This window comes from Nipponia nippon, unplaced genomic scaffold, assembly GCF_047370975.1.
Source record: "Nipponia nippon isolate SJK-2023a ecotype South Korea unplaced genomic scaffold, ASM4737097v1 scaffold_8, whole genome shotgun sequence".
NCBI lineage: Eukaryota > Metazoa > Chordata > Aves > Pelecaniformes > Threskiornithidae > Nipponia > Nipponia nippon.
In genome coordinates this window covers 41741616-41864100 of record NW_028262402.1, presented here as the reverse complement: position 1 = coordinate 41864100, position 122485 = coordinate 41741616, and the positions used below count along the sequence as shown (strand labels likewise).

General features: G+C 40.7%; 2 protein-coding genes across 2 annotated transcripts; both read right to left on the bottom strand.

Moving 5' to 3' along the window:
- Positions 1-9393: 9393 nt before the first annotated feature.
- On the bottom strand, positions 9394-11625 carry CER1 (cerberus 1, DAN family BMP antagonist). The gene is made up of 2 exons (XM_009469205.2): positions 11098-11625; positions 9394-9687 (listed from the first exon to the last, which is right to left on the bottom strand). Exons 1-2 carry the CDS (start codon positions 11623-11625, stop codon positions 9394-9396), a joined length of 822 nt encoding a protein of 273 aa, XP_009467480.1.
- Positions 11626-17357: 5732 nt separating this feature from the next.
- On the bottom strand, positions 17358-92771 carry FREM1 (FRAS1 related extracellular matrix 1). The gene is made up of 38 exons (XM_009469204.2): positions 92667-92771; positions 80278-80481; positions 79588-80092; positions 74662-74756; positions 73780-74081; positions 73075-73271; positions 72096-72419; positions 70236-70344; positions 69002-69133; positions 66096-66440; positions 65278-65420; positions 64501-64697; positions 63210-63300; positions 61988-62155; positions 61255-61463; positions 60342-60435; positions 59612-59864; positions 57394-57591; positions 55917-56102; positions 54768-54964; positions 53719-53947; positions 51946-52090; positions 48516-48657; positions 46924-47119; positions 45895-46159; positions 40802-41216; positions 39944-40145; positions 39323-39467; positions 36920-37049; positions 35434-35506; positions 32413-32562; positions 30862-31103; positions 30100-30147; positions 29624-29806; positions 29226-29351; positions 28394-28509; positions 21974-22059; positions 17358-21219 (listed from the first exon to the last, which is right to left on the bottom strand). Exons 3-38 carry the CDS (start codon positions 79816-79818, stop codon positions 21020-21022), a joined length of 6564 nt encoding a protein of 2187 aa, XP_009467479.2. The 5' UTR covers positions 79819-80092; positions 80278-80481; positions 92667-92771; the 3' UTR covers positions 17358-21019.
- Between the last annotated feature and the right edge of the window lie 29714 nt (positions 92772-122485).

Here is a 122485-nt window from a genome sequence, read left to right as displayed (position 1 = left end):
ATCCGCCTGGCAGCGCGCCGCCGTTTGTCGGCGGTGCTGGAGCTCGCTGGCGCCAGCCCCGAGCGCAGGCGTTGGTCAAGGTGAGCCCCTCTCTCTCCTTCGCCTCTGTGGTGTCCCCTTGCAATTCCTGGTAAAACCTAAGCGCCGCAGACAAGTCCTCTGCCTCCGTCTCCAGGCTCCTGTTAGGAGAATCTCATTCCCTAGCTATTGTACCAATTCACCTTTATAGTATGAAATTATATGAACTTTCTTAATAGTATGAAATCGTACTAGCGTTCTTAAGAGATATCTATTTTACCTTGTATACTGCATAATCATGGTTAAGTCAGCATAACTGAAGAGTCCCAGTTCACTGCAAGGAGGAGAAGGACAGCCCCCACCTTGAAGAGAAGGACCTCTTGTTTCTTGGAATCTGAAAGCCATCCACAAAGAAGAAAGGATACCCTTGGACTACCAAGATAATGGCAGCATCCCAGCTCCTCCAACATCTCTGTGAAACCCTGCCATTATCCGGCATCATAGATAAGTAACTGTAGCAAGACCAACTCAAGGGACACCTAGATCAAGAAAGAAGCAGATGGATAATGGCACCATAGAATTACAGTTTTTTTCAAAAATAGTAGCATGTGTGGCTTAAGTAGCGAGTGGTCAAATCACATTGTATCTGAACGCTTGAAAGGTATAAGAACCATGTGTAAAACCACATTCAGTGTGCCCCGATTTGAATGTGACACCTCATGCGCATGAATAAAGAATTACTCTTGTAATTCAATCCTTTACGTCCTAGCCTCTCTCCTTGGTCAGCACAGGCCAGTTGCAAAATTTTCATGACGCTCGCGTCCCCTGCTGTGCTATGCCCCTTGCTCACAGAGGGCCCTTACATGGCCATGGAAGCCAATCTTTGTTTTTAAAAGATAATTCTGACCCGTAAGGGATTAGCAGTGGCTAAAAGCCACAGACAGCTTGTAACGGACAGCATTTTCTGCGTTCCCAGCTGGGAATCATGCCTTGAGCACCCATTGCTGATGCACATACATGATCTTTTGGCTACCTAAAGCTATCCCCATCTGTCTGAGTGGCACGCTTCCCACTGTAAATTGATGGGCTCTTGCCCTGGAGCATTTTTCCTACACAATGAAGGATGAAGAGTAAGATGGTGATCACCACTGATACAGAAAACTCTTCTTTATTACTGATAACATTCTTCCTAAAACTTAATCATAATATGATTATTCTGAAAAGCGGGTACCCAAAAAGTTGGTTTAGTGTTTAGGTGGATTTCAAGCTTTTGTCAACACTTTTGGACCTTGTCCTGATTTATTTTTCAGTGTCCACAGTCTCCGGTTATACAGGGCAATTGTTAACATTTCAAGCTAAAGTTGCTCTGACCTGAAAATACATATTCTTAGCAGGAACTGGAGGGTGTCTGGAAAGTGAATGAAGCATGTTCCAGGTAAATCAGAAGATAGTGCTTCCTCAGGAGCAACCTACATATGTCCCTAGGAACAGGTAACACTGATAATAATAGACATATTAATTGGACTTCTAAAAACCGTGAGGAAAATAAATGCTGGAAAGGTTGTTGTAATAAAAAACAGGCTCTGCCTTTGCTCCATGACAAATTTCACATATGAATTTATGCCTATATGTAAAAGACATAATAAGCTGTGAAAATTTTTCATTGAGTAGAAGAACAAACGTAGATTAAAAAAAAAAAACCACAACCAAGGAGTGGAAAAGAAACCAAGGACTTGGGAAATAAAATGGAAAGATAAACAAAGAGGGATAGTATGATCAATGAAGGTTTCTTGTAGAATGAAAAAAGAATCGGTCAATAATATCATCTTCTAGTCAAATACCAGGTATTTGCATTTCTGTAGTGGTACACGGATAATGGCCAGTCATTAGATCTGTAGATTGTATTTCACTCTTTTCTACTCATGGATGTGCAGAGTAAACACAGGTTGTGGAACACAGGCAATAGTCTATTCCGGTTCGGTCATCAGCACAGCAGTTCCCATTCATTAGTGTTTCTTTTGGGGAAGCACAGTGCAGAAAAAAAAGCAGTCAATCATGTGCTGGACTTCCCAATTGAACTTGCAAAGGCTCGGACTACAGAAATTACCTGGCACTTTTTCCAGAGTATCAAATCCAGATGGATAGATAGTGAGTCTTTGTGGTGAACTCCATTCTGAAGAAAAAAACATACCTAGGGGAACTACTAATTTTGCGTCATATGGACTTTACAAAAAGTCCGATATGTATGTATTACACAAAGATTATTAAAAGTCTGCAATATTAGAAAAATACCTACCTTCTTCAGTGCTGAATATTGCACAATAGCGTAGAATTCCTCTTGGAGTTTCTGATGTCTGTGTTGTGTTGTTGTTGCTGTTTATAAATTACCACAGGAACCACCAGCTGTCATCATATAAATTTTATTGGCACTCTGTAAATATTAAATCAGCATGCTAAAATCAAGCCATGTGCAGTAGCAGCTGATGCTCTGTTATGGAGAGCACATGTACGAGAGAGGTATGCACTGTGACTCCCGTGATTCTCACTGCTTACAAGCCCCTTGCTTCATGAGGCTGTTTTCCAAGATTAATTTTGAGCCCAATTGTGCCCCTTGATCGATGTGCAGAAGGGGCACTGTCTGTGCACGGATATATCCTGGGTTGAGAAATCAGCCTTCTCAACAGCACTCATCATCCTAGGTCCTTCTAAATTGTGCAATTTCATAGAATCATAGAATCAATCACAGAATCATAGAATCATTAAGGTTGGAAAAGACCCTTAAGATCATCGAGTCCAACCGTTAACCTATCACTGCCAAGTCCACCACTAAACCATGTCCTCAAGCACCACATCTACCCGTCTTTTAAATACCTCCAGGGATGGAGACTCAACCACTTCCCTGGGCAGCCTGTTCCAATGCCTGACTACCCTCTTGGTGAAGAAGTTTTTCCTAATCTCCAACTTAAACTTCCCCTGGCGCAGCTTGAGGCCATTTCCTCTCGTCCTGTCGCTTGTTACTAGGGGGAATAGACCGACCCCCACCTCGCTACAACCTCCTTTCAGGTAGCTGTACAGAGCAATAAGGTCTCCCCTCAGCCTCCTCTTCTGCAGGCTAAACAACCCCAGTTCGCTCAGACGCTCCTCATAAGACTTGTGCTCCAGACCCTTCACCACCTTCGTTGCCCTTCTTTGGACATGCTCCAGCACCTCAATGTCCTTCTTGTAGTGAGGGGCCCAAAACTGAACACAGTACTCGAGGTGCAGCCTCACCAGTGCTGAGTACAGGGGCACTATCACCTCCCTGGTCCTGCTGGCCACACTATTCTTGATACAGGCCAGGATGCCATTGGCCCTCTTGGCCACCTGAGCACACTGCTGGCTCACGTTCAGGCGGCTGTCAACCAACACCCCCAGGTCCTTTTCAGCCAGGCAGCTCTCCAGCCACTCCTCCCCCAGCCTGTAGCGTTGCATGGGGTTGTTGTGACCCAAGTGCAGGACATGGCACTTAGCCTTGTTGAATCTCATGCAGTTGGCCCCGGCCCAACGATCCAGCCTGTCCAGGTCCCTCTGCAGGGCTTTCCTACCCTCCAGCAGATCAACACTTCCACCCAACTTGGTGTCATCTGCAAACATGAGGGTGCGCTCAATCCCCTCATCCAGATCATCAGTGAAGATATTGAACAGGACCAGCCCCAGTACTGAGCCCTGGGGAACGCCACTCGTGACCGGCTGCTAACTCCATTCACCACCACTCTCTGGGCTCGGCCGTCCAGCCAGTTTTTACCCAGCGCAGAGTGCACTTATCCAAGCCGTGAGCAGCCAGCTTCTCCAGGAGAATGCTGTGGGAGACTGTGTCAAAGGCCTTACTAAAGTCCAAGTAGACAACATCCACAGCCTTCCCCTCATCCACTAAGTGGGTCGCCTTGTCATAGAAGGAGACCAGGTTAGTGAAGCAGGACCTCCCTTTCATAAACCCATGCTGGCTGGGCCTGATCCCTCGGTTGTCCCACACTTGCTGCATAATGGCACTCAAGATGATCTGCTCCATGACCTTCCCCAGCACTGAGGTCAGGCTGAAAGGCCTGTAGTTCCCCGGATCCTCCTTCCAACCCTTCTTGTAGAAGGGCCTCATATTTGCTAACTTCCAGTCATCTGGGACCTCCCCGGTTGACCAGGACTGCTGATAAATAATGGAGAGTGGCTTGGCCAGCTCCTCTGCCAGCTCCCTCAGTATCCTCGGGTGGATCCTGTCTGGCCCCATGGACTTGTGAGCATCCAGGTGGAGGAGCAGGTCAGTGACTGCCACTGCTTCGGCAGCTGGGACTTCACTCTGCATCCTATCTCCATCTCCCAGCTCAGGGGCCTGAAAACCCCGAGGATGACCAGTCTGACTATTAAAGACTGAGGCAAAGAAGGTATTAAGTACCTCAGCCTTCTCCTCATCCTTCGTGGCAATGTTACTGCCACTTCTTTTCTGCAGCACCGTTGCATTGCTCACTTCCTTGTAAACCTTGCTGATGTACATAGGAGACACTTGTTAACTCTAGAATGGGAGCAAAATTCTACATGTCATGAAGATCCATGTCATGCAGACAGAGGTCTGTGTTAATGACATGCTGTGCTGAAACAAAACCTGTCATGTCCCAGAAGTTTTGTCAGTCACAATGTCACATACTGAGGATAAGGCAATAGATGTTAAAGTAAAGGAAAATATCTCTCGGGCTCCATTTTTTTCTCTGACATAGTCACCAGAAAAATCAAAGGCAAGATATAAAGATATGTTTTCTGATCTGTCTGCCTCAGTAATAGGCATGGTGAAATCTACTGATCCCACAGCCCAGACTGGTTACACGGGGGCTAAGTTAGACCAGGCAGCAGTCCAGTTTAGGGAGTAGATTTTCATCCAAGGCACTTCAGTGGTGCGAGGAGTTCTGCTCAGATAACATCCAGTTGCAGTTGTCCTAGCGTTAGCTCTTCTAACACCTCTCTCCCTCCAGGAGCTGCTGTCTGAAGTCCAGGCAGGTCAACGGACTGCTTGAATGCGTCCGTATCTATTGCGGTGCGAGGCGAGTTTGAACCAGCTTCAGCAGAGGGTTAAGCTGAGATACTGCCTTGTTCAGAAAGGCAGCTTAGGCACATGCCTGCTCTGTCTGAACACCCTGACTGCAGGCTGCAGCCACCAGCAGAACATCAGACTAAAGGGCTGGTAATAGCAATACCCTAAACCAGCAAAATGAAAATGCCTCAGAAAAGGCCTTAGAGAAACATAAGGCTGGACCTGACTTTTCTTCTTATTATTCATTTTAGCTTTTGGTCCATTTTTTTGTTTTTCAAGTCGAAGTATTTTTGCTGGTGCCACGGAGCATGGGGCACTGTAAACAGGATGATTTTGTTCTTAGTGTGGACAATTAACATTTTTATCAATATTGCAGCAGGCCAACCACGGAGTCTTCTCATCCCTGTTCTTTCTCATCTGAGCAGAGGGAGTGTGCGCAGCTGTCCGGGAGAGATTTCAGGGGAGCTGAAGTTGGTGGCTGCATACCAGATATTCAAAGAATTATGTTTAGCAAAACAGCAAATGCAAAATATTTGTAATTCAGTATCCGTGTTTCCTGTTTCTATTGGCAAGCTGCCTGCTGGAGGACCTGAGGTAGCCTCAACCCTGCACCTCTTCACACACACCACCCTGCACAGCACACGCTCCCAGATATGGTGTGATTATGCAGCTGTACAGACTGGCAGGGAGCTTCTCTCAGAGTAGGGCATCTCGTCATCTTGCTGTTGCAGTGAGGAGCTAGTACATTTAGAAGAAAGTACCACAAGAGATTTTACCACCTGTCAGTAAAGCTTGTTAGCTGACAGCCATGAGGTTAGCTGTGAATATTTCATAAATGGTGAACAAAATACCAAGCACAGCACGAAGTAGAGTGCAACATCAGAGACTTAGCACGAAGTAGAGTGCAACATCAGAGACTTTTCCCTGGAATATATGGTTGCTCAGAATTCGATAAGCGTTTGATGTAAGCAAGTCCAGTGTTTGATGTAATTACAGGCATTAAAGCCAGTTGCATAAAATCCTTATTTAAGGGAATAGCCTATACTGAATGTTTATTTTGCTTAAGCAATTAGGATAAACAGCACTGCTCTTCAGTTATTTTTAAGGTAAAGCACATCCATTTGGAAAAGAGGCAGTAGGTCAAATAAAATGGCAGAAGAGTACAAAGTCCACTTGGGATTGAGCTGAATTTTCAGACAGCTCTGCAACTATGGTTTAGTCTTGTTCTGTAAGATAGGTTTGCACAAGGAGTGCTCTGAAATAGAAGAGATCACATTAACAGCACTTCCATTGTAAGCATAGGTACATTGGAAAAGCTTTCATTACAGAAAGCACACAACCTCTGAATGGACACAACTAAATTAAAGTCGTGCAGGTTTGCTGCTATAATGGCATTACTACTGGAAGCATCCATATAGTGATGTGGATCACACCCCTCGCCTTTCTGACCCACATCATTATACTAGTAGAGGCCATCATAGTTATGCTGAGAAAGCAAAATCCTGCTAGCCCCTGGGCACAACTTATCCCTAATATGGAATTTTTAAAGGCTGAGAAATCTGATCCAATTAACACATTCTTGATTTTGCAGAATACTGTGCTAATTACATTCAACCAGTCATTGCTGGGTTAATTAAACATTCATCAAAAAAACCTACAGCACTAATCTAATTAGCAATTACTACAGCTGTCATTACCTCTTTTCACCTACTTTTAAGCTGTGCAAATTCACACTAAGAGTCTGGTCTTGCGAACTCCTTACATGAATAGCTTTCTTTGACTGTGGTAATGCTTCAGCACACAGAAGGATCTTTAAAAATTAGGCTGAATACTTTACAGTCAACAATATAGCTTCAGTTCTGTCATCCTTATGTGCAAAAGTCACACTTTAGCAGTCAGTCGTCAAAATTACAAGACTGGAAGATTTTTCTTTTTAATTGACTTGTGATCTTACTGTGAGTGTATGTAGGTACTGCAAGTATCAAATGCAAAACATACTTGCATTTCAGAAAAAAAGAAAATGCAAACATTCTTATATATTCACACAGCTTCAAAACGTCAGTGGCTAGAAGCCTCAGAAGATTTAGCTTTTTCAGATTAAAAAATAAACTTGGGAATAAAGAGAAAAAAGTTGGGAACTTTGATGCCTTGTGTGCTTTTCTTCCTTAGGCTTGATTAAAAACGAACACTAATAATCACACACAATAACTCACAAAAGCTTGATAAGGTGCTGAGGTTTGAACCTTATGGTAAGACAGGGAGTTGTTACTTAGCTTTTCTGCTTGCATACAGCATGCACCAGTCGTTAGGGCTGACTGCGCAATGGGACATGCCCAGTGAGGAGGAATTCTTACTGAAAAAAGCATGAGCGCTAAAGAATTACTTTGTTCTCTGTAACTATACGGTTGTTAGCTGGTGCTACTTTGCCTGTTCGAAAAGCTTTTCTTTCTTTGGTCATAACCTGAGCCCATTCATGCTCAGTGCAGCCTAACATGAAGGTAAATTTCCAAATCTGGGTGCTAGTTTATTGTGCTAGCATCCTGAGAATATCGATCAGCATTATAAAGCTAGAACAAATATTAAAATAAGTATTTCCTTTATTGCATTCAATACAGGGATGATAAGACCTTGACAGCTTGTTACTTGGAATGACGTCATATATAATGCCATAACATACAAACAGCCATACACAGTTTGCACATCAGTCCTTAGTGTAAAAGGATAAGAGAGAAGGCTTTGTTCAATTTTAGTATACAATTTGTATTATTCAAAAATGGGTTTATATATAATGAAAGATAACTATATACTAATTTTCAGTTCGCTCACTGCAAGTGACCTGCAGAAGCAAACAGTTATTGCAGCAGTTCAGATCCAGTATCAGAATATCATTTAGATGCAATTTTCAGTAAATATTAAACATGGGCCTTGCACTCCAAAGCAATGTTGAAGATTATTTTTTGACAGGATATTAAGTCATTTCTGATCACAGTGCAGTTCAAATACAAGGAATCATCTACCCAACTCTTGAATTGACCAGCTGTATCAATACTGATTTACAATACCCCAAAAAAGAGCTGTGGATGGTTTAACAACAGGGGCCCAGGTCTGAGATTTCGGCAATAGCAGTGGAGCAGATTCCCAGAGGGCTGAAGGAGCTGGGTTAGAAACAAGCTGAAGTCTACCTGCTGGGAGCTGATCATTGCCTGGTGTGCCAGGTCTGCAGGACAAATCCAGGGAGACGGAGCTCGAGAGAGCAGAGAAGCCAGCAGTTCTGCTAACAGCCACTGGTGCTGTGTTGGCTAGCACTAGACTCAGACCTTTCCTAACAGAGACTTTTCTCAGCTATTCCTATAAATCTGTACAGGTATTGCCATGCTGCTAAAATCCTTCTGCAGATTTTCTATCATCACATGAATGCCTTTTCTGCTTTAGTTCAAGTATTGAGAACATCACTTAAAGTTTATCTTGGTGTCAGTGACAACGTTAAAATTCATCAGACTGGGAAGTGTACATTGTTGTTCTACAGTGTACTTAAGTAATAATAATAACAGTCTGTTCATTTATGATGTTTTCTGTTGGAGTATACCCTTTTTTATATTTTTTTCTCCTTCTACTGTATGACACTTTCAATAAAAAAACATGCAGAGCAAATGCAGGTGTGTAGAAGGAGGCTAGGTGCTTTCTATGGCAAAATATCCTTTTATTTTATGGCAAAATATCCACTATCTTAGTGTGTAAATTGTAAGGTATATTAGTTTTCACGGGGAAGTGAACTCCAGCTGGGAGCAATCAGAATGACCTTAACTAGTCACAGATCTCTATGTGCCTTATATCCATTTGTATTTTACACTCTCCAGCCACTATCTTGATGTAAAAGTAGACCTGTTTTTGCAAGGAGGAGACTAAAGCCTCATCTGTGTTGCCAACAGAGCTATATTGGCAGTGCCTGCAAGCAAAGGCAATATAAACCAGCCAATACGTTAGAGTTTTGCACAGGTAAATCATGCTAGTTTTCAGCTGTTGTTTACTAGCATCCTATAAACAGTGATAGGAAGGGTGGAAAATTTTTTAAAGGTTTCCCTTGTTAAAGTAAGAACTCTACACATAAGCCCAGTAATCTCGTCTCCATTTCTTTAACAGCTGCAAGGAAACATCCATTGCATTTTAGATAAAGTTGTTGTTGAAGCAGAGAAGCAGTTCAAGTAGCAAGTCTACATCTTTAATATTTTTGTGTACCAGTGTGATGAAAGCTTTAGTTCTTTGGTTTTTTTAATTGGCAAATTCTTATGATCAAGGAGTTAAGAAGTACTTTGCACAGGTTAATTGTGCTCATGTACACTTGCATGCAAGTCTGACCGTAGAGATCCAATCACAGGGTCTTTAATCTTCTGAGTCTCACATTGACACTCTTCTACAATCATGACTTCTTTGACCACTGGGACAGAACTGGTGCAGTTGAGATCCAGGCGTTTCATGGAGAACTTGCTGGGCAAGCAATGAGAACAAAAGGTATAAAGACGATCTTCTGGACCAGGAACATGAAAGGAACTACATTTTCCAAAACACAGATTGTTCTGTACCATCACCTTCTCACAGTTCTCATGAGTAACACCCTGAAACAGAAAGCAATTTGAAGTTCCTGGTACATGAATGGCCCATGGACTTTGCTAGAAGGCATGAAGGCAAAAAAAAAAAAAACCAAAATACTTTATTTTTTATTCTCAGAACATTTACTTTAAACATGTTTATTTTTTATGTCAAGCAAGCAGTAAAACATAAGAGCTTTTAAAAGCAAACATTAGCACTCCTATGGGCAATTCTTAGATTGAATAACAAAGGCAAAATCTGCTTCATCAGAGCCTTTGTGAGCTGATAAGGCAAAATCCAACAGGTGGGTTTGTCATATTTACCTTTTAATTGCTTTTTGAGTTCTAGATTTCTGACATGGTTGTTAAGCAGTCTTACCCACTTAGCAGAACTTAAAACATCATTTTGGCCCAACATTCTTATATATAAACTACAAGCTAGACTCAACTGTAATCTTGAAGATTTGTCTCCATGTGGAAGATGTGTTCTTTAGCAGTTTTTTTTAATGCAAATCTTAAAAGTGCAATGAAAGTTCTATAATCTCTTGGTTTGCAAGAATAACAAGTCCTTGTATCAGGAGAGCCTATGTCAACTCCCAAGCCATAAAAACCTAGACTGAAGTTAGCACTTTTATATTGGCATGACTGCAGCCATCCTGGAGAAAGCTTGCCATATAACATGGCACAAAAAGTAAAATGATGCAAGTTTCTAGGCCACATCTATGTTTACATGTGTCTGCCAGTGAAATAAATTTAGTGAGGGATGTGAAAAAACATGGTCCTTGATGGACTGTGATTAAGAAAAACTGAGAATAGATGTTGCCTTATGAGGAATACAGCACTTTTATCTATACTGTTTTCATGTCTTGATGTTACAATAAGACAGAATGGCTTCATCTGTGCGTGGGGCAATTTACCAGTTCTCCAGCATTCTTAGCACAGAATTATATGTATGCATCAGTCTTCCGATTAATACAGCAGAAACGAATCCTTGCTTAGCTCTAAGAAAACAACCAGCTTCTCCTGTAAATACTTGCCCCAGGACTCTTTGTATATACATATGTGTATATGTATATACATATATATATATATATATATAGGTAATTCATGTACACAAACTGGTTAGATGTATATTCATTGTATGGATAATTACTTACCACTGCCCTGCTTGCTCAGGCTAGGTCAGAACATCTTTGCATAAAAAGAATAAATAACTCTGAAAATTGAATGTGTGGCTTTCCAGTGCTGCAATGTAGCAGTTTGCCTCATGAGACTAAAGCTTTTTCAGCCTTTTTCAGCGGTGTTTTTCGGCCACTTATTGTGCATGAGCGTTCTGAAGTGGGCCCATGACTTAGAAAATGAACTAATGTCTTTAGGTGCTGATTACAAGAGGCAGGGGAAAGGACACGTTTATTGACCTTGGACACCTGTTCTTACCTGGGAAAAAGACAGGGTTCTGCAGTTTTCTTGGTGCATTTCATTGGTCTTGATTGGCAGGACGACCTCTTCAGACGCTGAATTTTTCTTTAACATGAAGTGGTCCCAAAATTTCTTGGCATCTTTTCTATAGGGAGGTTCAGCCTCCCTCTTGCTGGAATAGAGGGATGGAGAGAAGTTTTCCACAGGAGAGATCTCTCTGGATGCTGCCCAGGTTCTCAGGTCTTGGTCTGCACGGAGTTCTGCATTGGGAAGGATGAATCTGGACATTTTTTTCTCCCCTTGCTTCTCACTTTCAGATGCTGTCTGTGGAATTGCTACAAAAAAGCTTGGTTCTCCTGGGGTTTCCTCAACACCTACTGGATTTTCCCCCACCAGCTCACGAAAACTCTGACTTTCAAGGAGATTTTTGTCCAGATGGAAAAGGTGCTGAAATGGCCTTCTGCTTTTCCTTTGTGGTGAATCTCTCTGTGGCTCTGTGGCTCCAAGACATGAGAGCACAAACAGCTGAAGGAGAAGCAGTGACATGATCCTGTAAAGTGTAACCCTGTAGACCTGCTGCTGTTGCAGTGAACATAGTGTGCTAGCTTTATACGAGAGCCTGGTGTCAGCTTATGGCTGCTGTCTGTGTGCAGAGGAGGGGAGGGCTCAGGGGAGACCCTGATGTGGCTAATTGCATTCATTTACTGTAGATTACAATGATGATAGGGGAGTTTTTGCTAATGAAACTCTGCTTTCAATCTGGATTATGTGTATTAGAAGTTCCTATCTAAAATCTAGTAACCCAGGACGGTGAGGGGGACAGAAGGAGTCAACAGGAGGAAATGTTTGGATAAGCTGTCTAGCTTAGGCCTAGGAATTAAGGAAACATTTGAGGTTGTGTATTAGCATGTTCAATGTGGTCTTCATTGTTTATTTTGACTTCCCATTCCACAAAGCCAGAGACTGTCAAAACAGAGGGTGTTATTTCATCACAAGAGGAAAAGGCAAGCTGATTAAAGTTTGCTAAAACATGAAGCTGTATCTGGAGACATCAAATCAGCCCATGTTTTCAAAAGTTGCATCTAATTTTGGTCTTTCAGATTTGGGATATGACCCAAGGCCTGCAGCAGCACCACTGCAAACTGGCAGACTGGTGCTCACACACCCAGAGGAATCTGGCAGAGAGCATTAGCCCTTGCTTCACCTCCTTCACAGCAGGTTTGCAGCTGCTGGAGTACAGAAATATCACTAGCCCAGAATAAAAGATCCCAGGGTGAAGAAACTCTGTGCCCCAGATTCTCAAAGGTTAACTAACGCTGCTACATCCCGTTCAGGCACCAAAGCCACTATGGCATCCTGTAAAGTTGGTAAACAAAATGAAGATTTAAGCAAAGCATGTTGGAACTGGCATATTTTATGATTCTAGATATCAATGCCTCAACAGAAATATCTAAAGACTACTAGACCCTAAACTGGAGGCATCTTTTGCAAAATTATCATGCTATGCAATGTGTAAGAAAAAAAAATCTGATAGAACATTGTAGAGAGGGAAGTTTTGGGAGAAGGAGAAGATATTTTCTGTAAGTATCATAAACATTGATCCGAATCTGAAAATACTAAAGGGAAATTCTGCTTCAGATAATTTGCCATTTAGGTACTCTAATCTTTACACTCCTGTTTATACCAGAAAGAGTCTATCAATAGACTCTTAACTTTGTAGCTAATCTGTTTGTTAGTCTTGAAAACTTAGGTGGTCTGTACTAGATATATGGGGTTATTTGATTTTCATTTCTGGGGAATAAGCTTATCGCCTGATAATCGAAGTAAAATTGCCTAGCAACATCCTTGTGAGGCACTGACTTATAACTTCAGCACACAAAGTTAGTGGAGATCTAGACCTTTTCCTTACTGCACAATTCACTTGAGTTAAAATTTTTTCTAATCTTGAGGTCCATCCTGAGACAGAACTGCATGGAGCTCCAGCAAGAATGGGGTTCACACACCAACATTAAGAGTGTATTTGTGCCTTGACCTCAGTGGGCTGATCTCATTAAGGGAAGCACAGCCATCAAGCACAAGCTTTATTGCTCAGTAATTTCAGCCAAGAGCAGTTTAATTCCGCCACTGGTTTGGTGCCTTTCTGAAGTGTCAGGTGTACAGAATGAGGGCAGATTCTCCCACAATTGTAAGGAGTGAAATCATAGAAATACTGGCATCTGCAACAAGGGTTCTAAGGTGTGCCTGCAAAAAGTCCTTGCGTCATATTTACACAAGCATATGCAGCATTAGACTGGAAGAACAATGAGTCAAGAGGATTAATTTGATGGTAGATAGTTAATCAAGTAGCCTAGAAGTGCAATTTGAATCCTCACATCCTGTCTTTATTGGCTAACAAGTTGAACTGAAGCAGTTGACCTTTGGAATTAAAATTCCTTGTATCGGGTGCATGTTGGTACTCGTCCTTCAAAACTATTCAGCAAAGATAAGGGCATTACATTTTGAGTTTTGCTTCTTTTTTTCCTCTTTATTTTGGTTGCTTAGAGACTTACAAGGCTGGGCTGATACTCACACCTATGTATTATATTGTCTTATATTGACACAGAAGGGTCGGACACATTTGGCAATATGTCTTTCAAACATGAGGTTTGACTGTTTGAAGCAACACATTTTTGCAGCTCTTTGCTGCAGAATTTAAAAATATAATGCTAACTTAAACAATTTAAAGATGATTCCTTCTGGATTATAGCAACACAACGGAAGTGTTCTTTCTGTTTGCTTTTACCTGTTTCTGCTATTTTTCACCTCCTTTGCCAGGAAGTGCCTTTTCTCTAAGTCTAGACCAGTGGTATACCAGCTCTTTGTGTTTAAAAGTTCCAGGTGTGGTCTTGATCCTGTAATGTCTGTATTTAACTTTATCCATATAAGTGAAATTGCATTACATTACTCACATGTATGTTTACAGAATTGAAAACTAAGTGCCTGAAAGGCCCAATTTACCTAACTTCAAAGCCCGCTTAAAAAAATCCTACCACCTTCAATGTAAAAGAAAAAAGGCTTTTAAGTCCCAGTTAAATTTTACCCCAATCTGCCCTGAAAGAAAGAAACGTGTATGTGTGAAGGTGTATGCTGCCCTTCTTATCTGTTGTGTCTGAAGCATGGTTTGGTGCCCAGATAGAATCTCTAGTTTCTGAAGGAGGGTTCTCTTCTTTGTAGCAAGAATATGAGCAAAATCATGTTATTACTGCTGTTTACAGAGTGTTCTTTCTGCAGCTCTTCACAAAGAATAAATCACATTGCAAGCAGCAAATATGATGCAGGTGATTTAAGGATGTCTCTGTCAATGCACAAATAAAAATTAAGTAAATGTTAATACTGGAATGATGGTAAATGGTAATATTGCACAGACACTTCTATCTAAACTAAACTGGTGTGGGTTATTGGTGCAGTGCAAATATTAACAAGGAATGTATAAAAACCTTAGTATTGACATATATGTATAGATGTTAAGCTGCTAGTGTTACATTTGCAGTGTAATGGCACTGAAAAAAACCTGTTCAAGATCAGGATCCATTCATGGTATGTACCATGCTATCCTGTAACATACAGCAAGAGAAAAGGCCTGCCTTAGAGGGCTTCAGATGTAAAGGCACAAAGTATTACTTACAGAAGGGTAGGAAAGAAGACTGAAGCAAAGCAGTGTCAGCAAGTCACTCCAAAAGGCACTCTGCAACCCAAAGGCAGAAAACAGAGCTCTCTTCTCCTCTAGGTCAACCCAGTTCTAGTTCCTGGGTTTTCTTGGATGGTTTTACCTAAGACCTGCTGAAAGCCAAAAGCAGCATCCCAGCTCTGGTTCTCCCGGGGCAGTCTAATACCGTTCCTTCATGCCTACGATAGTAAGCTCTGGCTGCTTTCCAAGAGACAATGTTGGTAAGAAATGGGACCTGGTACATCTGGGCACAGTTTGCTCTGTATTTGCACATGGTCTAAATCTGTTTTGGAGTCAGCTGCCTGTGTGACCATGCACAGGTAGCCGATCTATCCTCAGCATCTCAGCTCAGGCAGGAGCCTGCCTGCATTATGGGAAGGCACCTCAGCTCAGACAGCGAGTTTAGAGAATCATTCTGAACTTAAAAATAGTAAGTATTTGTAAGTCTCTTTGAGGTGACATCAACTGTATAGACTAATAATTGACAACAGAGATTGGACTGGGAACATTATCATTATGTTCCAAATACAGCTAATAGATTTCTACAAAAAGCAAGGCTGTATCTTTTATAAAAACTTGTTTTCTTGCCTGATTACCCTTTCATATAAGCATAGCACATGTTTTCACTGTATTTTGGTTGTTAAATCTTGTGGCTAAATGCAGCAGTGTTTTTCAAGCAGGCTTTGATTTGCCTTCATAGTAGCAATTTATTCAGGACATTCTGCTTTTGCTAGAAATAGTCACCATGAGTGTTTGCCCATCCTTTTAAAACTGTCAGGTCTATAGATGACAAGTGCTATGCAAATGCAAAGTGTTATTATTCATTTGTTTCAGAGCTGTAGTTTATTCAGTCATTATGGACATAAACTGAGTAATTAGTTACACTGCCAGTTGATGCCTAAAAATAATTCTTAGGCAGTGCTTGAATTACTTGCCTTCTGTTGAGCTAAATAGTCTCATCATAGCATGATTGATGATTAAATCATTAAAATGGATTTTATATATTATAGCCCAATTCAATATCCTATCATTTTCAAAACACATCCTATGCAGACAAACTGGTATCCAGATATATCTTTTACAGAACCCATATGAAGACCTCAGAACTAATGAATTAGCACTATGCAGTTTATTCTCCAATTATTGTACTTATCAAAGAAAGCCATCTGTGGTCTCTGTTTTACTGAGTTTCAGGGAAACAGATCACATACAGGCCTCATGGGAAAGTTATAATTACAAAACCAAAAGGCTTTTTACAAGGTATGATATGAAAGAACAGACAATAAATCTGTTCAGTTTTGTACCTTCAACCTTAGATACTGTACATCATTAATTCCCCCCTCTGCTATTCAATTCTGTTGCATTGTTTCTTTCTTCATTCATTTATACCTTCCTGTTCACATTTCTCTGTTTCTTTTCTCTGTGCTGCAGTAACAGAACTGGAGTCTGAAGTTTTGAACTGCTGCCGCAATGCAGATGCTCACACTTTAAAATGTTCACGTGTGTGTCCACCAGGGCTAGGACAAGTGTCCTTTCGTGTATATTGGCCCATGTTCTCGTGGCTGTAGGTACGTACACACGATGCGGTGGGTGGCTTTCTCTCTATTGTAATTCTCAGTCGGGTAGGTTTTGGACAGGTGTCCACCTCCCGAAACACCTCCTGAATGGTACTGGCACATATGTACTGCCTAATTGAGAGTGTACCCAATTCCAAACCCAGCCTGAGGAGCTATGTTGATTATGTGCTTGATTGCTTCAACTTGTTAAGCTGTGGGACAGTGAGCCAGGGGAGAAAGACTCTGGGCAAAGAGACATTTCAGTCTTCAGGAATACACATCTTTCTTAGATTGTCATGAATAATTTGAGAGAGCAGTGGTGATTCACTGAAGAGTTTGACGACACTAGGAAAATGTTTGTAGTGTAATCCAAGGAAGAAGATGCAGATAAGTTTTCTTTTATTAAAGTAAAAATGTATTTAGACTTAGCTGAAAATTTCATCTGTATGAATAAAATTACATTCTTTCGCTTACTGTGGTTATATCCAGTACTTCAGATACCAGATTCCTGTTCCTTAGGACTACTTCTGACCAAAAAAAATACATTATCTCAACACTATAAAAATAAACAAACGAGCTCTATTGTGTTCTTGTCTTCTAACTTTATACTGCTAGTGTACCGCTGTAGAGGATAGTAGTTAAGCAATGGAATTAGAGTAGCGCAGTTCTCCATATTACAAGCAGCATAACTTCTTAAAGGGAAATAAGAGAGGAGAATTGACATCTGCATCTCTTCCATGAAGATGACTGAGGTTACTGAGGGACAATGACTTTTTTTTTCTCATTCTCCTTTAAATCAATAATCATATTAAAATTCAATTTTATGAATTGACACTCTTGAATTCATTCTTCCTCTTGTGTAACTGTTTGCAGATCTGTAACTTTTCTTAAATTTACTCCTCAAAATAAACAGCATTTTCTCTTTTAAAAATGGTTTGCTTATGATACAAATGTCCTTATAGTATTAATTCAGGAACAGGCTTATGCATAAGAAGAAACGGAATTCAGAAACTGCATAGAGTAAATAGTAGGTATATTATGCTTAACTATAAGTACATTTCTACTATGCCCAACGCTATGTTTTTTATCACTAGAAGAAAAGCTTTTGTGAGATTATTAAACTGAAGAAATACATGTTCACCAAAATACGTTTCAGTTTTGTATTAACACACATTACAAAGTTAAACATAACAATATATATCGTGTTCTGAATATAAGAATTGCAATAGCACCAGTCTTGTGATGTAAATAATGTAGAATCACAGTATTCACTTAATTATATATATAATTCTCTCAAAGCTATTATTATAATTTTAGAATGAGTGAATAAAGACTTGAAGGCATTCAGTAAGTTTCAGTGTGTACAAAAGAGATCTGGAAAACTTTGATTTTTTTCAGATTAAAAACTTGATCTCCATGAAGTTAATAACAACACAAATGTTTTAGAATATTTTGGTTTGGAAGAAGAGTTCCTGTGGCCAGTTGCCTATAAATTTTTTTCATAACCATTGTCTTTGAGTCAACTACTTCACTGTCAAATTTGTTTGAAATTGATCAACAGATTTAAAAGATACTTGACAGGGAGAGAAGGTGGTTAAAAGTGACAGGCACACAAAGAGCTCATGTTACCCATCCCTTTATAGAAATCTAGGCTAACCACTGGATTCTTTTCACTGAGCTGCTGCGTCTTTGTTCTATTGTTCTTAAAAGACATATGGATAGTTCTGGTGAAATAAATCCTTTGTTTATCCAGAAAATGTGGCATCCATAGGTGAATACCAGAATTTACATGCTCCTTGTTCTTACTTTCAGCCTCCTGAAATATCCCTGCTGATGCTGATGCTCTGAATACTGATTTTCCCCTGAGTTTACTCAGAGTCTAATTCAGAAATATTGAAGGCTGGAAAAATTCCCAATGACTTCTCAGGATTTTAGGCCCTTTCTTTACTAAACATCTTAGAGACAGCAACTTCCTATGGCAACAGAAAAAGTGATATATTTGTACTTTCCCTGGTTTGAGTATGTCGTATTCTTTGAACTCCAATATTCTAATAAAAGCTGTAAAAATCTATGAAAAAATACTTCATTTTTAAGGACAGAAATTTAAATTTATGAATAAATGTTTGGAACAGTTCATTGTACTGAAAAAAAGTTCAGCAACCTTTCAGGGCAAAAATATTCTTGTACTGCAATATAAGAATTTTAGCTTCATTAGTGTATTGTATTAGATCCAATGAAATCAGTAAACACGTACAGTTTGCACAACAGTCTGTTGTGTACTGCAATCTTCATGTTCTTCAATCACTTTAAAGTAGTTCAAATGAAATAGAGAAAAGGGAAATTCTCCCCTCTTCTCACAAAAGCAAACCTCTGAGATCACTGGTGTCTCAGACTAGGCATGAGTCATTTTTTAGTTACTGATGAAGTAACAAGCACCTTGGTCAAAATTCCCACTCTGTTGATGTCATTCATTTATGAAATAATAGGAGAGGTATTTAAACAATCTTGACAGGTTTTATCATGATAGCACCAATAAACTCAGCAGTTTTTATAAAAAGAAGGCCCTAAAGAAACAAAAGTTTATGATTATACCTAACCAAGCTCTCTTAGTCAATTTTCCCTGGAATTCCAGATCCCAACAGCAAGAGAACTCAAGAGTGCTTTTTTAGATCCTATATTTTTTTGCAGTGAAAACTATCAGAAATAAAACCAGGTCTATGTGGGTACTCAGAGGTGCTTGGTTTGGGGAATTCTTGAAACAATTAGCCTATCTATGTTGATCTAGAATACTCCTTAAGCAAGTGTTAGTGTCTAGCAAAAGTATCTAGAAGCTTGGTATAAAGATTACCATGACAAAAAAAGAATTCCTGGAGATATTTTTGCCTATATCTGTCAATACCAAGAATAAGGGTGTTGAGGTTCTGTCAACGGTATTTTTCCTCCAATTTTGCAGTGCACTTGTGCTTATCTGGAACAGGCCTTTCAGAAAAGTTCTCTCCTACATATAAAGACTGTCCAGATACTCACATGCATATTCATTTAACTTGTCACATGCAAGAAGGAAGGATAAATAACCCACGGATGCCAAAGGCAAGGAGGAGGGATAAATAATCCCTGGAAAAGCACCCCTCAGCCCAGAAAGGAGGGGTGATTCTGCTGCATCTGTTCCTCACAGGACTCAGAAATTGCTATGAGAAACCCCAGAAGGAGGTTTTGCACCTCTGGTGCAAATAGTGTACAGATGCAATTGATCCAGAGGCTGGCCAAATAGATAAGCTGATAGGGGACAAGGGGAGAATCAACGGCTGGCAGCAGGCAGGCAGATGGGAGGGATGAGAGTTCATAAGGTACAAGGCAAATTCACCCTACTCAGTGACACACCAGCTGACACACACTCATCATGGGCAGAGGGAGGGTTTGAGAGGAGCTTTAATTTTTTTTAAGGAAGCTTATGACTTGTTTCTTTTTTTAATTTTAAGGCTGGCAGTAAGAAGGTCCTAAAGCAAGATTTTTGACAGATGAGATATAAATTTACTATTATGTTAAGAAACGGTAACACTTCAACTGCATATATTTAAAATAAGTTAAAATTAAGTTATGGGCAGCTGTTTTTTCCTATTAAATGCTGATTTTTAAGCCTTTCTCATAACTAAATCTGGATTTTTTTATTATTATTTTTAAAAACCTCAAATCCCTAATAAGGACTTAGATTAATACTTCTCAAAAGCCATAGCTGCTTTAGTACAAAATATGTCTCACGATTACATTGGTTTATACACACATGTAAATCCTATTGATGTTCATGTATCACTGAATATCCCAAGATAATATTCTAGGATTAAGCTTCAGTATTATTTTTATTGTGTAAATCATCCCTTGATATAGCATCAAATTTACAGACGTCCCATTATTTAATTACACTAAAAAATTACAGCGCCGTCCTGCAATTCCAATAAACCTTGAAAAATTTCGGTTAGGAATGTGAGACAATATGCATCTCTGTGTGAGCAGATCAACTAGGATCTGAAGCTGGCCTTGGGAAGTAGAAAAAGAAGTACAAGGCTTTGCCTCTGTTGGTACTCTGCCACTAAATCCTGCCATTGGTATTTTCGTAAGACATTGTACTAGGCCATCCACCAAAGAAGCCCCAGTCTCCTGATGTAATGTTCCTCCCCTCATCACCCAAGAGGACCTGTTTTTAGCCAGCAAAGTCTGCCCTCATTTCCACGCCTAGCAGTCTTTCTCTTTTTCTGACTGCAGGGTAAAACTACAGTTTTTATTGCAAATTAATTAAAGCAACAGCCAATTCACAGCCCCTCCTTAAGAGCAAAGCAAATCAACTGATGTCCCACTTTCTTTTTTTCAAAAAATAGAAGGTATTTTTACACAGAAATGTGATGAAAGCCTGCAGGCCTAACTCTTTTGTGCAAAAATACGTACAAGTAAGTGACAGATCAAAGTCTTTGGGAAGAGTTCACAACCTTAACCTGGACTTAATCTTTGCAGCTGACCTCTGTTCCTTGGTTAGAGTCCAATGCATCTGCACCTCTGGAAGCATATAAAATAAACCTTGCTGATAATTAGGACAGTTTTCTAACTGCATACCCTCACATGTCTGCAGATAAATAAAATTGAAACAACATGAATGTCCACAGGCTTTCACAGGGATTCTCTTTCTTTACAGCTTTCTTGAACAGATATAGCTGTTACGTTTGACCTTTCTGCAGTCAGTTGCTTGCCATTTTCCTCGCTTCTGCACCAATACGCAATTTCTTCCTCTCTTTGGAAAGTGATAGGAGCCTCTTCTCCAGTTTATATAGGTTACAGGTTCTCCTCCATTCCACTCCCAATGTCCAGGATTGACTTGGTCGTTCAAGCCTGTGTGAAATTGGTAAAACCGAATCAGTGATGTTTATCATCTCTTGGAGCCTGATGCCAACAGAAGCATGTTGTTCTATCCCTTTGTTAAAAAATGCACACAATATTGTGCTGAGAGAAAAAAAACATCTGGAAGAATACAAGTAAAATACAATTTAATATTTCATAAGGCAATTAGTACCATCTGTATAATGGAAAATATACTTTTCCTCATTATTGCCTATCTAAAATATTTTCTCTCTTTCCATCTATTGCACTTCTATCACCTCCTAAGTTTCTCTATTGATACTTAAGATGTCAAGCAGAATGTTGTATTCAAGTCTGGGCAGCCTCAGATGCCTTCAGATTCCTTCTGAAAATAACATCCTGCAGATCTTGCAGATCTTCATAGACCTTGTTTACACTCTTGAAATTAACAGTTGTAAAATTAGGTTGTGTTAATTAATACAAACTAAAACACATCTTTTCACTTAGCCTCTGAGTTACTAAGACCAACATGGGTGGCATATTTTCAGACATGACCTGGCTTCTTCACTAGAAGAGACCAAAATGAGAAAATTGACACAATGGTCTTGTCTTTATTCTTATCAGAGTTTATTTCTCTCAGGTTTACAGAATCATGGTACCATTAAACATGATCCCAAACTAACTGTAGTTTTTAAAGTTAATTTGGTATAACTAGTAAATCCATCTCAGAAAATTACTAAAAGCTGAAAATTGCAGTTCACATTTGGAAAAAAACTGATGTACTTGCCTATCCAAAAGGGCTTCCTCCCACTGAAGTCCCACAGCCACTGCATGTGTTGTTCATTAGCCACACTTGCTAGACTCCCCAGGTATCTAGGCTCAAGGAGAGAGGACAGAGTAATTAGCATTCCACAGAGTGACAGACATCTCCCATCGACTTATCAACAAGGGGCACTGATTCTTGTATAAAGCATGTAACTAATGTTTCACAGGAAAACCACTATTTACTAGCATGAAAGAATAATTACATGAAGATGAAGTCTTAAAATTCTGGATTACGTGGAGAGGAACCAAAGTCTAGTCTGATTTTTCTAACAGAAAAATTAAATCAGCTGGACGACTGAAAGAAGTATATACAGGAAATGTGTACCTCATACCCACAGACTGTGTTTTAAACCATTGACACAATCACTGATACATTCCTTTCTTTAAAATAATAATCTGCCCACACTAAAATTGAAGCCACTGAAAGATACAGCTTCACCCATTTGGTAGTAGAGCAGACTATATCTTTTTAAAATCATGGTCTGACAAAACTAAAGCTTTGAATAACACAGTTAAGATCCTGGCCATGTTTCAAAACAGAACTAAGTGTGTGTAATTTAGGGGTCTGGCTTAGAGTGGTAGTGTGGTTCTGAGAGGTAATGTTGGGTTGTCTGCAATTACTATGCATTTAGTTCCAATCAGAGAGCAGTTGTGGTATGTATTAACCAGACTATTTCAGAATGAAGCCAATGCACAAGCTCTGGTCTGTGTTTCTGCTTGAAGTATGCCAACCCCAAAGGAGGATTTGCACACCCTAGCCACTGAGTGGCCTTGCCACTGTGAAGTCTTCCAACTAGTATCAAGGATGCAAGCACCAGCAGGCTCTTAAGCCATTTAGAGATCAGGCTAAATCTTGAAGCATTAAGAGACAAATGGCATCCTTCACATTTGCCAGGAACTGTCCACCATCAGTGGCTCCACTTGCTTATTTACCCATCTTTTTGCTTGCCTTGATATCATGTCACCATTTTACCTCACACCTGCTGTTGCCTTCGTTGTGATGCTAAGCCTCTGTCATTTCTGTTGTCCCATATTTCTGACTGCCACTCAGTCTAACAGTGATGCCCAGCCCCTTCAGCCTCCCAGAACACCTTGGGTGATGCTTGATAAGGCCCAAGCAAACAACATTGCTCATGAAAACATATTTTAAGAGAGCCAAAAACTTTTCCAGCAGCAGAATAAGTCAATGGCATTATGACGATTTTGCTAATTTCATGACTGTTGCCAGATAACAGAGACAGAAGATCAGTGTTGCTCCAAAGGAGATAAAGACCGTCTTCTTTAAGAGCTGGGACAATGACCAGACCTCAAGGGTGGCATGGAAGACTTGAATCCACTATGGAGACCATGAGCAGATCTTGGGGTGCAAGCCCACCACCAAGCCCGCTGCCCAGTTAGAAACCCATGCCTGGATCTCCATTCCTGTTTGCTGCCTTGTGTCACTTCTAACAGTACTGATCCCGTGGAAGCCATATCATAACGCCACACAAGATAGGGAAGCAGGCAAATTTTACATCAGGAGGAATTCAGAGTAGTAGCCCACTACAGGGGCATGGTATGGAAGAAATTCATTGTAATGCTGATGGGATACTCCTGCTGCAAAGGCCTCCTCCATTATCCCTGCAGTCAATCAAAGCAGCAGGGGATTCGCCCTCTGCTCCGCTTTGCACACTGTGTCTGCCAAGGCCTGTAGGACATCTGAGTGTTAGCCCTCACAGTCTGTGTAATCATGGCTGCCCTAGACCAAGCACTTCACAGTAACGTAACATCACAGTAACATCAAGGGCCCCCTAAGTTCAGGGGCCACCAGAGAAAAAAGTGTCAGGGATCTCATTGACATCTGTGTACTCTCTCCTCAGGTAGAGGTGTGGCAGGATGGCTTCAGAAACATTGATCATGACTTTACAAATGGCAGACTGTCCCAGCACACAGTGGTTAGCAACTGTCTGTTAGGGGTCAGGATTGTGAACCCACTTATGGTATAGGCTCCCAAAATTTCACCCAGTGAAGCTCCCAGCAGAGGCTTTGACTGTGCTTCTCATCACAGTAAAGTGTCATGCATGGCGTTGGTGCCTGTATGTCCCCAGGGTGACATGCTTCCACACTGCTGGGCCCATCTACTAGGCACCAAACCTACAGTGAACAAGGAGAAAAGCTATTACACTGACAAAAGCTCTTGGAAAGTTTTATACTCCATCTTCTTCCTCAGACAAAAGGTCCAGGAAAGCAGGCTCGGTTAATTCAGGTTGTCTTCCCAGGGTAACTGATTCAGCAACAGGATGCCATTCCCCCTTACAGTGACTGTGGTTGGCTGGTGACCAGACTTGGGGCTAAGAAGAGATTTGGGCAGCAGTCTCTGTGGTATCACTACTAGCTAAGCAAGAACAAAAATATGGCATTTTATCTGGCTTCTGCTTAAGGACAATCAAAGCCCTGGAACCAAGTCATTTACTTTAAGTAGCTTACTCCTGTTGTTTCAATTATTTTAGAAAATGTGAAAACAAAAAACATCAATGTATGTCAGGAACTGCTATATCATTTATGACATACAGGGGTGGTCTGGGCAATAACAGTTTCAGACTTTTACTTCAATCCGACTACCAGGGAAAGACTTCATCACTGTGAAAGGAAAGCACTGCAATAATTATAATGTTATCTAATCTTTTCTCCATAGGAGTACTTTCTAAATACAGCCTAAGAAACACACATGACTGAAGAGAGAACAACCGTTCTAATTGTTACACCTAGTCAGGGGTTTTGATGTATTGTAGGGAAATGAGAACAGTCCTGAAGGAACATACCACTTATGATAATATTACTAACTGTACCTCTAGGCAGAGCGCCAGACACAGGAAATGACAAGGTAATGTTATTCATGGAGTTATGTAAATCTAACACTTCCTAATTTAAATTACTCTAGAGAAGGGGTCATAATGCCATATTGGGAAAAAAAAAAAAAACACAAACACCCCACACATCACTGATTTCTGTGCTAAATAAGTCCATTTGAAATTATTCCTGTGTGCTTTAAAATTTTTACTATCAAGTCAAGGGCATCCATCATCTTAAAGCAGTTGCCCAAACTAAGGAAATATTTTGAGTAGCCATTGACCTTGAAGTATTATATGCAAAACACTTAGCACAAAGACTTTGCTGATTTTACATTCAATTATCCAATACATTTAAAGGAGCTTTGTACCATTGTGATAAATTTAACTTCAGCAAAAGCACACTTGATTAGCTATGAAGGTCTCCACAGCACAGGAGGACATTTAGTTTGAACTGCTGTAGTAAATCCATGTCCTATACTGACAGTGAAGCAGGGGGGAGTGACTGAGAGGCTCTGCTTATCCCAGGCCTTGGTTTGGTCACCTAGGGAGTAATCCTGGTGCCTTAAGATCGGTGTCTGGCATTGCTTACGATGCCTCATATTGAGAACATTCAGATGAGGCTTGCAGACATGATCCAGAGCTTACAGGAGCCCTGCACTTCCAGAGTGGCAGCTGAAAGTCAGACAAGGTACTCTGAGCCTTTAAAATGACTCTAGGTACCTGAATCTCCATGCTGGAGTCACTAGCAATAATATAAGTTAAACCAGTCACTTAGAGAACTAGCACAGCATAAGGAGAGGAGGGCAGCAGGGTCCATCCTGCTTTGCAGTAGGCAACACTGAGCCATCATGAAGGATCTAACCTGTTATTTTAGATGTGGTTCTGCCTGTGATTCCCAAGGGCTGAGGCCATGTGCTGCTAATATACAAACACCAAACAATATAGCAGCCCCTGTCTTACAAAGCTGGCAGTAAACGATCTGAAATCTGACCATATTAAGGCTCTAATTAAATGGTCAACTTCAAGAAGATTAAGGTATAATCTGACTAACAGAGCAAAAGATGCAACTGTGGATTCTGTCTATCTAGTAGCAGCAGTGAAACCATTTCACATGCGACCGAGCCTGGCTTCAGTGACCCTTGGGGAGGACGTGTTCCTATGGGATAAACAAGAACTGTAACGTCAATCACTGAAATTGTTGCTAAATCAGGCTGCTGTTGGATCACTGAGCTGTAATATCCCCCAGATGCTCCTCTTCATGTTGCCAAGGGCCTCTTGCATACAGAACAAGGCTAGAGAAATGAGTTCTTAAACCACCCTTTTCTCCAATGTATTGTAGAAGGGTTAGAAAAGGTGCAAGATTTTCACAGCAATTAGCTGAGATTTTTTCCACCCACACTATCACTGTGGCATACAGCAACCTGCATCAAGACAAGCACATTTTTATATCTACTTCCCTGCACATGGAAACTGAAGAAAAGGTTGGTATGCCACCTGCAACAAATAGATGCAATGTATGTCAAAGCTCATTAGAAGCCCAAATAGGTTTGCATAAGCCCATGTACATATAGTTATTTCCAGACAGCAATTGCTTCCACAATAATTGATAGCATTGCTTTAATGGAATAGCTTGGTCTCAAGTCCGTCATCTCAGGATACCAGTGTTTTCTCTAAAAGGTTAGGAGGTTGGTTAGTTGGAGACTATTACTGAAACAACTTTAACAATGCTTGTGCTTTTTTCCTGTTCTATATAATAGAAAAAGTGTAGCAAGAAAATAGAACATAAGTTTAAAATAATTCCATTTTTGTAGTAATAAAATTGATTCTTATTTTTCAGTGAAATTGACTGATTTACTGAACGTCAATTCTAATCTTTTCATTTAATATCTAACATTTGTTTGATCTACTAAAAAACTGAGGATTTACCTCCATGCTGATTTTGTTTGCTTGTTGGAAATATCAGCTGTTTAAATGTCAACAGTAGAAGTATTAATAACAGAAATACCACAGTTGGCGGTGGTGGTGATTGCTGGTGGGGAGCTGGGCAAAAGCACAAAATAAAATCTATTAAGTTATTTTCTTTTACCACTTTTAAGTATGTGCCTGGGGTTTTACTTTTGTAAATCAGTTCCAGATGGAGGCCAGGAGTACTCCATTTACCAGGATAAAGCTTCCTTAGGCTGTTGTAGACTGACATTAACTGAATAATCACTGCCCTAGGATTCATTTGCTTGTGGATTCAGTGATATGCCTTGACTTTTTGTGTAGGTGTTTAACACTGTCATTAATTTGCTGTTATTCAGTTTCACTTCTACATCAAATACTATAGCCTTCAGCAAGAAGTTACCACCAACAGATAATATGGGTCACCAGGAGCACACTCTTTTATGAAATGGGGAACACCTCCCAGCAGAGTGACATACGTTCCCAAAGGATCAACTGAATGTTGAAGCCGTCAGAAAAAAAAAATACTAGAATATACACAACTTGCAGCTTTGTTTGGATAAGTAACAGAATAAAAGGAGGTGATAGAAAACCATTTCAGGAGCTAAAATTTTAAGTAAACCAATTAACAATGTGAAATTTGTGGTGAGCTCACAAGAGCAGGCAACATTTACATTTTAGGAAAGAGTAACTTCCATCAGCTGAGCAGTATTAGAACTAAGACTTCCCTTTTGTGTGTTACCAAGACAACATAATCTGGCATAACTGAGTAGAATGAATCAAGGTTTGTTATGCATGCTTGTCCATGTTTCATGTTTCCTGTATGTCCTTCAACCACTCATTGAATGTACTCTGTTTTTTTCATCTCCAACTCTTCCCTGTTTCAATTTTCATTTCATGGAGTAATGGAGAGGTCTGTTAAAGCCCCTCCCGTTGTTCAGCTTGGTCTTCAGCCTGGTTCTCACAATTCAACACAAGGTACAGAACATGCATGATACCAGCGCAAGCTCCATGTTACCATGGCTAGTGTTCCTTCCAGTCCTAAGCTATCACTCCTAAAACCAAAATCACAAAGCAGGCCTCCAAAGAGCAAGACCGGTGGATTTTCTATTTGTCTCCTACTTTGGGACAACTATTATTATTGTCAATTAGCTTTTATTTATCCTTAAAAGTCAGAAATTTACTGTTAAATTGAACATTAAAGTTTTCAAGTAGTTAGAGAATCTGAAAAGCTGCATCTTCAGAAGACTATGGTGAGGCACACAGGAGCTGGAAGGTAGAACCAAGGAAGTGGTGGGTCAGAGAGAATGAAAGACTGAGCCTTTGCTCTGTTTCTCTTCTCCATTACGAAAGCATCCTCACTGCAGACGGACAGCTTTGGGAATTCATGTTGTGAATAAGGTAGCATCACAACCTGAAACATTATGAGACTAATAATATTTCTGTCCTCCACTGGGTCTGAATCCCAGGGCTTGTTCTATTTTTTGGGGGAGCTGTGCAGCACAGCCAAAATTGGGCTTCCCTGAATGAACTTGGCCTCGGAGCAGCATTCAGCTCAGGGCAAAGGCAGTGCACATCAAACACATTCACTTGGAGAAGTCTCTTACTGTTCTCTGCAAGCCCGAGCAGCAGTGTTCCAGGTCACCTTGTGATTCACTACTAGGAAGTAGCAGCTGCCCTCGTGATAACTCCATCCAGAGGGACATTTCTTCGTGCTTACCTCCTAAAATGAAAGAGGAAAAGGCGAAACAGACTCCTGCTTGCAGTGATCTAGGTCTGTGTGCTAATAATCAGACTGAAGGCTGGACCTGCTGCTTATGGCCTCCCCAGTATTAAATTGAAAATGAACTTCGGTGTGTATCAATAAAGCTACAGCATTGCTTAAAACATGTAAAGAAATAAATGCTTGCCAGAGGAGCCTACAATTTATAATGAGTAGCTTTAAAGGTGACATAAAGTTTCAGTTCCAAAAACACTCTTAAGAGACCACATTAGTTTGGACAGCATTTTCTATCTCTTGCAGTCTGTGTAGGGAATGCAGTGCAAGAAAATTCAGCGTGATATCTTATGTGGTGGAGGTGATGTATGTTTACAGAATACCTAACTGAGCTAATTTTACTAACTCCCACGCATTCTATTACAGATTTCATTCACTGACTGTTGCATGCCCACATCCCTACAAGCATGAAGACATCCGTGCTTGTGTGGTTTGTCCAGGAGCACCTGTGGGTGACACAGAGGAAAGGCAACCCCAGCAGTCAAGCCCTCATCATATCTCTGGGAATCTTTTTTTCTGGTGACAGCAAACTTCATTCTGGACAACTCTTTTATTCCCTGTAGAAGTCAACAGTTGTTACAGGAAGATCCTTTGCTTGAGAGTCTCACTCATCATGGACTCCATGCTCTGATTTAGATGTGTAGTCACGGTGACATTTTTACCTTGCTTTGGGAATTCCAGGATTTCCATATTACCCCATCACACTGAAATAACTTTTGAGTGCTTTCTTCATAATGCAAGAGCCCCTTTAAATCTGGTGTACAGGCCTTTGGAAAAGAGTAAAAGTCCTGGAAGGAGAAATGTCATTTGAACATTTGAAGGAAAATAGTTACACAAAATAAACAAGCTACGTGAAACAGATTAAACAGGTCTTATATTAAAACTTTATGATATGAAAACTCTTCAAGGGCTGAGCTGTTAATTTATATGTGTATCAGTTACACTCAGCTTTGGAGTGGAAAGGGTTAGGCTGCAGATCTCAGAGGTGTTAAATCATTTTGGAAAACAGCATGACTGAAAACAGATGGTGAAAATGCCTGTGAAGCAAAAGGTTTCATACCTGGTGTCTTGAGCTTGGTTCAGATGCCAGTTCTGCCTTATCAGCTTGTGGGATTTCTGTCTTCCTAGAGGAGACGGCATTTATCTGTGGTTGTGCTTGGTTAATTACTGACACTTGAGCCTTCTTGTTTGCTTTAGTTGATGAAGTGTCATCCTCTATTTTGAGTGATACCATCCCGTGATACTTCATTTTATAGTATCACACACACACAGGCAGAACAGGAGAGGGAAAAGAGAGGGTTAGCACATACAAGCAACTCTTAAATAAACTCCACAAAAAAAAAAAAAAAAAAAAAAAAAAAGGCATTATAATACAAGCTGTTGCAAATCAAGGGGAAGTGACACCAAGGAAAACAAAAGATACATAGAAAAATAAAGTATTGGTCACAATGAATTATTAACGGTCATAAAGCCTGCAAAGAACAGAATCAGAAAGAAATCACAGAAACGTCTGAGCAATACTCATAATACTCTTACTTTGAAAACCACATCAGTTCCATTTCTAAATACAGATGAAGGATGAACCTGAAAAAAGTAGAATAGCAGAATGAGATGGGCATATTCATGCATTACAGAAACAAATGGACTTTATGCAAGATTTACTACAAGGTCTGGGTTACAAATCATGCAGAATGTATCTTGGGTTTAGTTCTTTCTTTTTCAGAATGGAAACTGATCACCTCTGAAAACAGCCATTAAAAATCATGTTACAAGTGTGTTTATAAACAGATTCCATTTACTTGTGAGATCATAATAGCGGAATGTTACTAAACCACCTAGTTAAACCAATATAGCTTAAGCAGAAAAAGCAATGAGCAAGTTTTAAGTAACTGTTCCCTGTTTAAGCTAACAGTATTTTCAGCTTTACAACTTCAGGAGCAGATGCACAGCTTCTGTACCTTGGCCTGGCTCCAGTGACTTGTTTCTTCTAGCTGACCCATAATTTAGACAAGATTAGAAGCTGCATAATTGCTGAAGTTGCTTGATGCATGTTTCCTCCCCCAACTCTGTTTTTCTTCCTCTCTTGCTTACATGGATCCTCAAAATCAGGATTTTTTTTTTTATCCCCTCCTCCCTATTTTTAAATAGCTCTCAGACCTGACTCAAAGCAAACTCAGATAGTTTATGCTTATTGTATGGTCAGGTAGGATCACTACAAAAATATGACAAATAAATTAAGATATCAAATCCCAATGAATTCACAAATCAGTCCATCACTGAACTACAGAAGTGTCTTACTATTCTGCCATTTCCAGTCACTCTCAGCCTGGTCCTCCTTGACTGATTTGCCAAGCTCTGTTCCTGCCACGGGTCTTCTCCATGCTCTCTCATCCCTTTGGAAGGAGGCAGTGGGATCCCTTCCAAGGGAGCATTGCCAGGCCTGGGAGGTGACGAGGAGCCCGAGGAAACTGGAAACAGCGTGCCTCTCCCCCAGAAGTCATGCTTGCTTTGCCCAGAAGAATGCGAATAGCTGCACTGACCTGAAAGCATAAAAAATGGCAGATGGTCACTTCTAACTGCATAAGCAGATAACTGGTCACGTTAACATGGGCACATAAACAGCTTGTCATTAAAAGTTGGATGATTCTTTCACTTGATGTGGTTGATTTGCTGTTTGTTCAGTCATCCTCATTTGTAGGGTTTGCTCTGTATATATATATATATATATATATATATAGTATATAACTGTTATATATTGCTCTGTATATATATATATATTTTATACATATGTGTGTGTGTGTATATATAGTATATATATATAGTATATAGTATATAGTATATAACTACTACCTCTATATGTATGTTTTTATACATAATGCATCTGTCTACCCACAGATCAGAATTTCAGCTGAGCATCTGATGAAAATACCTGTTTTCATGCATAGATTGGGGCTTGGAGTGTGGGGTTTTTGGTCATGGATAGACACGTGTCTTTAACTAATGTTGGTGATACTTCCATCATGCCGAGACAGTTTTGTCGTCAGAAATCCAGGACACTATTGTTGCTACAAACTAGTTGTGTCAATTAACTCCTGATTTACATTATGAATGTTAAAGAGAAAACAGATCTGAAATTTTAAAAGGATTTTTTGTAAAATGAAGCCTAATTCATTGCAACACAAGTATTTAAAATATTGTTCCACTAAGCACCAGAAGAAAAAACACTCTTCAGCTTTCAGAGGACTCAGCTGCTTTGCTAGTTATTTGTATTTTTCTGCAGTTGCTTCTTTTTTGGTATGATTTTAGGCACACCACATTTCATCACTGGAAAAATCAATAATAATGCACACCTAAAAGCCTGAGCTCTGTAATGATCACTGCTGCATGCTGTAATGTTGTGGACCGTGTTTGTTAAGCATTAGAAAATGTATTTCTAAGAGCTGGGTTTAGTTATTAGGTTTCTTTTTTTGAGAGGAAAATAAATCTTTTTCAGAGGTGTATAACAACTGTCATACAATAACTGGGAAAAAATTCTAATGGACCCAAAAAACATTTTTTTCCCACTTTAATAAATGAGAACTGAACTCGTGTCATTATGAAAAGTGGTTTCTTTCCTTGCACCCTTCTCATTTTGTACTTGTTGCTTTCCCCATGCTGTGTTTGCTATGAGGATGAATATGATTTTGTGAGAGAATAAAGGGTCTGCAACTGTCAAGCCTGTTTTCTCTAAAAAGAAATTAAGCGTTTTGATCTGAAGGTGAGTGTTAGGAACAAATTGTGGTTGAAAATAAGTAGCTACTCAGCCAAGATTGTCCCACCTTCTTAACGATGAAGATCAAAAGAGAATACCTCCTTTTGAGTCCAAAATTTTCACTACAGCTTTTGTCCGGGTGCCAAGAACAGCATTCACAGGGGTGTTCAGAACTACTTCAAAGACTTCATCATCTTCGTCTAATCCATCATAGGTAATTGCTATATTCCACGTCTTGGTTGACATTCCTAACAGAAATAAACATTTTAATTACTCTTTAAGTGCTATTTCAATCAGTCAGGGTGTCAAAGAAATATATTAATTAACATGTCTGCAGCTAGAATGGAGTAGCTGGTGTATGCTATTGTGTTCCTACCAACTGACTGGACTCCTGCGGTTCTTCCAAATAACATTAAGTTCGAATTTGCTCCTGAGCAATGACGATTAAGTTCAAGTGTATACACTGTAACAAAAAGCTGCTGTAGATGTGGGAAATGATGCTACAATAGGTAGATTTAGGACTTCCGTTGCAATTTTCAAGACAAAATGTATCATATGCTTTTTATCTTGAAAGCTTCATTTTAGAGATGGAACAATTATTTAAAATACCTGCAAATGGATCAAAGACTATGTTAGATTCAAGTACAACCTTTTAGGCAGATTTTGTACTTGGCTAGAAAATTTTTACTTTGTTGCTTGCCTTTACTGCGTAACTTCAGGCTTACATTATGGGAACGAGAAAAGATCATTCCAAGATAAAGGACTGGGCTGGTTATTACCCAAAAGGCTACAAAATTTTTTGAGGAAAAGTCAGAGGCAGCAGGACAGAAACAGATCTCAACGTACACATTACTGTCAAGAAAACATCTTGGGAACTGTTTCTGCATCACAAAGTTAGTGCTAACATCCAAAATGAATACCAGAGATACAAGTGCAACATTGGCAAAAAAAATCTCTACATCTTTATGACACTTTGCATGATCTCTATTTCCTTGCTCCTTTCCAGTCTGAATCCCCTAGCCAAGAGAAGCTGTCAGTACAAACAGACCCATAAACTCAGATAGGGTCTTCTTCTGCAACTTTCCATTACAATTTATTGATTGCAATCTAATGTGCCAATCAGTCCAGTCAATTAGCATAGTTGAGGTTTGTTTTTAAAACAAACCTATCAGCCTTACTAAATAATTAATAAATACTACTAATTAATACATATCAAACATCTTGAATTTAGAACTAAGAAACTGGTGCCTTGAATGTAACAGTTTGGAGGGTTCTTGCCTAAGGATAAGCCTAAGCGAAGGACTTTTGAAGAGAGCCACTCAAAAAAGACTGTGTGAGAGAGCTTAGCTGGCTTAACTGAGAAGCTGGTCAGAAAATGGGAACAGTGTGCATCTCTCCTGTCTACATTTACAGTTAATTTTCATGTGGCTCTACCACCATATTCAGAAAGACAATAGCAGTAACTCCAAACTGGCCCATGCTTGGAGAATCTGCATGGACCAGCAGAAAAGGAAAATTCTAGTAAAGGGCCTTGCACTAAAAACCTCTTTGCAACAACCTCTAGCCATTTCAGTCCAGAGGCTGGTAAGCTTGACTGCATAGTACATTAGAGCAAAGAGAACTGGAATCCTGGGCAGCACAGTATGTAGGACTTTTTACACTGATCTCTCAAATCTTTCTTCCATCTTCTAATTCAAAACTAAAAAAACTGAAATCTAATGCTAGATAAAGGGTCTCAGAGAGTGGCTCATTGGTTTCAGAAGTTTCATGTGTGTTCCAGAAACACTGGAAATTAGGGCAGATTTCCACCTTTCTGCCCAGTTTTTTTTTTTTACTGCCATCTGCTGGGTGTCCTCCCTTATCCACCTCTGAAAACTAACCAGCAGTTGTTCATTCTACACTTTTTTACATAAAATTTGCCTTTCTCAAGAGGGGCTGTAGTGGCACATTTCCAAAATAATCTCTGTACCATGCAATGCTTTTTTTTTCCAAATAAAAACCTTAAGTCCTAAAGTAAAAATTGCCAGGCTTTGGCTGGAACTGACTTACTATATTCCCCATAACTGTTTTTCAAATGCAGGTAAGCACTTGGACTAATTTTACCACCAAATACATGCCATTTATTTCAGCCTTTCACAGATTATATATTTTCTCTCCTCTGTAGTCACTGTGAATTTCTGCCATTGAAATCTTACTGCTGGCAATCTTGGGATAACCTCAGTTGGCATTGCAGGCAACATCCTGGGAGGCCTGTGCAGATCCCATTTCCTAAACTCAAATAAATCCTGGACTATGCCAACGGGGTGTGTTCCAAAAAAACTCAGACTTGCATATGCAAAGGAAGTGATTATGACAGCAAATTGGTTTTCATTCCCAGATAATCTATTTTTGTGGGCAAAACCAAGTTTTTCAGGTGAAGCTGAATTTCTTAATGGTAAATTGTGAAACTCTCACCTGGACTGTTTTATCCCTAGACACAGGGAGATACCCAAAGAATAATAATAATAAATTGTGCAGAAGAGATGAAGCTTTTTTTCAGTATCTTCACATTTGTATTCATTTTTACTATTGATTCTCCACCAGCAAAAAAAAATCAAGCTCCTTTTGATAATACAGTTACTGTCATTTCTTGCTATTTACAGCCTCAGCCAAGGTCAGACTGCTGTTACGATTACAGTGCAAGCAAAGATGAGGTCTGACAATTTTTGGTTCTTTTGCACTTTTCTGGTCTTGGATACCTTGCATAATTTAAGTTGTACTAGTTTTCTCTAAATTTCACCAGTGTCCTGGTCAAATCTTTAAATCTTTAAAGCATCTCACAGCTCAGCTCAGGGTGAGTCCTCCTCAGCCTAGCTGTGAGGAGACTAGGAAACATCATTTCAGCACTTTTGATATTTTAACTGATGTAAAGGGGCCATATGCCATCTCACCCTAAGTAATAAGGATACTAATTCACAAAGGAAGTCCACTGCACTTCCAGAAAATGAGCACAAGTGTCTTTAATCCTATTCAGCTCCCCTGGCTACAGATACGTAATAGGTTTCACTCTCCAAAATGAGAGTTTGCACTTTCAAAATCAGTGAATTAATTTTAAAATTATTCAGTGCACTGGTTCATACCTGGATCAAACTGAACAAGCTTGGAGGGAGTCACTGTAAAGTCCTTTCCCAGTATAGCAGATATTTCGTTGACCTGAGAAGAAATCAAACAGTAAGTGCCATGCTATGACCTATTTCACCAAACCGCTGCATTGTGCTGTGTGCCAAAGCTACTGTGTGCCTCTCCATGGAGTCTCAAAAAGACATGCCAACCTATACATGTGCTTAGGCTGGAAAGAAAGATAAAGGCCTAAAGAATAAACCTTATGATGTGCAACTGTCATTCTGTCCTTGCTCATGGTTTAAATCTCATAATAAAAAAAATCTGCTTATCTTAAAATTTTGCCTTTTCCCCTCTCAAACTGCTATTTGACAGCACCAGATAACACTGCTGTTTACTACGGCTGGGGACCCAGCCATACCTGGCTCCTGGACAGGTCTGTCATGGGATCCTGGAAGAGCAGCAGCAGCCTGGCCATGTTTGCCCATTTAGCCCTTTGTGAGGTCTTGGAAGAAGTGTTTGCATGCAGAGCTGTCTGTCAGTCCCAAAGACTCATTGGGATAGGCATGAACCCATGCATATGTAAGTATGGGAACTCTAGCAACTCCCTGAATTTTTACAGGAGACCGGCGGAGGACACCAGCTTCCACACTGCGTTCTTGATGCTGGGGACAATTTCATTGGTCTTCTTAGCCAAGTGGCAACCAAAGTAGAGTCACTGCAGTCCGTGAAGGAGAGGGCAGGATACCCCTGGTGAAGTCAATAGCAAAATTCCCACTGACTTCGGTAGAAGAAAAATCAAAACTATATTTCCAATTAGGGCTATAATCCTGAGAAACTGTGAGAGAAACTCTTAGTATTTTTCTAGCAAGCGGAGCTGGTAGAATCCTGGAATTTCCCTCTTACGAGGAAAGATAAAATTTGTAGAGGGAATTTGCACAAAACCTGTTTTATAAAATTATAACCTGCAGCTTTCAGTCTAATTTTTCTGACATAAAACAGGCTGTTACTGAAGATATAGGGGCTTCCTCGGGCTATTTCCTAGGCTGATGGCAGTGGAAGGAGAAATGGGGGGTGCTGCCATGACTGTGGCACTGAAGCTCCCATAGCTCCTGAACTCCTCCAGCCTGAGCAGGGAAATGAGAAGTCCCAAGGCCCCAGGTTGACCACAGCCTGGATTTTAGAGTGGCAAATCCTGGAAACCCAGCTTCTGACCACAGTGACAGAGGACAATGCCTGCTGTGTCATAGAAGGTCATCAAAACTGAAATACTGCTCCAAAACATTCAAGTTTTGGTTAATCAGCATTTCTACCTAAAAATCAGAAAGTTTTGTCAGAATTTTTTCAACCATCTGTACTAGCAAGGACAGTGTCCTGGCAAGCCTGGTTTGAATTGCATGGCCTCTTTGCTGATTACTGAAATACCTTTTAAGTCTGAGGAAGAAATTAACAGGCTCCACTACTTATTATTAAGTTTCCAGTTAGGAGCTTGGCTTTTAGCTTTACCTTCACTGCAATAAACGCGGACTCTGCAGAGTGCCCTGCCCTGGTGATTTTCAGAGACACCACTCCCACGCTCTCACACACTTCATATTCAGTCTGTTGCATTTCAATCCGAGACCACCGTAGCTCCAGCCTGTGGGAGAGGAGGGAAAGCCCGTGTGAAGCAAAGCCACCTCCCCTGCTGCCCCCATCCCCTGCTGCTCCAAGGCTCAGTCAGGAGCCATTTCTCTCCGGACTGCTGATTTAGCCAATACACATACTGAGTCTTTGTTTCCAAATCAACACATTTGTGTGATTTGGCTGATTAGAAAGAGCAAGAGGCGGTTAATAAATCTTCCAGTCAAGTCCTGGTCTACCCCAAACCAAGCCTGAACCTTGTTTCAGAACCAGAAGGGTTCTGCAGCAACTTTGAGAAGAGCAGAGTTTGTCCATAACACCAAACAGGCCAAGACAAGCTATCACTGTTTCTTCCTGGTTCCCATTATCCCTGTAGTTTTATTTTACTCTCACTCCCCAGAATTTTCTGTGCAATATCCTTCTTTCTTCCCACCTTCCTTCATCTATCCTCTAACTCTCCTCCTTTTAGAATATAGGCCACACTCCAGGACTTCACTGCCTCTGTGCAAGTGCCCTCCCCACTCCCCTCACTTTAATACTCTATATGTACTTCACTCTTCAGCCATGGAAGTGGCTGAGACCAGGCGTCTCATACACTGAATTTTAGAATTGTTTATAGGGGATATGATCGAACCTCGGAGGATCGCATGCTGCACAGGGTAGCCGATAAAGATCTCGCCTTTTTAAAACCTTTGATAAAAATTAATGAGAGTCAGAGAGGAATGAGAGAGAGCAAAAAGAAGGAAAATGGGCTGTGCTACTTACAAAACAACTTGGACTTTTCTAAAACAAACTTCTAGACTTTTCAGGGTTGACTGGCTCTAACACCAGTGTTAGTTTCCTCCTGTCCTCCTATATCTTCTGATACTCATGGTATGGGCAACCCATTTAGAAGCTGATTTGCTTTCTTTTTGCTAAAGAGGATGCATGTGCCAGATGTAGTCCAGCAGCATTCAGATAAAAGCTGGGATTTAATTTTAATAATAACAACATGCAAATCAAACTTGTATTTTGAACCAGTGACCATTAGGTGATAAATTGTTCAAAAAAAATCTCTCACAAGCTTTTAAATACAATATTAAAAATATTATTTTTTCCTTAAAAGCCAAATTCCCCTTTGTTCTGAGGTCCAGTGCAGCTAAAAGATAAACTCTACTTCTCTGAAACTCCTGTTTGCCGTACAAAAAGTGGCTTCTCTTTGCTCTCTTCGTAAAGCTATGATGTTAAACATTGTTATTTTTATACAAGCACCCACACTTTCCCACTAGGAGTGGCAGCGTTTTGATTGTGCTTTTAATACCAGTGCAACCTGTGAGCTGAGCACAGCGCAGCTGGGAAGTGCTCAGGCTGGCTGTGTTCTGATGTGTTTGTGCATGGGGACATCTTTTGGCACTGCACGAAACTGCCGAGGGGCTGCCTCTGGCCCTGCTCACTCCCTGTCCTCTCCTTAGCATGCAGGTAAGTCCTCTGCAGAGGTGCCTGGCCCTTGGAGCCAGCTCTCTGCTCCTTTTCCCTCGCCATGAGTCCTAGTTTGTAAGTAGCCCGTTTAGCTGAGGAAAATAGCATTAGTTATTTTTCTCAGTTACTTCTGATTAAATAAATTTGTTGAACGTTCAGCCCTGTTTTCAGAAATAAAGATAAATGTTGCCCCTGCTGTAGAGCTAGTCCCACTGTTGGCCTTTGTCATCAAAGCACAGTTCAGATGATACCCCAGTCTCTAATTTTTGTACATTAGTCTTATCATATGTCACAAGGAAATTTTGATAATATGCCTAATATAAATTCTGGCAGCAGGTGATAAAGAAGACACTGTGTGCCCTCCACCTTCTTTCTGTGCTCTTTTGCAGAAGTATGGCTCTCCTAGCTTTTACTACTTGAAAGCATCCCCTCCATCATGATCTCAAGCTCGTGAAAAAGGTGTTGCCGTCAGCACAGGGCAAGAGTGACCTCCGGCTGCAGGACCAGGTACATGAAGCAACAGTCCGGTCCCTCAGCACCCAGTATCACAAATCTCCAAATGCCCAACGGCCACTTAAAGTAAACTCCATTATGTTTTTCTGTGAGGCCTCAAAGGCCCTTGAGAACTGTGCCTCAGTCTAACCTGGAGCTAGCCCTTTGTATTTCACCTCCCTGAGGGGAAGAAACCTTCTCTACTCTTCAGCAAAAGACATGGCAGTTTGAGCCATAGCTGTGTTCACGCCTGCGCGGCTTCACACCGCAGGGTTCATCTGCCCTGGGGGTCAGCGCACACAGTGCACCACAGCACACACCACCGAGCGTCGGAGCTACCTTTGGGGCACCGCGGAGTTGCCACTGGCATCTGTGACTTGAAACTCCAAGTCGTCTGAATTCACTTCCCGCGATGGATTGATGACATAAAGTATGATTTTGCTGTTTAAATCCTTTTGGCTAAACCCTTCCTGAATAAATCCACCTGGGAAAGAAGAGAAACATTCAGGTGAATCAGAAGCCTGTTAATAAGAACCACATAGCTCATATAGACTGTTTTCAACTTTTCTTTTTGTTGACCACTTAGAAAATTTGAACTTACAGAAACCTGGTTTTATAGCTAAACAGCAACATCCCAGCTTGTTATAATAAGGCCCAGCCAATTTCTTCCCGTGTCACATGTTTATCAAATGGCCAAGTTCAATATTCAACTTTTTTTTCCTTGACACAAACAAAAAATAGTTTCCCAATGGCAGCTATTAACAATCATCTCAAACTCTTTAAGGATTCATGAGGAGCATGAGACTCAGGTTTTAGTGTAAAAACTTTCTTACTACATTCAAACCTTGCCCAAAGTTTGCTAAGAAATTTTGATTTGCTCTATCAAGCAAACATTAACAGGGTAGGTTTTGGAATCTGGTCTGGTATGTCCCAAAATACAAAGATTGTAGAAGACAGCACCTGTTGTTATATTTTCCAGGTAGCCATAATGAGGACCTCGTAAAATCTTAAAAATTATTTTGTCATCTTCTGTATTGGGGTCAGATGCCTTCAGGGACCTGGCAGTAATATAGATCCCGTAATTGCCATTCTTCAGCAGTTCCACATCAGAAGAGCAATGGAGATGAATAATTTTTGGTGCCATTTTGTCCAAATGATCCACCTAAATCAAAGTTAGACAAATGTATATTCATTTTACAGTATCAGGATATTCTTTGTCCTACTTATGCTAAAAGCACAGTAGCCTGCTCAGAGTGGCCATAGCCACTTTGGCTCGCAGTCTGCTCCAGAAGAAGTCTGTTCCCCAGTTAAGTACTACTTCCCATGAGAGGTTTCCAGGCCCGGATTGCCCAGTCGCTTGCTGCATGCAGCGGGATACAACACACAAGGGAGGGTAACACAAATTCTGTGCAAATCAGTGGGTCAGGTTCCAAGTGGGAAAGCAGAGCAGGAGGAAGTTCATGCCTCCCCATAGCTGGGCTCAACTTTAGGGCTGAGGTTTCTTTGTAAAATATTTTAGCAAGCATAAGTATGTAAGTATGTACTTGCTTATATTTATATAAGCAGGATGTCTTTCCTCTCTTAAATACAGTCTGTCTCTTTCCACTCTATAAAATTCTTTGCCCAAGTAATGCATTGTGTCAAGCAGTTAATTCTCCAGGTTAATGATTCACGGAACACGGAAAGCAAACATTTTAGCTGATAAATACCTCAGTTAAATCACAGACTGCAGCAAGTACCAGTTCTCATCAAAATTGCTACATTTTCCACCTTAGCATGCTATATATCTCTTTTAAGTAGGCCTGTGGTCACACTTGCCTGAATGGTGAATGCCACTGGCTCGCTCTGCACCCTCCCATTCACGATGAAGCCTTGGTTAGTCCTATCTGTTGCAACAAATGTAAATCTGTCAATCTGGGAATCCCCACCTCGGTGCTTGTATGCAACATCCCTGTTGTCCACATCTTGCTGGGTGAAATTGTACTGCAGTAGCACAGCCCCTCGATAATAGAGATGACCGTATTGGGGGAGCTGAGCCAAGAGGAAGGTAAGGTTTTCTTTGGCAGTGTCTGGGTCTGAAAGCTGCAGGACATCAGAAGAAAGGAGTGCCATAGCGCCTTCCACTAATCTTAACCCTGTGTTCCTAGATAGTGTGGGCAAAGCTTGGTCGACTGCCTCCAAGGAGATCATGAATGTCCCATGCTTAGTCCTCAGTCCATTGCTGATGATGAATCTGGCAAAGAGAGGCAAGGTAGTCTTCAGCATGTGTTCTTGGTTCACCATGTACTGAAATGAAATGATAATACACACCTTTACTACAGAACTTGCCTGTGTTGATACTGCAAAAGCAGTAGATCTGGTTTGAGCTCAAACCCAGACTGTGGGGGGGATGGATGTATAACTTAAAAACAGAAAAGCAGATGGCCAGGTATATGGCAAGAGTTACAATGCATCTGCAGGAATCTGAGTAGATGCCAGAGGAATGGATTTGAGGATGTACACATCAGTCTCAGCAGTCATAACAGAGCTGATCTAATCTTCTAGCTCACATACAGATGGAGCAGATCTAAAATGGCAGGCTGGCTGGGGCACTTATTGCACCGTCTGGCATACATACACATTTGTACACATCCTTAAGTATATCTTCACTTGGTTACCTGGCAGTGGCAACTGCCAGTGAAAGTGCTGGCTTTGTCTACAACTTAAAGAAAGAGGTGTGTAAAGTGCATGGTTTGCCTGGACAATGGTTTTTTTGTGTGTTGACTGCTGTTTTTTGTGTTGACTGTTTTGTACCCAATAACCCCAAAACTATCTGAAAAAGCAAGCTGGAAAAAGATCCATCCTCATTTCACTTTATGGGTTTGTTTAGGCACTAACTGTATCTGTAAAGTTCTGTGTATTCAGAGGAACTGATTTATGTTTCTTTACAAAACTCAAGTAGGGTTTCACTGAAATACTAAGATTCTGTGGGAGATATTGGACAGAACTATACAAGTTGCTAGGGTAATTTTAAAAATTTAGATGTCCATACCATGTATTTATCAAAGGGTCAAATCTGCAAAGTTCTTATTGCATACTGGGAATTTCTATTAATAGCAGCATAGTTTCTTACAGTTCTCTCTCAAGCAGTAATATTTCTTTAGATATACTAAAGAATTGATTATGCTCTGCAGTTAATTTTCCTTTCCTAAACAAGAGAAAGATAAAGGTGCCCATGGCTGGAGAGAAAATCTGTTGGAAGCCTATCAGCTGAGTATGGGCTTTTGCCATACAAGTGACAGCATGTTCTGTAGAAATTTATTACCAAATTTAGTTGTGGATAAAAGCAAAGGAAAACCAATCTTTTAGCCTTCAAAATTCATCCTACCTTTCGTTGTCAAGATTATTACTTAAGTATTTTTTCTGAAAGCAATTACATTGCACATTGTCATGCATAACAAAAACTTTGGAGGGTATATGAAACTAAAAATTGCTTTGAAATTGTCTCACGGTCCTTCACGTCCCATCACCATACAGTACATAAGAGTTACCTTTCTTTCTACAGAAGTTCCTGTGGTTATGCTGCATAGTACATGCAAAAGCATCTTGGAGAGTGTTTTTCACTCCAGGTTTGTTCTGCCTGAGCCAGAACAGTCTGTTTTGCAAAGAAATTTGCTTATGGTAGACCATTCATATTCCCTGACTTTCCTTTTTCTCCCACCCTCCAATGCCAAGCACTTTGAATTCACATACAGTTACACTTATGCAGTTGATCTTGTATGGGACAGTATCATGGGACGGTTCTTTCAGACAATATGAGGGCCAGTCTAGCTGGCTGCTTTCCACCTAGCATGCTTCTACCATACATAAGTGAAATGGGGACTGGTTGACATTTAGATTATCTGCCTTCTCTTGCTCTCTTGACTTCAGACCTCAAAAAAGTATTTAAATAATTACAGGGTCAGAACCTGGCCTATTATTGCGTGCCTTGAATGTAAGTAAGTGCCCTCCAGTAGGTCATGGAGTAGCTTACTGTGTCACACAGACAGTCCATCTAAAACCCCTCACTGCCTTCACCAATGCTGGATGATTAGGGCTTGATCAACTTGTAAACCGGCAGTATGCCATGAAACAGATGGGAATGAGCATAGGCAGACCAGGGACTATATAGCAGTTAGAAATATGTTTACTGAGGATGGTATTCCCAGCTGGGAACCTAGAGACATCTGTCTTCACTGACCTAATGCTATTGTGCCAATGGTAAAAGGGTTGTGCTGTTTGTAATCTAGCTGAAATAAAATACAGAATTAGAGTAATGATGATAAATACTATGTTAAGGAAAAAGAAAAGCAAAAGATGTTCAGTCAAGACCTTAACCATCTCTTCTAAAAAGTTTCGAAGATTGCAGCAGAAGTGAGTTTCCTCGGGTTCTTTTGATGGCTGTAAAATCATTTGGATAATGTTTCAAACAATATTTAAGTGAAAGACTTAGATAATTCAGTTCATGATGTTGAAGATTCTCCCAGTCTTCTACAGAATACCAGATAGGTGCAAACCTCCTGGTTATTTACATCAGACTGAAATTTATGATACAAATGTTGTACACCACTTGATTTCACAGATGATGAAGCTGCCTGTGTCCAAGACATCCTTTTTTTCTGCACTTTGGGAGATTTTGGGTGTTTATTTCTGGTCTATGGCTGCTTCATCTTTTCCTTAAGAATGCAAAGCAGCCAATATTCTCCTCACTCTGATGAAATTTAGGGGACAACTCTCAGGCACAGTTAGGAGGACATGTTGCATGGTTTGATTTCACCATTACCAACATTTCATGCTTTCTGCAGTTTGATGGCAAGAGAGTTGGCTGTAGGACCTAGCATCTGTCATGGCATTTAAAAGATAAAAATGGAATCATAAATAGTGCCAGCTCATTACAAAATCGAGCCAGCGTGTCAAAATGGAGGACATTAGCATCTTCTTTTAGTATCCTGCTGCCAGCATCTGATGTCAGGTTGCTAATCACTTGAAGTCATCTGTCCAAACAAGCACTGCCAAATCTTTCTTCCAGGCCAGCAGCACCAAACAATACAGGCAAATTTATGCCTGAAGGAAGTACTTCAGTGGAAAGTAGAAATCTGATCAGTTAATCCCTGCCCCCTATAATTACCCATATAATTAATGTAACCATTCCTTGTTTAAATAATAATAATATTCAGCCACAATATTTATATGTCTACAACATCAAAGAACAGCAATTATTGTGATTAAAATAGTTATTGAACATCAACAGTTATTAAAGCATCATAACCTTACTTTTGTAAGGCTGACTTTCTAGTTTGGTTCTTAGCCATTGGCCTAAACAGAAGACATTGGGTTTATCTGCATGCACAGTTTCCCTAGAATTGTTTGGTCTGCTTTCATTGGTGTGGTATAGAAGTCATACTGATGCAAGCCACTCCTACACTGCCCAATTTACGACTGGCATGACTGCAACCTTACTTGTGTAAGCTAATTCTAGTTTTGGTCATAGTGTTTCACAATCAAGAAACATAAAGCCAGAGAATATTTGTTCACTTGTTCTGTTATGACTACAAATGGATCAGACAAATCTCCTAACTAGAATTTCCACCACATTGAATTTAGTGGAATGGATAATTTAAAATGTTTCAACTGAGGAAAGTCCCAAAATTCTTTTGGCTTAACTCTAGATAATGTCACCTGAGCTGCCCCAGTGTCATAGTGAGGTTTATTTGATGTCTTCATGCCCCAGTTGCTTGACTTCCCTGCAAAAAAAACTCTCAAACTGGGTGATGCAACATGTCCTTGAATATTTATCATGCATCGTGGAAAATGCCATTCAGATCAGGAATGTATTCATAAGAGAGTGTAAAAGGGATCTTTTCTGAATTGCAGCTCTTAGGAGCTAAATCCTTCATTTTTCTTAGTCAAAAATTAAAAATCAGTCAGCTTTTATTTTTGTGTGGAAAATTTGAATTTTACAGGAAGTCCATTTTCTGTCAAAAGCTGTTTTCAGAGGAAATTGCCAGTGTTAGCAAGAAGTTAGCATTCTTCCTTTGGAAATATTGTCCTTATTTCTGAGCTTTTTTTTTTCCCCCTGAACTTCCTCTTTTTTACAAAACTGTCCCCGAGACTTTGAGCAACAATACATCTACTCTGTCTTTACCTGATGATAACTCATTACATCATTCCACTCTATAACCGAGGGAGGTTCATTTAAGAACCAAATAAGAAAATATTCACTTTAGGAGTGCACCTAGTCTAAGCTGGTCTGAGGGGAAGGTTCAGAACCAGGTGAAAGTAAACTTGAATATCACTAGGCTACTGAACTGGGCCTACAGATAACCAGGTTTACCCCAAAAATCCAATTCTCTACACAAATTTCTGAGCTATTGTGGTGTCAGAATAGATAAGTGGACTGGTTTTCAGTATGCTTAAGAACTACTTACGGATTCATAAAGCCTGGAATCAAATGAATATGATAAATAAGAATAGACAAGGAAGCAGTTATTTAATACCTGGATGGATCTTTTTTACCGTATCCTGCTGTAGCAAGAAACCAAAGGAAAATTCCACAAAGTATGTTCTTAGTCCTTCTCCTCCACTTAAATCTTAATAGCTGTGTATGTTTGGGTGCTATAATAATATTGAAGCTAGTATCATTGAGTGAATGTGGCTCTGGCTACAGTTTCAGCATCAATTAGAAAATGTATTTATTACGAAAGCAGTCACAACTACGTGTATTATAGTAGAAATATCTTTGCTATATAAATATTGAGAATTCCCACAGAGCTTCCATGCCTTTTTAATAATTGGGGGTGGGGGGTGGGTGTTGTTTGGTTTGTGTTGTGTTTGTTTTTAAAAACCCAAGAAATCCAAGGTGAAAAGTTTGGGGGTGGGGTGTTATACCTTACCTGAATGTATCTTCAGGAACAACTGCCTTTGTGTTGTGAACATAGCAGACTATCTGTCTTGCTATGTCCATTTGACTGAAGCTCGTAATGGGGATGCCAGGATAGCTGACATACTCTATTTGTCCATACTGGGGTGGGGAGGTTATGACATAGAGGAGCTCCTCTGGCTTGTCAGTACCATCCAGTGCAAGAAGGACATCAGTTGTAATGTAGCCCTGATCCCCTTTTGGCACTCTAAGAGGTTTTATGAAAACAGCAATGTCTCCTGCAGGATAGACAAAACAACACTAAAATAGCCACATTGAATTGTAAGTTGATCTGTTATGCATTATTTAGTCACATGCAAGCCATCACCAGTAGAAAAATCATAGGACTATAGGATTATAGGGAAATTCAGGCTGGAAGGGACTTCAGGATGTCTGTAGTCCAACCTTCTGCTCAAAGCAGGGTCAGCCATGAGATCAGCCATAACCAGGTTCCTCAGGGCTTTATCCCATCAGGGCTTGAAAACTGCCAAGGAAGGAGACAGCACAACCTCTCTGAACCCTTGTTCCAATCTTAGCAGTGTCAGGTTAACTTAGTCTAATTTAGGTGTCTAATAGTGGTGCAATAAAGGAAGAGAGACCATAAGACTAGAGCATAAACCTGGCAGGCAGAGTTGTTCTTGAACAGTGTTTTGCCTACCTTATTACATTCTTGCCATTTTTCTGTGCTTTGATTTACTCAGACATAAAGCTAGTTTCAGAAGGGTATTTTCAACACTATTTGAAAAGTAGCTGGGAGTCCTGGGAGGCAAGGTGCAACACATTGCCTTAGGCAGAGCCTTTTCAAATCCCAGGACCACTTCTTCACGAGTAGGAACATCAGGGCTCTGCCCAGCAGTGAAATCCAAGCAGACAAACTTTCGGAATCTTCAGGGAGACTTCCCAAGGGCCTATATAGTGCTCAGCAAAAGATCAGGACATGTACTCTGATCATCTTTGTTTCAGAAACAGGCACTGTAAAATGTCAAGTCTGGCAGATCTTTACCCTTTTCCATGTCCTTGATATTTATGTAGAAGTCCACAGCTGGGGATCTGTTGTACCCGTCCCACAGATAAAATGTGAAGCTGTCTTGGTTCTTGGACCCTATAGCTCCTGTATGGACGTATCTCACAAGGTTCATATCCAGTTCTTCCTGAGTGCACTTCATTCCAGTTTGGAGAGTCATCCAGCCTTGGCCTACCTAGAAAGAATAAACATCCATCATTAAAGAGATAGTCTCCCATGCATCCTCCGGTTAATTGTGTTTCTTTGCAGTTATGCAGACTGTTAGTGGCAGCTACCTGGATTCCCTTCTAAGCTATAGACTCTTTCCTCATAGTATGTTTTGAAGGGCAGTAAATAGCTGGAGTTGTTCCCAAGCAGCTGTAAGGTACAGTGGAGAAGATACAGTGATCATGAATAAAATGGAGTTTAGCCACTTTTACTCCAGGAAATACATTTCTGCACACTTCTTAATGAAACACCAGCGAGATGAAAATGAAATTGTTCCTGACCTAGCTTGTTTTCTATTTCTTAATTTCACAAAGCTGCTCTTGGTTCTATCCGAAACCATACCTAAAGGGATATCAGAAATTAACCTGTGGGGAACTTCAGGGAAGCACAGAAATTTAGAGCCCCAGAGGTCCTCTGATGGAAAAATGTGAATTGCCCAATAAGATTTCCTGCTTTTCTGAAGATAGCATAGTACCCTATGTTGGACTGATCTGTGTATTCGACATTTAGCCTGTAGTAACAATGTCACTAGCTTTGGAGCAAAGGTTATCAAGGACAGAGAGCTCAAATACACGCAGGCACCCTATATGTTCAAGCTGTCAGACTCCAGCCAGTAGCTGTTTCTCACCCCAGTGTGTGGGGCCCCTTTAATTCACAGGTCTTATGTGATCCACAGATTCTTGCAGGGATCCAGCATCAAAATACTTTCCAGACTCACAGGTCTTAGAAACTGATTTTTTTTATATTATATATGCATGCAATTAAAAAGAGGAATTTTTTACTGTCTTTATTCCTGTGGCTTATCTTTGGTCAATAGATGGTCATCTTTCCTTCCATTTCAAATCTTATTTTCTGCCTTTCCTCTTGCTGTATCCTTTCCATCTTCTTCCTTTTTCCCCTTCCTTCCCCCATACTTTTCTTCTAACTCATGATGTATTACTCACTCTTTCACACACATCTTTCTCCATTCTTTCTGAACCCTGAAGTAACTGAAGTAATGGCTTACCTGTCACTTTTTTTTGATCAAGGACTTCCACCCCTCTCCCCTTCCCAGCTTTGATGTTTGGTTTTCCCCTTCCATGGGTTGATTCTCCCAGCATCTCTCTCCATTGTCACCTCAGATGCTCTGCCATGCTTTTCACCCTCCCTCTCCTCCTGTTGAGGATCTGGCCTTTAGTGTCAAAGCCTCTGGGACAGCATCATTGTTTGGTTCAAACACTCTTTCAACAATCAAACTGGCCACAGCCGTCTACTTCAAAACATGACAGACATTTGTGAGAAAAGGATGATGAACTTCATTCTGCCCTAAAAAGAGAGAGATCTTTCTTTGCATGCCTGCTTTTTGTTGAAGTACAAAGACTAACCTTGAGCTGAAGCTGACCATTTTCTGGAAGTCTTTCAAATAAGTAGTAAATTCCCTCCCTGGGGGTATCTTTATCTTCTGCCAACAGAACAGCACTAGAAATTATTCGCGTTTCACCCGTGTTCACCTCTATATCATCCTTCCTGCAAAAATTAAAAGTCATGTATCGATGCAATAAAAGGAAACTAACCTTTCCAATACATAATTTCTCTGCCAGGAATATGGATTACCCAGATGCTGACAGCTGCAGAAAGAATGGAAGGAGGGTGCCTATTTGAGTTCAAAACAGAAAAAAAGCAAACAGGGTAGACCAGCTTCTCCTTACAATGGTGAAAAACAATAAAGCAGATACCTGCAACAACCTGGGATTTACCATGTCTGTCTTTTTCTCCTGGGCCCTATTCTGCTTCCCTTCACACAATTTATAAGAAGATGACAATGTAAACAAATAGGCTGCATTGTATATTACTGCTACTATAGACCATAGCAATACTAGCTCTAATGAACTGATTGTTCATTAGAGAAAAGGCTGTCTTTCAAATGACTAGTCTCTCACTGCTCGCTTTAATCTTTAAGAGACACTAGAAAGACCTAACTAACTTCTTCTCTATGCTCCCCATTGCAGAAATTTCCTGGGTTCTTGATTCAGAAAAGTAAGTTAAGGCCACCTGTTCCTTGGCAGAAGTGGCCATCACTAGCCACAAATAAAATTTGAGGCAGCTCTGACAAAAAAAAAAATCCCACCTAGTTTGAAATTCATGCAGTCTTGCTCCAGGGTGATTCTCAGATCATGTCTCCTCTGTTTCCACTCTCAGCTCATAACCATCCTCCAGTTTGCCTCTGCACACCCTGCTTTATCATTTTGCTGTTAGTTGTCTTACATTTTTGCAATGGAGTACCCAAACAGTATTATTAGACTATACAAAAGTTTCAAGGAGGTCGGAGGGGACTGACCGTATTCAGTCACCCCAGGGAAGGGCCTTGCTCAAGCTAATCTGCCAAGGGACCATGGAGCAGGTTGGAAAAGGATGGACTCCTTAGGCATTTGGGCAGCTAAGCTCTGGCTGGATGCAACTGAACATGTGCAAGCCACGCTATTTCAAAGGCCAAGTACAGACAGATTTTTACAAAAATTGCTAAAGACACATTCTTCATATAACAGCTCTTTCCTTTGCCAAGCTGCAAGTGCCGCCTCCAAAGCAGAGTGACAACTGAGATTTCCAAAGAAGAAGTTGTCACAATTATTTAGTGATTTTGGAGAATACATTTATTATTCTCAGAAGGAGTCGAGATTTTTTTCCTGAAGTTTCATATTCAAACTGATATGGACATGAGGTATAGAAATTTCATGTTTGGCAAAATGAGAAGCAAAGAAAATGGAGTCATATGGCAAAATATATCAAGTCATATTAATGACAGATCAAGCAACCTTAATGATTTGCTCATACCAGCAATAAACATGCTGGGACTATGCAAACAGAAAGACCAGGTGTCTGACCCAAAGAGTGTATGAGCCAGGAAGAGAAGATTCAAACAAAAAAATAAGTGAAGATAAACATGTTTAGCTACACCCTGAATGCTGTCTAATCCCAACTCATTTTTCATCGTAGCAGTTAGTTAAGTCCTTCTAGCACCCACCAGTCTCATCTTGAGAAGAAGCATTCAAGGGGAATGTGTGAGGGCCTTATATTCCCCAAGGGCGCTCCTTGCTACAGGACACAATCCAAGAGGTGACAGATTGAGTTTTTGGCAATCACTGTGAATAATAACCACCGTTTGCCAGCCAAAAACATCCCATCCCAGATCCTTCGGTCTGTTGACCATAGCTAATGGAGATGAGAGCTGCAAGTCCCTGGGGTGGAAAGGTGCCCCCAGATCAAAAGGTGAGAAAAAGGTTACAGGTATTGTCAAATGTTCACCTGTAAAACACTGCAGTGGCATAAGGGAGCTCCTGCCCCTCAGCAAAGATGTGGTGACTGAATGTGGCAGCTAAACCACTTCAATGCCAATCTGAACATGTTTCCTTAAATCACTACTGCTTAACTGCTGGCAGCACGCTGCATCTCAGTGGAAGACTAACGGGCAAGAAACGCTAACTTCTTATAATGAAATAGCTATTTTGCAAGTAGATGGCTCACTGTGTGCTACTGTTCACCACAGGAATGGCAAATGGTGAGATCTAACATCACCAAACAAGGCAGCAACAGTTTCTGGATCCAGCTGGGCAAAGCTAAAAACACTTGACTTCTTGCACTACATCACCTTCCTTCGAGAGAAAGGGTGGAAAATGACATATCAATCTTTATCATGTGAGGAACAAATAGGCAATTATCAGTACATCATATGAATACATAAACTATACCGTTTAACTAGAAATGGACCTTGTCTCTTGTTAGCATTATGGGGTCCTTGATAATCTTTCAACTATAAAACTAACATTTATTAATGCAGCAAGCTCTATGTGGTAAACAAAATATTCAAAATTCTCTGCAATGGGAAATATAGGTCTGATCTGAAGGTAGGCCAAATATCCTGAGGGATCAGAAATTCCCACTCTAGTGGCAGCCTGTTTAACAGGCTGAAAGTAATTTCTGAAATGTAAACTTCAGAGATTCGGAACTATACCCGCAAAGCCTTTGGGCGCGCAGCTCCCCATCTGCCTACCTGGGGCTGCAAAGCAGCCAGGACAGAGGCCCTGAAGCTCTGTGACAGGTCATCAGTTAAAAAATGGGAATCCCAAGGGACAAGCTCCTTATTAAAATGTCCAGGAGATTCGGCTCTCTTGCAACCAGCTGCCTATCTGCAAATGGTCTGCCAGGCAATCTCTGACCATGTCTAATTCATTTATGACTCCTAGTTTTGAACTGTAAGGGAAGTTAGTGTGTGCCTTTTCAGAAGCTGACTTATGGCTGAACAATAGAGTTTTATAACAGAAAAGAAGAAAATCATTAAGCTGAAAGGCTTTCCCCCATAAGGCAGGGAGGCATCAACTTTGTGGATTCTCTCATGCCAAAATCCAGAGCTGCTTTCATAGAGGTGTTTTAGACAGGCAGTTGCCCCAGGGAAGGGGAAAGCAAAGTAACTGCAGTCAATACCATGGTGGTCAGTGGCCAGCAGAGGTGTGCAAAGATCAGGGCTCTCTGGCAACCATCTTGAAGTAAGTTGTGAAAGACAAAATAAGCATGTTCCCCCTCTTTTTTTTTTTTCTCTATTCTTTTAATATTGAGCACCATTAAAGCATGCCCTCCTTTCACTAAAAATATTTTTGTTAAACAGGCTGATAGAGACCCCCATGGAAACATCTGTATTGACATTAGTCTGTCACTAGTTATGGCACCCTCCCCATCAGTCAGCGATTTGCTCTTTTGATCACTTTTGGATCATTTTGTCTGAACTCATCCCTCTGTCAGAGACAGGAACATGTGGCTTACTTGCTCAGCACTGGTTTCTCGTCATTAACTGGAATGACCTTTACTGAAATGGTTCTGAGGACTTTATGTTTCCCATCTGATAGCTGAATTTTAAAGCTGTCAGTGAGGTTTTCCGAATTGTCATGCATGTACATCAGCTTCATTCCTATGCAGGGGGTAGGGGAAAGAAAAGGCGGGGGTGGGGGGGCGGGGGAGGAGAGAGAGAGAAAGAGAGAGATTGAAAGAACAAATAAATATGTCTCCTGCAAAATCTCCTACATCATTTCACTCTGTGTCCATCACCCTTCTTCCATCTCCCCTCCCCATATGCCCTGATCACAGCAAGCTTGTTTCAGCTACCAGAAGATGAGCTTGGTGAGCCACTGCTGTTCATTAATTTAACAACATACTATTGACTCAAAGGCACCAGCCTGACCTGAGTAAGGAGTGACTCCCTCCACAAAAAGGTCTCTGTTGGTCTGAAAAAGGCACATTTCTTCTCCTCCTCTCATTTCAATTCATTTTAACAGGGACCATAGAAAGGGTGAGACTATCAGGCAACACTTTTCTGTGCCTTAAATAATCCTCAGGGAGCTTTAAACAAGCCTTGTGGAGGACAGGTGGCCTTGTGGCTATGACCATGGACAATCAGAAGGTCTGGGCTGGAGATGGCTTGGTCACCGTTGTGGACAGGAAAAGAGAAAAGCCAAGCAATTGGAAGAGAGTCAAAAACAGGACTTGGGAGGGCTGAGGAATTTGGGGTGGGACATGATATTTCTGAAGGTTTATATTAGACAGACAGAGAGAAGAAAAATCTTTCCTCAGGTTTCGAGGGCTGAACTGCAACCTGAGTGGCAGGATTGAATTCATATCCCTCTTTATATTGATAGATCCCATATTTCACTAAATGGCCACAGTCTGGAAGAATCCACCATATTCTTGGCGGTGTTAAATACACTTTTTGATTACATGTACTTGAAAGAGCTTTGCTGCTTCAAAGCAGGTTAACTGATCATGCTAAGCTATAGAGCCCCAGTTCATACCTTTATTGTTAGGTGTATGAAGGTATATATTGCAGCCTTTCAATGTATAAAGGAGGCTTATAGAAAAGATGGAGAGAAACTCTTTACCCATGCCTGTAGTAACAGGACAAGGGGCAAGGGTTTTAAACTGAAAGAGGGTAGGTTTAGATTGGACATAAGGAAAAAATCTTTTACAATAAGAGTGGTGAGACACTGGAACAGATTGCTCAGAGAAGTTGTGGATGCCCCATCCCTGGAAGTGTTCAAGATCAGGTTGGACAGGGCTTATGAGCAACCTGATGTAGTGAAAGATGTCCCTGCCCATGGCAGGGAGGTTGGACTAGGTGATCCTTAAAGGTCCCTTCCAACCCAAATTGTTCTATGATTCTGTGATCATTTAGAGCAATATTTAACCCCATGATCAGTTAATGTGGTTTTAAATCAGTGTCTCTGTCTCTGCTCTAGGTGATGTCAAACATTTTGAAATCTGTTTGCTGATATGTTACAATATTCCCTTTATTTTTTCAGGGCAGATGGCCTCCCTAGTCATATTACTACCCTTTCTGACAGGTCAGCCTCTCAGGGTGATTTTACTGACAATTCCTAAAATCAATAGACTACATTAGCATTAAAAGGGTTAGCTTCTATTCCTAAATATTTTCTTGGAAATACACATAAAGCAAGTGAATAAGTAAGTGGTGAAGGTTTTTACTGTGCCATCTTGCCTCATTAAAGCAGTGAAAGACCAAGGTCAGAAGAATGCTGCACCTACCATTCTTCAGTAGCTCCATGGAAAAGTCATGAACAAGCAACCCATGGCTGTGGTGGTCATGGTTAATTAACTGTTTATAGTGTAGAATATCATTGCCATGAACTCCATTAATAAGGAACCCATACCAGGGCCTCTGCACAACCCCAAATACCAAATGGTCTTGAGGCACATCCAGATCAACTGCATTGATAACAGAGAGATCCAGCTCTTTCATCTCCCCCTCTTGAACCTGAACATGAAAGAAAAAAGTGTCCAATTATTTTACATAAAAAGAAATCATAGAATTCTAGCATGGTTTCCTAAGTAGGGTAGGGTATTTTTCTGTATGAGTGTCTCTTTTTTTCCTCCACCCCTTTCCTAGTAGCTTTTGAACCAGCTACTGATTTCAACCAGTTTAAGAGACATAGAGTAGTAAATGATTACAGTGATGAAAACAGAAGTTGAGTTAAGGAGTTCATATCTGCCCCTATTAACAGAAAAGCTGTTAGGTAAGTAAACTTCATATTAGGTGCTAGGGAGTGCACAGAGGAGAAAGCCTTTAAATACATAAATATATATAAAAGTATGGATGCATATAAATTTATACACATACATGCACTTTTTACTTTACAGTAAGATAAGCTTACACTGCCCTAGCATGGTGGTCACAGAATTATTATTTGTATTAAAAGCAGTCTTCAGAGAGGGGAGAGGCTATGCCAGGAACATAAAAAAACTCTACAAAAAATATATAAAAGCTCTTGAGAAACCAGAAGGAGCATAAAGATCCTTCTGCTTTCTAGATGACTTATTTGTTTAAAGATTTGAGCCTTTTTTTTTGCTTAACTGAAAGTTACCAAACAGAGCTGTGCGCTGCTCCAGTTCCACTGAAGCTCTGTCTTACAGGTTTACATGGGATTTGACTGGGCTGTTTCCTGAACTAGGCTGAACTACACAAAGGAAGAGAAAGATGCAGAGGACCAAGTATCAGAACAATGTTCTTATTTATATTAAAGAGTGTTTTCTGGCATAAAATAATTGTATGACAGGCATTTTGATTCTTTCCTTACGGTAATATTCCTTGCTATGAATTCTGGGACTTCATCATTGGTCGGGTTGATCAGCACAAAAAATGGAGTCTCTGCTGAGCGATGCAGCCCATCAGTGACATAAAGTACAAAGTGGTCTGCTGTTGGCTCCATACGCATGTGCCTGGCTTGTACATAGTTTATGTTCAGGGCTTTCAGGTGCTTCAGCTGAAACGAAGCTGGAGATTTTAAAGAGATCATGAGTTAGCACAGTCTTTTCCTGCCTTCTGGTCTTACGTATCAAAAAAAATCCAAAACTATGTCTTTCTTCAAAGAATAAATAACTTAGATTTTATAAGTTATCGGTCATTTTTTGGCTGAAAGAGTTACACTGCACATGTTACTGCAGGACACATGCCCTTCCCCTGAAAAAAAAAAAAAAAAGCATCCTTCTGCTTCTTGTGGAACTGTGCAACTTCACACTTCTCAGTTCAGTCTGCAGAACTGACCCCAAATAAAAAGACCCAAATAACAGGTAGGAAAAGATCTGAGGCCTAAGTTATTACATTGGTTGTTATTTGACAGACAGACCAGGAAAACGGGGACCAAAAGGCTCAGCAATTCTGGATGTCCAGCTGGAGACACTAGTAAAAGCTGGTAGCATAACAGAGTATGCCACAATCTGTTCTGCTGAGCATGAAACTGCCTTACAATGTTTGAAGGTGGACAAGGGAAGAGACCCAAGTCAACCACCATCTCTATAACTTTTGTAACTTTGCCTTGGAAACTAACAAGGGACCCAGACTTTTCAAATTCTCAGCTACAGCATTTAATTGACAGAAGTATATGTGAAGGGAAGTGTGGGAGCCTTGCATGGGAGAGTGAAGGGGGAGGCAGGGAGAGCAGATTAATGTCTCGTATCACCACTTCCAATAGATTGCAGCTGGAATGCCTAAAATGAGGATTGTCTTGTTTACTTCAAGTGCCAGTTCTTCACCTTTGCAGAGCTGCAGTCTCCCTTTGAACTCCTCCCACACAGTCCCACTGCTCTTCATTTCCAAGCACCTGCCTTCCTCAAGAAGCCCATATTAATGCACACACCTGCAGCTACTTTACCAGAGCCCACCTCACAGCCCTCCACAAGCCCTCTATATTTAATCTGCTTGATTACCATACGTTGTTAAAACTTACCTATACTTATACCAATGTTGCTCTTCTCAAACCCAGGGGAAGGCAGTACATTTTCAATGTAACCAAACTGGGGAGGAGAAACCAAGACAAACTCTAAGTCATCTGCAGTGGTGTCAGGGTCAGTGGCAAACAAATGGTTGGTGGTAAGGGCTGCTGAGGAGCCCTCCTCCACCACAAACTTTGCACCTGCACACAAACAATATAATAACCATTATTGCTTATTTAGCTCATTTTACCGTTGTTTTTGTTAACAAGAATGGAAATAATAACTAAGGGGGAAAAGACAACAAATACTGAGTTAGTGAGGGGTTTTGGTTTAGGTTTTTTTTTCCTCTGCTTACACCATCAACTCTACTTTTGCCATCACGTAAGTAGAGAGGAAGGGGATCATGAAATTATTTTACGGCGAAGTTATTAGGTATGGTTTATGTGCTGCTCAAAACCGGTTGTTACCTCTGTTTGTCAGAGCATTAATTACATGAGAGCTGTTATGAATTGCTCATAATGAACAATTCTTCATGCATCACTGCTTAATTTCCCTGCTGGGACAGTGCTTCTTTTCCAGAACATTACTTGGGTGAGGGCTTGCAAATTACAAAACTACTTACACATATACTTAAATATTATCTGAGATACATAGCATATGCATGAGGCTTACAAACAAATGACATTGAAAAAGGCAAGCATACGGAAACCATACCTTTAATATGTATACTACAGACCTCACCCAAAGCCCAGGAAGTCTATGGAAATTTCACACAATGGGCTGTTGTTGGATTAAATGTACATTACCAACACTATTTCCATTTTAATTGAGTATTTTTGATCCTGAAGAGTACTAGTGAAAATGTGGCTTCACATCTATTAATTTGATCCATTACATATATAGCCTAGATTTGTCTTTATTCACTAATATAATTAAATGTAGATAATAAAAGATTCTCTCTCTTCATGTAATGGCTGGATTCTAAATTTATGTCGTATACTTTACATGCAAATGTAGATAGATATTTACATTTATGTTTATGTTTTTGCATTGTATAAACCTGACAATTTTCTTGACCTGGGTTCAGTTCAGGGTCAAGATATCAATCACTTTTACTCAGACATAGCTTACATATGCAGCAATGGACATGTATAGATGGAGAGGAGCAGATCTGAGCACTCTCATCTCTAACCACATGATTTAAACATGCAGCTGAAGAGCCACAAGCAGTAACTCATACTTGCACCTGCAGCTGAATTTTGTGGTTGCACTGTACTAGCAAAAGAAAAAAAATATTGATGGAAATTCTGATCCAAAACTTTTCTCTGCTGATCTCAGCTGACTCTTTCTGATCCTAAAAACAAACAAAACCAAAAACAAAACAAACAAACAAAAAAACCCAACAAACAAACCAAAAAAACACCTGAGTCTTTAGCCATTACAGTACTGCATAACCCATATTATAAAGCTATAGTGAGAGGAAGCTTTCACCAGTTGCAACTGATGGAGGCTGGTTGTCTACTGGAAGTACAGTGATGTTAAGGTCATATACTGGAAATGGATCGTGAACCGGAACTGGAGGAGGAAGAGGTCCATCATAACAGCAGTCTTTCACATCTAGGCCAGCCTCACCGTCAGAGACAACAAAGGTTAAGATCTCAATGGAAGGAGTCAGGCCAATCTCCCCACCTGGAAAAAATGTTGCAGTTCAGAAGAAATGTTTTACCAGAGCTTTATGAAGAAGAATTTTGTGTCCTGCAAGGACAGTCTGCAGTATTTGAAGTCAGAAGAAGAAGAAAACAGCAAAATTACTAGAATTCTTAATTCTGGCTGGTGGGGGTGCTGTTTGGTTAGGGATTTGGTTTGTTGATTGTAATTAGTTTTAACCAGCTTACTTCTGTTCTAGAATAAGAGGGTGTAGAAAAGTATATATCTAAGTTAGTATTACTAATAGTTATAATATTATTATTGCAATGTTATAATATTATATTGCAATTGTAGTAAAATTGCTAATAGTCTTCATGATTCTGTTCTTTGTGCACTAAGGCATGTGCAAAATGTACATTTATGCAAAGAGTTGTTTTCTGCATTCCTTCTCAAAGAACGTAGGAAAAGATCTTTCTTTTATATATATACTCTGTCTATGACAAGTGGTAATATCCATGCTCTTCCAGAAGAAAACATTTTTGCATACCAAGAAATGAATGTATTTCTATATGCCTCTTATCTCCACAGAATGGACTACAACAAGGGCTGTGCTTTGTTACTATACTGTATATTATGCCTATGTATGTAATCACGTTCAAAATGTGGGCTGATACAGCACAGGACTGGGAGCTGCCACACCTTGCAATAAACATCTGTGGCCGAGTGTGTTCCAGTTCTCAGCACTTCTGGCAGCCTGTGTCTTGCATTGCTGCAAGATATTACTAATATTACTAATATTACTAATAAGCTGCCTGAAAAGGAAAGGCAATGACTCCCACCCTCTCTTGTGATACTTACTGGCAGCACATTTAACATGTAGAAATTTGGGAATGAAAAACACAGGCACTGCACCCTTGAAGGTCAGCTTCTGCCCTTCATTGCCTCTGCAAAACACTGCCATTGAAATAATGTTCCTGGTGTCTTTAGGATGCTGAAGAAAAGTTTGTTATGGGTGGCCATAATCAAGTACTTCCTTCTATTCTCAAATACCAGCTGTTCATTTTAGACAGTGCCAAGCCTGAAAATATCACATATATTCTCCATGATAGCACAAAATTATAGACTAATTACACAAAAAACAGAGCCTTTGAAAAAAAAGACTAAAGCTGTCATCAGAGATATAGAAAAGAGAACCCCTTTAATGCTAATGAAAGGACAAAATTAAGTAGGAAAACAGATGAACTGGCCCTTGATTTCTCTAAGTAATTTAAAATAAAATATTTTTGGATTTTAAAGATAAAACCAGAAAATAGCATCTTTTTAGCACTGTGGTTCTCTTGAAGAAAACCTGAACATCATTTATCTTGTGGTACAGAAAGACTATAAACTGTCCAAAAGTGGATATCCATCTAGATTGGAGAGGCAAGCAAGAAGTAACTCAGGTTGTTAGCAGTTTTCTATTAAAACTCGGCATCTTAATTTACATTACTTTATCTAAACATGACTATGGAAAAAGGTCAAAGTTTTTTTTAATGTCATGAAATAAATAAAAAGACTCTATTTTGTACCTGATTTAATAGTAATTTTGCCTAAAAAAGCCCAAGATATTTTATCAGAAATAATGAAAGCCTTGAGGATTATGACACTTTCAGGTACTTGTTCTAATATAATTTTCAGTTCAAACAGAGATTTGGAGAACACATTAAAACATTTGGTAGTTGTATATCATCAGCCCTCTTTTGAAGCCAGCTTACTTTTCTCCCTAGTCACAACGCATCTAATCAGGGGATGAGAAAGGTCCCTAATGTCCTGAATTATGGTTACTCCCATTATCTCTTCTTACATGCACTCCTCTTCTCTTTTTGTGGCATGCGGTGTACTATATGAAAGTTGCCTGCATGCCACTGCTGCAGGACCTTGGGCCTGAACCTCAGCAAGTCCAGTTTGTTTTCTCAGCAGTTCCTGCTGAGCTTCTGCAAAAATTGTATGGATTCAGGTTAAATTTTTCTGCCAAAAACTCTCTGACCACCTTCCAGTCTAATTCTGTCCTTAACTCACTTACCAGTGTGCTTATATGTGACTAAACCAGAGATGACATCAGCTTGGGAGAAACGATCCACAGCAACACCAGCTTTCCTCACTACCCCGTGGTAGGGCTGGTGAGCCAGCATAAACATCAGTTTCATGTTATCACTGTCTGCGTCTGTGGCATAAATGTACTCCGAGGAGAGGACCACTTCTTCACCTTCCAGGCAGTGGAGCACAGGAACAAGGCCTGTTTGCATAACAGGTGGCTCGTCATTCACAGGCAACACCTAATCAGAAAAATAATTTAAGATCTTTTATTTTTCATTTCAGTGGAAGCCTGTTTGTTTTAATACATTTTTTTCCAGCCCAAACCGACAGTATGGTGTCAGTGTCAGAGTACATTGAGCTCTCTCTATGAAAAAAATAAAACCAGCTGCATTAGGGTCACTCTTAAAATCAAAGACAAAACTAAACCAAACTAGATAATCATAGCTTGAGAAAGAAAACTCACTCCCCATATTTAAGAACAGAGAGAATAATTCCAGACAGAAGAACCCAAGCTAGAGTAAGAACAAATGCCTTGCAGCGAGTACAAGCCAAATCTCCTCTCAAATTTGCCACATAAACCTGAAAGCTAGGGTTGAAATGGAAGTCTAAGAAGTCCATTATCTTCCAATTTCCAAGGGAATGTGAAGACTTTCAGAAGTCAAGCTTTGCACTCTTCTACCCAGGCAATTGCTCTTAGAAATGTGCAACACACTGACCTTGACCTGCAGGATGAACTCTACGAAGTGGATGCCATCTGTGGCTGCAAAGAGGACATCGTCAGTGAGAGTCTCAGAGCCATCATGCCGATACCTGTGAAAAAAACAAGAGCTACATAGATTTCACATAGACAAAGAAGCTGTGCTTTCTGGTCATGCCAGACAATGTGGATCCTTCCCAATATAAAAAGCCGATCCCTGTGCAAGGGATCTAAGACTGCTGATCTGGAACAGAGTGTCTTCAGAGCGCTTGTGGGGTCTCCTACAAGAAGAAAACCCCCCAAGATAAACCAGACATCAGCTGGGAAAAAGGTTTCACTGAGGCTTTGTCATCTATGTTCTGGCTGCTTGTGAGGTGCCTACAAAACATGTGTGTCCTCGCTGCAGTAGACGCCCTCTTTGACTAGCAGATGGAAACAGTCAAGGAGCTCTAATTGTGTGTGCATGTAGAAAGTCGAGTCTTATTCTTGCTGCAAATATAGCAGCAAAATCTTCATCTCTAGGTTAATCAGTGTTAATACAAGTTTTCTTGTAAACTAACCAAGTTTAATAAACACACAACTTCCTTAAAAGAAAAAAGCTGGCAACCGTCGCCTTCTTCACAGGAACTGCATGGCTGAATACAGAATTTGCCTCCTCATATGCATGGGGCAGTGCTTTATAGAGAAACGTATGCACATCAGACATGGTCGCTAGCTCCTGCTTCCTGGCTCAACAGCTCAGTTTCCACAGTGATTGTTGCAGTCCTGAGGCTCAGCCAGGAATCTTGGCCAGGAGCAGCTCTGCCGGAGCCGTGCGTACTATGGTGAGCATGGCTAGCTGTAGCCTCTGCACCTTGCACCACTTCACTGCAGGGCTTTCACTCATCCAACTGAGAGACTCAGCAAGAGGAAAAGACAGCCATCCTTCTAACCTGACTGCCAGGGTATGCAGGTCCTCACAGGAAAGCCTGTCGCCTTCGTTCATGGGAATGCCATCCAGCTCCACTGCCCCGTGCTGAGGCTGTCTCTGCAGGAGGAGGAGGACATGCTCCCGTTTCGTGTCCACATCAGAGATGAGAATGTGTCCCTCTGTGACAGGGCTCAGGCCACCCTCTTCCACTCTCAAATGGCTTGTAAAAACCTGCACAGAGGAGAAATGCTGAACTGTCTTTTCTAATGCACCTCCAAACATACACCGAACAGGGCAATTTCAATTTGCTCTAGTATGAGGGTGTGTGACACTCTAAAAATCAAAACGCCAAAGGCTGGGCTCTTTTCTGCTGTATTAGGAAAACCTAAGGAATTTACTAGTAGCAGGCTGTAATACATGCAGCCCAGTCCTGATTCATCGAGGCCCCTGGCCTTCGTAGGCAATAGGCAACACAAAAAGGAGGGATGCAGTTTTGCTAACCAGGATGTGACATACGTATTTTTGTACAGCCACTCAGGCACTGAAGATTATATAGCATGAAAAATCGCCTTGCACACTCACCAGACTTCGCCTTCTACTTCAGCCCCAATGCAGGCTATGTGCAAGACACTGAAACCCTGATCCCATGAAAAATTTATTTTTTATTTCAGTCAGATCAGGACATATCTTTGCATTTTTGTTTCTACACAAAGCCATTTCCAAGTCCCTCCCTCTTGCCCTCACCACCACCCTACCTCTGGCGCTTGATTGTCCACAGGAAGAATTGTAATATTGAAGCAGATCCCATACAAAGTGCCACCATGCTGATTGCTGACGGAAAAAACAAACTGGACTTGCTGCGGTTCAGGCCCGATGTCCTGCAGTGGTGGCATGTAAGCAACTTTCATATAGTTCACAGCATGCTGCAAAAAGAGAAGAGGGGTGCATGTAAGAAGAGATAATGGGAATAACCATAATTCAGACATTGGGGACCTTTCTCATCCCCTGATTAGATGTTATCCGAACTGTCAAAATTAATTCCAGAAACTTTGCACATACTCTTTAGCTACTGGCAATACCTTGATTAAATGCATCTTTAGCTACAAATCAAGTGAGTACAGGTTCAAATACTCAAACCTGTAACAAAAAATACAGATAAGGTTTATAAGTGATAACAGAGGCAATAGCCTTACCTTCTTGATGGAACCCTTTAAGAATGCTGGTCCCAGGGCCTTTTCTAACTGTGATTTTAAAATAAACAATTCATCAAAGAATAGCTTTTAATGTAACATTTCCCATAGCAGCTGAATTTGCCCTCACCAGTATGAATGAACTGTACATACTGCCTCCCCAGGTGAGGGCAGGATGGTGAAATAGGCTAAAATAATCACGAAATTCTTGCATCTAGACACCCATATTACGCACGTGATTAAGGATTTGTAGGCTCAGAGCTCTCATTATGGTACTGCAATGATCACAATTATGCAACCTTAACCATATGGCAGGACATAAAACAGGGCACTTTACTAATATTCGTAAGACCTCTGTCAAACTACAGAAGCATGAAAACTGAACAACAAAATCCTGAAAAAGGTCTGTTCCAGCCTGTACCATATCTATTGGTGGAGACACTGAGATGAAGCAGGAAACTGTCAAGGCCTCATTTCCACATTTTGTCTATTTTTTCCTTCGTCTTAATATCATGCTGGAGACAAATTCACCCTGCCCTAAGCAACTGCAGCCCCTGCTGATTTCGGAAGGCGAGCTGTGTTTACATATTGCAGAACTGAAGCATGATGGAAATTTGTTTTAAAAGCTGGAACTGAATTAGCAAAGTTTTGAGCTTCTTAAACAGACCTTGTGATAGTACTGCTCCTCATTTTTCACCTCTTTTTTTTCCTGTCAAAAAGAAGCTGTACACTTGTAAATTTTTAAAATTGTTTAGAACATATCATGGTACCAGGTAACATAACAAACCTGCGTAAATGACCGCAGTGCAAGAGCAGCAGGATCCTTGACCAGCTTGGGGATGGTGTCTACCATAAACAGCTTCCCAGCATCTGCATGGCTGTACAAAAATACATATATCACATCCTGGTTAGCAATACTGAGGAACAGGGAAAACGACAGTCACATAGCTCAATCTTGTATTTCAAATTAACTTCCCACTGCCAACCACACTGGAAGGAAACATTTTTCTTGCTTCTATCCTTATTATTCATTTAAACATTATCACAGAAAACTAACCACAAGAAATATTTTTCAGGATGGTCATGAAAAATCATTGCATACCTTATAAGCAATCCCTGGGTTTGCTACAGCTGTGTCTCTGCACTCCTCAGATACCATTTACACCACCTGCAAGTCTAGTCCACCACATTCTTATTACTTACACACCTGCATTTACCGTTATGTAGAAAAATTAATTATTTCTGGTTTTCATGCATCTTATAAACTTCTGAAATGAAGCAGTTTCCAGCAAGCCAGCTTTCCAGCAGCAGTACCCAGCAAACTGAATAACCATGTGGCTATTTGGCTGAATAGGGGAACAGCGTAAACGTCCCTCTCCCCCAGATGTGTACTGATCCTCTGTTGCTTGAGGTCAAAATTGAAAGTGTTGATCTTCTAAAACCGTACAATGCCTGGATTTTAAACTTTTCTATTCAGCAAATTGTTGTCGATGCTGTCATGAATTTACCAAATGGTGAAACAGCATCAGTGACCTGTAAACTGCTACTACACCCATTCATCCCATACCCCTATTGCCCCCATAACCTGTTCTGCCTCCATTCTCCTCCACAGGTTCCTGGTCCAGGGCCAGGAGTCCTTCACAGTGCCATGGTAATATTATATATCCTAGAAAAAGCTGTAGCACCTCATCTTCTCAGTCTGGGGCAGGCCCAGGTCAGCCCCACTCTATCAGTTAGGAGATGTGCAGTGACTTGTGCTCAAGGCTGTACAGGATCCCACAGGCCAGTGTAAAATGCAAGTCCAACAAAAGGAAAAAAAAGATTTCAGGTGCTTTCCTCCTTCTTATTTCTTGTTAAACTATGCTTTTTTTTTTTATTACTCTGTGTATTATTCTGTTGCTTTCAGCTCTAGCTCACCCTTAATCATCAACAGGAGAGCTGCACGCAGCTACAGTCACTTGCACTTTAAGCAGACAGGTGAAGAACCTGGGACACAAGCATACTACTGCTACTGATGCTGCTCCTCTTACATGAGTCATTGCCCCATCCCACTGAAAGGTATGGCAGGTCACACCTACCCGTGCATGCAAGAGAAAAATGGGGAAGTGGTTATGGTGTATGTGAGTTCCCTGTCTTGTTCTTCCACATCTATGAAGTGGAGATGTTTCTTAGTTAGGTGAGCAATCTCAGTCTCCTTAACAACCAGGTGACGCGTCACTCCTGGGGCTTCTCTGGGTAGCTGATCGTCCACAGGGATAATGTGCACCATCATCACCTGAAATCAGGAAGACAGTAAAATCAGCAGCCACTTCTCTCAATAAGAGAGTGTCCAAGCAGCTGTTTACAAACACGCACACACAGAAGTGGATCACTGGAATATGAGATATAGGATGTGGCTGTCATGCCATATCATGGACACACAAGTCACAGAGATATACAACAGCTAAATGCCAGGCCTATGAATCTTAGCAGTTTCCCTTTAAATTAAAAGCAAGGTTAAATTCAGTATGTTGGACTCCTGGGTGAAATAAATAGTCTCTTCTCAGTTGACTTCAGGAGGGCTGTTTGTTTGTACTGTCTCCAAATCTAATTTGTTTTCAACATTTCATTTTACAGTGTAGGAAAAAGTCTTTGCAATGGACTTGTCTCTCTGCAGCCAGGCAGAGAGAATTACCCCATGGAAAGCAAGAACAAGAGCTAGCTCTGAAGAACGTTATTTGTAGGTGATGACTGTGGTGATGGCAAACAAAAAAGTTGTCTACCGGTTTGATTTGAAAGTCTGTCAGAAGGTGTAAAATCATCAGCCATTTGATGGAAAAATGCAAGACTCTGCCAAAGATGCTTCAGTTTCATACCTGTGGCTCTGAGAGATTGGGAGGGTCATGGCTATCACATAGCACAAACTCAAGGGAATCTTCAAATACTTCTCCTCCCAAATGATGATAATAAATTATTCCATTAAATAGATCCCTCTGAAGAAAACTGCTGACAGAATACCCTGTTGAATTGAAGAATATATCTTCTATTGAACAGTGCATGATTTTAATAATTCACAAAAATTATCCATTAGCTGTGCAAGTAACTGGTGAAGCATAATGTCCTCTTTCTCACCGTAACTAGGGCAAGCCCTTTGAAATGTTGTCTCATTGTCTTCCCTGTTTCCTGAAGATCATCAACTTCTTTTCTATGTCACTTAAAGATCATTCAAAAAATGAAGCAGCACAGCAAATGGGCCTAAAGCCCTGTTCAGAGGACAAAAGAGAATTTGCAGAACTAGCAGCCTCTGCAGTCTAGCACAGGAATTTCTGAGTTCAGTTAAATGCAAGGAGAGCTTTATTCCTCTTTTGGCATCATTAGCATCATCTAATAGCTTTGAACTTGTCAGGGATCCTTGCAGTTAAAATAACTCCTGACTAGCCCAAATTTTCTCGGGAAGAGAAGTACAGTACAGAAATAGAATGGAAGAATTATGGGATAAATTTTGTTCCCAGGAATAGTTATCCTGGTGCAGAGACCAACATTAATTAATGATGGGGATTACACTGTAATGAACGAAGTCCAAATTTGCCATGATTTGTCCTGAGCCAAAATAAGTTGTCTAATTGTAACATTTAATATATTTTAAAAAGGAGGGGACAAAGAAAACCGTGCTATTGTGGATGTGCTTCATTACCTATCAGGTTTGGTCCTGGTTTCTTCATGATTTCTCCAGCTTGTGGGTGCTTGGTAATATTGAATAGTATGTAATCATCACTGGAATCCATGTCAGAAGCATGAAGCATGGAGCCCTGAATCAGGATCGTCTGTCCCTCATGAACTTCAATGACCATATTGCTGATAAGAAATGGAGGGCTGTCATCTTTAGGGAGGATATTGATTGGAAACTTATGGCGAGTACTGTGGGGGCCATCAAAAATCCTAAACACCACAAAGTCCTTAGTAGAATCACTGTCATCATGATGGTAGTGAACAACTCCAGCTTGAATGTCAGAGACTGTGAACATGAATCCTTTCTCTCCTGTCAAAACAGTGAAAGAAAATGCATCAAAAACATGCAGTTCAGCCCAGAGGAGAATCTGTCCACCAATACGGATGTTATTAAGGGAAAGAGGAGAATGCATTTCTAACTAGAAAAATCAAACGTAACTTCACCTACTGGAAACAAGTTTGTAGAAGTTGGAATAGTTAATAAGAATGCAGAATTCGCAACTGTGGTAAGAGAGAAAATCCTCCAAATGTCCATTGGACTGAAGATAACTGGGGATATCAAAGATTTTTAACTGCAACTGTTTCCACTTTAATTTCAACCTCTACTTTCTTATCAGAACATTTTACATGTATTTTAACCATCAAAGAGAATATGTTTTATAATTACAGCTCAGCATTTCATTGCAAGTAAAAAATAACATTTGTGGGTCTTGTTTTTTCTGCACATTGAGGTTGCTGTCTATAATAAGACAATTTTACACTTCTGCTTCACTAGACATGTTATGCATACACACAAATATTCAGGCAGGTTAAAGGCTGGTGCTGGAAGAGATTATCTTCCCAGGTCCTCCAAGGAAAATATTTTTTTGCCCTCCATGCTATGTAACATCAGCAGAGTCACCCACCCCACTCCTTTTGCTCCTTACTTGGAGAGAATTATGGGCAAACTTTAGGGTGGAGAAATAGCTGCCTCACCACCAAACAAAATGCTGTTAAAGGTGATAGGAGGCTGGGAACAACACCATATATGCCTCTTTCTTTCAGCTCTTTCCTTTAGCTCTAGGACTGGCATTACCAAACCCAACAAAAGAGCATTCAAAATATTGGGTTGATTCACTGTTCCCTGCAGTTCATGGGAATCCCTCCACAGATTCAGTGGGCAGTGGCTCAGACCATTTGCCAGCAGCATTAGAGTTACGGTGCAGCTGGAGGGCTAAATCTGAGCTTTCCTTTAAAGTTTGAACATCAGTTGGTGCTTGCTAGACAAAACAGGCAATTGCCAAAAATTATGGTGATGTTTTCCTTTGCATATGCCTATGCAGATACATAAAAAAGCATAAGGTGCAGTCACTGAAGAAGAAATATCCACCCCTGGCTGGCCCATGGGAGGCTGAGAAACCCTGGGGGGGCTGCATGCAAGGATGGGACTGCCACCATGAGATGGGCCCAGGGCTCTGCATGCTCCTGCGGACGCAGCTGGTCTGCTGCTCTACAGCCTGCAGCCCACTCCCTGGCTGGCTGCACAGCCCCCCGGTAACACCATCTCTGGGGCTGAACCTATTTAACACTGCTGACACCACAGAGTTTCTGTTGGTAGCATTACAGAAGGATGATCATGCAGACACTGACTCCTTGGCAGTAGTTTCCTGAGGTGAAACATACTTCAGAATAGTTTCTGTTTCCACTAAATTCCAAATATCACCTTCCGATTTTCTTTAAATACTTGCTTTATGTCTCTAGGCTATGCATTTTACATGGACACATTTAACTATCAAAAAATCCAACATTGATAGTGGCAGCATCTTTCCACCCTGCCAACAGCAGAGTGACTTTTTTTACCTAACCATTTTCCCAAAGAGAGCAGCACTGTGCTGACTCGTGAGATTGCAAAGCAAAATTAGTAATATTGACAATGCAGAAGGTTAATGAATTAGAAGTCTAATTTAATTGCCACTTTTTGAAATAAACCTTAAAGCTGCCAGTAAATAACAACCCTATCCAAATGTTGTCTGTATTTGCCAACAAATCAAAATCACTCGGTATTCCTTATCATCTTCAAGCAAAAATGCAAGAAGGGAAAACATAGTGACTGCATTTCACCTAGGTCATGCCTGCTCGATGAAAGCATAGCTGATTTCTTTAAAATTTCAGCTTTGGGATGTAAACATACGTTAAGAATGTAAAAGTTTAAATACTGAATTTTTCAATACTCTTGTAATCCCTGTGCCTGGCGTGGTTGTAGCAGGGGGAGGCGGTCAGCAGAGGGAGCAGAGCTCGCCTCGCTCCGGCCGGTCTTGCTCTTCACTGCGGAGGGGAAACCGGCAGAAGATGCCTTCTCATGCCCTGGGTTTTCCTCTTTCCTTTGAGCGACACAGGGCAATTTGCCTTCTTTTTGCAGCACTGTCTCTCGGGGAGTTACCCATCCTCCTTTAGCCTTGGTGAGGCAGGGCAGCACCAGGCCTGCTGCACGCCGTTACTGGCTGCGTTAGCTCACTTGGGCTGAATTCACCTCCAGTGAAGAAACTAAGAACCAATTTAATTTTCAAATAAAAGTGGTATGTAGGCAAAATGCCAGACGAACAAGTATCTCCCATTTAAGGATGTAGGCGGCATAAATACACTATTCGCAGAAGTGTCTAAGGTATGCAACTGACTTTCTTTATGAGCTTGCGAATTTTTTAAGTTCTTACTGTGCATCCAGGTATTTCCTTCCACACCTTCATTCCCTTGTAAATCTGTCTTCTATGCTGGCAGCCCTCAGCAGGGAGTGACATATGACAGACTCTATCAACATCTTATTGACTGTCACATTGTCGTAGCCAGTTGTCACTATAGAACATGTTTCCAGGCCCTCAAGTTGAAATGGTTTACCTCTCACTGTGAGCTGCCCATGCTGTAAGCCGTCAACTGTGACCAAGCGAACATTTTGGATGTCATCGTTGTCTACAATTTGGAAGTGTTGCCATGTGATCGGTCGGGATTGCCCTTCCAGGAGGTTGAGGCCTGCAAAGAGCAGAGCATTATTTCACTAAAGCATCTGCAACATTCAAGGCTGTCAGCATCTAACCTTTCTAAAGGTGTTTGCAGCAAGGAATAGAAGCATGTTTAATTCCATCTGCATACCTACCTGTGACAGACATTTCAAGGTCAGCTTAAAAGCTTGATATCAACATTTATTCTGACATACTTGCCTTAGTCAACTGTCTTTAAGGATTTTTTTTCAGAGAAATAAATGTATTCTGGTTCCCAATGATCTGATAGACTAGCTAGGCACATTTCTGGACATTTGCACAAACTAGAGATTGCACTTGCAATCTCACAATGTCTGAAGCTGGGCACTCAGCTTCCTTAGTGAGTCTGCATTTAAAAATATATATTGATCTTTGTGATAGAGTACAGCATCTCTTCTTTTTACTCAGGTAGTCATTTCAGGTGGGGCTCTCTGGGAGACATGAGGCCTCTCCTTCTCAGCTCCTTCCCTTTTCTACTGTGAGGAGACTGCTCTTTCTCTGGCATTAACTTCAAGACTTGTTTGATCTTATACCTTTTCCTTTTGATGGTTAAATGTTAATGTACATTTCACTCTAGATGGGAGACCCTGTTCCTTCTCCAGTGCAGGCATTATAAATCTGTTGAATTAGCCTTAACCCTGTAAGGTTTCCAGGCTTCAAATGGCTGGTGGTGTATCATGCCCTCTTTTTCTAGTTGTTCATTTTTGCAGACTTCCACTTTAAACAATACCAACAAGCCTTGGTCTTTCCCACACACTATCCTACTACTCCTGTTCCTTCACATATGTGTCTTTACTCTTTATACTCTTTTATGTCCAGTTCGTTCTTGAAGAAAATGCTACATACAGAAATCCTGATTTTCCTGTAACTCCCTTTTTTCTTTATTTTTCATTCCAGTTAATACTTAAGATTTTTTCAAGTTGTTGTAACATGTTTTCCCCCAAATGGATAAAGGTAAAAAATAGTTTTACACTCCCTCAGTTTAATGATCCTTAAATTCCAAGTGTAAATCTGAATTTTAGAGCTTTGTCAAATGTCTGTGTCAATGTATTCTAAATTCTGTAGCAAAATAAACTGAGGAAAAGAGATCTCACCTGTGTTCCATGAAACCCGAGGAGCGTTTGTATCTGTTGTTCTGATAGAAAGATGCACAGTGATCGGTAAACTCCTTTCAAAGTAGAAATCATGAACCTCAAACTCCACCTGTTATGAAAACAGACAAACTATTTATTGAAACAAAAGAGCCTGAAAACCAGCTGTACCTCAAAACACATATAGTGTGTTCTTACCTGAGAGATGTTAAAGCCTTCTGATAATATGTTGACAAATGAAACTTGATTTAGCTTCTAAAAAGAGCCTTCGAGGTTCTGAACTAAATTAAGTATCTGCCTCTGTGCTCTTCACAGTGAATGCTGGGAAAATTAGCTTGCAATGTGTGGAAATTAATAGGAAAGATAAGCATTTTTACTGTCGTTTGGGGTACAATTAACTCAGCGATTAACATAGGGCTTTTTTAATAGTAATAGTAGAGGGGGAAGGAGCATTTCCCGCTCTTTTAGCATATATAGGACCAAAAAAGTTATGTAAGAAAAGATAGGGACCAGCACCGAAAAAATTAGAAAAAAAGAAAATGTCAAACTCTTGAATTGTGAAACTCTTGAATTGTCAAATTCTTGAACATGTGGTCAAACAATGTCGAAAGCAGAACAGAGACAAGGCACTTAAGGAACAGGCGGTTTGGTAGGATGACTGATCCTCATACTAATGAAATAGAAAGAAAGGAGGTTGCTCTAACAGCCAAGGTTAAAAAAAAACAAGCCTTGTCAGCATCAGGTGCCAAAGTTATTGTTACTGTTCCTGTGCTTTCCAGTACACCCTTTCCCCATCTTACCTTGCTCTGATTTTCTGTCTCTTTAGTTTCATTACTTTAGTACCAACCATTTTGCTTTGTCTGGGTTATTGCTTAACTACCTTATCAGCTAGTTATTTTATAACTATCAGTATATTTATATACTCCTTTACCTCATTTCTCTTCCTCTTATATCTCCTTTTTAAGACTATTGTTTATTTCTCAGAGTGCTGGCACACTGCTGAATCACACAAAATATCTAGCAGTACTGGTTACTGAAAAAATAAAGTATACTGTACCCAAAGTAACAGACATTCACCATCAGCACCCTGTGGCAGATCTGGAGGCAGAAACATCACTAGCAGCCCACACAGAAAAAGCAGAAGTGGTGCTCTGTTCTCTCCCATAAAACATAAACATATTCCTGCAGCCTTGTTTATTTACTCACGCACTCCGGACCCTGCAGATACCAGCCTGCTCTCATCATTTGCATCATGTTCTCTGTGTTAGTGGCATGCTTTTAACCCTCCCAGCAGGAACTGTTGGGAGTCCCTTTTTGTTATCCCCATACCACCATTGCCACAGTAGGGTGCAAGATCAAATGGCAATCCTGACATTTAGCTGGTCTGTCTTTCATGGCTTTAAATATGTCACCTGTCTGCAGGTCACAGGAATCAGTACTGTCACATAGAGATAAAAGCCATGTGAAAAAGGCACCATTGATCCTTCCAAAGTCTCTTGGTTAGATCTACATGTAGTGTTATTCCCCTATTCCCTTCATAATAAAAAATAAAAAACCCAATAAAAAAAGAAGAGCAAAAAAACCCTGTTTAGATATTCTCAGTCAGAGGGGATAAAAATGTTTCCGTGCAAAGAAGTTCTTAAGTAGTGAGCAACAAATACCTGATTTGTATTAGACAGTTAAGCTGATGAGTCACAGGAGAAAGGGGTAAAAGACTTTACCTCTGCTCCTGCATTGCATACGGTTAGAGAAACATCTTGTTTTTTTCTGAAAAATATCCATTACAAGTGAATGCATTGATTTACAGCTTACTGAATCTTAAGGAGATGAAAAACAGCAAATGCTCATACGTTACACTGTTACCTCATAATTCCTTCTCTCTGTGTGGCTGTTATTTGGAGGCTGATAAGCAATGAGCATGTCACTGAGATCTTTCCAGGTGAAGGAGCCAACAGCTTTTGTATGGTCGGATAGATGAGTGATAAAGCCCTGTGGAGGTGGCTTGGTGATGTTGAATACAAGCAGGGACTTTGGAGTTTCATTGTCTTCAGCATCAATGGTTGTGGTTGTAATGGGGGTTAAAATAAATTGATCTACTTCCAGGATGAACTTTGCCATCGGGGCAGCTTTGGGCATTTGATTGGGAATAGCGCCTTTAATCTGAACAGGGAGCCATGCATACTCAGTCTACAACAGGAAAAAATGAGACAACTGAAAGGACAAAGTGAAGCAAACGAAAGAAATTCAGTTTCCATTACCTTCACATAACTGTTTGGGGTACATGTTAAAGCAATAATTATTTTGACAAGAAAAACTGAAACATTTTAATGAGAAAATGCCTAAAGTAAATATTTAGACATCATGAAAAGGTCTTCCAGGTTCACTAGCTTTATTTGTGTCCTTAATTTTGGGCTGAAACAACATGCTTAATTTGATGTGAGCTAAATGAATAACTTTACCTGACAGAAACATGCATGAGCCATTAATTATCATTAACTGAATATGTTCATACAGCTCTTAACTTATTAATTACTATATATGTTGAAGTCAGTGCAGCTCATGCTCTATAAAAAAGTTGGAATTATGCCAGAAATAATTTTGCCTTCAGGCTACACTATTTACGCCTGCCAGTAAACAACAAGAGGTGTTTCTCTGTAGCCATAATGGTCTAAGCATAGAGGCATGGAGATAACGCCTTTCATTTGCCCAGCTGGCAACATTGTAAGAACTGAACAAACTTCAGGATCGCTGTGTCTCTTCAAATGTGAAAAGGAGCAATGAATTTAAATTTCTTGAAAACCAGGAAGACAATCAGACATTGTAAGGTTGCGTAAAAGTCTACCTTGTGCAGAGTTTTGCTTCTGCTGTCTGTGAGATCCAGCCTCACAGGAATATAATCGGTGTCAGGAGAGGGAGGGTCAAGGTGCTGATATCGAATCCCCATCCTCAGAAATTCTTCGCAGCTCATTTTTGTGTTCTGAACAACTCCCAGTCCTGGCGTGCAGCTCCCATTTCTGCACTGCTGGCCCAGACTGTGCTCTGTAACCCAACAAAAGCAGTAGTGAAACAGTTACTGGAGCAGAAACCGACTTGGGAGGCCAGTCTGTATAGCTAAACTAATCCTGATAAAAAGCCAGTGTGATGAGAATTAGGACTCCTTTCCTGACTTAACTTTTTCTACAGGGTTTTGTTTTCAACTGACATCTTCGAACTCCAGCCTCCCTTGGTCCCTCGGGTAGGTGCTGCCTCCAACAACTCCCTGTGCTGTTTCTACTGAGTCTTGGCACTCCCAAAGCTGTCACATTGGTCCACATGTCTAGGAGCCAAAAAAAGACTCCAATTGGGTGATTACTGACCCAGATCTGTGATCTGCGTTGTGCCCCACACAAAATTCATGTCCCTTTCAGTTTCCATGATAGCTCAAGCTGTTCGTTAAATTTCACATGACCCACTCTTACTCAGCACGTCTGAAGCAACCCACTGCTGCAGCCACAATCTGCTGGGTCTCTTTGAACCTGCTAATACAAACAACTAAAGCACATCATACTAGGGCCAGGGAAGAAGCTCTGTGGCTGATCTCCACGAAGCTGCTCTCGCTGCACTTCCCCAGTGATGAGCTGGCCGTGAGCAGGCAGGTGGGTTTCTGAAGAGGCGATGGAAATGGTGCAGTCCAGATTTATCTTCCTGTCATAGTCAAAAGCGAGGACGTTCTTGTCAATCACTCTGGACAGACCATAGTACTCAGGGATCTCCAGGGCATGGGAGCGCATTTTGATGATGTTACAGTCTGGCTCAAGTAACTGCACATGGAGGGTGAATGTTTCTACAAACGTTTCAGTTTCTGTAAACCTGCAGGTGACAGAAGGAAATTCATTATGCATCATACCGTCTTCTGTTGCTCTGTGAGTTTGGCATTGGCCTCGCCTTTTAAATTGAACTACTTGAACCCCTTTCTCTGATGTGCCCTCAAACCCCGGATCTCCAGAGACCATGAGGTACCAGACACTGCTGCCCACCTCCTCATACTTGTAAAAAGGCTGTTTGTCCGAAGGAAGAGGTTGCTTGCTGTGTATATGCAATGGTTTGTGTCCCTGTCAGCTGGACAGCACAGAACATACAGTGCTCTGAAAATTCTGTTGTCATTTTCAACAATAAAAAGAAAAATCAGTGGTTCTCTGTAATAAACAAGTAATACCTAGTATTTATTAATACTAACAAATACATTATTTGAGCGCATCTGAAATACATTGTGACAAATGTTTCTGTAAACGGGTGGTCACTTGTTCACTAACGATGCTGCTACTGGATCTAAGTAGTTATGATATGTACAGCAGAACATGCTTTTACCATGAAAAATGGACTGCTTGCTCTTCCTGAGGGCAGCTGTTCTCCTCATAACAATGATGTATGATCTCCCACTGCTGCTTACCTGTACAGCCTAAGCATGACTGTGTCTTCGTCTAAAATTGGACAGCCATTATGGGTATATTTGACTTCATTAGGAAGGAAGTGACAGTCAAAAACCTATCAAGGAGAAAGAATAGACAAGTACAACACTGTCAAGGATGTTAACTTCACAGCTTCTGTTCCACTTCTCTCTGACTGCCCAGAATGCACCAGACTAAGGAAATTTTTAATCTGTAGTTTATTTCTATGCATAGGTATTCACCTGTTCTGTGGTCTCCCAGTGAAAGCCAGAGCAACCGCTTTAATGTGGGGCTGCTGGCACTCTACAAGGGAATGGGCATACAAATGTGGTTGTTTCAGGCTGCCAAGTCCCTCCTCCAGTGCAACAAATAGTTTGAGCACACACTTCTCTACCACCGCAGCCTGTGGACTTACAGATGCAGTTGTATTCAGTAGGAGAACTGCAGTGGATCTGAAAAGCGAGCAGTTCCTGCAGTATAATGTTAGATTTATTAGCTTTTAAAGTTGCTCATGGCAATAGCTTGATTATACAGTAAAGCCTGCTTTATGGCCACTAGCACTGGACTACAAAAGTATGGTCCTGTGAAATTTCTCTGTTGGAATCTTTGCTAGCTCAGATTTGTTACATGTTTTTGGAACACTAACTTTGTACCAGTAGCCTTTTACTAGCTCAGATGTCATCTCTGTGCCATACCAACACCCAGCCTCAATGTCAGTGTAATACCACAGCATAAGGGCAAGCAGAATTTCTATATTGTGTCCACCAGCTAATTCAGAAGTGACTAATTCTTATGACACACCCAATACAGGTCAAATTTGCAAAGATGGCTGGCCACAGTTTAGCCATCCCAGACAGACGCTTCTTTCAGGCTGATGATTGTTTTATTTAATGATTTGTTGACTTGCAAAAGTAAGGCAATGAGGAAAAATGCCTGACCCAAATGGAAAAAAGTTTGCTTTGGCGAGTTCTGAGACACCCATTCTTTGGAGCAGAGATTTGGATTCTGGGGTAAAGGATTTCCATGTCCTCATACCTGCCAATTTGTAAATCTGGTAAATTACAATTCCCATGTAGCTATGTTTCTTTATAGAGTTTAACAGCTGAAAGCTCCTAGCATTGATAAGGCCATGTCTATATTACCCTTAGGATTAACAGGGAGCCCCTACACAGCCCATGTGTAGATGGAAGATACTCAGCTTTCACATCTACAGGGAGACAAGGCATATTTTTGTCAGCAAGAAGGCAAAAGCTAATCATGGCATTTCCTGAGTACCTCACTGTGAAACTAAATGTGGTTTTGATTCAGTTCTAATGGGCAGTATTCACACATGATTAGTTCTTCTATGGACTAAAGTAAAATCTGTTCAGCATTCACTAATAGACCTGATGAGGCCATAACTAATACAGATTAATATACATATGCAGCTGACTGGCATCTTTTTGCAGAAAGAAGAGGTGTTTTCTTACTACCAGTCATTTCTTAAAACACACCAAAAGAATCATGAAAATTAAGTGGCTTGCCTGAATTACCTACATCTCCCCAACCATTTTAGAGGATGGTGAAATGGAAGGGGGATTTTAGTGAGGTTCTGAAATGTTGGCTGGAAGTGCAGCGGATAGGGAAAGTCTTTGGATGCTCTGACTTTCAGTGTAAAAATAAAGTAATACTTCAATTCCTAAATTAGTTGTTAATGCGTAGTTAACTGAATCACATCATGACCACTTCATGGATTTACACTAAAGGATATATGAACTAGTGACTTTTGTTTCTTTCTAGCCATTACACAGAATTAGAACTTGCATCTTTCTATGATGGAAAAATAATAAGAGTTTATCAGCTTTCATTATTACTGTTGGTGTCCACTTCCACTGAAGTTATTCTCAGATGCTCAAGCTATGTGGTAATTGTTCTATATTCCTAGTGATTTTAAAATATATTGCCTGTTTTTAACTTTCACCAAGAAGCATATTGTACAAAGTCTTATTTTTTTAAAGTAATGAGTTAGTTGATTATCAGATACATCTACATGGATTTACCACGCTTCCTATTGGCTAAAATAATCTTGGAATAATCTGTAATATATGGTGTTATGGAAAGTATGATTGATTTTATTTGTTGGGACTACTTAGAAAGGTAGGACAAGAACAGTTTGTGAAAAACAAAATTGCTGTCATATGAAGGTTTTGGCTATGTTGTGGCTGTTCTGTTGTGTATTGTTTTCAAATGTCACAGAAATATGCATTTTGTTATTTTTCAGCATTTAACAAACAACAAATATGTCTTTTTCTTACTTAATGTCTTTTCCTTCTTAGTACTAGCTAACATAAAGGAAGGTGATTAATTAATTAGATAGTCCTAAGTGATATCCTATAAAAAAGAAAAAAAATAAGAGAAGTAGTTAGGTGGTGTGTTGCCATAAGGAAAAAAAAAAAAGTACGTTATATGTAAAAGCCATTCATATTACAGCTTCCAGTAGTTTAATGTTGTACACTGAAGATGAGGTTCTTCATTGATGTAAATCAGTGTAGAATCCTCAAAGTCAGTAGAGTTTTTGGTGACATGTAGGTCTGGTGTGCACCTGACAATGAGATACTGCTCAGATGATGCATCCCTGTTCATATCAGATGGGACTGCCTACAGCAGAGGCGATGGTTTATCATATCAAAGAATTAATTTCTTTCTAAGACATCATTGATTCCATCTCTTAATTGATAACAAGGGGATGAAAATGAAGGGCCTTTCCACAAAGGTCTGTTACCAATGTCTGACAGTCATTTTATATAAGATACAATCTGCTTTGCAAAAAGAAACATCTGTTTTATGTTTCCTAATGCGTTTTCCTTTTATATGAACAGGCAACTCTAATTATCTATAAATTTGCTGGGTAAGACAAAGGAGAGCTAAATCTTTTCCTAATTACTGTCGAGATTTGGTTTTTTCTACTTCAACTGCTTTTCAATTATAATTTATAATTAAATTGTCATACATTCCTAGAACATTACTCACTTTAATGGCAGTAAAACAAATCAGACCAGAGGCATTTTGTGGCTGCAGAATTTCCTGGTAGAAAGAGCATGAGTGGCACCGGGAGGGCCAGACTCTGGCACCTTTTTTCAGGAATGATGAAAGCTCAGGCAGCACTTTTCAGTGTCTGGCTCAGGGTTTTTTTCATTTAAAACACAAGCCCTCAACTTAAAAATGCCATCTTGTTCTTTCCTAACAAGGAAATCTGACTTGAGATAACCAGACTGCCTGTCTCACTGGTTGTCTCCCTGGGGGACTCAGTGTGGTGGTGTGTCTCTGGCATTCCCACCTCCTCATGGCTGCAGAGAGGAGGAGAAAGCACCTTTCCTAACGGGACGGCAGTCAGGCCAGGAGCCATCCAGGGGAGGCATTCCAGGCTCCACTAGCTGCCACAGCCCCTTTCCAGCCTGGTACCCCAGCAGAGCTCACCCCTCCAGATGAGGTGTGCCTGCAGCCTCCAAGAGCCACATCAGGACCATGAAAGAACAGGCATTTAATGGAGATGGGGCTGGGAGTGGGGAAAGGCAAGGAGCCTAGGTATTTTGGAAAATAAGGTGTGGTGAGTATGCGTCTCCTCAGGTCTCTGGAAAACTGCCTCTGACCCCGTGCTAGAAGCATGTCAGGTTACAAAGGACAAAGTGGCTTTTTCAAAATAGCCGGGTCCTACTGTACATAGAGGCTGAGGCAGAAATCAAAAGCAAAGTCACTCAGCCAGCCAGCCAGCTTGCCTACAGAAGAGGTTTGCCAGCAATGAGACATGTAAGTCTCTCTTCTCCTCCTCCTCATGGGCCAAACTAGACTGGGGAAAGTGGAGAGGGAGGACTATGGTCAGAGTCCCTGTGCTGACAGAGAGCAAGCCATGGGGAAGTCTCAGCAGAGTAACTGCACATCTTGGGGCCAGTGTCTAGAGAAGATCACACATCACCCTGCTCATCACCTCCTGTTTTCCCTGGTGTGCCTCTGCTCCTTCTGAGTGCAGGTTCAGCTGAAGTACTTGTCAGTGGTCTGCAAAAATAATGATGATGACCAAGCCAGAAGCTTTAAAAAATCTACTGAGACTGGTGCTCCTGCATCCACCTTCACAGAGACCACCAGAAACCTCAGAGAGGGTGTTTAAAGCAATATGCATATACAAACATGTAGAAGTGTGTGCTGCATGGTACAATTAACAAAACTTTTTGAAAATAGACAAAAACTATTTGGTTATGGTTCATTTTAAAATGATTCATCTTCTATCTCTACCGTTACATCTTCACGTCAATTACTTCCAACTCCTTCCTGCTATGACTCAGGTGGGGAGATCTGTGGGGCAAATGAGTAGCAGAATGGTGATATGTGAAATACATTTCATTATTCCTACACGCTTGAAATTTTAACAGAAAACATTTTTTTATGTATTTGCCATCTGCTAGCAATTTAGCTGTTGCAGAGAAGAGCAAACAACAGTGTACACAATGTACTTATTGTATGTGATGGTTTTTTCTTAATTGCTCCCTAAGTAGTGGCTGCGTGACTAAAATGCAAAATGCTCTAGCAGGCTATGCATTACCCGAGGGGCACTGATTACCCCAATGGTAACAAAACAAGCAGCTGAGAGATTGGAGGATATCTCCTAACCGAAAGTTTTTAAATACCCATTCTCCGCTTCTGAAGGAGACTCTGACCAAAGTCCTTTTTACACACTCATGTTACTGAGCTCAACTTTTGGATTTCAGCGTTGCAGTTCTATGTCAGCTGGCTACTTTTAGCAAAAGGCTGAATCTCAGTGGCCATTCAGTTTCATGCCTTTTAGTCACTACCCCCCCCCCCCAAAAAAAAAAAATAATAAAGCAGCTCTTCCTAGTTTCTCCCACACCTGCGCACATGTGGACACTAAGAGCAGCAGAACGGAGCCCAAATACCTGCGGAGTTAGTTTCCCAACCCTCTGTGTTATTGGCTCATTAATCACAACTTCTACTTTGCAGACATCCTTCTCTCTGGGAATCGAAAATTTGAGGACATCTTCTGACAGGAAGACAGACTGTCCCTTCATCACTTTCACCCCAAGGTTGACACTAATAAAGGAGGAGCATACAACTCTCAGTACAGCAGGCAGCAGTAAAAACAACCAGCTTTTCTCAAAGGGCTTCATAATGTGAGGGGATGCCAGTTTTTTTCCACCGGTGAAAATGTTCTTAACAAAAGAAGCCTTCTCTTTCTCTGCCAGCAGATTTTCACCATGTAATGAAGGACCTAAATGTTAGTCGCAGGTAACAATAGGTACCACGTTTTCAATTAAGATGCACCCCTTGACTGAAATTTGGACAGGGGTGTTTCAAAATATCCTTGGGGTTTTATAAAATTCATTGGTGAAGCCTGACAAAATGATGAATGTGTTCTCCAAGTACTTTTAAGGTTTGTTAATCCTGAAAAAAAAAAAAAAAAGAAAGAAAATTGATATAAGGCATTGAGCAACTGGGGGGGGGGGGGCGGGGGGGAACACACACAAAAAACTTCCACCATTTCTTACAATTGCAGTTCATTTCAAGCAGCTTAACTTCACCTTTGAATACTATTAAGTGCACACATGCTCAGAAAATTAGCTACTTACCAATGAGACTTCTCCCTCAATGGATCAGCTCTCAATATGAGTTCCAGGCACCTTTGTTCCATATGCACATGCAAACACTAGCTGTGTAGGACCCTTTTTTACTGGCCTTTTTTACTGCTGGACCAAGAGGATATTAATAAAAGGGTATGAGCATCCAAGTAATTTGAAAGTGCAGGAGTAGGCATTAATCCAGATTAAATATACCTGAAAGTGAGATAAAGGGAGAGTGACCTTTTGTTAAATCTATTTTTGCTTTGCCATTGAATGTGGGGGAAAAAATTCAGCCTTAATTTAAAACATCTTGCCAGTGCCTCTCTACTTTTCCTGTTAAAGGAAGTAACTATGCGAGGACGTCAACATAGAAACATATGATATGGCATGACAAAGCTGAATTTTTTCTTTTTCACAAAAAAAGAAGTAATCATTCTGAGGCAAATTCAGCAGAAATAAGGAACGAAAGATAATATGGAAAAAAAAATACAGAAGATCCTCACGCCCCCAGTTACAGTGAATCTTCATCTTCCATGTTTATACTCATAAGAAAAGCATTGTTCTTCTGACATTGAACAAGCACTATTGAAATTGTTATAAGACCCTAGTTTCTACAACCCTCCAAAGTAACTGAATCTATAGCCCAAAGAATAAGCAATGGTATTGATTTAATTAGATTTGATACGATCATAAGAAATCCAAGCTAGTAAAACATTAACATTCCTTCAGTTCCTTGTAAATTTTTAATGCCCTGATTACTTATTTCATAGAATCATAGGATCATAGAATGTCCTGAGTTGAAAGGGACCCAAAAGGATTATTGAGTCCAACTCCTGCAGAGGAGACACCCAAAATTCACAACGTACGTCTGAGGGTGTTGTCCAAATGCTTCTTGAATATTGTCAGGCTTGGTGCTCCGACTACCTCCTGGGGGAGCCTGCTCCACCACCCTGTGGGTGAAGAACCCTTTCCTAATGTCCAGCCTAAACCGCCCCTGGCATATCTTCCTGCTGTTCCCTCAGGTTCTATCATTGGTTGCCAGGGAGAAGAGATCAGCACCTGCCCCTCCTCTTCCCCTTGTGAGGAAGCTGTAGACCACGATGAGGTCTCCCCTCAGTCTCCTCTTTTCCAGGCTGAACAGACCAAGTGACTTCAGCTTCTCCGCATACAGCTTCCCCTCTAAACCCTTCACCACCTTGGTGGCTCTCCTCTGGACACTCTCTAGTAGCTTTGCATCCTTTTTGCACTGTGGCACCCAAAACTGCACTCAATACTCAAGATGAGGCCGCCCCAGTGCAGAGCAGAGCGGGACAATCACCTCCCTCAACCGGCTAGCAATACAGTGCTTGATGCACCCCAGGATACGGTTGGCCCTCCTGGCTGCCAGGGCACACTGTTGGCTCATGTTCAACTTGCCATTGACCAGAACCCCCAGATCCCTCTCCGCGGGGCTGCTCTCCAGCCTCTGGTTCCCCAGTCTGTATGTACATCCAGGGTTGCCATGCCCCTGTGCAAAATCCAGTTAAACTTCATATGGTTGGTGATTGCCCAGCTCTCTAATTTGTCTAGATCTCCCTGCAGGGCCTCTCTGCCCTCGAGAGTGTCAACAGCTCCTCCCAATTTTGTGTCATTGGCAAACTTAGTAATCCTTCAAGTCCTGCATCCAAGTCATTTATGAAGACATTAAAGAGCACTGGCCCCAAGATGGATCCCTATGGGACCCCACTAGTGACTGGTCGCCAGCCCAATGTAACCCATTTACTATAACCCTTTGAGCCCAACCCGTCAGCCGACTGCTCACCCAGTTTTGCACAATCTAATATTTGCACAGTCTAATTTAGCCACAACCCTACCACTAACAGTGAGCTTTCCTGAAAGTGAATAAAAAACCAAACCCATATATCTCTTTATTTTCTTCATTATTATTATCAGATAAGTGTTCACACTACTGTTTCTGGCAGGATGACCTTCTGAACAGCCTACAACGGTATGCACATATCCAACCAGTTTTACATTTCAATGAAAATCTATCAGCCATTAAGAATTTCTTTAAAATTGTTCACTTCCTAAAGCAACACAAGACAGATCCACTCACTTCAACTCAGATTCAAGATTAAATACATTGGGACTAATGTGTGTTTAAAGTTAGATGTATGTTGACTATGTAGTCTGGGCCACAAATCTCAACTCTGGTTTTCTAGCTTTTTATGTGAAAATCTTTCCATTTTGGTCTAAAATTATGCAGCAAGATCAGTCTGAAAAAAATCTGACAGAAAATGTAGAATTCTAGCCAGAGGACAGGGAATTAAATACATGGTTGAAAGTTCTTTAACATGTTCCAGAAACAAATCAAAATCTCAATTCATTTAAAAAAAAAGTTTACTTACACAGACAGCTTCTACTAAAATCCAGATATGTAAATGTGCCCAAAGTACTTGCTCATTTCTGTTTCTTTCTAGTGGGATGGGTGTGCATAGCAGTTCATTGAAATAAACACATCTGAAACAGCACTCCGCTTCCTGAAATTCACAGTTTTGAAAAACAGTCTGCAATCCTATAAAGGACAACTTGGAAAGAGGGGGAGGAAACAGGTTACACTTCAGCCTCCAAGTGAGAAAGTATACTTTGCAGCAAGTGCACCCTTTTAACTTGAATATGTGACTGGCATTTATCACATAGTGCACGAATTGCTAGCATTTATCAAATGTAATCTGTGTTTCCTTAAAATACCAGCTGCAAAACATAGAGAGAGATTCTGAGTGAAAACCTTCTCTATTGCTGTCCCCTCTTCCTACCTCCTGCATCGAACAAAGTGAAGATAGGGCTGAGGGAAGTGAAATAACTTATTTGGCATATGTCTCAAGACGATGCTCTGCCTAATGTCTCCTCTGACTTCAGGCATATCAGGATCCTTGGCCAGCAGGAAGCTCCTGGCACAGTGACTGCAATGGATTTTAAATCTTTTGACTCCAGCCCCTAATGAAGAAGCAATGCATGAGTAAGTCTCAGCTAGTTTCAGGGAAGACCCCGTTTCTTAAGCCATAGAGGGGCTCAGGTAAGAAGAAAATAATTAGGAATTTTAGACTCTGACTAGGACCTGGCAAAGTGCTAAGAGGCAGTCAGTGACTCTGAAGCATAGACATGGTGGTTTACAGCTCATGACAGTGCCAGTAACTTTGTGCTCCATAATACCAGTCTGGGGCATTGATTCACTGTGCAAAATGCCCTTATTCACAGGGCACTAGGTACCTTATGAGAAATGATAAAATTAAAGCCTGGACAGTTTTGACTTTCTCCACTCCCTCCTGGATAGCTATCACAAAAGCATGTTATAGTTCAGAGACAGCCTAATCACCAGTTCAGAAATGGCACTGATCAGGAAGTGTATTGTTCTTTTTACACCTTACATATGTGCTTACAAGAAGAGAAAGCCAGCTGTCTCTCTCCAACAGGCCCTGCCAGAGTCATTCATGCAGAGACATCTGCACCTCGACTCTAATGAAGCCCAGGTCGATCTGTTTCTGGTGCCTGCACCATAAACCCCAGCACTGGGTGCAGGTATGAGGCACAGGCAGTGGTTTCTTTGCTGCCTTTTCTTACCCTGCATCAAACACTAAGAGTGGGAAGGCTCCAAGAGGAGCCAGAAGCATTTTGGCCAATTTTGTGGTGGTTGTCTGAGCCATTCTCTGCTACAAAATTGATCCTATATTGTCACTGTATATTACAGTCTTGCTTTGACTGCTTTTGCTTGCAGGCACTACTCCTGTATCACTATACACGTTTGCACCATACGTTCCATCAATTGGTCCCTACTTGTCAGCTGCAAGGCTGTCTCCTTATGTGGCCAAGTGAAGATCTTGAGAAGTATAGCCTCACTTTCTCAATTACTTACCCAATGATAACAAAATTAAATTACAAGAGATCCTTTCAGCACATAATGGCAATAAAATGAGAAGGTTTTGGGGTGAATGCCATCAGATAGCATTCTCCCCTCTGTGTGAAGAAGGCCATTGCTTCAACAAAGTCTCATGTGTGCTACACAGTACTTATGCTGATTCATAGTGACAGTGTGTTGCTCTGCAACCACTGGTGATGCTGCTGCCATATTTTGTGGCTGCTTTGGACTTCCCTGCAGTCTCCTTACTTGTCTGCCCTTAATGTCACAGCTGAGCCCGATTCATCCCTGCTATTCTTTGGTGTGTCACTGTGTATTCAGAATGAACAAATGACTGAGGCACTATTTAATTTCAAATGCACCACAATATTTCAGATATACTTAGAGGCTTAATGAAATAATGGTGTTCATGAACAACACATTAGGAGAATCAGTATTTTTAAACTAAGCTGTTTCCTCCATGGCAAAACACCTGAACCAGTCCCAGGTGCACTGTGTGCCTACAAGCTCGCAGAAAACTACCAGCTTCGGTCCCAGAAGTAAAATAGCCATGTCAGTTCAGTGATACATCATACATTACTTGTTATCCTTCCGTGGGATTGGAGCACATGATTTCTGAGAAGGCGCCAGGACAGCTGGGTTTGTTCAGCCTGAAGAAGAGAGGGCTTATTGCTAGTTTTAGACATCTAACAGAAGAGTGCAGAGAGCCTGGAGGTGTACAGCGAAGGGACAAAATGCAACCCACAAAATTCGCAACAAGGGAAATCACATTAGATATTAGAAAAAAAAAAAAACCACAGTGAGCATGGTCAGTGGAATGGGTTTCCCAGAGGGGCTGTGGAGTCTCCATCCTCAGAGATATTTAAAAAACAACTAATCAGGGCCTGCGTAGCCCGATGCAACTTTGAAGCTGGACTTGCTGTAAAAGCTGGTTGTGCTGAGAGCAAGGGATGGGAGCAGTTACCTGCAGAGGTCTTTTACACCCTAAAAAGTGTGATGACTCTAAGCTGAAATGACAGAGCTGCCTGGCTCCCAGGACCCAAGTTAATTACCTGGTGTATTTTTGCAAAACACTGTGTTGTACCCCGCAAACTGTCCAGTAATTCCCATGAGATCCTATATAAAATCATATTGGTATAAAAAATGTGGTGACAAAGAAAGAGACCTTCTTTCCCATAATTAGAATTAGACTGGCCAAGCTGACCCTGAGATTTGGGAGCCTGGAAAAGGAGTTCCGAAGACGTGTCCAAAGCATTGCGCAAGGGACACTCATCAATGGGAACTCTGAGGAGTTCCTCATCTGCTTGCAGACCCCTGTCCGGCTTTGCAGGTGAGCCCAGGGGAGAAGGCAGAGGGAGAAGGGGCCTCTGAAGAGGCGGTGGATGTGACTCTCTAGAGTTAACAGAGGGAGAGACCAGACTGGGGACAAAGCAGGGGAGGGTTACTGAGAACTTCAGATGTGGTTTGTTAAAAATTTCCTCCAAATGCCAGAAGAACTAGTTTCCCCTCCGGGCTGCTGGTGCACATGTGAGAAATGATACAATGGCTAGTTAGGCTAGTTATAAACTTCAGCATTCTTACCAAATATAACTGGTTTTCAAGATTCTCAAAAAAAAAAAAAAAAAGAAAAAAAAAGAAGAGGAAAGAAACACTGCAAAAAAGGAACTCAAAGACTGCTGTAGAGTTATCATCATCACAAAATATCTGACAAAACTTCCCAATTTGTCAAGTGTTCATTGGCTTCAAGAATCTGGAGAACTATGTTAAGTCCCTAAGTGCATCCATGAGTTATTGAAAGCTAGATGTCCTTCCAGCAGCAGATTCTGGAGAAAACATACATCTGTGCAGGACCCATCCAGAGGTACATGTAGAAACTCTACAAATTAAATTTACTTCAAAGAATGCAAATATTAATACATTGGTGGGAAGGTTTCCAACACTTTTTCTTTATTTAGAAGTTATAAAGTACAGATTCCTCAGCCTGATTCTGAGGAGGGCTAATGTGATGTAAATAAAGACTAATCCCAATGATTTAGATAGCTATCTACCAGTGCAAAACAACTGAAAATAAGATCAGAAACAGCACCAATAACTCTCAGCTGTAATACCTAAAACCTGACCAAAAAATCTGTAATCACTAGTGACCTTGAGCCAAGTCTCCATGACACTCAAAGTCTTCAGTGGGATTTGGATGAGACCGTAAGAGTTTCTCTGTGTGTGACAAAATCTCGGGTTGCCTGGGAGATTTCACTGAACAATTGAATCCAAAATTGTCCTCTTCTTTTGCAAAGCTTGAAGGGGATTATGGAAGATGTTTGTTGTGGGCTGGGAGTTGGACTGATTTGTTTTAATGGACACCAGAAAAAGTTTACAAGAAACAGAAAGAACATAGGATTTTTTTTTAGAGGATGGGATTAAAGACAACAAATAACAGTCTTCCACGATTTCCAGGAAACAAGACGAACATTATTACAGCAATTAAAACTTAGCCCAGGGCAATGAAAGGATCCTGAGCTATTAAATTAGAGTGTTGTCATTTCAGAACGTGCAATTAACACATGCCCCCTTGGACTGTTTGCTATTAAATGTTTTTGTTCCATGCACTGCAAACAAGGATTATAGGTCACATAGAAACTCAAGTATTCAGCAAGGTATTTGCTGAGTTAAGGAATGGTAGATAACAGTTCCCTTCGGTTTTTTTCCTTTCTCATTTTTGATCTGTGAATGGAAGTCCTGTGCACTTTTTGACAAATCCTGTACACTTTTTAGCAAAGTAAGGAAACAAGAAGTGTTTCATGGCATGGTCAATTAATAGATCTTTCTTCATAAGGGAAAACAGCTGAAGGATGTGAAGCACATCAGATATATCCAGGTTATTAACATTTCTTTTTTTCTTTGTTTCTTTGTTGTATTAAAACAGAATACTATAAGGTAGGGAAAACCTGTTTTTCCTCATTCTATCCTCTTTCACATTATAGATATTTTGACAGTGATTATCAGATTAAGACCTAATACAGTTTCAATTTACAGAGATTATTTCTGACTTCAGTGTTCATTCTCAGCATGATATTGTCATTGTCGCACACTAAACTATGGTTCACCCAAGCTTAGGATATTAGGTAGTGGAAACTGAGTGTAGAAGTATCCCCCTATGCTGATGGGACAATATAAGACTGAAAGCATATTTGATATTATACAAAGGCAGACAAGTAGTAGAGAAGAAAAATCTGAATATAACACCATAAACATTATTGCATTGTAATGCCAAGTATTGCAGCTTAATACAAGGCTGAAAACTGAATTATTCTTTTCCACAGGGTTCCTCTGTAGCCCTTGCTGAATCCTTTTAATTTCCACTCCTTATGAGATCCACCTTCTGCATCAACTAGAAGTTGTAAGGCCAGAGGGGTTTCTGTCTAAGGAACAGTGCTCCACTCTTTCCCATTAAACAGAGCTAAGCCATCGCGGGGGGCAGGTGGAGGGGTTCAGACAGTGACAGAGAAGAAAATAAAGGGAAAGAGAAACACTGAGAGGAAGACTTTCGATCAATCAAGAGCAGGGATACTTAACAGCTTGGTCTTCGACCATTACACAACATACTTTTAAAAAGGCAGAGAAGGTCAGAGTCCCAGACTGAGATAATATAAAAAGGAGCTATTGATTGTGGTTGTCCCTTAAAGACTATCTTGAAAACAATGCATTGTTCCCTTTTAAGGGTTAAATAGATCTGCTTATATTGTTAGAAGTACTTTAAACTTTGAGATTGAGATCCAGACGGCATTGTTAGCAGATGCCTATTATACTGAAGGCAACTGCAAAAGCAAATAAAATCAAGTCAGCCTTTTTATAATAAAGATAAGAGACTAACAGCTAAACTGCATTTTCTGAACAGGTAAATATTTCCCCCTCAAAAGACCAATGAAAATGTCTTTACCCTCTACTCTTTTAAGCCAAGAAAACTGTCTCACATAACAGAAGTTGAGAAGATAAAGATGAAGTAGTTTTTTTTTTCCTCTTAGTTGCCCTGTATGTGTTTTTAAGACGATTACACAAATAGGAGCTGCCACCCTCTGACTACCCATTATCCGCCAGACATGAACACTGAATTGGAACACAGTGCAATGCAGAAATTACTCTGAGAAAGAAATAATTATATCTCTTTGACAGCTGTCTGAGAAAGTCCATAAAACAGCCCAGCTTCCCGTGAGGTTCTTCCACTGATGCTATCCATAGGTTACTATCCTGCACATGACCCTCATCCTCCTAGGTCTCAGTACTCACTGATTTCCCATCGTCCCTTTGGGAGTATAAAGCTATAGGGGATAGCTGTTTGCAGAGAAAGTCAAGCCAGCCTAGGAGAAACACAGACTGAACCAACCACTTTCCATTTCCAGGAACAATTAACTTTTCGGAAGGTTTGAAAATTTCCACTTAAAATTTTTTCCGACCATTCGAGTGCAGCAAAAGGTTGGGGTTTTGGCAGTCAAAGGGAGTAGGCTACTTCTCAGTGTAAATGTTAACACAAACCACTGTATTTTTTTTGCTGTCATTGGTTTGTAGTTTAATGTCATATGGGTACTCTGCTAAGAGCATGATACAATTGTAAAGATCAGGAGCATATTTAATCTCTCTTCTTTTCTGCTTTTCCTATACGAGAAGGGAGAGAGGGATCCTGGGGATTCTCAGTTGGGGGGGGGAGGGATATAAACTAAAAAAAAACCTAGTGAAAACAGTAAAGTAAAAGGACTAGATTAGCCATCCTTTTTATTTCATGTATAATCATACACACTGCAGAGAGGGAATAAGACCTACTCTTCTTAAGAGCAGTTTATAACAACATGTGGGTAGCAGAATGGCTTCCCCTAATCAATCCAGAGAATGACTCAAAAATAAAAATGAAAACTACCCCTAATAATGGAAACTGTGCATGGGTAAAGGTAGTGTAGTGGATAGAGGAAATCTTCCCAGACCACTGACTGTGAAAAGACATTTCATTTTAGCAAGTAACTAGTAACAGATAGAGAAGAAACTAGTGAAACTCAGCAAGCAGCCTAGGATTAGTCAGTGACCATTGTGGTTGTGTTACAAGGACAAAATCATTAGCTTCACCTTGATCCATAACTTTGGCGAGTGAAGACACAAATGACAGCATTGCATTCAGTACGTGACAACACAAGGCTCCCCGCTCTGGAGCCCCATGCTTTTCCACGACCTTTGCAAGCTATGGTCAGATCTCATGCATGAGGTGCTAGATGAGCTTGGCTTATGTCAGAGCAGCTCCACCAGCGAGTGAATGCATCTCTGACCCACAAGTCTGAGGGTGTCAAAACCCATAGAAAAGGAGCAAGAAAAGTCTCCTGCACAAGGAATAACAAGGTGAAGAGGCAGGGACAAGGAACCTGTGATCAGCTGTCAAACAATGATGTTTGACATGAATTGCAAGGTCTGATACTTCTGCAAAACCATCATTGGGCAGTGGTGAAGTGCAGTACCACTGACATACTGTACCTCTCTGTGGTGTTACACATCTGGTCATGTACTCAGTAAGTTGTATGTGATAACACCCAACCCTGCTCTGCGTGGAAGTACAGAGCAATGAAATGGCAGAGGACTTCCATCTCTGGCAGACTCCCCCTTACAAGTAGAAACCTACCTGAGGCACAGCATATGGTTTTGGTGGTTTTAGAATAATTTCTTTATGCATTGTTATTGGTTAGCTGGTTAATTGAGTGTGGGGGAGAAGGCTGAGCTTTGAGCTGATGAGCTTTGAGGGTAATGACAAAGGTTTTGAATTTTTGAGAAAAAAGACTTTGCAGACTGTTCTTCAGAAAAACAAGCTCACTGAAGTGTGTGCTGCATCACACGGTGCTGAACAAAACAAGACTTGCAATCTGCTGCACATGCTACAGAGGAATTTTTGAATGCTTAAATTTTAACAGCTGGTAGATGGTATGGTTTACACTTTCCCAAAAACACACTGGCTTGGTTCATCTCTTTACGCCTTAAATATGTGAAACTTAGATGCTCATTTGAGCTTTTTGCCAGGATTACTGCTGTATTCCAGGAGCAAAAGTTATGCCTCCAAAGAGCGATTCTTTCCTGTCTATATAGCTGTCTAAGGGAAAGAGGATAGATTTAGCCCAGACACAAATTTAAGTTTCCGGGGGCGGGGGGGGGGGGGGGGCTCGACTGGGCATTTCATGTTCCCCACATACAAATCAAAAGTGATCTGAGGTTCTTCTGTGAAATCTGTAAATTACCTAGATGTGGTATGATTGCCTTCAAATTATGTTTGATAAACGAGTATGCACTAGTTCAAGTAGTTACACATCTCATAAAAATTAATCTAGATCCACTAAAAAAAAAAACAAACCAAACCATAGTTCCTCTTTTGTTAACAATTTTTATTGGTAAAGGTATATATCCTTACACATTCAGGACGTCTGCACAGTGCAGCTACAACCTGTCAGCTCATGTAGTCACATAATGGTTTTAGACAACATTTGTCAGAAAATCAAACACAATCCAGCTACAGTTTATCTTCACAGCCAGCTATTAACAGTTCTTTGAAATACTGTTGCAGGCTTCATAATGATAGCAACTAGAGACAGAAATAACACATTTCATTAGGGAGTGTTCAGCAACTTCCCAAATGTAGTCTATCCAAGTTTTTTTACCCAACTGCACAAAAGGCAGCTGAATCAACCTGAGGATCTCGTGTTGCAAGTTGTGAAAGCATGGACTTGTGCATGGACACCCTAGCTACAGTAATTGTAGCCCACGCAGCCATTAGCATGAGATAAATTAATCTGTGTCCCCAACTGACTGCCACAGAGTCTCAAAAAAGGAGAGAAGCAAAGTTGAAGTGTTGATGACAAATGATCTGCTCAGTCCCCCTCTGTGCTGAACAGATACAGTCAAGAGGATTGCACTTTTAATGTATTATTATTATTTCGCTAGCATGAGTTATTTTACCGTGATGTTTTTACTACACATACTGTTGTTGCCATTTAAATTCACTGTTAGATTGATGAAGTCAGTGATCGTTTCTTTTCCCCATGAATAAATTAATTCCTGTTGTACTGTAAATAATATTATCATAGATATGTATTATCAAGACCACTTATGCTGTAACTAATGTTATCATAGACTAATATTATCAAGACTACTTTAAGAACTGCAGAAAATGAATGTAATGAATGAACAGGCATGAGGTACTTTCATTTAAAAAAATCAAGTCATTTTCCAGGGACTTGATTAGTCATTTGTCCTTACACTTGCCTAATTCTTCTCAGAGCAGGGATCTATGCTGGAAAAAATGTTCAAAATCTAAAGGTGCCCAGATCCAAATTACCTCATTCTCTACGTCAAACCGATTGCATGCAGTCATGTTGCAGGTAAAGTAAACCCTAGGGAAGAATCAAGAAGAAAATGCTGGCAGGCCCACAGCAATAACACCCGAGTAAGAGAAAAGAGATGGGACAACTTCTACAGATGCATGTGCTCTTTTACTGTGAAAGCACTAGTGATTTACAGTGCCAATGCCTCCCACAGACACCCTGGACACATGTCAACAGCAGAGATGCATTTTGCCTAAGGCAATGTGCTGAGTTAGCTGAGCTGATGAACTAGTAGAATTCTCTAACTAGAAAAAACGTAACTTGCAAAATCCCCTTTTAATAACCATTTCAAGAAACTGTGTATAATTATCTACAGTATTTGTTGAAGTGTCTCAGCACAACACAGAGTGACAGCAACTAATCTCTAAAAGGTGATGTTTTAGAGTTTGGTTCTAGGTAAATGCGTAGAAATCAGGAAATGTGAAAGCTGTGCAAGCATGTATGTGTGTGTTCAGAAACACACATAAACATTTACACATATATGTGACTAAGGAACATCTGTCTAATTCAGATGAATGAAGTCAGCTGTCTCAATGTACATGAAAGTGTAAAAACTCTCAGAGATCCCTACTGCAAAATAAAAGTCTACAATTTTAAAACATGCATTTTAAAAAACAAGTTCTCCCAGCTAAATGAAATATATCCTTTAGAAAGACTTACTTACTAATTTTTAAAGTTTTCATGATGTTTTTCAGTGCTTTTTGTCACATTTCTCTCTCCTAGCGTGTCTTACTAAAAAAGTAATTTTAAGAAAAGAAATCTTGCTTAGTGCTTCCAAGCTTTTATAAAAGATAAAACCACAGTTTTATTAGAGCCGATGTAAGAAAGCCAACATAGTTGAGAAATCTGTAGCAACTGGAACGTTAGGATAAACTAAGTTGCTTGGAATCCTTAACTTCTACTAAACTACTGGCAAGAACCAGTGCCTGTTTTCCTCCAAAGTTAGAACTGAGCTTTCCTCCATCCCGAGTACAAAAATTACTGTCCGACTGCTTTGCTGCTTTGTTCAGCAGCAACCTGAGTGTTGCAAGCTGTTAAACAGTGTTACAACCACAAAAACAACAGCATTCAGTGTATACAGCAAACTTGCAGCGGATACTTACAGGTAGCAGTGTTTCTCCAGGAGGCTGCACACCAGATCATACTAGAATAAAAGGAATAATGAATGTCACTGCCCCAGTAATCTCTGGTTTAAAAGGCTGGCAGAGAAAGAAATCCAATGAGTGGGTGACAGAAAGAGAGAGGCGGGGGGCGGGAGGGGTGGGGGGAGATAGATGAAATTCCAGTCTTTCTGGTCAGTTTGGCTGTAGTTTTCTCTGTACTAAAAATCCACAATAAACACTCTTTGCTTGCAAGGCTGCTCCTGACTGCAGAGTCCCAGAGTACAAACACTTTCGGGCTCCCTATGATAAGGGCATTCTGAGATGCCTTGGAGTGTTTACACTCAGCAATGCTTCTCTGGCAGCCAGCCGCAGATCTTCCTTTCCCCTTCTGCTAGTTAAGTCTGTTGGGAGTAAAAACTGAGCTCCTGTTAATAGGGTTTGCTCATTTTTTCTCCCCACTTCTGCTAGTTTATTTCCTTCAACACACACACACACACACTCACTGGTGTATTAAAGATTCATAGAAAAAGAGGCGACCTAAAATCTTTTCAGATCAATCAGTTTTCACCCACAAGAAGGGAAAGAGTCGTTATTGAAATACAGACATGATTAATTTCCACCACAAGATAACAGCGAAGCAGGTTTAATCTTACTTCAAGGTGGCTGATGAAATTAAAATCAAGTGAATTATCAATTTAATAGCAAAGCATATTGTCTACTTATAAATGTGACACTTCTTTTTACAAGCTGAAATGTTCAGTTGACTGCTGTTCAAAATCCTGTTGCATGTTAAAGTGTTAAGTATTCAAATTAACATATATCCATTTTACTGATTAATTGCCTTTGCAACAAAGGAAAATCCAAGAGTATTCAATTTTTTTTTTTTCCATTCAGAACAACAGAAAGAAGAAGGGTATAGGCCAAATCCCACCAATTATTTAATACTTCATAGAATTCAAGATATCTCTCCAGCTTTCTGTCACGAGATTCATATCAGATTTGCAGATTTGACTGGCTAGTGGGAGTCTAAGTAAAATTTGCTACCACACAGTGTCTTGTTGGTGCATCATGATGAGTAAACTTGACAGCCCACATTTTCAGAGCGCGGAGGTTGTATTGCAAAGCCGCAATACAGGGACAGAATTACCAGGGACAGACCACCCTACGCCCATCTCAGCACAGGGACTGAAAGCACTTTTAAGTGTAGGGGACAAACAGATTTTCAGCCCAGCCACAGGGCATTGTTACAATTGGAAGAGGGACAGCATGGGGAAGAGCTACTGACTCTCAGGTTCCTTGTGTAAGCAGGGGCCAAATCCAGCACAACTGTAACTCTGTAGCATGTTGCCTCCCCTTGCCCCTTTTTGAATAAGCAGCTGACTTTGACCCTCATATGGAAAAAACCCACACTATAAAAATGCAAAGCTGAAGTCAATAGTATGAAAGAAAAGAACCAGCAGATGTTCCTGTGGCATGACTAAAGGCAGATGAAGAAATCAGATGACTGTTAAAAATTAAAATGAACTCAAAGCTACACGATGTGTAATATGATACAATCTGGGCTATATTTGCTTATGAAAAAACACTAGGGAAAAAAAAAAAGAAAAAAAAAAAAAAGTCCTTGAGGTACAATACTAGTATCACAGTGGTACACTGTCCTGGGTTTCAGACCTGTAGTAACCCTCAGTTTTTTTGAAGTTTCAGAAAAACTTGGAATGAGTATTTATGTCCTCTGACTCGTACAGATGGCTATGGGTTAGCTTGTGTGTTTGTGTTTGGGCTTGCTGGAATGTAGCTTGTAATTCACTGTGATGAATCGACTGTTTGTATTGTACAGTGGTCTGGTTAGGATCATCAACATAACTGTACTTACAGGCTGATTAAAAAAGTGGTGGCTTATTTTAAAGTATAATGTCTCTGACCCATTAACCATAACATAATTGCAGAAGCTCTTTTCAAACCAGTTTGATTACTCCAACAATGAACTTGGCATCTCATTTCTTATTGTACTCCTTAACTACAATGAATTTTTGCAATCTATCAAGGTCACATTATCTGAAGGACAGACTAAAATTACCAAAGCTTTCCTTAAGAAATGCCAGAGCACTGAAGAGAACACATGCCTTGTGTACACGTACTCACTCTTTTTATTTCAACGTTTGTCCACACAGGAAAGAGAATAGTTCAGTTTCCTGCGAATGAAACTTAAGCGTGTTATATATTCCTTCTTAATTATGAGCTAAAATCGTGCAGCCCAGACTGTTGATATGAAGGTAATCAGTCAACTGTTTTCTCTAAGCTTTCTTTAACAAGCTTTCTTAACATAATCAGTCCCTTTCTTTCCAGTGTTTTATGTGGGGGGAAAAAAAAAGTCTACCTGAGGCACAAAACAGGCAAGAACACCTACACCCACCCTGCACACCCCACCCCCCCATCTCTTCTCTTTCTTTTTGACTTGCATTGATAAGCAGTGGCCTCAACCTCACATTAACTGTCACCTGCACATTCAATCAACGCTCCTGTAAGCAGAATGAGGTCCTCAAAGTAACAAAACACTGATGCTCATCCCAAACCTGAAGGCTGTACACAGGAAGATCTGCTGAAGTCTGGGGGGAAAAGTTAGAATTATTTCCCATGCATTTACTACATGGCAGAAATTTTACTCTGTGCGCGACAGTACCTGGCTGCAGCAGTCCACTCATCAGTCTCTAATACAGGCTGAGGAGAACAGGGTGAAAGATCACGTTTAAAAGGGGAAGTATTAAGTCTAACTTCTTCTCCTTCCCCAGCCTATATATACTCTGTCCATAAAGATGCGCTGTCCTCCTGGCTGCCGCAAAAGTGGGAAGGTCCCTGAGTGCACTAAGTTGTGTTCTTCCTAAACATATAAATGCAAAATCAGCAATGTAAGGTCAGACAGTGAACAGGAAAATAGGGGTACATGTGTTGAGAGACAGCTGCTCCTGCAAGGGGCTGTCAATCTCATGCAAAAATTCATGGAGGCTTCTCACAGTCCAAATCTCCCCAAGGGAGAAACGGAGTATTCAGGGAGTCTCTGAAATGAAACTCAATAGCAGTGAAGTTACTATTAAGCAGGTATCCTTTATTGCAGCGCTGGGAAGCGCTGGGGATTCTCCACCATAAGTGCTCCACCGATTTGGTAGACTTTCAGAGATTATATACTATAAAGTCATACATATTCACAGGATTTCCAAGAATTCAGTTACATAAACATGAGATTTCCTGGAATTTATTAACATATGCAAATGTCTGGTCCACATGTGCAGTCGTCTCCCGTGGTGGTCGTCAAGTGGCCTTTGGGGGTCTTCAGATGAAGGCTCGTAGTCTTCTTCACTGTGTTCGCTGATTGACCTTCGCTTCTGCCCAAACTCAGTCCTAGGATCACTTAAAAGGTGTCCTTCAAGGCTGTTGTCACTCTTTTTGTGACTTCCTATCTTCCAGGTATTTGTTCTCCCAAGGCCCTGTTGTCTGAGATGGGATTATCCCGGAGCCCCCTTATCTTACAGCCATTCTAACTACTCCCTAAATCACAAAGGCCGTTCTTTTGTTTAGTTAAGTGACTAAGATATTTAAAATATCCTCCTCGCCCCTAGGCTTTAATTCTTTCAGGAGGCATTTTGATGCAGTGGCTTTGTCTAGCTTGGCTTTAACCCTTTCAAATCCACTAGACTTGCATGGAGACTCGCCTAGTGGTTCCCAAGATCAAGTTCATAAGAACACGGTAATCGTGTCCATGCCATCAAAAAAACAGCACACTTCCTATAGAAGAAACAAAGATAATCTGGGACTCCTGCATGCTTGTGGCTGGAGTCACTGGCTGGGGCTTCTGTGCAGTGCTGTGCGCTGCCACCACAACTAGGAGAGTAATGCTGCTGGTCCAGCCTGTTGTCTTCATCCACAATAACTTAGAGTTTACAAGAAAGAAGTTAATAATGAAATTCGCAGTGAAATGGTCTGCTAGTTATTTCCCCTCTTTATCCAAATGTATTTTTTGGAGCACCAAGGAAGTACTATACAAGATATTCCTTTGAGTTCTCTCATAGGAGACTGAGAATCTGTTGGTTATCAGGTACGGCCAAGCAAGAAACATGCTTAATTTTCACAGTACAAAGTAATTAACTTATATAACACAACAGAGGAGATGGTCCTTGCTGCAGGGAGTACATCCATTTCCTCTTCTCCTTCTGAGGCACCAGAAAAAGTTTCTCTGCTTAGTTAAACCCTCACTCACCCATAGTCACTGAGCAGCAGTGATGGTCTGGAAAGGTTGCTGCAGCAGCAAACTGAATAAAGAGAAATGCCTACACAGAGACATTACAGCCTGCAGACTCCTTATAACATGTGTCCTACATATCCTCATATGTTGGAACATAGTCGTGGGCAGTTTTGGTGACTTTCATAAAGAATCCAATGGTTTGTGGCCTTGCAGTCAGGAGGTCTGGATTCAGATGACACCTACCCCCTTACAAGGATGGCCATGGGACTTAGCAGCCCTTGAGATTTGGTAGTACAGCTGCATGAGTGAAGAGCATTGGTTTTGGCTGTACTCCACAAAACCATTCTTGTCCTTGGGAGAGAAGACGACTGGAAATTACATTTTATCACTGCTACTGAGTGTTATGGGACATAGGTTTAACTCTTGCTGTAATCAACAATAGGAATGTCAAGTGACACTCCAAACAGGGTGGCAAAGGTTTCTAGGCTAATGAGTCCAAAATGATAAGGCATCACACTGTTGACATTTCGTCCCTGATCAGTATCAGAAAACATTCTTTTCAAGGGACCATTGTCATAGAAACATGCAATCATTTTAAAGAATCTCCCAGGGGCCTAACCTTTAGGGAGATATTTTCAGCTCCAGTGACAAAGAATTGACCTTTTAATTTATGAACCATGACATTGCTGTGTTTTCTGAAAAAAGAAGCTGTGACCTAAAGGGAGGTTTAACCTGCATACACTTCCACTAAAGTGATAGAAAGGCAAGCTGTTAATCTTCAGGGAATGAGAGATGTTACCCAGATCGAATCCACTAACAACAGCCACCTACTGAATACGAGGAAGCCTGTATTTACCCTACTGAAAAACCTCAAACCAGCAGAAAAATTACTGTTATTTACTTCAGATTGCATTCAGAGGTTTAGTCTGGGTTAAGTAGCAGGCAGAATCTCTCTGCAAGCACTGCTGCCCTTCAACTTACTTCTAACAGGTAATGAACATGGCAGAGGCATGCCAGCATGTCAAAATCCTCATCAGATTGAGCATAATATCTAAAGTTAGAAATTCTGGATATTGTTTTCAGCTTAAAAGCTTTAGTCCAGCTTCCTGGAAAGCATTTTGTGCTGCAGTTCTCCTATCAAATTAAAACTCCACTCACCTCAGTCATGTTAAATGAACTGATCCATTGATGCCCAAGTTGTATCAAAGCTATTTGAAGGCATGATTGCTCTTAAGGAGTGAAGGTGTATGCTTACAAAACACTGAGATTCTGAACTGGAACGTATTATAGAGAATAACAATGCTATTTATTTCACATATCATGGAAAATGGTTTATTTATGTTTACTAAGATTGCTCTAAAATAGTGTAGTCTTTTGATTAAAACAGTGTAGTCTTTGGCAAAGAGCAAAGGAGAGAAAGAGAGACAAGGTGCTATTTTTGCCTATGATACAGAAAATAAAAGGTGGGTTTTTTTATAAAGCTGGAAATCTAGATGAATCATTCTTTGGGTAAAGCCACGATTTCTACAAAAATCTGACTTATACCTGCAAAGCCTTCCTCTCCCAAACTGTCTATAGTTGTGTCCTTAACATCTGAGATTATTACAGGAAGCCTGGTACAGCATTTAACTCATCTTTACAGTAAGCCCAGCATGATCAAATGAGGACACATCACTTTTGTGGAATTTCTTCTAAAATTATATGCCATATATCCTGGCACAACTAATATTTTTCCTCATTTGGTGCAGATAGGCTGATTAGGAGCTCCTTCCATATTTGATTTAAATCACAGATTCAGAGAATGGTTTAGGTTGGAAGGGACTTTCAAAGGTCATCTAGTCCAATCCAATATTCACTGCAATAATGTAAATGCTCATCAAGAATGTTAAGTTTCACAGACAGTCACTGTAATAGAGTCTACTACAGGCCATCTCCCTGTTTTCAAATTCTCAGCAATGCAAATTTGAAAACTTTGTGTGGTTCCCTTTGCTTCTCCAGAAGGAAAATGGAGCACAGCTCTATAATGGTGCCCTGCAGGCAAGAGGGCTGGGAGTTGTGATCACTCATTAGGTATTCGATTACAATAGGAAAAGGCATGAGGAATAAAAATCAAGTGCATGCTGAATCCGTAGTCAGTAGTTGACATAATTTTTTGAAATCTTCTCTATTTTTAGTAATTGCAACTTAATATATGCACTATGTGTTTGTGAAAAAAAGTTGTCTGATATTTAAATTAAAAGCAAACAAAGCATTGTGTCATAGATGATAAATAAAGGAAATAACAGCTATTACTTGAGCCCCATGTAATGTCAAGTGATGAGTCTAAAAATAATCCACTTCAGGTTTGGATACAGCTCCAGGGAGTAAAGCCATGTATTGCAATGCGACAAGTGTTAGCAATATAGTCTTTCTTAATCTCACACAACTTTTAAAGAAATTACTGTAATTCATTAACGTCTTACATGAAGCACAGCTGTCAGGAGATCAAATGCACTGTGTCACTGCCAGCTGCTTCATTGGAAAATACATGCAGAGTATGTGTAACAGCAAAGCCCTTGATCACAAAGACAAACTATTCAAGTTTTTGACTGCAGAAGAGGCACTAAATATAAAGGTAAGAATGGCATTCTGGAAAATCAAACAAATAAAAAGCCCTACAACAAGGCAGCACAAAAACATTTGCTTTGTGTCAAGCAGATCCAAAAATGAGAACGTTGTCTGAAATGGAAGTTTGGGACAAAGGTGAGTAGTATTTTCAGTAAAATGAGTAGCTTCATTGAAAAATCCATACTTGATGCTATTCTCTCTATTTTTAAACAGTTTGATTTTTCTCAAAAGTCTTCGTATCTTGGGCTAGACCCTCGGTTGTTGCAGAGGAACAGTGAATGGACATCTTTAAGGACTTCAGCATCTTGGCAGCCCCTGCAGTCCTTGGCCTGAATACACCTAGAACACATCACCACTTCTAAGGTTTCTTCAAACTATACAGGCATAAGGATCAGCATACATGCTGCAAATCATAAAAAAACCTCTTTGTAGCCGTGGCTTTCTTTTTGGAGACGTGAGAGGGACTAGGCACAGCTGGCCGCACAGCAGCAGAGCCCTCTCTCCATGCACTATAGGCAGCCTCACTGTGGGGTGCATGGCCACTGGGGTTGTGGGACTATGTGACCATCAGAGGCAGCCTGTCCCCCATTAGATCAGGATAGTAGAGATACATAGCAATGCAGCAGGAAGAGAAACTCAGGCTACCACTGTTCTTGCAGAGCATCTTCTGCAGCGATAAAAGGCATGCTTGAGTGTTTAAACTTCATCAAAGAATTTCAATTCTAGAAAATGTAGTTATGAATATTTGTACTTGTGCTTCCAGCATCTATAAAGATATTGATTCTTCCCATTTCCCCTCCGGGATGCTGCTGTACACTGCTTATCTAAGGTAAAAAGATAGAGGTTGGGTTTTTCAAATCTTCAGGTAGCATAGTATGAAATGGTTGGCAGCAGCTAAGATGACCATCAGCATTTCTAACTTTTGAAGGTATCATAGAATCATAGAATCATCAAGGTTGAAAAAGACCCTTAACATCATCGAGTCCAACCGTTAACCTATCACTGCCAAGTCCATCTATACCATGTCCTCGAGCACCACATCTATCTGTTCTTTAAATACATCCAGGGATGGAGACTCAACCACTTCCCTGGGCAGCCTGTTCCAATGCTTGACCACCCTTTCGGTGAAGAAGTTTTTCCTAATATTCAACTTAAACCTCCCCTGGCGCAGCTTGAGGCCATTTCCTCTCATCCTATCGCTTGTTACTAGGGGGAAGAGACCAGCCCCCACCGGGCTACAACCTCCTTTCACGTAGTTGTAGAGAGCAGTAAGGTCTCCCCTCAGCCTCCTCTTCTCCAGGCTAAACAACCCCAGTTCCCTCAGCTGCTCCTCATAAGACTTGTGCTCTAGACCCTTCACCAGCTTCATTGCCCTTCTTTGGACACGCTCCAGCACCTCGATGTCCTTCTTGTAGTGAGGGGCCCAAAACTGAACACAGTACTCGAGGTGCGGCCTCACCAGTGCCGAGTACAGGGGCACTATCACCTCCCTGGTCCTGCTGGCCACACTATTCTTGATACAAGCCAGGATGCCATTGGCCCTCTTGGCCACCTGGGCACACTGCTGGCTCATGTTCAGGCAGCTGTCAACCAACACCCCCAGGTCCTTTTCTGCCAGGCAGCTCTCCAGCCACTCCTCCCCCAGCCTGTAGCATTGCATGGGGTTGTTGTGACCTAAGTGCAGGACATGGCACTTAGCCTTGTTGAACCTCATACAGTTGGCCCCGGCCCAATGATCCAGCCTGTCCAGGTCCCTCTGCAGGGCCTTCCTACCCTCCAGCAGATCGACACTTCCACCCAACTTGGTGTCATCTGCAGACTTACTGAGGGTGCACTCGATCCCCTCATCCAGATCATCAATAAAGATATTGAACAGGACCGGCCCCAGTACTGAGCCCTGAGGAACACCACTCGTGACTGGCCGCCAACTGGATTTGACTCCATTCACCACCACTCTCTGGGCTCGGCCGTCCAGCCCGTTTTTAACCCAGCGCAGAGTGCACTTATCCAAGCCGTGAGCAGCCAGCTTCTCCAGGAGAATGCTGTGGGAGACTGTGTCAAAGGCCTTACTAAAGTCCAAGTAGACAACATCCACAGCCTTCTCTTCATCCACTAAGCCGGTCACCTTGTCATAGAAGGAGACCAGGTTAGTGAAGCAGGACCTCCCTTTCATAAACCCATGCTGGCTGGGCCCGATCCCTCGGTTGTCCCACACTTGCTGCATAATGGCACTCAAGATGATCTGCAACAAGGTAGGCACAGTCTGGTCTGTCACACAGGTGTCACACAAGAGGCCCAGGATGAACTCTTTTCCATCCCTTCCCGAGACAACCAGTATGCTCACAGAGGGGAAAGGCAAGTCTTGAGCACCACAAAAGTAATGAATTTGGCACAGTTGGAGACAGGAACTTAATGAAGGCACTGGAGGAGCAATAACATCCCCATAAAAGAGGAAATAATTAGATTCCAGCTTGTGAAGAGCTGGCTTATTCTTTAATGTACCTAACAAGGGATAGAAAAAAACAATTTTTTTCACATGAAGAAGTGCAAGAGAGAAAGGGTAAAGACTACGTGTTTAAAATGTATTCAGACACCACAGGCTAAAAAAAAAACCTACGTGAAGGACTGTTGCATGTTGGCAGTCTGTCCGCTCCCTGTAACAATGCTTACAACTAGATCTCAAAATGCATGTTCAAAATGCCCATGTTTTCCCTCCCTTTCTTTAAAGTCTGTTGTTCCTGCTCCAATCATTCCACCAAAACCCCCAGATCACATGGCCCTGTTAATGCAGATGGGGAATTGTTCTCATAGTTAAACAACTATCCAATTTACTACAAACTGAAAGGCTTTTAGGAATATTAATTTATTGCAATTAAAATAATATCAGTGCACTCAGAAAAGGTTCCTTAGTGGTTTTAACTGAGATCAATCAAAGTGAACTTAATGAGTCTCTGAATATTTTTACCCAGAGTCTTTGAAAACTGAGCCTTTTTGGGGGCAGAGCCTTTATTTTGGCTTACATGGATTTAGATCACAGCTGGCACAACTGGATTTTCATTTCAGTTAATGCTTCTGAAGTTTCACCGACTTTCTTTGTTTAGCTCACACTGCCACTGGCTATGAAAGATCTGCAAAAAAAATTTTCCCAACAATATAATCTATTTTATTTCATTTTCTGTAGAAAGTTGGAAGTTCTGCAAAGGCAGAGTGCTTCTTGGAAGCATAATCGGGTAGGATTAACACATAACTGATACCACTCCTGACCTCAACCAGTAGCTCTAGGAAACCCATACATTTTAGTATATTAAAATCATCCTGTGCTTATCCTTACATGTGCTACACACAGCATCCAAACTGAAAACCAAGAATGCTAATCTTGATAAAGAATTTTCCTTCCCTACAAAATCTACATTTTGACTTAAAGCAATACTTTAATAAGTGTGATAACATATTCTGAAACCATTGCAATCCCTAACTATTCAGAAGGTATACTGAAGTCTTTAAGCACAGGACGGTGCTTTAATCTGCTATAATCCTCTAAAAAGATTATTTTCTGAAGAATTTTAATATCTTGGCATTCCACCAAGGTATTATTAAGATGACAGTTTAATTAGAGAAAATTGAAGGAGCCTTCTGAGATACAGGAAGAAAAGAAACCCCACTTATATGCACCTACAGACGGCTTGGGGAAATTTAGGAAGGTGTGTTATTTTAATAATAACAGTGCCAGATCTGATCCTTGCTCTCAATGAATGAAATTATCAACTGGAAAAGTGAAGTTCAGACTTCTCCAGAAAATCCCCATTTCACATGCGGGTACTCCTGTGATCTTTCTACTTTAACACCAAAGCCCAGCCATTGCCCAAGCAGTATCCGCTGTTGTCTGGGCAGATATGGACTCGAGGATGGGAAGTATACAGGAAGATAGGAGAGAATGGGCAACCTGGGAGGTTTGAAAGACAAAGCCAAAAAGAGAAGCAGAGGAGGGCAGAACAAAGGCTACATTAGAAAAGGACAGCCTGAAAGGCAGGCACCAAGGATGGCCCACAGCTCCATCTCATACAGCCCAAGGCACACCTTTGTTTTGGTATTCTTACTGAATAACATGTTAGTGTTAAGCTATGATCTGTTGAGGCCAAAGAAACACTTTCCCAGCCTGACACAGATGTGCAGACAGATAAAGCCCAGCAAGAATTTGATAAGAAATTATGCAAGTAATGCAATTAAGTCAGGTCAGTGGAAGCAAGGAAGTGCATAGTTTTTTTTCTCAGTATCTGTTTCTTACTTGAGCTATTCCTGGATTTTTATTTTGTAAACTGGTTACCTAATATCTTGGTTTCCTAAACTCTGTGCTGAAATTTGGATGTTCAGATGCTTTCTCCTTGAATCGGGTCAACATCTACTGATACTTCTGGTTTCTTTTTTAGTTCCTCTTTTTTAAAACTCCTGATAGATAAGGAGTCATAAGTCATTCAGTTTCCTCCCTGCACTGGCCAGAGGGTGACCCCAGTAAAAAAAAAATAAAGGAAATAAATCAACTTCATTTAAAGCCTATTTCAGCTGAGATTCTTTACAGAGTACCAGGGAATGATAATGTGAGGTGTCTTTTCACTTGGAAGTTTGTCCAAGCAGAATTTGAAATTAGCCAGACTAGGTCTGAGTAAAAAAGCACAAAGGAAGTCTCTTGAGGACTGCAGTGTGTTGGCCAGAAACAGTGGTGTTTCCAGAGAGAGATGGGTGTTGTGGAAGCACAGAAAATTGACAAAGCATGACAAAGAAAATTCTCCCATTTTCTGACCTTCCCCTCCCAAAGGTCAAGGTTAGATTCAAACAGCGAGAGCACTAGGTCACAGAAATTCAGCCAGCTGTGAAATTTCCAAGGCCACCAACAAACCTCATGGAATCATAGAACCATAGAATGGTTTGGTTTGGAAGGGACCTTTAAAGATCATCTAGCCCACCCCCCCTGCCATGGGCAGGGCCATCTTTTACTACGTCAGGTTGCTCAAAGTCTCATCCAACTTCGTCTTGATATGGATTTCACAGGATGGGTTGGGGGCACATCTCAAGTGTTGGTGTCAGACTGAAATATCCAATTACTTTATCCAGACAGACAGACAGACAGACAGACAGAAGAGGAAGCATCTCCCCAGCCTTAACAGTGGTGGTGCGCAAAAATACGAAGGTAAAGGGTGCATGTACCTAAATTTGAATTACCCATCTCAGTCCCTCACAGCTTTTGCACATGGCACTTTCCAGATTGAGTTCAGAGTCAAACTGAATGACCTCAGAAAAATAACCTACCTAAAGGTCAAAGCTGTTCCGTTATTTGAAGGCATCTGTGTCCACAAGCCCAAAGGAAGCTTCACCTGCTGCTAGTGCTGAGCAAACACTCCCTGGCTGGTGCTAAATGAGTTCACTGTCACCTGCTGATGTGCGGCCATGTCAGCATGGAGCTTTGCCCGGGAGGATATACCCTGCTTTAAGTAGAAATAATGAGCTGAGGCATCCATTTGTCCCCACCTCCTGGTAGCTTGTGATCATCCCTGTCCAGAAGTCACTGGCCCTAAAGCAGGGTCAGCAGAGAAGGTGGCCTCAGTGCTCCTCAGCAACTTCAGCACAAGAACAGAGATAGCCACCAGGCTATTTCCAGGATGCAACCAAAACAGCTGAGGCTTTAGAACTGAAAACCAGCATGAATTGAGCTTTTATTCAAGGCAGGCAGCTCTACTTTAATCCACAAAAACAGGGCTTTGATCTGACATGATTAAAATTGTTAAAAAAAAAAAAAAAAAAAGTTGTAATGTGAGAATATACAGAGTTTTCCAGTGGTTGATTGTCGGTTCATTTCCAGAAAGATTTGCTCTTTAGCTATCCAGACCAAAAACAGTGCCCAGTGAGATGGAAGTCCTGCAAAACTGAACTTTTTATAGGTTTTGAGGAGAGAGAATCCTTTCCTCTGCAGACGTCAGAATTGACAACTCTTACGTCCTAACAGTTTAGCCTGTCATCACCTGTAGCAACATCACTGGATATTTAAGGAGACTTCAGAAACTGAAAAAGACATTTAGTTAAATACTCTTTTGATTTTAAAAAAAAAAAAAAGTTGTAATATCTTAAAGGTGCAGGCTGCACTTGAAATTTTTTAGGCAGAGCAGAAATTTAAATGTGCATCATAGGATCAGCATTATAAAGTCTACCAAACTCCGCTTCACTAATGTTCAAAGTCTGAACCAAGACAAGCCAAAAGACTCACTAGTGGCATTTACTGAACTATTCAGTCTTTCAGCCAGTAGCTTTATTAAAACCAATCAATGCAGACAACAACAAAAACTCTATTAAAGGTCTAGTCAAAAACTGTAGTTTTATCCTTTTAAATCACAGACTCAGGTCACGTATGTAATTACACGGAATAGAATTACCCAGGCAGTATCAAAGACCTCTTACCTGTGGTGACGGATATGATCTTGGCTCATGGTCTTTATAACATACTGAATTTCACTACTTCGAGGCTCTTGTGTTCTGCTAATTGCTCTTTCATCCTAAGAAAAGGTAGAAAGAATAGTTTCTAAAAATGTCACTGAAGTAAATGAGGTTGAAAGCATAACCCAAGAGAAGTTTCCTTTTTTTCCTTTTTTTTTTTTTTTTTTAAAAAAAAGAAACCTCTTCTCTGTATTTCCATGCATGCAGCATGAGAGATTTAAGAGTGGCTACTGTGTTGGGGAGGGGGTAGATATGTACATAAGTGAGGAGATGCCCCAGTTGGAGCCACTTAAATGGGAACCAAGTTTACAGAAAAAGCCATCCAAACGTTGCTCAAGCATCCTTCTCTTACTGACTGTTTAGACCAAATCCATGCATCTGTAGTGTCCGTCCCCCCAACATCAACTTCAGAAGGAAGTAGCACTGTTGGGTGTCACTGTTGGAAGACACTTTGTGCACTGCCTATATCCTGGGAAAGATCAGATTATGGCTGCTAGGGCAGCACTGAGCTCATGCAAACCAGCACTGGACAGACCTACTCTTCCTGCGTGTACTGTGTTGGCCCCAGACCATGCGGCCATACAACACCACAGTGGGAGACTCTGGACCTCGATTTGGGTGCACCAGCTTGGGTGCATAAGAAGCTGAAGCCCAGTGGTAAATACAAACATGGTGGGAGCTGGCTGGGACCTTGGGGAGCTCAGGGCTGAGGAGGAGGCTGCCAGCAGGAATCCCAGCCTTAGCAGACCTGGCCCCTGTGAAAGCCTGCAAACAGCACTCCTTCCTCAGGCACAACCTGGTCTGGTCTGGCTTCCCAGTATGAGAGAAAACTGGTCTCCTGTGAACTGATAGGACTGACTGGGGTGGGGGTGGAAGATAAGGAAACAGCTGACAGTGCATGTTTCTTTCCTTTCACCAAGCCTGCTCCCTTCATTCACAATCCTGCCATAGCACTTTTACAGAGAATTAAGGTGTCAGCTAAAACTCATCCTGCAAACACTTAGCTCAGATGTACAAGCAAGCATATAGCATTTTGCTTGTGGCTGAAGAAGGCAATGACTTACATATGCTGTTAGCTTACTTATGCATCTGGTCTGAAAAAAATAATGTAAAACTGTGTGGCATTTAGAACAACCAAAAAAACTATTGGAGGGAGATGAGGGTTGTTAGTACACAAGGAAAAAAATAATAACCTGGTAATTACTATACGTTAGGAAATTTTGAATTATTTCAGTGTTTTTAACAAAAATGCATCCTTTACACCCCTGATCTCTCTCTACTGTATGTCCCCAACATGGCTGACTTCCTCCCCAAAAGAGGACTTGCAAAAGCAGAGAACTGCTTAGTCAAACTTTTCTAGCTTTCAGGGAAGTACAGACAATTATGTATATAAGCCTCATCTAAACTTAAAGGGCAAGTTCTTAGCCAGACGTTAGTGTTCAATGTAAACTAAATGTTGACTTTAGTATTCAATATAAGCTAGAGTTGGCCAGAAAATCCCCTTCACTTCCCCGACCTGCTTTTCCCTTTTTTCTCCAGCACTATGCATGATACTGACCAACAAGATACCAGAAAAAAGAAACTGTGAATTGAGTGAAAATGCTATTTTTTTTCTTTAATACTGTGCCTTTGTTTCCAAAGCTGACCTGGATTACATGCAGGACAGCTGAGGCACTTAATAGGAATGTTATAAAGGGGTATGCAAGCAAACCACAAAACTGCAGAGTTCTGGTCAGGTTTGGGGTTGAAGACCATCTCCACTAAAGCCAGCAAGAGCTGTGACAATGACATTAGTGGTTTTACCCTTTAGGACCACACTTTACCCCGTCCTGGTTTCAGCTGGGATAGAGTTAATTTTCTTCTTAGTAGCTGGTAGAGTGCTGTGTTTTGGATTTAGGATGAGAATAATGTTGATAACACACTGATGTTTTGGTTCTTGCTGAGTAGAGTTTACACTAGTCAAGGACTTTTCAGCTTTCTATGCTCTGCCAGGTGCACAAGAAGCTGGGAGGGAGCCCAGCCAGGACAGCTGACCCAGACTGGCCAAAGGGCTATTCCATACCATATGACATCGTGCTCAGTATATAAGCTGGAGGAAGAAGAAGGAAGGGGGGGCGTTCGGAGTGATGGCGTTTGTCTTCCCAAGTAACCCTTACGCGTGATGGAGCCCTGCTTTCCTGGGGATGGCTGAACACCTGCCTGCCCATGGGGAGTAGGGAATGAATTCCTTGCTTTGCCCTGCTTGCGCGCACAGCTTTTGCTTTACCCATTAAACTGTCTTTATCTCAGCCCACAAGTTTTCTCACTTTTACTCTTCTGATTCTCTCCCCCATCCCACGGGGGGGAGTGAGTGAGTGAGTGGCTGCGTGGTGCTTAGTTGCCGGCTAGGGTTAAACACAACAACCCCTTAGCATTCATAGATTTTGATTCAATACAGAGGAGATAATCATATCAAATAGATGAAAGACCCTTTAGCTTAACCACTGTTTTTTTTTTTAAATCTATCTATAAACCAACAGCCTCAGGCAAAACACATTTTAGACTTCTATTTCCAGAGTTTTTATTTTGAGTAGCCCAAACAGGTTGTACTAATAACAGAAAGTTACTGTTTCAGGCAAAAAGGAGAGGGGGAAGGCCTCACTGAAGTTATAATTTAGAAAATTCTTAAACGGATGTCCTGTCACTTCTGTATTACTGTGTTCAGACCACATTTTCTTATTTCCAATTGTCATACAAGTCATAGATGTAATCCTGTGGAGTCTCATTTCTATTGATTCTGAACCCATCTCCTGACAATTTTTAGCACCCTTCTCTTTGCAGGAGTCTTACACAGTGAATCCCCCTCAGTCTTGTCAGTACCAGACAGGGCCATGAAACTCCCACGTATGGCAACTTGCAGTCCTGCATTTGGATGTCATCATGAGATACTCTGATTTGCAGAGGTGCTGAGCATCTGGCATCTCCAAACTGCTGGTGCCAGGTGTTAAGGGTTTCAGGTGACAATGTCATACCAACAGAGACCTAACAACAAGATCGGAGTCAGTATTTTAAGAGTCTGTACATTTCAAACCATTTACTGGCCATGTGCATTAAAACTAAAATATTTCTGTTCAGAAAACTTTAGTTACCTTCATTTTAAACACTAATCAAACAGCTGCCTATCCTATGGGCCAAGTGTCTAACCTGTAATCCTGCAATGAGTTAACATTGTCTAGGTGGATATTTTCACTTGCATGGAGCCTCACTGCAATAAAGTGAGCCCATTCAGAGTTTATCAGGGGATCCAAGCCTCGTCATTTATCAAGAATTCAATAGAAATATTATTAGCAGTATCTTGTTTTGCAAGCAAAGCAGAAATCCTGCCAGGGCCACAAACCCTGCCAAATGGATTGTTAATTGCATTAAAAAATTAGGTGCAGCCGCACAGTACTGTCAAACAGAAATGCCTGCTTTCATTTTGCACTGCATGTTGAGGGATCCCCCCTATGCTATCTAGCATTCAGCCAGGACCCAGCAACACAATAGTGTTTCCACTGCTCTCTCATTTTGCTAGGCTGAACTCGGGCAAGCAAGAACTAGAAACAGAAAGGTCATCCCTTTCTGAGTCTGTTTTTCGACAGATGGTTACCATCAGCTTTTACCGGTAAGCACAAATGAACAGTGATGTTTAAATTCTTAGCATCCTCTAGATAACATCTCATGTAAACAGAAGTAAATTGCATATAAGAAATGGCTTTAAATGTATTTAAAGGGACCACCTCTATTTCAACATTCCTCTCTGAAACTGAGAGCATGACTTCTTGAATATCCACAGTTCTAGGGGCCCCAAGTTTGCATCCTGCTGGATTAACCAATCCACTTCTTGCTAAGAGCACTGCCAAATACTGGAGATGACAGGATATAGAGCATGTATATCACCCTCCATAAACAAAGTAACTGCCAGAGTAACTATTCATGCTGGCTTTGCACCATATATTTTGATTCTATAATGATAACAATCTCTCTTCACTCCCTGTAGCAAATATATTCATAAGATTAGGAGGCCTGTGTTACCATCCATATGACTAATTAGCATGCCATTCTCAGCCTTGCTAAAACAAGATACTAGTATACTGAAAAGTGTTTTTCTGAAAGATGGAGGGTGGGAGGAGCAGGACAGGAAAGTTCCCTAAAAAACCAAACTGCTAATAACTGCAAGTGTCAACAGAGTTGACACCCATTGCACCATTTACAGTTGAACAGCAAAAGAATTAATTGTTTAGGAAATTAAACTTAACACTACTTACTGCAAAGAAACATATTTCTTTCACTAACACTGCTTCATAACTCTTTGCTGGTTACACTGCTGAAGCATTTGCTTACTTTGGAAGAAATTTACCCCTTCCCCATGAGAAAAGTGTTTCCCATAATTTCTGCCATGAGCAGAGGGAGCTCGGGGGTCAGGGGCCAGCCCAGAATATTTTTTGTAGGAATGCCAAAGTAGTATTTTGTTTGTTAGCTTGCAGTCTTATTTTTCCTGCCTCTTCATTCTTGTCCTTCCACTCCCATTTCCTTTAGGGGGATGTGAAAAAAAGAAAAAGAGTAAGAAGTTCAAATTTTTGGATTTCCTTTAAAGAATTCTGCAAAGATGCAAGTGTACAAGACAGACAGAAACTAGGGATGAAGGAGGTCTACTGCAGCAGAAAGTCTTTTCTCTTTGGGCAGAACATCAGGTCTTGGCTGCTACAAATTACTTTAAGGTATATAGAGAACTGGCAAAATTGTTTTCTCACTGGAGTCAAGAAACTGAAACCGCAGGGAAATGGGATGTAAAAACAGACTTTTGGGAACATTTCAGCTTTTTTTTAGGCTTTTGTTAACAGCTTTTTATCCTGATTTGTAATAATGGTTTGACTAACACTTTGAAATGTCTTCCTGTCAATCAAAGAATACATGCTGACAACACACATGTGAGCCTTCTCCCCGGGCCAGGAAATCCTTCACCAAAATAAGCACAGAATAGAGCAACTACTCCTGGTGCTTCTTAGGAAAGAAAACAACTGAAGACACTCTTCTTAAAAACAGAGCAGTGGGTTGAAAAGAAGAGGTCAGCTCTTTTTAAAAGCCAGGAAAGCTGAAAAATAGATTAAAAATCTGATTTGAAAGCTCTTTTATGGGTTATATTTCAGTCCACCACAAAATAATGTAATAATGATAGTATCAAAGGTTTTGTTTCCTATGCAAAGCAATTAAATGTTTACTACTCAGATTTCCCTGCATAAACTCCTTTCAGTGCATGGCTGATCATGAGCACACAAAAACTCACTTGACTGGAAGACGTTTGTTTTGGAGCAAGAATAATGTAGGTTAATGACGTGGCATGATAAAGTAAACATGTTTATAGTCCTCCTTTGTATTCCTGAGCAGTGGATGGATCTCTTCTCCCACAGAATAGGAAAGACAGTTCTGTTAATTGACCACAGATGCATAGTATCCTCTTGAAGAAAAAGCACTTGTTAATAGGACATCCAGTTTAAGTTTCACATGGACTAATCACCCCAAACATACTCTGCCTTTAAAAAATATTCAAAAAAGTACCTTCATGGTTTTGTCTCTTTTCAAAATCACTAGTAGATTTTTTTTCCAGAGTTGAAAGAGTCACCAGATTCAGTTCGTTATTTCTACAGTAGCCCTGGAAGTTAGAGCAAAACAAGCAGGGGGACAAATGCTATTAATCCTTGCATTTTTCTGAATCAGTTTCCTGTGACTGTAACATTAGATTCCTGTTGTACAAAAAAAATCTTCCCATTTTTTCAAATCACACCCAGTTGGTGTGATGGTCATAACTAGTCCTCTCCAGGACTGTGGTCTCTGTACATTGTACTGGTTGGAGTATCCACCTCTTGTGAGATGTCTTCTTAGAAATGAAGACTAAACATGTTACATGACTTACCTTGCCAGAAGATCAAACCATGAAAAGTCACATTATCTAGCCTGAGCTAATAAAACTACTCCATGATTAGCATAGCCAGAGACAACTAGATTTACACAAACTGCAGTGAGACCTCCTCTCACCACAGACAGCTGGTAGAGTATAATTATAGTGTGTCCCAGACTATTCTGAAATCACAGATAACCATGAAATATCAGGCATGTCTCCCTTAGATCATATCTTAATATACTTTAACTGTTTTAGTGAAAACTAGCAGTTTTCTCAGGGTAATCAAATGTGCACGTTCCCAAAGCATCCAGCGTATGACTTCCCTCTGTCATTTTTACCACACTGCTCATTCACCATTTTCACCAGAGGCAGATACAAAGCCATGCATTTGGTAACAGTGACAAAGAAACAGTGTTAGGACCTCTGGTGTAACTCTCAGCATACAGAGGCTTAGGAGAGTAAAAAGAGAAAAAAAAAACTCCTATGTTTCTTCTGACAAAGGCTTAGGCCCCCAGGATAGCCAGAAAACATACCAAGTAAAGGTTCCATTAATCATTTCCAGTGCATTGCACTTTATTAATTAAAGTTTTGCCCTGGACAGGCATTTAAGTGCTTCAAAAAATTCCATGTTCTGTAAGGCTTAACAATATTTATTCTGAGCTTTGTGCACAGAATAAAGATGAAATAAGGCCCAACAGGTACTAAACTAAGCCACATTCTGTGCTTTCAACCAGACATTAAGCAGGCAGCATTAGCTTGATCTTTAATCCTATGTTAATGAAATACTGAAAGGAAGGACAAGCCAACAATGATTAAAATAACTACTAGTAAATATTTGGCAGACTTACAGAATACAATTAGGGACACATGTCTGTTAATATAGAACACACAGCTGTGTAAACTGTTGTTTATTAAAAATAAGCCACAGGTAATGGACAGACAAAGCCTCAACCTTAGAGTTGCCAGAAGCTGCTATTCAGTACATACTGAGTGCCCACACCCATGCTATTCAATACATGGTGCGATCATATCAGTGCTTAGACACTCTCAGCAAGAGGATTCCTAGACTCCATCAGCCTACATGGATGGTTGTGTGTCTTCTCAAACCTCTCTCGCAGTTAAACAGGAGTCTAGTATAATGGCTAGTGGGTTTTCTACTAAATCCACTGCTGTCTCACTTCTGAAATGTTAGCATTTTTATCATGCAGACATAAAGATTTTTTTTTTTTTAGTCTTAGGACTTTGCTTCCATGGAAATAGCAGAGGTTCCTAGCAGTGACAAGCCCAGGTCATGGAGTTTGCATCTCAGTCTGGGGTTGGAGAAATGCAAAGCTCCTGGAGAAAAGCAATGTTCCTGGGGTGCTCTCCCCCAGCAGTCTCTGACTTACAGGGCACAGCTTCAGAAAGGTGGCAGAACAGGGAATGAATTGTCTGGTCTTCTCTCCTTGGGAGCTTCATATCAATTCCAGAGGTGACAGCTGCTTTCCATACCAATGGAGAAATCCATTCACATGCAAAGATTTGCTTTTTACCTCCATGCATGATATTTTTAGTCCACTAAAGTTTAAAAGGGGGAGAAAAGAAATGCAACAGAAGCTTCTCACTCATCACTGGGAAAAGTATTGAAGACACCAATTTGTAAAATCAGAGAATATCAATACCAGAGGTGTGTTTTTAAGTAGCTGATATGTTCCTGCCCTGAGGAAACTGTCATTCAGGAGCAAGCACAAAGGCCATGTTCTGCCATCAAAAGCTGCTAAGCTACTTTGCTCATGTGGGGTCTCATTGTCTTCAGTGGGCCTCCTGTCCAAGGGTTTTATGTAGTCCTACATCTAGTTTTTGTTAAATGATTAGAGAAAGTTTCTGCTTGTACAGAAATGCAATTTTTCTTGAAACAAAATAGTTGGGATGTTGCCAGAGAGTTTTAGTAATCCAGTTCATTCTGACCCAGAATTGCCGCCTTCTAAAATGGGCAATAACATATACTAGCCATTCTAATAGCAAAATCCATTATCATTAAAGAATTTGACACAGCTTCTCATTAATAACAAAAAATCCTAAGTAAACACTCTACTACATTCTACATTTAATGATTCTAAAGGTCATTAAATAAGTCCTGTGAACAGATGCATTTCATTCCCCTTTTTCCCAAGCTTAGAATAAACAAAACAGTAAGAACACCACAGAGTGAACCCAACCTAGTAGCAGTAAATTGTCTTAAAGGGCTGTCTTTTCTTCCCCATTCAGATGAATCTATATACATACTCAAGAGATCTCAACTATGGACTGTGCAAGGGCATATCAGGTTCACATCGCTGCCCACAGCTTGTCTGGTGCAGTGGTAAAGCAATTTGTTCTGTGTCAGTAACAGCATTCATGGCATTGTGCTGATAAGGGGGCCTAGGATGTGATTTATTCCTAGAGCAGCTGAAGATTGAATTCCAGCTGTGTTATGTCCTCTTCGTTAAACCAGCTGTAAGTTACAGCCAGATCCCTGCAAAAGGCAGGGAGATAATGAAAAGATGGAAAAGGAAAACATCTCCAGAGACACAGCACCTCACAGGCTCCAAGGCACTTGGCAGTCAGCTTGGTTTGGCTAATGGTCTTCTGTGGAACATATGGCTTTCACAGTTAAAAAAGTTCTTGAAAAAGCATGTCAGAGAAGGGAATATTAAACCTCAGGCAGCTTCACCTGGTGAAGGGCAAAAGGAGGGAACGGCAATATCTTACCTGGCAAGAGCTAAAACAACCCCCAAAGTTCTTACTGGATCTGGAAACTGAAAATTACAGCTAATGGGAAAAAACATTATTGTAGCATGCCACATGCTCCCATCCATGGAGAAATTCTTCCAGAGTCATACAGTTGACAGAAAGGAAAAAAAAAACCAACAACACTCCCCTCCCCCCACCAAATACCCTTTGGTGGATTTCCACTCCTCCCCAACCTGTTGAATCCGGGAAAAAAGGACTCCAGGACACACAATGGTTGTCTGGTTAGAAGCAGTACATGGCCACATTGCCTTTGAGATCTGCTAGATATAAGCTTGAATTCACAGTTGTCGATTGTCCATGTACAGCCTGCAAACAGACTCAGGTAGGAACCTCCTATCTGATGTTAAAGAGAGAAGCAGCATAGACAATAAAGGAGTTTTAGTTCAAATGCAAGCATCAGCCCTAAGAAAGTACACCACTGCAATATAAAATCCTAACCAGTTTTTGAGCATACTGACAATTGCCCTCTTATATTTTTTCCTCAAAGAAACAGGTCAACTAGAGCTTCTCAAAGCAAGAACCATTGCTAAAACAATGCACTTGACCTAAATTCATAACCAGAAATGGCTAAGACACAGTGGATGGAGCTCACCACCCTAACAAAACTTTAGTCCAACTTAGGTAACATTTATCAAAAATTTCAAACTCAGCAGCTAAAATCTGTCAAAGTTTTCAGCAAAAGATAACAAGGTCCTCTTTTGGGCTTTCTCTTCAGTAAGTATTGCTAGCAGATATGCCTATCATATACACATACCCCTTCACAGAAACACAAAATTCAGTTTGATCAATAATGTTTTACACAGTGAAATACTGATTCAGATACCAACGTAGGTCCCAATAAAACCAGTTTGTTCTAGACATATATCTGAGAAGAAAGGTCAGCCCCTATCACCTTCTGAAAGAACCAGGGTTCAGCAAGCAAAGCTGGCAGGTGGGGGGTTTGCAGCAAGCCCAGGTAGTTACACTGTGGAACTCTTTGCCACAGGGTGGTATGGACCATACTGTTTTATATACATTGAAGGGCAGTCCATTCAGGTTGATGGAGAAGAAATCCACTGACCTACAAAGTACACAGAAACCACTTCTGACTCAGCAAGATGTGAATGGGAAAGACCAAAGGCTTGGACAGCATGGAGGGAAGGAAGGGGAACAAAAAGGCTGACAAATCATGTAGCCATCTCTCTGTTTTTACCCTCTTTGCTCAGCATCCACTTTTGGTACTGTGGGAGGCAGAGCCTGGGATGGAGACCCTGCACAGATCCAATGCAGGTCCATTATATCTTTGCGGTCTTTTGAAAAATATGGTTTTAAGATGAAAATGAGAAGAAAAAGTAGCTCCCCATAAACTCATTAATAATAGGAGTTTAGTTCCTTTTTTTATTAGTGGCAGTGTTTACTCTATTGTAGAAAGAGGCGCTTTAGCCAGTGCCTTTTCTGAATAAATCTTTCTATTTTTATGTGGACATTTTACAACTGGAGATAGTATTAAAAAAAAAAAAAAGCAGTGTCACATAAACATATCATTGTCCAGTTGCAGTAAATTTCCATCACAGCACTTAGGAACCTTCTTTACTCTCTGAAATGTAAAGAATTAAAAAACCCCAAAACAAACAAACAAACAAAAACCCAACACCCCCACACCCCCCACCCCCCAAAATAAATTGCAGCTGGATTACTTAAAACAGAAAATATAGCTGCTCTTGGAAGGGTTCATCTGATCACCCCCCTTTTCAAGTTGCTTTTAGAAAGAAACAACAGGTTTTTTCTCCATTTCATGTTGATCTGCTTGCCTTCATTCTCCAGGTCCTATCTAGTTTCAAAAGATATCCATTAAAGATAATCATAAGCTAAAACAAACTGATAGACAAAAATCACAGCTAAAAAATAACTACAGAAAGTTACACTTTTGCATACCAACCAGAGTACCGTGTCTTTTCTCTGCTCATCATGTGACCTCTCCGAGGACACGCACATCTGCCAGAGCTGTGGACATTGGACGAATGCTTCTCCAAAACACGAAGGATGCAGGAAGCAACCGCAAGCAAAGATTCCTGGAATGTCAACTCCATCCCACTCCTGTTCTGTGTTTTGTGCGCAGGTCTGGACGTGGCTGTAAACAGAGCTCAGTACTACTTAAGGGTGATATTTTTCCTATAATAGATTCAAACAACCCTGACTTTTGTAATAAGAAGAAATGTTATTGCTTAAATATTTCTGAACTTTTCCAGATGGGTATCACAGGCCTGGCTGTGAATAACATGTAGTGCGGAAATAACTCCAAAAGTCCAATCTCAGGCTTGCTCAGAGACAATCAAGAAATTACCACTGGAAATCTTGTTCTCCTGAAAATTTCTGCTTGAAGACTCCAGTTGTCACATTGTCTTCTTAAGTCATTAGTGCACAGTGAAAGTATCTGCCATAGAAAGGGCACCCATTTGTGACAGACCTTGAAATGGATGTGTTTTACTTGGTTTATAGATACTATGAATTTTGATAGGCCCAATAACAATTTCTGCAAAAGTATCTCTGTTGGAAGGCTAAGCTGCACTATACAGCATGGACTTCATCAGCTGAGGAACAAATCCAAACAAGATTACAGTGCTGTCGCAGTGATTGCTAGAGGCATGGAAAGAACAAAGCAAGAACTCCCACAGAGAAGGCAGCAATTCCCAGCTAACACTGGAATTGGGAAAATGTGTGAGAGAATAACATCTAAGTGTCCTAATGAAAGAACAATACTGATGAGACCTCCTCCTCCACTCTGCAGACCAAAGGTATTTTATTAGCTAACCAGCAAGACCTCCAGCCAGTGGGAGCTGAGGGAGTGAAAGCTGCAAGATGATGTTGCCAGTCTTCCTGGATGACAGATCTGTGACTGCTTAATAGAAAATGCAATTCTGACAAGAAGAAACCAAAGACTGATGGGTGAACAGGACAAACTCTGGATAAATACAGGGCTCGTAGGCTGTAAATTTTGTCTCTCATATCAGATCCCAGGAAGTGTTAAGGCAACACAATGGCAGGACGTCAGAAAACTATAAGCAGTCAAACCTCACAAAGTCATAATCCTGCATTTTAACTGTGGTAACTGGGTGCATGTTATTTCTCCATGGCAAATTTAGAGTAAAATACACTGGCCAAAATCAGGAAGATGATAATAGTGAAACATTTTATCTCACCAAGGTGTGCAGGTGAACACCTCCAACAAAAACCTTATGTCAAGTGTTACCTTGTGAAACTGCAGTTGTGAAGTTGTTTCTTGCAATAACTTCCCGGAATTGAAAGTGAAGCAAGGTCAATCAAATGAATACCATAATGCACCAACACAAGTTTTGCGACTTCTCCCAGTAAAAAATCTGTACAAGTCTGCCTTTGAAGTAGTGACCTCTAAAATACCTCTTGTTATAGATGTAACATTGACTCTGTTCATCAGGTGTTTCCATGAATAACTGTATATTTTTTAAAGAATTACTAATTACAAAATAATTATTTCAAATAGTCTAAATAATCCTAAGAAAGGAAACAAGAACTGATGGAGAGAAGTCCCACAAAGGTGAACACCAAAGAATGCACCTCAGCAGTGGAAAACTGAGGTTTTTTACAGAATGTGTGTTGAACAAAGCCATTCCAGAGAAATTAAAAACAGTTGTTAGAACACCTCTTCCCATTGGAGAAATTACTGGCATTCATGGGAACATAAACCTATTTAGTGACATTCCTTCTAAACCTATATAGGATTCCTGATTCCCCTACAGATTTTCTGGAAAGTGGCTTTTTCTGATCTTTGGAGGAGAGAATTCAATAATCAAATCCCTCAGACAGCTAAAAATGTTGTGTGCCAGCCTTCCAGCCTATAAATGACTGGCCAGATGCCTTGCAAATAGTTTCATTACCTGAAAGATGCATCTCTATGACTATATGAATGAAGAGCAGCCAATTGCATAATAACTACAAAGCACAAGAGAAATTACAACCAGACTAGCAATAAATTGCTTGCAATTATGCTTTTGTGCTTTAAGTTCCAACAGTGTAGGCAGATCAGATATCCCAGTGAGAGAGAAAACAGGATCGTGAAATCCTAGGAATGCCACAGGTAATGACAGGAGGCATACTAAATTTTCATAAGGAAAATTGGCAATCGGTTGATTGCTACTCTAAATTTGCAGAGATTGCACAGCTAATAGATAAACTGAAGGATGAGGATTATCCACTTAAAAAAAAACAAACAAAAAAAAACCCACAATAGGCCAAACAAAACATATCAGAGCTTCTGAAAGACATCTAAAATAACAGTGTTACTTTGACACATATTCAAACCATCAGCACAGCTAGAGAAAGGCCATCACAGGTGGAGGCTTATGAGATCATTAACCTCAATTAATTCTCTCAGACAGTAACATATATTACAGAACAGGAGACTCAAATACCTGGGATATACCTAAAACATACATGAAAATACTCAGTATTTGCATCACAGTCAACATTCAGATAACAGATGAGGCCACACCAGAGCAAGTCATTGTGAACACCATGGACCCCCTCCACCCTGATTGTGGGTTTATAATCTTGCTGCTGCCCCAGGCCTGTCCTTGATGTTGAGACACACTTGGTGCCGAGACACACTTAGTGCCACGCTTGGGTTGCTGGTGCAAAGATCACAACATAGCAGCAAGATAAGCTCACCTAATTTCAAATTGTACATCTGCAAGCAGATGGGGAATTAAGCCCAAGCTGCGGTCTATTAAGGGCTATCAAGAACTTTTTCCAGCTAGCTTTCATTTCTGAGGTCTTGCTGGCTTTCAGGGGGCCCTGATCTCTAAGGGCTTGCCCTTTAAATTGCATTACTCAGCTGCCTGTGTGGTCTTCTGTGAGATGCATGATTAAAAAAGCATGGCCAGAATTAACTGTTAAAGAGCATACCATTGTAAAGCAATTTTTCATTCACGAAAGCTGTGGAACATACAGGGGAACACCCAGAATAAAACTTTGCAACCATTTCTGTAAGATTTGAAGTGATAAAGGCCAGATTTTTTCATAATTTTTGATGAATTTGCACTTACATTGTGCTGAAACAAAACAAATTGCAGGCAGTGGAGAAGCTTTGCTAAGGATTTTAGCTAAGAATATAGGCTGGCTCTCTAGTTTATGGTAGGTACTCCATTCTCCTCACTGCAGCTGTGAGAAATTACAGCAGTGGTTGAGCTCTGACTGAAGCTGGAAGGCTGTGTTGTTTCTTAGGCATGAATCTGGAAGGCTGCAGAACATGTAAATCCTACATTGCGTGAAGCAGCTAAAAACCCAAGGGCAGCTCAGCTTTGCTAAACTGGTTATGTTCAGTCTGGGGTCCTGAACCCTCTTTTTTTTCACTGTGACTGCCCTGTACTCTGCTGTGTGGTGCAGGCATGAGTCATGTGAATCTAGTCTTAACCAGCTCACCTCATTCCTTCTTTTACCTCAGTTTCTCCACCTGTGAAATGGGAAGACTAATATTTTTCACTGCAGTGCTTCACCATCTACAGAAGAAAGAGCAAGGTGTGAAAAATAGGACCTTGGTATCAGCACAGGTTCTTGTGAAGCTCAGTGGTTATCTTTGTCACTAGTTGTGTATTTTCATTCAAAACTAACCAAAAAATATTTACTGAAACTGAGGACATGGAAGAAAGGACACCAGATAAGTCAGCAGTTCATTCTTACTTTGTAAGCAAGTACATTTGTACATTTGCTTACAAAGATAAAGCGGTTCTTTGACACACTTTCAGCTTACAAATGGCTGGCCAAGTGCCTTACAAATAGTTTCTGCAAGTTAGTGAGACACGGTAAATAAAATCAAGGCTGTTTAGGAGGTCACTTTTCAGAAAATAAGATTGTAGCTCATTGCACATATCCTTTCATATGGCACATTGTTGTCCTGATTGTCTTCCCTTTTAGTCTAAAATATTTTTAGCCTCCTTGGACTCCCACACCAAGCTTTGAACAGCTGTCTTATCACAACTCAGGACACCAAAGACAAAGCTTCCAGGTTTTTAGCACTCAGGAATGGCAGCAGAATCAGTCCCGTGAAAGAAGTGAACAAAAATGTGTTTCAATACAGCAACATTTGGGTTCATTTTTGCAGACCCTTACAGACTTCCTTGAATGGTTTGGAGATGAGAAGGTGTTAGAGAGATTTCCTAGATGACAGGGAAATATCCAGGTCTGAGAGTGGGTGGTGCACATGTAGGATAACCATACAGAAACAAATGTCAACATCACAGGCATGTGAAACTGGAGGTTAAAAGCCCATGAAATGGACTGGGGTACCAACCTGAAAGCTGATTCATGGCCATGACTATCCCTGAAGTGAGGATAAAGTGAAAGGTTTTTGCAGGGCCAAGCCCTTAAACACATTCTGGGTACATTAGAGCATTTAGTCGACATGGTTAATTCCCTTGAAAGACTGCAAGGGTTTGATGCACGCAAATACAGAGGTCTTTTTTCTATTGCACATACATCAAGAATTTAAGACACGTTAAAAGTCAGGAAATAAGATATTGCATATAAATTCACATATTACAAAAATGAAGGAACATAATTTCTTTTTATTAATAAAACACTATTAATTTCATGTACATACCAAAGGAGAAGCATTTAAAGAGGAAGGTAGTGATGTAGCTCATTAGTAGTGAAAAGAAAAAGCTATACTCAAGCAGCAAGAAAATACATTTTGAAGAGGAGTCAGAGTAATCCATACTTTGTGGGACTAGAAGCCCAAGGAATTATACAAAGTTATAATCATAATGATGAACCAAAGAAATCAGCAAAAGATTTAAAAATGTCTGGAGCCAGGGAGCGTTACTCAGATATTCCAGACAAAATGCTCCACAAAAAGTCATCAGACAGTTTTTTATGAGCTCTGCAAGGAGGATAATTGAGCTTTCTTCTGCTCCTGAGATTAGGATATTCTTACAGAGTGGACACACCACTTTTGTTATCAGATATTTTACAGTCTCCAAAAGCTGAAACAGAATGATCAGGGGGCAAGGACTAAAAGAGGGCCAAGCAAAAGCTGAAAAAGCACATGACAATTCAGTAGTCAAAGCAGAGAAAGACAATGGGAGTTCCCTTAATGTTTTTTACCACATTTCAATTTGTTTGTTAACTAAGGAAGGCAATGATACGTGATGGTATTCATCAGTGAGATTTTGGAGAATGAAAGAATAACTAAAAATTAAAGCAGGGAGGTGTTCTGTGCATAAGACTAGCATTATTAAGCATGCAGACACAATTGTGTGAATAAAAGTACAAAAGAGGTACTCAGGCAAGCTTGTAGGCTCTGCTCAGGAACTGGTGGCGTTGAGAGAAAGCCAATAGCACTGCTGGAGAGACTTAAAATCGAAGGCCATGATTAAGTTTGATGCAGTGAAAAGGAAAACTGGTGAAGACGAGAGAGAAGAAGTACAGCAATGTGGTTAGGGTTAAAGGGGATAAGGTGGCAACAATTGCAGATGCCAGCATGGCCAAAGACAAAGCTAGAGTGATCATGATGGTGGTAAAGGAGTCATGAATCATGTTTGAGGGCCAGTCAGTACTTTGATATGCTGTGGAGCAAAAAAGAATGCAAAGGACAAAAGAAGATGAAGACAGAAGCCCTCCTTAGTCTAGCAAGACAAAAGATGGTAGATGTTACATTTCTGGGAGCAAAACTGATCTGACAGAGCAAGTAGAGCCCACAATACAATGGCATATTTACATGTCTCACTTCACTGATCAAAAAGCCACAGGCATGCCAAGGAGCATGGCATTGGAAAGGACAGAACCGGT

Bases quoted from the DNA above. Each gene is read 5' to 3' on its own strand.
- CER1 (XM_009469205.2), bottom strand. From the start codon at position 11,625: ATGTCACTGCTTCTCCTTCAGCTGTTTGTGCTCTCATGTCTTGGAGCC. The intron at 9,688-11,097 runs GTAAGAACAGGT...TTTCTGTTTCAG, and splicing joins GAACCCTGTCTTTTTCCCAG to GGTGTTACTCATGAGAACTG.
- FREM1 (XM_009469204.2), bottom strand. From the start codon at position 79,818: ATGAAGCCCTTTGAGAAAAGCTGGTTGTTTTTACTGCTGCCTGCTGTA. The intron at 65,421-66,095 runs GTAATGAAGCAC...TCAATTCAACAG, and splicing joins ACCAGGACCAAACCTGATAG to GGTATTCTGTCAGCAGTTTT. The intron at 21,220-21,973 runs GCAAGTACATCA...AATTTCACACAG, and splicing joins GAGGAAGCCCTTTTGGATAG to GCTTGAACGACCAAGTCAAT.